Source organism: Manis pentadactyla, chromosome 2 (assembly GCF_030020395.1).
Source record: "Manis pentadactyla isolate mManPen7 chromosome 2, mManPen7.hap1, whole genome shotgun sequence".
In the NCBI taxonomy this organism is placed as follows: domain Eukaryota; kingdom Metazoa; phylum Chordata; class Mammalia; order Pholidota; family Manidae; genus Manis; species Manis pentadactyla.
The window spans coordinates 236,260,065-236,404,243 of NC_080020.1; the positions used below are offsets into that span (position 1 = coordinate 236,260,065).

At 44.3% G+C, this 144,179-nt stretch overlaps 1 protein-coding gene across 1 annotated transcript; it reads left to right on the plus strand.

The window, feature by feature from the left end:
* The first annotated feature begins 4,236 nt into the window (after positions 1–4,236).
* Positions 4,237–66,935, plus strand: LOC130682689 (actin-binding LIM protein 3-like). Its single transcript, XM_057497560.1, has 15 exons — positions 4,237–4,255; positions 6,557–6,765; positions 13,860–13,947; positions 24,900–24,958; positions 27,680–27,751; positions 31,779–31,934; positions 33,335–33,364; positions 33,883–34,012; positions 40,883–40,930; positions 43,250–43,381; positions 44,891–44,955; positions 45,812–45,956; positions 48,832–48,861; positions 49,441–49,499; positions 66,197–66,935. The coding sequence occupies exons 1-15, from the start codon at positions 4,237–4,239 to the stop codon at positions 66,308–66,310; spliced, it is 1,356 nt and encodes a 451-aa protein (XP_057353543.1). The 3' UTR covers positions 66,311–66,935.
* Positions 66,936–144,179: the final 77,244 nt, after the last annotated feature.

A 144,179-nucleotide genomic window follows, 5' to 3' on the forward strand; every position in this document is an offset into this window, starting at 1 on the left:
ATGTGGAGGGAGGAGAGCGTCTGCAGTGGAGAAAGGGGTAGAGACAGCTGGGGAGCTTGTGTACACACAGTGGAACACAGTCTACAAAATATATCTATGCACATAGACATAAATATATATGTGTCTGTGTACACACAGACACGTACATGTATTCCTCTGTACCCAGCACTGTCTGATAACTCAGGGTAACATTTTAAGTTTTAGATTTTTCTGTGAGGGTATATATACAAAATTTTAAAAGTAAAAATGTACACAAACCAGAAGGACTGGACTGGGTTAGGGAAACACATTCTTCCCATTTTCTGCCTGAAACCTGGAAGGAGGGGCAAGTCCCCTGTGTGCTCTGCACCCACTCACATTTCCACCCCTTCAACCATGGCTCCTATTTCATCCCGAGTCTATTCAGATGCCTTATAACCAGGCTCCCTGCACCCACACCTGGCGTCTCTCTGCCATAAGCCAGGGAGCTTCCACAATTCACAGCTCTGCCTGTCTCCTCTTGCTGGTGCCCATTAATGCATGAAGGGCACTTCCTGGCTGGCCTTTTCCATCTTCTCCAGTCTCATCAATTATCACTTCCATTTTCAGCATTCACCCTTTGCTCCAGCTCTACTTACAGACATGTGCTTCTCCCACACAACATGATATTTGATGTTTGGAGTTGTGTACTTAGTTGCTTCTGTGTGGTTTGTCTCCTTCCACTAGAATATGGGGTGATGCGAGTGGAGGCCTTGTCTGTTCTGTGTACAGCAGCATTCCCCACATTTTGAATGATTTCTGGCACTTCAAAGACACTTTTATAGGATTTGTTGTATAGATGACGGGATGAATTCTCCAGTACCTTTGCACATGCTGTTCCTTATATTTAAACTGTCTTCTCCCAATGCCCTTCATGAGTTAAATACTATTTCTCTTGTAAAACTTGGTTAAAATATCAATTATTCCATGGAGCTATTGCTAAGATCTATCCCTCACCCCAGAAATACACACACACACACACACACACACACACGGTTGGGTTATCTCTGTCCTCTGAGCTGCCCTCACATACCACCTCCATGTGTAAGTCCCATGAACAGCTGGCTGTTCAGAAAAGACTAATTCTCCCCCTTCACCCTGTAGAATTGTTACCAGGAAGTGGCTACCCAGGTACTGCATTATGTGGGTCCAATGTGACTAACTGACAAATGGCTTGTGGGCACCACTTCCAAACCTGGCCCAAAAAATCTTCCTGTGCCACCCTACAGTTTCCTCTTTCTTCTACCTGTGACTGGATGTGAAGGATCCAAAAGAAGTCTAAGGCCACGGGAATAGTTAGAACTACATGAGGACTGCCTTGCAAACTCCTGCACTATTCTGCAGTACCAGTGGGAAATGCCATCTATTGTGGCTAGCGACAGGGCTTGGGGCCCTTTGTTACTGAGGTTACCCTTCCCAACTTACACAGCATGCCTTTCCACAGCACAGAGTGCTGTCACTGCCATGTGTCCTTGTCTGTAGTCTGAGCTACTTGGAGCAGGGAATGTGTCACATCCCACATGACCAGGGTGTAGTCCAGGGTCTGGCATATAACTTTGGGCAGTTAATCTGTCCAGCAGTGGGTTGATGACTCAGAAAAAGTAAGACAAGGCCAATTCCTGCTTTTCTCCCTAACAAAGGTTTTCCTGTGAATTCTGCTATTTCCACTATAGATGATGTTTTACATTGAGCATCACTGGGGACCCCTCCTCTCTGCTGAGACACCTCACCTGTCTTCCCAAGGCCCTGTGCTGGCAGGCTGTTCATCTCAGGCTCTACCCACAGAGCTTACTGAGGAGAACTACTTTTGGAAAAGCCATCTATGCCTGAGCTTTATTCTACCCTGCTCTGAAATGCTTTATTTGTTTTGTTTTTGCTTTAAGTGTCACTTTTTTCCCTGCTAACAATGAAATTGTGCCTAATTTTCATTCTCCTTTCCAGCCTAAACTGGTCAGTGCTGCTTCTTGCTTTGGTGACTTTATTCTGGTGAGCCCTACATTCAGTTGAGATTGTAAAACAAAATTAGGTGGGCATTAATTGTTTCTAAAACAAAGTGCAAAAACAAAGTGGACTTTTCAGTTCTAAGCTCACATCCAGCTCACCACATCAAGTAATCCACTGAGGTCTGGTGGGAGGATCACTTCAAATAATTATTAATAACAGCAGAAGTTACCATCTCAAGGAACTATGTACTGGGCACTATAGTAGATACCTAAAATGCCTCATTTTCATGGTCTGTTCAGGATACTTGAGACATTGAACAGAGGCAATATTGATGAGTATGTCAGGACACAAAGCATACACCTAGACTTGCCCAGAAATAGCAGGTCAAATGGTGACCCTGGCCACATGTCAACTGAAGAAACAGTGACAGGATGGAGCAGACAGCTTATCAGGTCACACAGCTTGGGAGGTAGGAGGATTCAAAGACAGGTGTGCCTGACCCCAAAGCTCATGTTCTATTGCCTTTGTCTAAAGTCCTGGGGACAGTGGGAGGAGGTGGGAAGGCAGAGGGTGGAAGTGAGGAGAAGGGGAGATGAGGATGATAGACTGGTTATATCAGCCTGCTCAGCTGGTCAGCCCCCAGACTGCCACTCCCACTGCCTAGGTGACCCCTTCTGTGATGCAAAGCCACATGGAGAGTATGGTGGGGAACAGTCAACACATGTTCAGTAATGATGACTTTCTAAATTTTTCTTGGAGAAAGAAAGAGAAAGTGAGAAAAAAGGAACCAAAACAGAGGCTTGGGAACCACAAGGTAATCTAAAGAGGTTTGTGTGAAATCAAACTCCTGAGGCTTCACAGAAGACCCCAGGTTTTACCAGAAAATGTAACTTATTTTTCAGCTTTAAGACTATTTCATGACTCAACGAAAGTTGTCAGGACATTGTTTACCATTGCATATGCAGGTGGGTTTACACAATAAAGCTTTACATTAGCAAATGCTTATCACAGAATAAGAAACTGCATCTGACTTGTGAATGCTATATTGTTTCAAAGCTGTTGATTTTTAAATAAATGTTTTACTTGTACATTTTACATTAGCTAACATGCCTTGGTTGCATCTGAAGAAATATGAAATTTAAAGAAATGACAAGCACTTCAACTGAACAAAAAAGCAAGAAATCACTCCCAAGGGGTATCTTAAATGGCAGTTCATACTGAGTCACTTGATTGATGTGACTCTGCCTATTGCCCTTCAAGTGCTATAAACAGATACTTATCCACTCCACATCCAGCACATTAGTTCATGGAAAGGTACAATTATTTCTGCAAGTAAACCTACCAAATGTTAGAAATGAGTTAGGAGGCAGCAACATGGAGATTGGGTTGTGAAAGTTTTAGGATGGAAAAAGTTGGTAAAGAAAACAGCAGAGAGAGAGAGAGAGAGAAAAGAGCATTAAAAAATCTTCAACCCAAATCATGATGGGCTGAGGGTTGGGGAGAAAAGCTGGGTTTTGCATTTGTCTGATAGCTGCTGGGTCTGATGCTGTCATTTGCATATCAGCTCACTTTTCCATTAGATCTCAGGTCCCTGACAGGTCAGCACTGACGGTACAGGAGATGCAGCTGTACAAATATCCATTTTTTAAACAAGGTAAAAAAATGTTTAAAACCGAAACTGCTGCCACTAATATCTCTAGCTGTGTTTCCACCAATCTGTGTGGTTACATCTTAATGCTTTCCTGTATTAAGAGCCTTTCCTGAAATCCCCCGATGGGCTTGTTTGGTTAATTCATTCTCCTTTGCCATCAGTGATCTAAGGAATTCCTGAAAGGTCATCTTGCCATTCAACGATGCTGTGACACAGATTGGCATAGCTTCATTTGATAAATAGGAAGAGTCTTAGCCTCCGCTGGTAGTACACCTAAGGCTGCAGTGAACCCACCATTTGCTGATGAGGCATGTTTTTGCCTCTGGTAAAATGCAGGCATCAGCTGTCAGTTCATTTTGAGTTTAAAAAATCGGCTAAGATTCAGGAAATTGCCTTATACCCTTTAAAAATAATCACAAAGGTGTTATATTTGTCTCTTACATACTCAGGCAGACTTGTAAATGTCTTCCCCATCTAATCTTGGCCATTTATGTCCCTTTATGATAACCAGTGGGAAGGAAAAGTATTGCCCATCAGCACTTGGTGCTGATATATGACTCAGCAAATCATCCTCCGTTGAATGATTCATTTCCAAGTCTCAATTCATTTGGATATTACATCATATGTGCCACAACTGCAGGGGTAAGTAGGTATTATTTATTAAGCATTTATTATGTACCATGCTCAGGACTAAACATTTTACATTCATTGACTCATTTAAGCCTCATAAATACAATTTGAATTAAATACTATTATTATCTCACTTTATGGATATTCAAGAACAATATTAAGTAGAAGAATTAAAACATAAATTTGTCTTCCTCCAGGCAGACTTATAACTATTGCAGAATGATTCTAGGAGTGGCTAAGACTACAGATTCTAGGTCATCTCAACCACTGTAATGATGGGGTCCAGGATATGCTACCCCAAACTATGGTAACTTGGCATGTTGAATATTTTAAACTGAAGGAGTTTGGTAAAATCAAAGAGGCAGGAAGTTCACTCTGACCTTCTCCCTGTCCTTATCCCCTGAAACAGAGCATATATCCCTTATGAGACGTACCCTCCCTATACCCAGAGGAAAGGAGAATCCTTTTCTTTGAAGACATAGGGACACAAAGAAGAATCCTAATGAGCAGGCCTTGATAAGTTCCCCGTATTTATTACAGTACCTCATACTCCTTAACCTGTACTATTTTTCCACAACTGTCCACTCCTTATCAAACCCAGCACAAAAATGCTCATGGCCAACTGTTTCTCTGGGTCATCACTTCCTTGTGCAGTCTCCCATATCACACAAAACTTAGAAATAAGTGGGTGTACTTTTCTCTGGTTAGTCTGTCTTTGTCAGTTTAGTTTTCAGACCCAGTAACCCTAAGATGGTCAAGAATAATGCCCCACCTCCTGCAGTGGTCCCAGTTGATGCTAAGCACAGCACTCTACAGTGGACATCATGCTATCATTTATATAAGGAAACTGAAGCTCCAAGCATTTACATGACTGGCCTAAGTAACACAGGCTTCTCCTCAGAGCCCAGGGCTCTTTCCACCACTCCAGGGGAGGGATCTACACTCCCAACCCAGAGCTGCAAATGGACAGGTATAGAAACTCCCTCAGTCAGACCATCACATAGCCGTGGAAGCTAACATTTGTCACTACAGCCACGTCAGCTTTGTAGTTGGAATCTAATCCATACCCCTTGGGGTCAAACATTACAACTTTTTTTAATAAGTCAACTTAGTTTTTGTTGTAAATCCTCCTTCTCCTGGGATAGTGGAAACACAGCTTTCTGACCCTCTCCCTGGATTTGCCACCATGAACACAGAAATACAATAGAAAGTGTATATTGGTCTGGGCCTCATTCCTGACACTGGGTTCCTAAAGCCCTGGGAATTTCCTGGGTAATAGCAGCATCTTTTATTGTAAGTAGGTGGTTCTGGGTGGGCTCTGCTTGGGTGCCTGACAGGCAGAAAGCCCAAGCCATGACTAGAAGCTTGGAATTTTCAGCCTCACTCCTCCATGGTTGGTGAACACATCCATGTGGTGTACTGGGAGGGCGATGAGTCCCAACCCCACAGGGAAGAATGAAGCCTTCTGCTGGCCCAAGGGTGATCCCTCACAGTAACAAATACAGTGTTAGAAACCATTTCTCACATGGGGTAGACCTTCTGTAACCTCCATTGATCATGGCACCAGCTTCACTGGGCAAATCGTACAAGTCTTCATGAAAGGTAATGGATGTACCCCAGTTTGCTAATGCATTCATCTACTAAAGCACATACTGATTTCCTTAGGTTTTTAGCCATTATGAATAGAGGTACTGTGTAAAATTGCATGGTGGATTTTGTTGAGACATAGTTTTTCAAAGCAGTTGTCTAAATACCAGTGACACAATTCTTGGATCCTAAGGTGAGACTTATCTTTTCAATGGTAAGATAGTTTTTAATGGTTCTTTCTTGTGTTATGGATTTTTGTATATCTTGAGTACAAATATTTTATAAAATGTATTTGCCAATATTTTCTCTCAGTGTGTAATTTGTGTTTGGGTTCTTTGAACAAGGTTTTTTAGAGTAGAAATCTTAATTCTATAAAGCCCACATGATGTATTATTTTTCTTTTTGTATAGGCTTTTGGTGTTGGGGGTTAAAAGTCATCAGTAAGAGTGTATAGACTTTCTTGCTTTTACCTAGAATTTTTATAATTTTGCACCTAAAAATTGTCTATGAAGAATGTTGAGTGAATTTTTATGTAAGTTGTAAAGCTTGTGCGTACCTTAATTACATTCTGTATGTTCTCCAACAAATTATAAAGACATGGGAAATTCCTGCAAATTGGGGTTTGATTTTCCAAAATTTTGTGATTCATCAATCGAGCCACAAGGGGGCGCCACTTTCCATGAGCTGTGAGCGCTCGTCCCATATCACATAAAACTTAGAAATAAGTGGGTGTACTCCGCCCCCCGTGGCCCGCAGGGGACGCCTTTGCCCTCTCTGTGGACCTGCGTGGCGCATGCGCGGTCAGGCCCCGGGACTTCCCCTCTGACGCCGGCGGGAGCCAGGATTCCTCGGGCTCCAGTGCGGCTCCGTCCAGGACATCGCCGTCCGCGGCCGCCGTGAAAGCTCGGTTTTCTAAGGAGCCGCGGGACAGAAAGGTGAGGAGAGGCTCCCCGTGTGTCGCCTGCAGAGGGCTCCCCTTCAGGGGCCTGAGGAGGAAGGCCTGCGGCGGGGAAAGTGGTCTTCGTGGAATTTGGGGGAGCGGCTGACGCGACGGGTGGAGTTGAGGGGGCGGGTGAGTCCGGCACGCTGCTGAGTCCGGGCCGGGGCGAGTGAGCGGCGCCCCGCGCGTCCCCGGGAGCCCGTGCGTGGGTGGATTGGCCGCACCTGCGGGATGCCCTCCAGGCTCCAGGCGTCCTTCCTGACGAGGCTCTGAGATGGTAATGGGGCGGAGGGGACTTGGTTGCTGAATGGCCCGCTTGCCCGGGGCTCAGGCCTTGTGGTGCGCTGAGCACACAGGGTAGGTTCCTGGGTCCCAGTGTGGGGGCCGCTTGGGAGGCCCCTCTGGGTGCAGCGTTGCACTGACCCAGCCCAGCTTCCCAAGGGCGGCCCCCCACCCGCGTTCTGTGCCCAGGGCCTCGTGAGCCGCCTCATGAGGCAGAGCCGGTTTGGGGAGGCAGAGGGCGCCCCGTGTTCTGTTACCACACCCGCTTCTGCTTGGGCGCTACGCAGGGTCTCAGTTGCTTCAGCTCTGCAGTGTAATGGGATGAAAGGGCGCCATGCTCCTGCTCTGCTTTCCCAGGACGGCTGTGGGGATGGGGTCCCGTGCAGTTCCATCCAGCCTGTAGGGTGTTTGCTTGGTTTCTGTGAGAAGTGCGATGGAATTTTGGTGAGGGTCGCAGGGGTTGTGCAAATTGCTGTGTGCAGAGAGACTTGTAATAACCTAACTCTTCCCGTCCACGTCTGCAGGGTCCACAATTTTCAGGCCTCCCACCACCTCAGTTAAGTTTGTTCTTAGGTACCTGTAACTTCTCGAGAAAATTCCTGGACTAAATACCTTTGACCCGAAATCAGTCAAAGGGAGAAATAAAGTGGGAGAAACCTGTCTGTTACTTACTAGTAGTCATCCACTTCAGCTTGCCCGTGTCTGTCACAACCGGGCTTCAGAAGAACGGGCCCCACCGAACTTCTCCAGTCCAGATATACCCTCGCTAACCCTTATAATTACCTGTTCATAGAGAGATGGACTACTTCTCTCCACCTCTTGGAAGCAGCTACTGATGTGGAGATGCACTAAGGCCAGATGAGATATTTTGGAAATACTGCAGTTTTATCCACAGCACTTTAGTCTTATTTATTTATTTTCTTGGTATCATTAATCTACAATGACATGAGCAACATTATGATTACTAGATTCCCCACATCATCAAGTCCTCAGCACACACCCCATTACAGTCACTGACCATCAGCGTAGTAAGATGCTGTAGAATCACTAGTCTTCTCTGTTGGACAGCCCTCCCCATGCCCCTCCCACCACATTATGTGTGCTAATCATAATGCCTTTCCCCGCTTCCCTTCCCTTCCCACCCATCCTCGCCAGTCCCTTTCCCTTTGGTAACTGTTAGTCCATTCTTGTGTTCTGTGAATATGCTGTTGGCTTGTTTCTTCCATTTTTTTCTTTATTCTTATACTCCACGTATGAGTGAAATCATTTGGTACTTGACTTTTTCCGTCTGGCTTATTTCACTGAGCATAATACCCTCTAGCTCCATCCAAGTTGTTGCAAATGGTAGGAATTGTTTTCTTCTTACACAACACTTTCTTCTTTATGATGTACTTGTAAAGGGCATTGTTTTCTTAATCTCTGATGGTTGGTTATCAGTGAATACAAGCAACCGACATTTGTAAGTTGGTTTGGTATCTTACAAGTTTATTTAATTCATTTTTAGTTCTAACAGGTCTTTGGTGAAGTATGGCAGGAAATTGGAATTCTAAAATCCCACTGTTTGTACCCCAGGTTGTCCCAATGTCCAAGGTCCAGTGGATGCAGGGGATCCTCCCACATGCCTTCTAATGAGCACTGGACCCCTGCAAGGTGCCATTTGTGTGAACTGGACGGGAAGGGCTTGGCCTCTCTTGACAGGGTATTATGTCTGCTCTGCTTTTCTTACGGTTATTTTGCAAAGTAATTTACTTTCCAGCATTTTAAAACATACAGAAAACTTGCAGTGTCAGCACAGATTCTCTTTATACTGAATTTCCTAGCATCTCACTTTACCGCATTTGCCACTTCACACAAAATTCTGTGGTGTCTACCCCAAACAGGGACACGCTTTCAGGGAACCACCACCTGACTGCAAATGAAGGAAGTATTAGGGTCTCCACATGATAATTCAATGCACAGACCCACCACAGCTGTCACCAGCCACCCTACCTGTGTGCACACATCTTTCTATCCTGATGCAGTTTCCTTTTTCTGGAACTGTTCCTGAGACTTTACCTCAGTTGGGCTCTCCAGGACCTCACATAAGCAGGATCACATATTTGTCCTTCTTGGAGGGGTGTATTTCCCTGAGCATAATGGCTTTAGGGTCCATCTGTGCAGCAGGTTCTAGGACTCCTTGTTTACTCCACTGTGTATAGACCACATTTTTTTTTCATGTGTCTCTGGACACCTGGGTCATCTCCACATTTTGGCTGTTGTGAATCATGCAGATGTGAACATGGGTGTGCAAATATCTAAGTCCCTGCTTTCATGTTATTTGAGCAAATGCCCTGAAATGGAATTTCTAATCATATGTTAATTCTATGCTTGAGTTTCTGGGGATGCCCCCCACCCATTTTTTAATTAATTAATTTTTATTAAGGTATGATTGATATACACTCTTATGAAGTTTTCACATTAAAAACCAGTGTGGTTACTACATTTACCCATATTATCAAGTCCCCACCCATTCCCCAATGGAGTCACTGTCTATCAGTGTACTAACATGCCACAGATCCACTATGTGCCTTCTCTGTGCTACACTGTTCTCCCTGTGACCCCACACATCATGTCATCATGTGTACTAAACATAATACCCCTCAATTCCCTTCTCCCTCCCTCCCCACCCTCCCTCCCACACCCCTCCCCTTTGGTAACCACTAGTTCATTCTTGGAGTCTCTGAGTCTGCTGCTATTTTGTCCCTTCAGTTTTGCTTCATTGTTTGCTCCACAAATGAGGAAAATCATTTGGCAATTTGTCTTTCTCCACCTGACTTATTTCACTGAGCAAAATGTCCTCCAGCTCCATCCATGTTGTTGCAAATGGTACCCACACACTGTTTTCAAAGCAGCCTTGGACCATTTTTCTTTATTTCTATATTCGACAGAATAATGCAGTTTATGGGTCAACCCTATTTTGTTCATCCTTTCACCCCTTGAATGGCATTTGAGTTGTTTCTACCTTTTTGCTGTGGTGAGCAGTGCTGCCAAGAACTCCTGGGCCAGCTTCTGTTTGAACAGCTTTTTCATGTCTTTGGGATATTTATCGAGGAGTTGGTGTTTACCCACAATTAGGTAATTGTATTATATATTATGAGGAAATGCCAAGCTGTTGTACACAAGCTGCATATTTCATATTTTCACAAGCAAAGGTTAGGGGCTCCAATTCTTCCACATCCTTGGCAACATGTGATTTTGAATTTTCCTGAGTACGGCCATTTCTGTGTGCTTGCAGGGGATGTTCACTGTGATTTAATTTGCATTTCCATAGCAACTGATGCTGTGTGAGACCTGTTCTTGTGCTTGTTGAATGTTTGTATATCTTCCTTGGAATCTTTTATCCACTTTAAACATTTGGGTGTTGTCTTGTGCCTTGTACAAGTTTGTCGTGTTTTCTGGATTACAGACTCTTGTCAGATGTACAATGTGGAGATATTTTCTTCCATTCTGTGGCTGTTTTTTACTTTCTTGTTCGTGACTTTTGATGCAGAAAAGTTTTTAATTTAGGGGAACTCTAATTTATGCTTTCTTCTGTTGCTTGTCCTTTGGTGTCAGATCAGAGAAACCATAGCTAAATCCAAGGTCATGAATATTTATCCTCATGTTTTCTTCTAGAGTCTATAATTTTACCTATTATGGAAGCCCTTTGTCTGTTTTGAGTTAATTTTTGTTTGTGATATGAGTTAAAGGTTCAGTTTCATTCCTCTGCACATGGACAGCCATTTGCCCAGCACATTTGCTGAAAAGGCCATTCTTTCACTAGTTTAATGTTGTCCACCCTTCTTAGAAAGCAATTGACTGTAGATGATTGGGGTCATTTCTGGGATTTCCACTCAGTTTTGCTGATCTATACATACAGTTGACATTTGAACAACATTGGGGTTTGTGTAGCTGACATCCCACAGAGTCAAAATCTACATAAAATATCTCACTCCCCCAAACTTAAGTATTATCCTAAGTCTGATTGCCTATTTTGAGTGAAAGACTTTCCAATAATACAAACAGTCAAGTAACACATATTTTGTACATTATACATGTTTTGTGCTGTATTCTAACAGTAAGGTAAGCTAGAAAGAAAGCAAATGTTTCAAATTGTCTTAAGTCTTTAAACATATTTTCTATATATTTGTGGGAAAAAATCCACTCAAGTGGACATGGGTAGTTCACACCCCTGCTGAACAAGGGCCAACTGTGTATGTTTATGCGAGTGTCACAGTGTTTTATTTACTGTTACTTTGTACTAAGATTTGATCTTGGGGGCCATGAGCCTCCAACTTTGATTTTCTTTTTCAAGATTGTTTTCAAGGGCTCTTTGGGGTTCCTTGAAATTCTGTGTGTCAGGATCAGCTGGTACATTAAAGCCTGTGTGAGTTTTCAAAGGAATCATGTTGACTCTGTAGGTTGCATTTGTGTCATTGCCACCTTAACAGTATTCAAGTCTTTCCATCAACATGAGTAGACTTTACATGTATTTAGCTCTTTTTTAGTTTTTAAATTATCAATATTTTATAATTTGCAATGTACAAGATTTGCACCTTGTCTATTCTTAGTATTTTATTAATGTTCACATTATTTAATATGGAATTTAAAAAGACAGGCTTCTCCTCTGAGCACAAGGCTCTTTCCATCACCCTGCAGGAGTGGCATTCACTCCCCACCCAGAGCTACAAACAGAGAAACTGCCTGTCAAACCCTCACATAGCTGTGGAAGCTGATACATGGAGTCAGCGGCCCTCCTCCCTCCTCCTCAGTCTGTGTCCTCACCAAGGACAGCCCCAGGCCCGGTGTCCCAGGGCCACCTTTCCTAACCTCACTGTGGTCTCAGGCCCCAACAATAAGGCCCCATTTTTCTTTGCAACTTTCTTGAGTTAGGTCTGTTAACAGATGAGTGTCTCACCGTTCCTTGCTGACTCGGTGTCCGCCGGCGGGTGCCAGCTGCTCTGGCAGCCTCCCTGCCTCAGGTTGTTTTCAAGTCGTTGCTGAGATGGGTGCGCGGCCTCGTTCAGCTGGAGTGGGGCGGTGGGGTGGGACATGGAGGAAGACACCAAGCTTCAGTTTTGCCGGGGTGCTATTGCCATCCTGGAAAACAGGTCTATAATTGAAATGATAAAGAGACACAAAGTAAGAAGAGGCTATTAATTAAACTGATTATCCTTTCAGGGTATGAGCGAATCAGTCCCACACTATCTCAGCTTGGGAAAATAGCAGGCTTCTTCCAAAGTTTGCACACAGTTTGCTTTGATGACGATAAGGACATTTTATCATTGGTGGAGCCACGCAACCAAGACAGAAAAAAAGGGATATTGGATATTTTTTTCTTTTTTAAAAATCTGCCCTTTCCACATTCTTGCTAAGTTTTTATAATCTATCAACTATCCTCAGAATAGGCGAGCCCATTCTTGCCACCTTCCAAAAAGATTCTGAAATAGACCTTCAGCATTATGCAGTTATAATTTTTTATTTAGAAGGAACTCATTAGCATGAAACTGATGGTTTGGGAAGGGACCTTTTACAGTCACCAGTGTCCATCAATTCCCTCCAGGCATATCCCCTCAAAAGCCCTGCCATCACCTATAAGACATACCTTCAAAATAATCCCATCCTTCCAACCCAGTGACTGTGCCAAGCTCCTCCCACATAGAAATTCAGGTGCCACCACTGAAGGGCCAGTCCCTCTTGGCTGGGATTGTAGGGTCAGGACTGTGGGCACAGAAGTAAGTGCTGGGCTGGCGACCAGCCCTCACTGGCCCAGTTCCAGCACTGCTCCTGGATTCCAGGGAGACTGTGAGGCCTAACCTTCACTGGGGCTGTTTCAGCCACTATAAAAGTACTTGCAGCTGCAAATCATTTCCATTTTTACTTGAAATAGTTGTAGGGAAGGAAAATGGGAATAGTGAAGGGGCTCACCCAAGCCAGACTGGAGTGAGCTGGAGATGGGATGCAGGTGCCCAGGTGATGCAGTCCTGGCACTGGTCTGGGGCAGAGGCTCAGGACCTGGTTTTGTGGGTCCCATTACTTGTCCACTGAGCCCTTAAAGTCTGTCCTTCATGTGTCACTCTCACAAGTTCTGTCATGTCTGTGACCTTGTGTAGCACTCTTACCTAATACTTTAAATTCGTCTTTAAGTTCTCACATGTAAGAACATTTATATAACATAACAGGAAAACCAGGATCACTTGCCATATTGCCAGGAACAGAAAGTAAGAACAGTTCTAGCTAGGTTCCACTGCTCATGGAGGCTCCATGCCTCAGACCTGTTCTCATTCTTGAAAGGATTGAGTAGTAAGTTTTAGATATTAAAGACACACTGACATCAATCTGGTACTTTCTCCTTAAAAAACATCAGAAGAATTGATAGAGGATTGAAAGGAGATCATTTTTTTCATTGATCCAATGTTATTAAGTCCCAGGCCCATGTGCCACGAGTAGAAAGGGCCTCGTTCTTGGGGACATGCTGGGATTGTTTCCTCATCAGGAAATGCAGTGGAGCCAGTGTTCTCCAGGCCCTTCTGACACCAGAATTGAAGTGCAGGTGTCCAAGGAAGTGCCCTGAACTCGTGTCAGGGACCCACAGTGTGGAGGCACCAAGTGCCCTGAGCAGACTTTTAGATAGTTCTGGCCTCCCCCTCCCCGAGGTAGACTCCCAACCTACCTGAAGGCCATGAAGACACCAGCAACACTGTGCCCAGGAGATGTTCAAACCCAGCCCACCCCCACTGGACAGCAGCCCCGTCTCTGACCTCTCACTTCTTCTTTTTATTCCCATAGGCAGGAGGGAAGCACTACCACCCAACCTGTGTCGGGTGTGTGCGCTGTCACCAGATGTTCACCGAAGGGGAGGAGATGTACCTCACAGGTCAGCAAGTCTGAGCGTCTGTAAGGCAGTCCTATGTGGTCATGATTGTGAAGGAGAGACCATCTCCTTCCATTTCAGCTTTGCTTTGCTTTTGGCTTGTCCTCAAAACTGCAATTAATTTGCCCTCTCTGGGTGGTTCGGGAAAGTTGCTGGTGTAGCTAATATGAAGTGACATGTAATGTGCCTTCTGTCCCTGTGTGCCGCCACCCACTGCTTGGTTGGCCTGCTTCCCTGGCAGTGCTCTGGCAAGACTCCCCAGGCTCTGCCTGGGGGTGGGAGCTGAGGTGAATGAGGCCAAATGGTCAGAGAGCCTCAGAGGGATGCCTGGGCTGCAGAGTGTGTCTGGGTTGCAGCACAGCTGCCTCTACACAACCTCCCTCTCCCATCCCTCCCCCCACATCTCAGAGCATCACACCAGGCTGCAGCTTGGGTCTTCTCACAGGCTCTCAGGATGCACAAAAAGGGACGGAAAGGAACCAACAATCTCTGAGAAGCAGATCAGGGCTGTTTTTCCTCTGCCACTTCCTGGGGACCAGCTCTCTGGCCCCAGAATTCTTGCAACAGTGTCCTAACCAGTCTCAGTGCTGTGCTCAGTCCTCTGCCCAGGCAGCCATCCTGGGGCATCCCAGTGTTCTTGGCAGAGCCCTGTTGAGGGGTCTTCAGGGCCCTCTCCCTGCTCACCAGTTTAGGTAGGAACACTTCAGCCTAGCAGTTACGACCTTCTTACTGAAGTCTCAACCTGTGTTTCCGGGCTTGAACAAAGCCAACAGTTCAGCTGCTAAAGCCGGCTTTCAATCACTTTTTCATTCATTCAACAAATATTTCTTGAACCCCTACCATGTGCAGGCTCTCCCCAGGTGTCTACAGTGAGTCCAGCCACAGCCAGGGCCCTGCCACACAGCCCAGTGGGAGGTGGACATGGTCGGTAAGGACACAAATGACTGTCATGTGATAAGATGACACTGGGAAGGCACGGGGCTGTGCGAGCACATGGGGTGGGAGGGGTGTCAGGGGAGGCTCCCTGAGGAGGGGTGGGAGCAGAGATCCAGGAGTGAGTGGGCGTAACTGGGCAAACACAGGACGGTTGTGGTGCACCAACCTGAAGGGACAGAATCTGCTGGGCTCAGGTGGACAAAGAAATGGCATGAGCGGGAGACAGTGAGGAACAGGGATGGCCCTGTGCAGAGGTCAGGCTGGGAGGTAGGCAGGGTCAGAGCAGGCCAAGCCTTGGGCCAAGGCAGTGTTCAGCCCCTCAGAAGAACTCATGGGAAGCTCTTAGTTCATTCACTGAACAAGTACCCATCGGGCACCGCCTGTGGGCCTGGTGCTGTCCTAAGAGCTTATGGTTGTAGCAGTGAGCAGGTCCAACAAGTTCCCTGGCCTCGCAGAGCTCACATCCTCATGTGTCTTCCACACCCTGCTTTTGACCAGAACTTCACAGAATATTGAGAGAGCTAAGCAGTGAAGTGAGTAGCTTTGTGATCATGATCCAGAGTGCAAAATCAAACAAAATGCACAGCAGAAATGCCTCCAGGAGGTGGGAGATATTCTTGGTGATGAAGAAGGGCCTGTCACCCTCCTCCTTAATTATCCACATCCCTGCTCTCCCGGCTCCTGGGAGAGTGGGAGTAATTGCAGGGCCTTCAGGGACCTGCCTCAGAGGCTGCTGAGTGATCCTGGAGTAAAGGGACCCATGCTGGAGTCGTGCTGAGCCGGTGTGTGGGTGACTTGGGGGTGGCAGCCACCAGAGAGGTCCTGCTGCCACTGAGAGCTGGGCCTGGGATGGCCTTCCCTGGGCAGGGGTACCAGGACATGAGGTGATATTCCCCAGAAATGTAAGAAAACTCTCCTCCCATGCACAGGACTGGGAAGAACTGGCTGAGAGCCAGGACCCCTGGATTCAAGTGCCAGAACTTCCACTAATGGGCTGCGACCTTGAGAAGTGAGCGTCCTTCTCTGGGTCTCTTCCTCCACCTGTCAGAGGAGGGTAATTGCACTGTCTCTCACTCATGGACTCAAACTGAGGCCATGCTCTCTGTGATGTGCCAGGTACTCAGAGAGGAACCCTGCCGGGGTGCTTGCTTCTGTGGTGGCATTTACTGTCAGGAGGGGCAGACCCACTTTAATCAAACAGACGTGTAAACATTCAGTGACGAGCTGTGCCAAGTGCCGTGCAGGGGAAGTCTGGGGACAGTGGGAGTGTGTTACAAGGCTCCTGATCTCATCTGGGAGGCCAGGAAGACTCTGCTGAAGAAGGAAAATTTCAACCCAGGATCTTGAAAGTGAGTAGGGAGTGAGGGGTGAAGAGGAGAAAGACAAGTATGGAGACAGAGAAAACAGCAGGTTCACAGTCCCCCCGTGGGAGGAGGCATTAGATAGCAGAGAAACCGAGGCAGGCCGCCATATATACAGAGAGCAAGTGAACTCCCCAATATTAGAGGAGATAATAAATGTGAAGGTGCGAAGTGCCCCATAAAGCAACGTAAGGAAAGAGACTGTTAGAGAGCCTGCAAACCCCACCTACTCAGCTTATGGCAGGACACAGCAAGGGACTGCCAGCTGGCCCTGGGAAGTCCTTTTAGTTAGTCTGTCTGTGTTTTAATTACTATGGGATGGTTTTCCAATGGGCTGTAACTGGGAGAAGTCCAACATCTGTCTGCTTGAGAACTTCTAGGGCTCCTGGGGACAAGAGCAAGTTTTCTGTCAGTCTGTTGACTGTTTTTGTAAAGATGCCAGATTTCTAATCTGTTTGTTGTCCAAACCCTTCATTTGGTCTTCACCAGGAAATCCATGTTTCCATGTGAATTTTTGAACAATTTTTTCCAGTTCGTTGAAGAATGTTGCTGGTAATTTGATAGGGATTGCATCAAATCTGTATATTGCTTTGGGCAGGATGGCCATTTTGACGATATTAATTCTTCCTAGCCACGAGCATGGGATGAGTTTCCATTTGTTAGTGTCCCCTTTAACTTCTCTTAAGAGTCTCTTGTAGTTTTCAGGGTATAGGTCTTTCACTTCTTTGGTTAGGTTTATTCCTAGGTATTTTATTCTTTTTGATGCAATTGTGAATGGAGTTGTTTTCCTGATTTCTTTCTATTGGTTCATTGTTAGTGTATAGGAAAGTCACAGATTTCTGTGTGTTAACTTTGTATCCTGCAACTTTGCTGTATTCCGATATCAGTTCTAGTAGTTTTGGAGTGGAGTCTTTAGGGTTTTTTATGTACAATATCATGTCATCTGCAAATAGTGACAGTTTGACTTTTTCTTTACCAGTCTGGATTCCTTGTATTTCTTTGTTTTTTCTAATTGCTGTGGCTAGGACCTCCAGTACTATGTTAAATAACAGTGGGGAGAGTGGACATCCCTGTCTTGTTCCCGATCTCAGAGGAAAAGCTTTCAGCTTCTTGCTGTTCAGTATGATGTTGGCTGTGGGTTTATTGTATATGGCCTTTATTATGTTGAGGTACTTGCCCTCTATATCCATTTTGCTGAGAGTTTTTATCATGAATGGATGTTGAATTTTGTCGAATGCTTTTTCAGCGTCTATGGAGATGATCATGTGGTTTTTGTCTTTCTTTTTGTTGATGTGGTGGATGATGTTTATGGATTTTCGAATGTTGTACCATCCTTGCATCCTGGGATGAATCCCACTTATTCATGGTGTATGATCCTTTTGATTTATTTTTGAATGCGGTTTGCTAATATTTTATTGAGTATTTTTGCATCTACGTTCATCAGGGATATTGGTCTGTGATTTTCTTTTTTGGTGGCGTCTTTGCCTGGTTTTGGTAATAGGGTGATGTTGGCTTCATAGAATGAGTTTGGGAGTATTCCCTCCTCTCCTATTTTTTGGAAAACTTTAAGGAGAATGGGTATTATATCTTCTCTGTGTGTCTGATAAAATTCTGAGGTAAATCCATCTCACCCAGGGTTTTTTTTCCTAGGTAGTTTTTTGATTACTGCTTCAATTTCTTTGCTGGTAATTGGTTTGTTTAGATTTTGTGTTTCTTCCTTGGTCAGTCTTGGAAGGTTGTATTTTTCTAGGAAGTTGTCCATTTTTTCTAGGTTTTCCAGCTTCTTAGCATAAAGGTTTCCATAGTAGTCTCTAATAATTCTTTGTGTTTCTGTTGGGTCCATTGTGATGTTTCCTTTCTCATTTCTGGTTCTGTTGATGTGTGTTGATTCTCTTTTTCTCTGAATAAGTCTTTCTAGAGGCTTATCTATTTTGTTTATTTTCTCAAAGAACCAGCTCTTGGTTTCATTGATTTTTTTCTGTTTTATTCTTCTCAATTTTGTTTATTTCTTCTCAGATCACAGTGTTTTTAATTCAAAGGATACTGCGTCCTGCTACCGAAACGACATGTGTCTTTGTTAAACAGCTGGGGATGCTGGTGGGATTCAGCTAGAGCTTCATCTCCTCTGAAGAATACCTTCTAAGAGGTGCACTGAGCTGAGATATTAGAGAGGGACCAGGCCGTGTCACAGAGCCGGAAATGCCCGCCATTAGTTGTGATCTCCACATCGCAACAAACCACACTTTAAGAAGCTCTAATGTAATGCTGGCTGCTGTAATTTAGTAGTTTAGCATTGTTATTTTAATTTGTATCTACTTTCTGACAGCTAGGTTGTAGGAGTAATGCTTAAAAACTTTAGATTTCATGTGTTCCCAATCCTGCTACATAATTTTAGACACTTCAAACATAGCCTGTTGCTGTACTAAACTGGTATTTCCTAACATCTGATTCTACTAAGCATATTTCATTTTAAATAGAGTACATTTTAATTTTTGATGAGCTGTAATTTTTCTCTTACCAAACATCTTGAATCCAATAGAAAGTATTATAGCAGAGTAGCTTGAAGTTTGTATTTAAAAGTCTGTTTCCAACTTCCTCTTCTCAGGCCACCTCAAATTCAAGATGATGTGCCATTTTCTCACCAGTTACACGTCACATCCATTTCACCAGCCAATTTGTCCATGTTGGTCAGAATTAGGTCCGGAGTAGCAATCTCCTTGGTTGCTTCCTCTATTTTCTGGGAAACAAAATTGCCTGCTGGGCAAGTCAGGAACTTGTCAGATACTCAAGTTTTAGTTCAGTGAGATATTATATTAGTCTAGATTTTTTTAGGTGGCAGAAACCCAGTTGAAACAACATTAGGCAGAAGAGGATTCATCCGCTCTCAGAACTGAGGAGCGTCGGGCAGCAGCACTGCTGGGTTGAAGGGGCCCATGGAGAGCAGCAGGTGGTTCTGCTCCCTGCTTCTTTCTGTGTGTGGCTCCACCACTTCTGCCCCAGACTGGCTGCATCCATGTTTGGGGAAGGAGGGCACGGCCAGACCCCGGCCCTCACAGGACAGAAGGGCAGCATTCCTGCAAGGGTCAGCAGAGAAGGGCTGGAGAGACTCCGAGTATCCTGGTCTGCTGACCACATCCAGGCCAGGGCAGAGAGGCAGCTCTGCTCGGCAGGCAAGGCATCTAGGCTCCCTAGACGTTCCTCGATTTTCCCACCTGAGAACAGGGATAACAATAGGCCCTCCTCACCAGGCTGGTGTGAGGATTACCATGAATGTGTGGTAGAGGCTTAGCGCAGCCATGCTCTGCTAAATGCCAGCTACTTTCAATATTATCATCATTATTAACAACCCTTAGCATAGGGCTTTCCACACATGGTCATCAAATGTTGGTTTCACTATTAGTTTTTACTTAAGTATATAAAGTATATAAATATTATGAAGTGTATAGCATTAGGCCTGGCAAAGGCACTCTTATATAATAATAACAGTAAGATCATTAGTTCCTGACGCAGACTGAGCCCTCAGCACCCTTAGTTACCATCCTGTCAGCAGCCGCAGCCATCAGCCCCCATGCATCAGCCAGCACCTTACTCAGGCCCACCGTTCTCCTTTCCTCACCCTGCCTGATATCCTGCGTGGTAACCAGCTTTGTGACAGCTAAACACTTTTCTCCAGTAACCTTTTTGTTAAGCTTCAAGCCCCTTGATCACGTCAGGTCCAGACAAACTGGTCTTTTCCACTTCTCCTTCGTTGCCCTCGTCCCTGGGCACAAGCCCAACATCCCAGAAGGGCACACTGGCAGCCAAGTCAGGCTTCTGCTCAGTGGCTCCAGCTGCCTGGCCAGCCCACCACATGCTGCACAGCCCCTGCCCACTCAAGGCCAGCTCCCAGGAGTAGGAGAGAAAACAACCATTCACTTGCCCTCAAGTTTCTCCATCGCTCCTTTCCCCTTACTCAAACTAGATCCCAGCAAGTAGACTTTTTTGGTAGGGGAGGGGGTATAACAATAGCACCACCTGACAGTTACTGAGTGACTATGTTAGGCACAGCCTGTTCTGTGTGCTCTACATATATTAACTCCTTAGTCCCCACAACAAACCTAAAAACCAGATACTGTTATCATCCCCATTTTATAGGTGAGGAAACCAAAGCATAGAGTTTCTCCAGACAATGTAACTAGTAAGCAATGAACTAAGGTTCAAACCCCCTAAGAATAGTCCATCAAAGAGTGCACAGGTGGCCTGAAACCTGGTAAAGATTTACCAATGTCCAAGATTATAATGATGATGATTCTGTTGTTACTGCATGTCAGATTCAGCAGAGGGACTCACTCTTCTCTCTTCTCCAGTGTTCGGAACCCTAGTGACCAGCGAGGAGCAGAGTGTCCTGTGCTCTACAGAGCAGTCCAGCTGCTGTGGGCCAGGCTTACTGAGGTCAAATTCATGTATCATACAAGTCACCACTTTAAAGTGTACAATTCAGTAGCTTTTCATACATTCACAATATTGTGCACCCACCACCTCTATCTAGTTCCAAAACGTCATCATCCCTCCCAAAGGGAACCCATATCCACACATTTGTTCAGCCCCCCACTGCCTCTAGCCTCTAGAAAGCATCAGTCTGCTTTCTGTCTCTATAGATTTACCCATTTTTGATATTTCATACAGATGGAATCATGCAATATGTAGGCATTTGTATCTAGCTTCTTTCACTTGACATGTTTTCTAGATTTGTCCACATTGTAACATGTAACATCATTCCTTTTTATGGCTGAATAATATTCTATTGTGTGGACACACTGCATTTGTTTATCCTTGCTGGGTTTTAAAAAGAGTCCTTCCAAGATCCTAACAAGTCCACATTACAGAGGTCATGCTGCTGACGTAAAGGCACAGCTTTAAGAAACCTCACCCTGCTACAGTCAAATGGAATCTGGAGAAGCAGTCTGCTCTGAGAGCACCCTGGCTAGGTTAAAACTCAAAGGGCTGCTTAATGAGTGAAAAGGGCTGTGAGGCAAGCAGCAGGGAGGGTCACTGGGCACCTGCAGGGTCTAAAAACATTTAAATTCAAAGATCCTTAAAAAAACGCTGTGCTGGCAAAGTAGAACCTTAGGGTGGGTCACTTTCAATCTCTGCTGTGTTTGTAACCCTGGCTGGGCATTCTTTGGGAAGACTATGGTACCAGCTCTCACTTTGGCATTAAAATCTCCACTAATACAAAAACAAAGGTCCTGGCAAGTTGAATTTCAAGGTCCAGCAGAGAGATTGGTGGACTCCCAAACACTGAATAAGCCCAAAAAATTCCATGTGTGCTGTACCCAAACAGAGGGAAGATGAATGCTGACTCTGCTAGGGATTAAAAGCAGCCTTAATACCCAGCTCCAGACAGTTTTGGAAAATTAGATCTCTACCTCCAAGTCTGCTGATACAGAAACAGCTAATCCTTCATGTCCTTACCTTTCCCTGGAGATTTTAACTGCAGAATCTGGAGAGTGGGTGACAGTCTCAGAGGACAGCAGTATCACTTGTGGAACCAGGAGCCTAGCAAGCACAAAAGGTTGAATCCTTCTAAGTTAAAGAGTTCTGTTTTATAAAATTGTTTTCTTTATCCCATTACATTCCAAAGGAACATATTTGGGACATTAACTGGTATTCAGCCCTGTGGTTCTCCAGTTTAGAGTCACAGATCACTTGGGGAGATTGTTCAAATCAGATTCTCAGTCCCCACCAGGAGGTTGACTTCAGGGGGTCTCTGGGGCTTAGGAATCTGCATTTTACCAGGCTAACAGGTGGGCCATGGGCCACACTTTGGCAAACCCCAATCTATTGAATATACTTATAAATAGTCAACCTGAAATTATAGCTGTTGAATCAGAGTCTAGATTATACCAGTTGTCCAAACCTCTGAGCCCAGATTAGGGAATTCATAGAATATCATGTCTCTTTTGTTTTCTCATGCACTCGATGAGTATTTATTGAGAATTGTACGTAAGACAGATATGAATCCTTCTCCTTAAAGAACTTACATTCTAGTCAAGATCATTGGATGGGGCAAATAGTAATACATATGGACACATTATCCAGGGGTTGAGGGATCATGAGTATGCGTTAGAGTAACTACCACACTCTGCATCTCCTCAGCAATGTCTCTGCTGAGCATGGATCCCCTCAGTGTGTTCATAAATACTCCCAGGGACAGGAGGCACACTCTAAACACGAGCCCATTCAGTCCTCGGTCGTCATGATTTTCCTTCCCTGGAGCTTCTGCTTGTTCTGTTTTATAAGACACCCCAACAAGTGAACCCCTTCTTCCCACAGAGAGTTGCTAAAATACCCAAAGGCCATTTCCACCCATCCATTAAGTTTTGTCTTCTCCTGGTGACGGCTCTGCCTTTTGGCCTAATTCTGGGTCCCTTCTCCATTGTGATGACTTCCTCCTCTGGGTGAATTCCACCCGGTGTCTTCTTTTTTTTTTTTAAATACAAAGGTGGGATCCAGCCTGTCATTCATTCATTTCTTTATTAAACACACGTGAGCCAGGTACTATTTTAGACTCTGGGGTTAAAGTCCTTAGAAGAGAATAATGCCCTTCACTCTGGATGTCTTCTTTCTGTCAGTGTCACGTTGTTGAGATCCTGACTAATGGCAGAAGCTCATCCAATCATGATTTCATAGGGGGCTTCATGAGCAATCACCTTTGTTACCGTTATTTACCTAAATTTATTGGTAACCACCAACCACCAATTTTTCCCTCTTGAATTTAGATTATATACCACCAACCCCCAAATTTCTGATTTTTTTCAAGTCTTATTTTCTTTCTCCCTTTCTGTTCTCCCTCCTCACTTCTCATATAAACTGCTTTCCCGTATGCATAGTTCTGAAGCTCTTTGTGGCTAAGCTTTATTTCAGAGCAGGCATGTTAATGGCACGAAGAGACTGTCTGGTCTGACTGAGCCCATCACTTTACACATCATTTCCTCCCATGAGAACTTCTGCCTGACCTTTTACCTTTCCTGTGCCTCTTTCACTCCATCTCATGTCCTTGTCAGGCATCTGTGTCCACTACATCCATGTCCTTCAGTGACCTGTACCATGTGCTTCCTGCCCGAGCCACAGTGGTAAACAGCTCCTGGTGGACGCAGCAGCTGCCCAGGAGGACCCGGAAATGCTCTCTCTAATCACTCACCAAAGCAGAGTCCCCCACCCACCACTTGGTAGTGGACACACCCTAGGATTGTGAGGATCAAGCCACAGACCCAGAGTCCCTCTACTGGGCTCTCAGAGCTACTGCACTTCCCATTAGAAGGACCTAAATTTGTGTTGAATTACTGGGAACATCCAAGAACATCAGCAAACAAGAATCAAAGATCTGTCTCACAAATGACAAAACTGACCCTATAATTAGAATTTTGGAGATGGAAATCATCTTCAAGACCATCCAGTTCCCACCTCATCATTATCGGACGCGGGAACTGGATCCTGTATGGAGGGTGTGTTAAGGACCAAGCCGAGCCGAGCACCCAGAGCTCTTCGTGCTGGGCCCATCTTCTGCCTGCCACACTCTCAAGTCTAATTTTTCAATCTCACACCATCCCCCTGCCGCCTAGCCAGCATTGCAGCCCTCGGGGTTCCAGGCAACAAACCATAATGGAAGGCATATCCTAAAAACAAAGTCAGACAAACAAATGCCATCTGGGTGCTCAGGAATCCAGTCATTTGCTGGCTCCTTTCCTTTTAAGGCTGGTTACAAGAGGAGTGGTACCAGAGGGATAATATGTTCCTATTTTTCCCTCTAATCCAGGACACCTGTCCCTTCTTTGAAGAATGTATAATATTTGGGGCTGCTTCTCAACATGTGACCAGCCACCTGCTGCTCATGCCTTTCCAAATTGGCCTCTTGAATTTGGGGCCAACCAACTGGACCCTCCAACCCACAATAAAATGTGAGCATTTGCATTATACTAAATTTGAAGAGCCTGGAGGAATGAGCACGTTGAGACAGTGCTCTGAAGCAGAATGTATGCCACGACATCCCCTCCCCCTAAATGTGATAGCTCTGGTAGACTGCCACAAGTCTTTGAAGAGAAAGGAAGGTTGAAGTTCACCACAGCCTGCCACTTCATTTCACCTCCACTACCATTCATTCATGCAACAAATATTTATTGACCACCTGCTATGTGTCACTGCCAATTATCCACTTATCTGTTAACCCCACAAATGTGTATGGGGCCTCCTCCAACAGTCAAGTCCCATGCTGGATGCTGTAGCAATGAATAAAGCTCATCTCCTGCCCAGAGGAGCTCCTAATTTAGTTGGGGCAATAAATCCACAAGCTACTGTGATATAAGATTGTATATGTTGAGAGAAATACAAAGAATTATGGATTACAAAGGAGAGAGAAGTCACTCCCAGCTGGCAGGTAAGGAACTTTGCAAGAAGATGCCATGTGAGACCTGGACCTTACGGATGGGTAGGATTTGGACAGGAGGAAAGAGTGTGTGGATGGCTGAAACCCATACTGCAGAGAACCTGAAAATCCAGAGCTCCTCCTGGCTACTGTGTAGGGCACATATGCTGCCATGGGAGGTAGGGGACAAGGAGAAACTCTGAAAGGTGGTGGGTGTGAAGGGTCTGAGCCATTGTTATTTTCCTGACCCTTAGGTTCTAAGGTTTGGCACCCCATCTGCAAACATGCAGCCCGGGTAGAGAAGAAGTTGAAGGTAAGCAAGCTGGTAGTGATAACAGACCATCTACTTTTTGACCCAGGCTAGGGGCTACTGTGCTTCAGTAGAGAGTCATTCCTTAGTGTGCACACTCCCAAGTGTGTGCCAGTGTCCTTACATTTCCTTAATAGTAACACCTCCGTCATGGGGCTTTTGATGGGAGAAAGACATTGGATATGACCGCACTTTGAAAACTATAAAGCACTGTATTAATGTGAGTTCATAGGGTCTCTGAGTGAGGTTTTACCAGTATTTACCAAGATAGCAGCCTCTCTGAGCTGTGCATGCTGATGTTTCTGTCCAGCCTAAGGTTATTTATTACTAATAATAGTTTATATTGTCATAGGAATTGACAGTTTGCAAAACATCTTCACAGCCACTGTCTGATTTGGTTTATTGGGGCAGATGGGGCAAGGAATTTTATCTTCTATTTGTGAGAAAACCAAGGTCTAAAATGGGCAGTAATTTGTCCACAATAACACAACCAGGCATGACCAGAGCCAGCGTCCCCAGGCACACGCTCGACCAGCTGCAGTCCTGTGTCCCTCTGTACTGCTGTGCTCTGACAAGTACCAGGAAGTCCTGTGACTCTGGGATCTTGATCCAAGCACTGCAGGAAGGGGCCCAGCTCCTGGTGTGTGGGGGAGACCTAGAATGTGCGCTGAGGGAACACTTGATGATGTCCAAGGTCCTGTACACCCCGGCCCCTGGGGATCAACTTGGCCCCCCGGGGCTCTATTAGAAGTTACCTGTAAGAGTCTCAACTAAAAATGTAGGTGTACAATTTCTGACCAGGTGGTTAAACCTGGTCTCCTTTACCATCTCATCCACCTAATGTAAGTTTTGCAAAAGAGCTGGCCTTTTGATATATAATTTTTTTTTGAGTCATGAGTTTTTTTCCCTGTTTCTTCCAAGGCCTCTCCCATGTAAGTTGTAAGAAGACCTAATTTTCCTTTTCTCATTCAATTTCCTTTTTGATGTCTTTTCTCAAGTTTCAGTTCTCCATCTCCAACCTCGATGATTTTGCCTTATTTGTGTACTACCTATATCGCTATATGTTTAATATTTTTCTTTAAATCAACTCACTATTTTTTACCTAACACTTTTTACTTAAAATTAATTTTCAAATAAAACTTTATATCAACAAGTCAAAAATCTATATTATTTCCTGCAAGTAGAAGGTAATCATAAAATATATTCAATGAAAGTGAATTGAATCCCTTTTTTAAAATAAAATTTTGTATACATAAATATTTTATATATAGTTGATACACAATATCATACTGGTTTTGTATATATACCATTATGAAATGCTTACCCCAACTATCTGTCAACATAGAAAGATGTTACAGAACTATGACTATGTTCTCTATGCTGTACTTTGATCCCCTTGACTACTTTATATTATGATTGAGATCTTGTGCCTCTTTATCCCCTTCACCTCTTCACCCACCCACCCTAACACCTCCCTTATTGTAACCACCAATCACTTGTCAGTGTCTGTAAGTTTATTGCTATTTTCCCCATTTTGGTTTTTTTTTGGTTTTAGATTCCACATATAAATGAAGTCATATGGTGATTGTCTTTCTGTGCTTGGCTTATTTCACTTAACATAATATCCTCTAGGTCCATCCATGTTGTCCAAAAGGGCAGGATTTATTTCCTTTTTATGGCTGAATAATTTCCATTGTGTATATGGACATCTTTTTTATCCATAGAAGAAATAATTCTTAAGAATATGTCCTAAAAATTCCAGCTAAATCATATTGCCTGCTCTCTGTTCAAAAAAAGAGGAAATTAGCAATTACTGAGAAAGTTATTGAAGTATATTAGCATCAAATTAAGACTTCTTCCTTGATCTAAACAAGAGTATTGAAATAGAATCTTACATTATACTCTCCCACTCTATGACTCAGTATTATCAAATGTTCCACCTAAATGCATCTCCTGAGAGCCACCACTAGTCCATGATCCACAGTTTGGGAAACATTTCTATATAGCCTCACTTAGCATGATTGTAGGATGAGAGATCTGGAAGGGAATTTAGCAATCCCTATGACCAGCCCCTTCGTTTTCATCAGGAATCTAAGGTCCCCCAAATCACATAGTTCACTAGTGGTCCTTACTTCCCAGTCTGTTTACTTTTTAACCACAACATGCTGCCACTCTGTTAAATGGCACTAAGACTGATACAGTGTTTTCTGTTAAGGGTGCCACTTATTCATCATTACTGTTGTTCAGAGAAAATTTTTTAAGTTTATCACTTAAGTCACTGTTGGTTTGCAATGCATATACTATAAAGAATTAGTATATTATGCAATTATGTGAAGTTTAACATACTTCTACATTTTGCATAAACAAATGCTAAGGAATGAGTATTAACCTACTTTATTCATTTACACTAAATATATTACTGACTGGGATAACCCAAAGTGAAAAGTTCTATGAGTAGCTTCTTATCTAAGAAGACAGTTAAAAATATGTGAAGCACAAATCCACATTCTGTCCAACAGCCAAATCCAACAGTGTTTCTCTTTCATTCACACTTGGAAACTGATTAAAAAGGCAGAAAATAAAGAGAAAGTGGATGAATAATCAGAGAGTACTTCTACCAGAATTGGTAGTGTTCCTGGAGAGCTGTGTTGCTGGGCCCCCGCCTCGCCCTCCCCACCAAATGGAAGGTGCAGCTTCTCACTTCTCTCTTCCTCTCTCCCACAGCACAGGTGGATGTCAGAAACTTCCATCTCACCGCCTGGGTCCAGCATTGGGTCACCCAACCGAGTCATCTGTGTATGTATCACTTTTTGGCCCCTGAAATGCCTTTTTTCAGTCGCAGGTCTGGCATCTAAAGGTTTTCTAAGAACAGCTGGAGACAGCCATTTGGTTTTTATCCAGCTGATATGTAGTGTATGCCTGTCATGTGCTGGGCTCTGTGCTAGGTGCTGAGAATACAGTGGGGTGCAGAGAGCCTGGATTCTTTCCTCATGGAGCACGCAGCCTGATAAACAGTTCAGTGGGAGCAAGAAAAAGAAAGTGCAAAGATAGCAGTGGCCCATGAAAGGCTCAAACCAGTGCAAGATGCCTCCTTCTCCATTACTTAACTGAGACAAGGGAAGATCAGAGTAGGTATTGGGTGGGAAGTCAGTGTGGAGATAGTATGTGTGATAATGAGGCAGAAAGGGGGAGGAAGTCATATGCATATGGAGACATGGCCACAGTAGATTTGCACAGATAAAGAAGCACTTTCTCATTACATAAGAAATCACGGGATGGAGGAACCCCATGTGTGTGTCTGAGCACCCATCCCAGAAGCATTCAAACAGACAACTCACTATTTGCGGGGATATGGCAGAAGGGGCCACAGGTGAGTAGATGATCTCAGAAGTCCCTTGGATTGTAATTTCTTCATTCATACATTCATTCAACAAATGTGTGCTGAGAGTCTGTTGTGTGGTAAGTGCTGGGCTCTGCACTGGAAAACATTGGTGAACGGCAGCAGCCTGAACACCTAATTCCACAGTCAGTCGCAGTTCTGGCAAGTTCTAGGAAGAAAAAGTGCAGGGTGTTCTGATGATGCTACAGATGACCAGAGGGGCCTGGCAATTTAGGACCAACTGGCAGAAGAACCCCGAGGAAGAAATATATAAGGGCAAACCTGAGAGATGAACAGAAATCAGCTCAAGGAGGCAGGGATACAGAGCCTGTAGGTCTGAGAGGAGCAGAGGAGGGGCCGATGACCAGCAGCTTCAGTCTGACTCCAGACTGTTCAGCCTTCCTCAAGGCAAAGTATCCAGAAACTCCAGAAATGGGACAGAAATGGTCTGCAGCAGGAAACCCATTCTTTTAATAAGAAGTCTAGATACAGCCCCCTAACCAGCCAGCCCTGGCTGTGCCCTGCCGACCATTACTGTATCATTATTTTACCCCAAATCCAGTTTCCTCCTTGATCCCAGGATAATGCCCATGGATGGGACTGTTTCCTTTCCTTTCTTCCTCTTTTCAAATGAGAAAAAAAAGACTTAAGAGCTGTCATTGACTGCACATGGATCAGTACTGCCATGTGGCTTCCATAAAAGACAAGTGACTTTGATCACAGGCTGTACTCATTGGAGAGTCCTATCCAGAAAAAGAGAAATGATCATCCCCTTGGTGCTCTGAAGAGGGCCAGACCACAGCAGGATCAATAAACTTAGCTTCAGGGCCCACACCATAAGAGTGTCATCAACAAAAGTGAGCACATCTCCAGAAGAGAGTTTCTAGGGTATTCAAGGTGAGGATCTGTATAGCTGTGCCACAATGCCTTTAATCCCTGGCTGGTCTCCCCTGATACTGAGGAGCCTCCCTGACTTTTGTGAACTAAGTCAGGTCCTGATGGTGTTCACTCTGAAGTCTGGAGAAAGCTTGCAGAGTTGCCCCAGTGAGAGGGCAGCTCAACTGCAGATGAACAGCAGCAGCTGGGGACACCTGCCATCCTGGCCTTGAGCTGGGGGCTTCTGCACTGAGACAGTTACCCCAGGGTGGGCAAGCATCCCCCCTTTGTGCTCCGCTGTCCTTGTTTCTTGGTGCTTCCCTTCAGCTGCTCTGGGGAGTGACTGCACGTGTCACACGAGCTGTGTTTTAAGTCAGGCCATTCCAAACATGGCTTCCAAATTCAGAGAAGGATCCACCCAGTCACTTTCAGGACATGCAATAACAGGCAGGCAGAGTGTTGGTTTAATTTTCACTGACACTGAGGCTTGGTACTAAAATAGAATCATCAGTGCCCCTGGAAGGGGGCGGGTCCTTTCAGACTCTGTTCCCCCCCAGCTGTTAAAATCATCATTAGGAGGTTTGATTTTGACCAGCGCACGTATTCTGTTCCTTCCTTCCTAATTATGCTAGGACGCCTCTGCTCAATGAACATGCCTCCAGATGGAAGGCTCATTTTTCACCCTGTAGACAAGGCAGCTATAGGAAGAAATACAAGCTTAGTGTTTTTGATGTTTGGAGTAAAGTGCCAGGATGGATACTGATGGGCCAAGACAAGTCTGTAAGATGCCAAGAGCTCTCGAGGTCAAGATGTACCATCCCAGGACAAAAGGGAGCAGTTACTTCAGCAAGGGGAATCTCCTAATAAGGTTCCCTTTATCCACACACCCCAAAATTGGTACAGACAGGGATGTCTGACCCAGGCTGGCCATGGCAGAAATGACATGGCACACCTCCAAGGGTTTAACTGAGGAGGGTTAATGAGGGAACCCCTTACAGAGATGTGGGAAACATTAGGGGACCCACACAACACAGTGGCATTCAGGGACTACAACAGCAGGAAGTAGCCACCACCTCAGGCCTGAAGGGAAGGGCTGGGGAGAGCTGGAGCCATGGAAGGCAGCCCCAGACCAGAGCTGTGCCTGTCATGGCCAGGTAGGGCAGGTGCAAGGGGCACAAGTACCCACCCATCTCCATTCAGTACCTAGTCTGAGGGTGACCCCCATTGGCCCACCTGGAAGCCAGGGAGCCTCTGAGACTCTCCCTGGGGCCTCAGAGCCCAGATCAGGGCATGGAGTGGTACCCAGGGCATGGAGCGATGGAGAAGGAGCAACACAGTGCCTACATGGCAGTGGGATGGGACAGGGACAGAACAGTGGAAAGGCTATAGGAAGTGTTTAGAATATCAGTACTTATAAGGTCTTTCTGAAAGCTGCTCTCTGCAGTAGTCTTGGCCCTGAAACTTACCTGTTCCCTGAGGCATTGGCAGAACATTATAAGACCCAGTCCCTTGGATTCTGTCTAGTGGCCACTCTTAATTCACCCCACCTCAGGACCTTGCAAGTCAGAGTAGTTGGGGAGGCACAGATGCTGATGGGCCACAGCAGAAAGAGGGCCACAGAGGGGACAGATGGAGGCCGCTGACATGGAGAGGCTTCAGAAGCCACAAGATGTGGACTGTCCCATACGGGGCAAAGCTGTCTCTTCATCCATGCAGTTCCACAGGACTGAACTCAGGCAAAGTCAGGTAGTGGTTAGAGGGTCACTTCACTTCAGTGTAAGAAGCGGTTTTCTCAATGCTGTCCTCCGACAGCTGTCAGACAATGAACTTCCCAACCTGTTAAGTGAGGAGAGGCCACTGGGAAGGGCAAGCTGTCAGGTTAGGCTGCCTAGGTTTGAATTCTGGTTTTTCTGCTTATTAGTTGTGCAACCTTGGGTGAGATAATTGATTTCTCTGTGCCTGTTTTCTTCTTCAAAAACAAGGGTGACAATCAGTACCTATTAAAATTGAGAGTTGCATGGATTCATGCAGATAATCCACACAAGGGACTTCAGATGGAGTCTGGTTCATAATAAGTGCTCACCAAATGTTAGTGTTTTACTATCATGATTAATTTTCTTCACTTCTTCATCATCTTCAAGGAGGCTGTGAATGAAGCTGCCCTCCCTGGGTGAGGCTGGAAGGCAGTCAGCACCCAGGCTGTATAACCCAGACTGGGTTCAAACCTACTGGCTTTGAGGGGTGCCAGCTGGGGATCTTTTGGAGACTCAGTTTCCTCATAGGAAAGCAGTATTAACACTGATACCTACTTCACAGAGGCATCACGGTGTTCAGAGGAGATATTTCCTGTAAAGCATGGGGCCTCACACACAGTGTCGTCGTTAGCCCTGTGGGAATGGATGTCCTCCGAGGCCTGTCTTGTTCTAACATTCTGCGAGTCTTCCGTCCTGATACTTGGTGTTCATTGGAAACTGGAGAAGCTTGTTCCTCCTGTGGCTGGCTTTTGTTTCCTCTCTCCTTTCCCTCTTACCTTTCTGCTTCTTTCCTGTCCATTTCCCTCTGCCCTAGGCTAAAGTGGATAATGAGATCCTTAATTACAAAGACCTGGCCTCTCTCCCCAAGGTAAAGTCCATCTATGAGGTACAACACCCCTACCTCATTTCCTACGAGCCCCATTCCAGATACACTTCCGACAAGATGCTGGAGAGGTGTGGCTATGGAGAGGTATGGTATCTTGGCCCTCCCTCGGAGGCTGTTGGAGGAGAGGAGGGCCCAGGGGTCCCCGGTCCACTCTGTCAGAGACACCTTGGCCTCTACACTGTTGTCGCCCAAACTCTTGTAAACTGGAATTTACAGCCATATGTAAAAATCAAGCAGCCTCATCTAAGTCTGACTTTTCTTGAAAAAATCAGAGCTGGTGACACGATACCAGTATTTCTACCATGTGGAGATGTGCCTCTCATTCCCCACCTGGCTCAATGGCCATGTAGGTTTTTAATGCCTGTAATCAGTTTTTCTGTTTTTTTCACATGGACTTAAGTCCCTGTGCTCAGAGCAAGAGACAATTTTATAGCCTCAGCATGAGATGACATTTGAAATAATTAAATGGTTGGTGGACATTAGGAAGTGTCCTCTGAAGGCAGGGTGGCTGTGATCTTGGTGGTCTTGGCAGTCTGCGTCCCAGGAGGTTTCTGATCCTGTCCCAGGCCCTTGAGCTGAGATTGTCTGGAGCTTAGGAGGAGCCCTGTGGCCTGGGGGACAGGACCCAGGCCCTTGTCCTGCTTCACTGCTGTCCCCTTCCTCTCTGAGGGGATAGGGGCTGCATTTGGCTTGAGAGCTCAATGCTGAGACTAGGTTCTGGCCCCTGAAATGGGCCAGAAAAAGAGACCGAGTGTCTGGTAGAAGCTAATTCCCCTGAAGTCAGAGATGGTAAACGGGCCCATGGCGAGCCCCAAATTTGTTCTGTTTCACTCACAAACTGTCTTTTTAAATGTAAGTTAGTTGTCAGTGCTAAACACTGGGAGAGCTGACGTAAGAATCTACATTTCTGGCTTGCCTTGGAAACATAAGAAACTGCGTTAACGCCGGAGGGGTGTTGCAGCCGGGCCTTGTGCTGGAGCTGAGCGGCCGCTGCCCCCTGTAGATGGGCTGTTCCTTCTCCACCTCCTGGCCCCGCCCACCGGCCCAGCTCCCACGTGGATGGCACTAGCCTGGCCCTTGCTTGGCCTTACATTTGCTCCCTTACCCTGAGCGCCCATGAACCACAGTGGGGTCATGAACTGGTAGAGGGACAGGGAAGGGTCATGACACATCGCTGAGCTTGCAGTGGACAGGCCTGGTCCAGGTGAAGAGCCTACCCCTTGTTCCTGAGGGACCCCAAGCCATCCCAGTCCCTCTCTGGGCCTTGGTTTCCCATTACGAAAGAAAAGCAGAATCTCAAGATTTCCTACCACCTGTCAGTGGTGCCATCATTTTGGAGCTCTGAGCGAGGCTGTCCCCTGGAGAGGGGCAGCTGCAGGGCCTCCCTCTGTTGGCACGTCTAACCACACGCTGTCCTGCGCTCTCTCCCTCCTCTCTTTCCTTCCGCTCCTGACACAACTGCCTTCACACTCTTCACTTCTAAGTCGCTCGGAACATTATCTCCCTACTCCCAGGTAATTAAACTGATTTTGGGAAATGTTTTATATAATCGTGTCCCTTTAGGCTGACCAAGAGACACCCAGTTTCACCCCTCCCCAGCTGCGTAGGAGCCTGAGCCCTTGACAATGGTGCTCCCCAGCCAGGGCAGAAACGGGGGCCTTAGGACTGTGACCTGGAGGAATTGGCTGTGGCATAAAGGGCAGAAATGGCCAGGGGAGACCCTGATGTACCCTTCTACCCAGAGATAGCTTCCCTGCTTCTTCTCTGATCCTGGGCCAGGAATCCAGGGACCTGCGGCACAGGTTCCATTCAAGGGCCTCTGAGGGATGGGCGAAAGCCCTAAAAATTCTTGTGAGTTTCCTCAGTAACCCTGGGAGGGGTGGGGGGGTGTCTCTGTATTCAGAGGGGCAGCACCATGCCCCAGCCCCTAGACTTCTGGATTTGGTGCCACTCCCCCACCTGCCCACTGGGTCCTCAGTCCACAGGCCCACCTAATCACTGGTCTTGCTCACAGCCCTGCTTCCTCCCACAGGACATCTATGAGAACCTGGACCTCCAGCAGAGACGGGCCTCCAGCCCTGGATACATCGACTCCCTGACCTACAGCCTTCAGGGCATGTCTCCCACACTCTCCTGCTCGCCCCACCACTACTACCACTCTGGTAAGGAAAGGGGAGAGCCAGGGGACTGCACAGTGGCTCAATGTCCCAGCTTCAGAGACAGCACAGGGCTTCCCCAAGATCTGTGTCACAGCATGGCCCTCCTCTGGAGGCCTGTGGCCACCCAGATCTTGAGCTGGGCCTTACTGAAGCTCTGCAGATGCCCCCTGGCAGGGGCACAGCAGGGGTATGTGGTGCTGAGATGCAGCGGGAAGGTAGGTGGTGAGCTGCCAGAAGAGGAGAGGGGCAGGCAACCAGAGGGCCTGGCTGGGAGGAGACTGTGGCCTTAACCCAAGGGCCAGCCCGACCGAGTCCAGCCAGATCACCTTCAGCTGCCCCAAGGCTAGGGGCAAACAGGTGCTTGGGTGGAGGAAAGGTGGGGGGCTGAGTGGCACAGACACCTTGCTGAAGCTTGGTGGGGTTGATTCTTAGAACCTACCTAGTCTGACTCTGTGCTGAAGCAAGGAAGGAGGCTGGTGCCTGTTGCTGAGACCTGGTGCATGAGAGCACAGCCCCTCCCCACCATCACTGCTGTCATTCCCTCACTGCTGCCTCAGCTGCCGATGCCAGCGCACTAATGCCTGTTTTCTCTGTGCCTCTATTCTCTCTGGGGACCATGCCTGCGTGCTCCAGGGCCCGAGAGTGGCTGGAGCTCTCCATACCATAGCCAGTTAGAAGTGAGGTCCTCCACTCCGACCTCTTACCAGGCTCCCAAGCACTTTCACATCCCAGGTAGGCTGCCAGCCCAGGATGCCAGCATAGGTGCATACTCTGGGGGGTCATGGGAATCCTGCACTAGCACCAAGGAGAAGCCAGTTCCTGGGGAACGCTCCCTAACCAGTCACATGCACTGACCCATCCTGCAGTCCTGACATGCCCATGAATCTTAGTCCACCCCCAAGAGAACCAGCCTTGACAGGACCACCAGGGAGCAGCCTAGGGATGTGCCACGAATGTTTGAGGGACAGAATTGATGTGGCAGGAACCGTGCCAAAAGTCATGGGCTTTTGGGTCAAAACTCTTGGGACCGAATCTCAGTTCCACTGCTTATGAGCTTGTGACCTCAGGCCAGTTACTCAGCTTCCCGCAGCTTCTGCTGTTCCCCCTGTAAAGTCAGGTTCTGCTCTGGGTCTTGAGGTTGCAAATGTGCTCAAACCAGCCCAGATCCTGCCTTTCTGCTGTTTCTGTGTAATGTGGGGAAAGAGTAAACAATGACTTAAGAGGATAATCTCAGGCAATGATATGTGCAGTGACCATAATAAAAGAGGGCATGTGATCAAGTGATGGTGGCAGGAGGCTCAGAAAGGGCTTCTGGGAGGAAGTAACATTGAAGCCAAAAGATGAGAAGGAGCCAGCCACTCTAAGGTCCGAGGAAGAACATCCTGGGCAGGGGGAACAGCAGCTGAAAAGGGCCTGAGACCCTGAAGGGGCAGCAAGCCAGCATGTGTGGAGGTGGTGAGCATGAGGAAGAGTGGCAGCAGAGAAGAGGCAGGGGCTAGGGACCTCTGTAGGTGGGGTCTGGGTGAGGCTCTGCCCTGTGTCATGGCGGCACCGGGCCCAGAACCCAGCCTCCCAGCTCTGAGCTCAGGTTCTCGCTCACTTCTCCCCAGGAGCTCCTCCTGCTGTTCCATCTATACCTTTTTCAGTGGACTAGAAAAGATCCTATCCTGTCTGTTTCTGATGTGCCCAAAGTTGCGAATCCCAGAAGACCACCAAGGAGCCAACACCGATGCAAAAGCAAAGAGCCTTTATTCAAGCCAGCTTGAGCTCAGTCTCTCATCTACACCAATGCAGTGGCAAGATGTCAGAGAAAGAGAGCGAGTTTCAATACCACAAAGGTTTTATGGGGTTCTAGGGCAGTTGGTGGGGTGATGGTTGTGGCTCTGGCTGATTGGCTGGATCTAGGGGTAGTTGGTGGGGTGATAGGTCATGGCTCTGGTCAATTGGCAGGGTCTAAGGGTGGTGGATGAGCCCCTTGCTGACTGGAGAGGAGAGAGACCAAGCTCTGATTGGGTGAAATAGGATCCGGGTCCCGATTGGCTGAGGTAGGATCTGGGTCCCAATTGGCTGAAATAGAATCTGGGAGCTTGCCCCTTCATTCTCCCCTTTCTCTGGATCCTAAGAAGGGACCCAATCATGGGTCTAATAAGGTTTTGCAGTTGTAAGGAGATAAAGGCTGATACTGTTGTCTTAGCACCATTAGCTGGACTCTATTAATTCTATCTTTAATTAAAGTTATCAGTTTATTGAGGATACATGGTCTAAAGGTAAGCAGGAGTAACAAGATTACTAGGGGCTTGTATTGAGCCTGGAGGACTATTAGTTGGATGGCCCCCATGTGGTCTCTGACAATCTGGACCAGCCTGTTGATGATACAGGGCCTAAGGGTTAATAAAAGGAGTAGGATGGCAAGGGGTCCTTGAATATTAAAGATAATTTCCTGCCTTGATTTCTCTCTGGGACACTGGCACCTTGGTTCGGGTGCACATCAAAAGACTGCATGCCCAGCCTCTAAGGTGGGCTGAGATATTGTCTATTTGCTAAAGAATCCTGCCTTTTACTATGCCGACTACAGCTGGGTCTGCATGCTAAGTCAATTGCTCAGCTTGCAAAATTACCTAGTCAGATCTGAAGGAGGAAAGACAGCACCTAGGCCTGGGCCTTTTAGTATGCTAAAGTGAATCTTATACATGATTACAAATGATTAGCATAATAAAACATGTGCTACTCTTCTTTATCTGGAACATTAACTGATCTCACTGAAGAATGATTCTAGAGCTTAATGTTCAACATAGTTTTAGTAGGGGGGGTTCCAGCATGTAGTTACATTGCTCTGATTGCAAATATCCTGCCCTGCCCCCTCCAGAGGCTCTCACCTTATTCTGTCTAAGCCTATGGTCCCTGTCTCATTCTCCCCTCTACAGATAGAGACCCTAGCTGCTGCTAGGGAAAAGGGGCAATGACTGCTCTGGCTGCTTCGTGCTGAGAAGGGGGCGCAGTAAAGGGTGCAGCTAGGTCTCCATCACTGGTCAGTTGAGAGGGCCTCAGAAAGTTGGCGCTTCTATTCTGAGTTTCATTTCTATTACTATTTGCAGTTTTGTGGCTTCTAGGCAAGATTAAACAAATTGTGTTATTAAGTTAAGTAGCAACATCTGGAGTTGGATTTTCTATTCTGGAAGGACAAACTTGATGAGATTAAGAATGCATGGCTGAATATGAGAACTAGAAATATGAAGACTCTAATTGAGAATCATAGTCAGGTTTTATGGGGAAACTAGAATTCTGGATATTAGGATTTAGTATAGATAAAACAGCATTATTGAAACAACACTTTTCTCTAAAATCACCCTTATTTTTATTAGAATTAGCCAGATTAAGAAAACAATTAAGAGTTGGCTTGATTATTTGCATAAGTGCAGCAAGAAGAACAATTGATTACATAGGCTCTTTTAAATATGCCTTGCTGGAACTTTTTGTAAGGAATTTCAGATTGAACTTTTAAAGGCCTCTTGAGGCCAGACAGCCAAGCCAGACTTGCCATCAGGTTTTGCCTGCAGTACCTATAGATTTGGGTGAATTCCTCTCTTCTTGAGGTTCCTGTGCCTGCCAGGAAGTGATCTTCCTTACTCACCTGGTAAGGCTGCTGGAAACTCCGTAAGCAAGGTACCAGGCCAGTTCTTCCAAGGGGCTTTGTTGCCTTTATAAAGTCAATCTTAGTTCCTTAAAGCTGTCCATATCTGAGTTTATGCATGTGTCTCTCAGGTATGACATTCCAGTCAAAGCCTTGGTAGTATAACCATTGTTTTTAATTAGTCTTCTTACAAGGAATGCAGGTTCTTTTTGAACTTATGCAAATAAACATACCGCCATGAAACATAAAACTACTGAAAGCTTTTAAATTCTCGAGTGGTCAGGTAGAGAGAAAGATAAATGTTTCAATTCTGCTTATAAAGGTATTGTCATTCATGAACCTGTTGTCAGCTTAAGAAAAAAAGCTTAAAACACTTTATTAGCAACATCTGAAACAAAAAGTCACAAAACCATCTTCCTTAGTTCACTTAATCCTATGTAACCAATACCTATTCTGCTGAAATCTAGTTCTTTACTAGTGTAGGAGTAATAAAACAGTGGCTATAAATGGCAAAAGACTTACAAATGACAATGGTTAAAGATCTGATGAGAGCTTACTGCAAGACAGTAGACATAAGGAAATTCGGATATTTCTGTAAAAAAAAAAACATTCAGTAACAAAGCTTAGCATCATTCCCTTTGACAGTGCTTTCCAGGTAATTAAGCATGTAAGTATATATCAGATAAATAAGCCAAATTAATCAAATACTTTCTCCAATGAGAAAATAAATTCCTCTGACATGTTCCAGGGGCCCTCTGGAAAATATCAGAGTTAACTAGAGGTAAAAGTACCTTTTTGCATTTGACTTTTTTTTTTGGCACTTGCTTAAATAGTATTATAGGTTGCTATGAAGCAATACTTTTCTATTTAACCAAAATGACAAAATACCTCAAAGGCAAATAAAGAAGTTTACACAGTTGTTAGCAAACTTTAGCTTTTAGTCTTTTTAATATTAAGATGTCATTTTCTTAAATACACAGACAACTCATTGAGACTTTAAGCATGAGAAACTTCTTTGATAAAACAATTAGGAAGCTTTTTGCAATCTTTCAACATTAAGAGCAGACTAACAGTTTAAGAAAACTTTGTCTTTTTAACTGACAACAAAATTCTAATTTTGCTGTGTACTTGATACCGAGATTCATTTGCTTTAATTTTACATAGCATGACCATACTAAATTCTTCCAAAGCTTTCTACAACCTTCTTCTTATATTTAGATTTCTCTTTCTAAATAAACAGCTGTACTTTACAATAAAGTTACTTTCTTTTTATCAAAAGACACGTTCTTTAGCATGCAGAAATGTTTTCCTTATTACTTTAAGTAGTTTTAATTAGAACTTAAAACCATTAGGTACCTTAATTTCTAGTGAACACTGAGAAGCAGGCTATTGTAAACTGTTACACTAGCATTCTTTAGATTGACAAATTTATGAACATTTTATAATTTCTGTAACTATGAGCTTTGCAGCACAATCTCTCACTAAACATAAAGTATATCAACTTAGCAAAACTTTAAGATTTTAGGTTACTACAAAGATTCTCAGGCTGCAGGTAGGTATACACACTGTAACACACAATTAAAAAGGTGTTCACTTGCCTCACTCATTTAGTTCACTCATTCGTAACAACTATGCTAGATTACTTACAAGACCTTTACTGAATATTAGACAAAGCCAAGCCTTTAAGCACTTTATTCTTAAAAGATTTAGCAGATAACATCGACTTAAATGACCTTAGATAAACTTAGGCAGCTGATAACTACAAGGACATGCCCGCCTCAGGCAAACCCAAATTAGCATTAATGCTTAACAATTTTTTATCAGATTTTCTGGAAGTTTTAGAATGCCCAATTTTCACAAGCGCTTGTCTTTAAATCAATTTCGTTAATACCATCCAGAGGTAGAAAGATATTTTCAGTTACACGCTTAGACACACAAACATACAGACTGAGACATAATGATAAGGTTCCCTCTGGCAGCCCGCCAACGTTAAAGGACGGCCACTCGAGGTGCAGAAAACACGAAATTTTCTCTTCCTGATGTCCGTGCTCAAATTGTAAGCTCTCTCCCTAACATCTAAGAAAAATGGTCTGTCATGAGAGACAAGGGGGTCATCTGCATCTGTCCCATTTCTTCTGTCAACAAGACTAAGACAAACACGACAAACAACAAACAGACGCCTACAGAGAAGAATCTGCTGCAGCTGCGGAGGCAAAACTGAAAGTAAGTTGAGAGCCTGTTGGACTGCAGCAGCAGCTGACTTTCCTCACAGATGAGGACCTTGTCCTTCAGACAGGCAAGGAAAGTCTCTCAAGACCCCTGGTCGGCGACCCGCCAGCGCGTCCGCATAAGTCAATGCCGACCCAGACACAGATTGGAGCTCCTACAGGCTTATACAGGCTTGTTTCACGAACAAAAACAGTGAGACACAGATAAAGACAGAGTGAGACACAGGTAGACAAGGACAGACAGATAACTGAGTGCACTCACCAGCCAGCACAGGGCCCTCCAGGTCGGGAGTCCTGGGGGTCTCTGGGATCCCAGACGAGCCCCCAAATGTTGTGCCCAAAGTTGTGAATCCCAGAAGACCACCAAGGAGCCAACACCGATGCAAAAGCAAAGAGCCTTTATTCGAGCTAGCTCGAGCTCAATCTCTCATCTACACCAATGCAATGGGAAGATGCCAGAGAAAGAGTTTCAAAACCACAAAGGTTTTATGGGGTTCTAGGGCAGTTGGTGGGGTGATGGTCGTGGCTCTGGCTGATTGGCTGGATCTAGGGGTAGTTGGTGAGCTCCTTGCTGACTGGAGAGGAGAGAGACCAAGCTCCGATTGGGTGAAATAGAATCTGGGAGCTTGCCCCTTCACTGAGGGGCTGGGAGGGCAATTATGCTGAACTGTGGCTGCAGCCTTTGGGGGCTTTCACGTGGATGGAGGCGTGGTCACTGGGTGGGGGCAGGGGACATCTTCCTGCATGCTGAGCTCACGCCTGCCTTGTGCCTGCCATTCAGGCCTCAGGCCCCATCCTCAGCACCAGCACCGTCCATTCCTCTCCATTCACCATTCTTAGAACCTAATGGGTTGAGGTTGGAAGTTCAACTTTGGAAGTGAAAGTTCATCTGGAGAAAGATGATGGGTCTTTGGGAAACGCTCGCTCTCTCCTCTGAGATCAACTGACCGACTATCTCCTTTTCTCTCTCTCTCTTTCCTCCCTCTGTCTGTCCCTACCCGGTCCATCTGGAAGCTGGAGAAAGTAATATCTACCAGACGCCCCCAATCTACAAATGGCATGGTACGGTGAGGGGCAGGGAGGGCCCAGCCAGGCAAGGGGAGGGGGCAGTTGATCACTTGTGCAGATGGCTGTACATGGGCCACCAGGAGGGACCCACGCAAGGCTGCACCTCCATCCTGCTTGTTTTTCAACCCCTGATCACTCAAGATGAATTGGGGAAGGAGCTTGGTGTCATTTGAAAACAGCAAGGAAGACTTCATGTCCCCTAAATTCCTTCCCACCTCCCTCCCAGCCTCCTTCCTGCTGCCTGGTGTCCTGAATTCTGTGGTCAGAGCGACCTTGTCATATTCACATACCCCTGGGAGAGTCACACTCCAAGGCACTGATACGCACACTTTGAGGTCCTTAGAATCACATGGGATGCATCCAGATTCCTGGGCCCCACCCCAGACTTAAACTGAATCACTATTATTTATTTGTAACAGTTTCTCCAGGGGATTCCAAGGCCCAGTTCTGCTTGGAAGCCACTACTTTAAGCTATTCTCAGTCACAGTGTCCTAAGAGCAAATGGAGGCTTGAGGGGAAGGGGGTAGGTTAAAAAAAAGGATCAGGGCCCCAATGCAGGTACCTTCATTCATTTATTCATTTAGTGTTTCTTAAAGAATAGTCTGTGGACACCCTGCAGCTGAGAGCCTTATTAAAGGATCAGATGCCCCAGCCACTCCCCTGCCCCAGACATCCCCAGTCAGAAACAGGATGTGGCCTGGGGATCTGCGCCCTAACCAGCTTCAATCATGATTCCTACCTGCACTCCACATGAGAACCACCAGGTTATTCACAACTGGACCGCCTATTCCTTGCTAAAGCACGTACTAAGCTTCAGATGGCTAAACGCATCCCTTCCACTAAGGATGTGGTAACCTAGCTGTCACCCTGCACCATCCTCACATCAGCTAACAGAGGGGGGCACAGAACTGGAGGAGCACAGAGATGGGAGCAAACAGCCTGTACCAGGATCTGTACTCACTGAGCTGGTGGAGGGGACAGTACAGGTATAAACTAGCTCTGGGTACTTGATACCTTAGACAATTTAGACAAACGTCCTCAATTTTGAAGGGGGCTGGGCTGGGGTCCAGGTGAGTCTGTGAGCACATGTGTGTCTGTGTATGGCTGTGGAGGACATGCCATGTGTCCTGAGTGGCCGCAGAAGGCACTAACCATGAAAAAGGTAGTTGGTCCAGAAAAGGCACTGGGTCCCAAATGCCTCAAGGACTGCATGGGATTTTCCAGGTGTCCTCTCAGGGCAGTGCCAAAGCCGGTCCAGAAGGAGTTCAGGCTGGAGGTGGACTGCGTGGACAAGAAGGCATATGAACAGGCTGAACAACACTGGCTGGGGTGGGAGGACTACCCAGGACCCAAGCCAAAGAGGATTTGTGAGCTTTGGAAACAAGGGCTGTAGGGGAGGGTGCACAGCCTGGGGCTGTCTGAGGGCTGGTCCCGAGACCCTCAGCTGCTCTGGCTGCACGGAGCATAGGTCTTACTCCTATAGCTTCTCTCCTGAGGAAGGGTCAGGGGCCTGCTCATTTCCCAGCCCTCTCTCTGCCCTAGTCGGCCTCTCACCAGTCTTTGTTCTGTGCTGAAGTCACTGCCCCAGAAGGTTTTGTGCCAGTGCTGGGTTTGATGGTCCATGTTGTGGGCTCCAGGTGAAAACTTGAAGCTCGCCGGCACCTGAGCCGGCAGACCAGTTCTGATACTCACAGATGAGGAAAGTGGGGTGGAGAGGGGCAGGATCTGCCAAGTGTCATGACTAAGTTGTAAGTGGCAGAGCTGGGACCAGAACCCGGTGCTGCTGCTCCCTGTCCAGTGCTCCTTCCTTCAGGCCATACAGTCTCCCCAAACAGGATTTGGCATTTCAGTCTAAGAAGGTTGACCTGACTCGATGTGTGGAATAGTCCTGCTCATCTAGTGATTCCCACTCTAGAAGCGGCTCAGATCCACAACAGGCAGGCTGGATCCTAGAGGACGAGGAAGGTGAGGGCAAGGACTCCCTGGGGACCCACCTGATCTTCATGGAGGAGCCATGGCTTTACATTCATTCAGGAGCAGACTGGGGAGTCCTAGCATGGGGTAGAAAGAGTCCTGAGCTGGGGTCTTGTCCAGTTCTGGTCTGATTTGCTGGGTGGTCTTGAACTAGCCCTTTCCTTCTCTAGTTTCAGATCCCCAACTGTAAAATGAGGGGCTTGGCCTGTTTTTCCAGCACCAGTTCTCCGTGGTCCAGATCCATGGCCTCACTCCCCTGGGCTGGAAGCTGGCTGAGATGGGAGAATGAGTGCACAGGATGCTCTGCTTTATGAATCTCTCTCCTAGGGTCCTTTATAGGCGATCTGTCAACAGCAACCAAGAGCAAAACAAGTGAAGACAGCCAGGCCTCCAAGTACAGTCCAGCCTACTCACCAGACCCCTACTATGCTGCAGAGTCTGAGTACTGGACCTACCATGGGTCCCCCAAAGGTAACGCACCCCAAGGGGACCCAGGCCCTATCACCTGTGCTAGGGACACACAGGGCCAGGACAGTCACCCAATTCTTCACATGATCTTTCATTTACTTATTTAGCAAACATGTACTGAAGGCCAGCCACAGGCCTTAGGGAGGTCCTGGGAAGTCAGACAGACCAGGTCCATGCCCCTGTGGAGGAGACATAGGTCCCAGCTGGAAAGGGAGGCGATGTACAGGTGTAGGAGAGCTGACAGCAAGAGCACGCAGTCCAGCCCCGACGATGACAGATCTCTCAGGCACAGAGACTCGACTGCCGTGAGGTGGATGAGGAGAAGCTATGCCCGCAAAGTGTAGGAAGGCGTCTGCAAAGACCCAAGATGGGAGGGCAGGTTCCACTGTGGGGAAAGGAAAGGCTGCCAGCTTGACCTGAGCTCAGACAGGGAAGGACACTGGGGGTGAGCGGCCAGACCCCACAGGGCCTTGTGGAGTGAGGCTGGAATTTTAGTCTCTATCCTGAACAGTAGAAGTGGTGACACGGTCAGGTTTGCGTTTTTAAGAGACCACTTTGGCTGTAGTGTGGAAAACGTTTTGGAGGATGGGAAAGAGAAGATGCAGGGGAACGGAAGACACTTGTAGGGCCCTTGGCAGGGTGTCCCGGGGGTCCCCAAGGCGCCATCCCATCCAGCCAGACCTCCCAAGCTGCTGCTTTCAAGGGTGGGAGGAATTTTCATCGAGTCCCTCTTTTATCCAACACACACCTCTACTGCCTGAATGTTCATTCTGAGCAGTTTCACAGGAGCTCAGAGGTAACCCCTTCTTTACCCTCAAAAGTTCTCTATTTAGGAAAGGTGATAAAACACAAGCACAAATATAACCCAAAGTGGACAGTGATCAGTGCCCACGAGAGAGAAATGTTTGGAGGCAGTGCGGGCAGGAGAGACCACTTCCACAAGCATGAGTGGAAAGGCGGGATTTTAGATGAGACCTATTCTATCACACAAAAAAAGAAAAAAGAAAACTAACTCCAGATAGCTTAAGCCAAAACATGGGTTTTCTAGGTCATATGACTGAATATTTTGAGGCACAGCTGTATCTAGAGGTGGAAGAATGTCGTCACGACTTTCCTGTCCCCTGGGGTGGCTCTGCTCCCAGCATGGCAGGAGGAGGGGTGAGCTCCAGGAGGGGCAGGCTTACGTCCTGTCTGTGGCAGAAAGAGGACTTCTCTCTCCCATCGACATCAGAAAAAGTTCGACCCTGAGGCCTGTTAGCTCCTTTTGGGTGGCCAGCTTCACCTGCCCCTCGTGGCCAAAGAAGGGGGAGGGATGCAGGGCCTCTCCGCACAGAGGGCCCACAGTGGGGGGCAGTTCACCCAGACGCACTGTGCAGGGCCACTTGGCTGGAAAGCTGTGGAGCCAGAAGGAAACCCTTGCCTTTCCATGCTCTTCTGCCCCTTTACGCCCCCTCCCTGGGGCGGGCCGAGTGGGGAGCACACAGGGAGCTGATCCTGCCTCTCTGTTGCCAGTGCCCCGAGCCAGGAGGTTCTCATCTGGAGGAGAGGAAGATGATTTTGACCGTAGCATGCACAAGGTGAGCAGGCCACACACTGAAGGAGATGCTTGTATACCCAGAAGAAATAAAACTGGTACTCAAACAAGTACATGTACATGCATATTAATAGCCAAAAATTGGAAGCAGCCCAAATACCCACCAACTCAAAAATGTATATCCATACAGTAGAATATTAGTCAGCCATAAAAGGGTTGACGTACTTTTATATGCCCCAATGTGGGTGAGCCTTGAAAACATCATGCTGAGTGAAAGCAGTCAGACACAAGAGCCCACATACTGCATGATTCCATTTTTATGAAATGTCCAGAATGTTAATCCATAGAGACGGAACCAGACTGGTGATCACCAGGGACAAGGAAAATAGGGAAACGGGGAGTGGCTGCCTACTGGATATAGGGCCTTCCTTTGGAGTGATGAAAATGTTTTTGAACTAGAAGTGGTAGTTGTACTAAATGCCATGGAATTGTTCACTTTAAAATAGTTGAGTTTATGTTATTCAATAATAAAAAAATTTTAAGAAAACTAAAGATGGTGCCAGCAACTCCAAAAAGAGTCCTGCAAAGACTGCCACTGGCCCAGCTGGAGCCACCTGCCCATCATGAGGCCCTGTGGCCAGGGCGGCACGATCCTGTCATTGGCCAGGCCTCCTTTTTGTGCCCACCAGAGCCCCACCCAGACCACAGGACTACTGGTGAAAGCGGGGTGAAGTCCCACAGGAAAATGTGGGGCTGTATGAGGCAGGGACACTGGGAAGGCAAAAATGACAGAGGCTTGTCCTGTCTCAGAGTCTGCTGCCTGAGCCTTTCCCAGGAATGTCCCATTGACGTGTTCTTTGCTCCCCTCTGACTTCACCTCACTCTGCCCAAACCTCCAGCTCCAGAGTGGGATCGGCCGGCTGATTCTGAAGGAGGAGATGAAAGTCCGGTCTAGCTCATACGCAGATCCCTGGACCCCACCCCGGAGCTCCACCAGCAGCCGGGAGGCCCTACACACTGGCTATGAGATGTCCCTCAATGGCTGTAAGCACTGCCCTGGAGGCTAACTGAGGCTTTTGTCCCCACTCCATCCATGAATCTTCACTACAGCCTCACCCCGGGTCTAGAATGCAGACCCAGTGAGGGGCTGTATGCGTCACTAAATAAGACGATGCTCTGCCCTGAGCCGTTACTTCTACTTCTTTGGGTCATCTGAAGCTGTGATTTCCAATCAGGTTCAAGGTAAAGAAAAATATCTTTATGTAGCCTAATGCCGCAAAGATACAAGGAAATTGCCATGGGAATGAGGAAGGAGATATCTAAGCTGGCCTGTGCATACAGTAAAACAACAAAATTGGACTGGATCTATACTGTTGGAACTCAACCAAGAATTTGGAGAAGTGCAAATTGTAGCGCTCCAAAGTCTTACAACTACAAACTATTTATTGTTAAAAGAACATATGGCATGTGAACAGTCCCCAGGAATGGGTTGTTTTAATTTGTCTGATTTCTCTCAGACTGTTCAAGTTCATTTGGACAATATCCACCATATCATAGATAAGTTTTCACAAATGCCTAAGGTGCCTAACTGGTTTTCTTGGTTTCACTGGAGATGGCTGGTAATTACAGATATGCTTTGGTTATGTAACTATACTCCTATTATGTTAATGTGTGTGTGCAATTTAAGTAGTAGCTTAAAACCTATACATGCTGAAGTTACTCTACAAGAAGATATATCAAAGAAATAATCAATCTTCCCATGTTTTCTTCCGCCTGCTACTTCTATAGCTTTTCTTCTTCCTTCCTAATTACAACCCTTAAATAGAATTCGTGCCTCATATCAAATTTACCGAGTATCATAATTCTTCCAAGTGGTAAAGATACCTCAAGACAAATGCTGGGCATAGAAGCCACAGGGCATAAATATGCAAAGAAGTAAAAAGCTAACTTTTTCAAACAATAAGGCTTCTCTCTCACTTACCAACTTCACATTTCCCTGTATGGCCCCGGAAGATGACTGGTTAGCCAGAGACGGGTAAGATTCCTCAAGGGAGGAACAACCTAAGACAGGCACAGTCGCAGGGGGCCCATCAGGTGAGAAATTGGGGATCAACAGAGGTGAGGCTTAGAACCTCACCCCCCCGTTCTGAGAGAAATCTTCTGCATACGTGGATGTTTTATTGCCCTGGTCTAGCTTGGATTAACACATAGTCTACAGGCACACACCTGATCATCTACATGTGCTCTCTTACAACACTAAACTATGTTTTCTACCTTTATCTTGTATCTACCTACCACTTCAGCATTTTATTAAAAATAATAATAATAAAGAGAGAAATGTGGTATCCACATATAAATCAAGTATAAAAACCAAATGAGTATTCATATTTGAACTGACTGTTTAGAGTTCATAATGCATGAGCAAAACCGAAAGTTTCTGTGATGACTGCCCTTGTACTGTTCACTATGTAACTTATTCATTATGTAAGAATTTGTTCTACATGTAAAAACTTGTTTGTTATGCCTCAGAAGATTGGAGACTGACAAAAATTAGGCTTGGGGTGGAATAATGATTGTGCATTGAGCATTGACTCCCCTATACAGAATTTTATTGTCGTTAACAACCATTTGATCAATAAATATGAGAGATGCCCTCACAAAAAAAAAAAAAAAAAAAAAAAAAAAAAAAAAGGACAGACTTCCAATGGTAAAATAAATTAGTAACCGGGATGTAAGGTATAGCATAAGGAATATAGTCAAGATATTGTAACAGCCTGGTAGGGTGATAGCTGGAACCTAGAATTATGTATATAAATGTTCTACCACTGTGTTGTACACTTGAAACTCATGTAATGTAATACTGTGTGTCAACTACCCTTCAATAAAAAATAATTATTAAAAAAAAAAAAAAAACAACTTTATAAATAAAGTGAAAAAAAAAAAAAAAGATACAAGGAACTGCCTCTTTTGGTAGTGAGCCTCCCATCACTGGAGGTTTACAAGCAGAGGCTTAGTTCAAGCACTTGGACCTAAAAGTCTCATTGTAAACTTCTCCCAGACATACACATGCTCTGTCTGCTTCATCTCTTTCTTAACCATCCTATTTCGAGTCAATACTTGATGAATAATAAAACATAACATTTATTATAATCCTGTGCACCAGGTATTCACAGATACATCATCACTCTTGGTCCTCACAAAGACTGGCAATGTAGAGGAATTATTATCACTCACTTTGTAGACGAGAGACCTGAACTTAAACCAGTTGCCCAAGGTCAGAAAGCCAGTAGGTGACAAAGCCAGGATCTTACCCAAGTCAAAGGGACTCCGAGGCCATAAGCTTTTCCCTCTTTGCCATTCTGCATCTGGGTTCTAGATGAAACTGAAGAAGATGGTGGTGGGGGTGGTAGTGATGATAAAGCCAATTTTATTGGGTGTTTTTTATGGGTCAGGCACTGTGCTAACACTTTATTGCATTATGTCATATATTCTTTACAGTAACCCTATAAAGGAGACACTATCCCTCTCCATTTTACAGATGAGAAAACTGAAGCATGATTAAATAACTCACAGAAGTTAGTTATCTACTAATGGCAGAGCCAGGATTTACTGATGAGTCTGTTTCTCTGTTTGATCACTGAGGGGCACTGTTGCCAACCGCTGGCTCTGGCTCTGTGCATTACACCAGTGCTGTTCACAATACAGTTCCATTCAATGGCATCCATGCAGTGAATATCACAGAGCCAGTGCTGGGCTAGGAGCTGGGCAGGGAAGAGAGGGCGGGGTGGAGTCCAATAGCTGGAAAATGGCCAGTGGGAAAAGAGGTAGTGATGAGGTCTGTCTTCCCCACCAGCCAGCATGGCCTGTATCGGAGCTGTGTCTGTCTGTCCCCATGAACACTGACTTTTCTCTCTTGCAGCCCTTTGGTCCCACTACCTGGCTGACAGCGGTATGTTCTACCTGCCCTTCCTTCAGCCACTGATGTCCTGTGAGGGTCAGAGCTAAGTCGGCTACAGGTTCCCTGTAGCTGTGATGACCATGCAACATGGATATCCCAGCAGAGTCCTGATCTCAAATAGTCCACCCTATTGTTTGTGAGAAATTAGGACTCAGTTTTTGATTCAGGAACCAGGGTTGCCATGCCCCATAGCTCCCAGAGAACCAACAAAGAGCTCTCAGCTCTTCCACCCACATGGCAGCCTGCCTGTCTGCGTTCTGAGCTTGACTCCAGTTCCAGGGCCTTTGTCCAGAGCCACCCTGTGGTCAGGACACAGAGGTTCACAGGGGAGGGTAGATGTGTGGGGGTAAGGTCAGAAGACTGTGAGTGTGTGCATAGGAAGGGCTTAGAATTCTTCCAGGGTGAGGCATCCCTGAGCCAGTCGGTTGCATGTCTGGAGAACAGTGGGAGGAGCTGGTATCCCACTCCTTCCCACAGGGCTGGGGATTAATATTGGCCATTTGCAGCCAGATGGCTTCAGGGAGGAGGAACCCTGGCTTGGAGCTCCTGGTCATTTGTTTTTCTTTTTAGATCCACTCATCTCCAAATCTGTCTCCCTGCCTGCCTACAGAAGAAATGGGCTGCACAGGGTAAGAGAGGCTGTGCCTGGAACATGGTCCCCAAGATGTGAACAATTCCAGCATTAGTTCTTTTGGTTAAGTGATTATTATGGGTGAAACTGGGACAAAGACCTTGGGGTTAGAGGTGGGTGTATTGAAGGAGCCCAAAGGCAGTGACTGTCTCCTCCCTGAGTGGAAGAGGCCCCAAGGGAGGGCCTGGGAACACCTAGTGTGCCTGATGGCAATTACTCCATGCAGGACACTTCATAAGCACTAACTAAGCATTATATAAGTACTTAACTCCCTCACGCTTTGCTATTTGCAAGGTAGTTTCTAGTAATAACCCTGTTTTGTAGATGAAGAATTGGAGCACGGAGAGGTGTGACTTCCTCAATCCCTCACACCTAGTAAGCGTAGAGCCAGGATCCGAGTCCAGGCCACCTGTCCCCAAGCCCACACCTGACTGCCATGCTCCACTCACCTGACATGGCTTGTAGCCTTCTGAGCTCTTTGAGAGCCTGCTTCAAGGAAGCAATGAGTTGGTTCAAGAACTGAAAGAGAAAGAACAGTATGTCTTGTTAGCACAGAGAGAAGCTGTGCAGCTGGACAAGTGGCAGGGGAAAGCAGAGCCATTCAGACACATTTATTCACAGAGCGCCCGCTATGTGCTGGGCACTGCTCTTGGAGCTGGGGCTCCTGCAGTGGGCAGAGTCACTGATCCTGTGGAGCTTGCATTTAAGCTGGCGAGACAGCTAACAAGTGAATGTGTGCTGTGGCGTCAGGTAGTGGCAGGTGCTAGGATGGCAGACAAAGCAATGGGGCAGAGACGGAAGGAGGTCAGAGAGCAGTGGCTCTAAACAAAAGCCTGAATGCACAGAGGAACTCACAGTGCAAAGACCAGCAAGAGCCATCAGATAGAGGGAAGTGCAGCGCCCCAGCTGCTGGTCAGGAGAACAGGGGTCTGGGACAGAATGAGCGTGGACACGAAGCCAGGCAGGGATGTTGCAGGGCCCCACAGGCTGGGTAAAGACTTCAGAGCATTTCCAGAGGTGTGCTGTGTGATCCGACTGGGATTTTTAATGAGATCCCTTCAGCTGCTGAATTGAATAGAGACTGCAGAGGAACAGAAGTGGAGACTGTAGGCCCGTTGGGAGACTATTTCAGTGTCGAGCACACAAAAGGGATCAGAGCTTCACAGTCGAGCCATGGCTGGTGTTAACAAACCCTCGTGTGCTGAGAAGCACACAGACCCTGCTCTCCATACACTCAGAGTCTAAACGTGTTCACGCAACAGACATCTATTGAAAACCTGTTATATGTGCCAGGTACTACTCCAGGAACTTGGAATACATCAGCGACCAAGTAAGACAAAGACCCCTGCCCCTGGGAGCTTATGTTTTTGTAGGGAGAAACAGAAAGCAAGTAGTAAACAGTAAAGAAGTCAAATTATATAGAATAGAGAAGGTAATAGTTGCTACAGAAAAAAAAAAAAGGAAAAGTTGAGCAGGATGAGGGGTTTGGGGAGGTAGTGACTTGCAATTTTAAATAGGCCTGCCAGGACAGATATCATAGAAAAAGTGGCATTTGAGCAATGAAAGAAAGCATGAGAAGTAATTCACCAAAAAATGAACATTTGTTGAAAGCCTCGTCCAGGCCCTAGGCATATGGCAGTGAGAGAAATCCCCCAACTTGAGACTGATGCTTCTGAGAGAGCGCCATGTCCCACCAGTCCCAGCCCCTTTCCTGGAGCTGGGTGAGCACCCCAGGGTGGCAGAGGTGTGCTTGCCTCAGGCCAGCCCTGGCTGTCTCTCCTGCAGACACCCAGTGCAGACCTCTTCCACTATGACAGCATAAATGCCATCATGCTCTTGGGCTTCGGATGCGTTGGTCAAAGCTGTGGGCTGGACTTTGACAAAAGATCGCTGCAGACTCTGGCCCCACTCTGTCCAAACCCCAAGTTCCCACTCCCTGTCCCTTCCCATTCCCTCCCTTTTCACCTCCTCCTCTCAGGCCGCTGGCCTTGGGGGATCTCCAGGCCATCTGTCCCAGCTGGGTCCCCAGAACTACCGCAGACTGCCATTGTCCTGCTGCGGCTGAGCTAGAGCCACCTGCTAGCCCCGCGGGCAGGGGAGCCAAATGCACATTGTTCCCAGCAAAAATTCCACCGGATTTTTGCTCTCTGCCAGGGATGCTCTCCCACCTGCCCCCACCAGCTCCCACGAGCAGGCTCAGGCAGGAGAAAGGGCCCACATCAGAACCCTGGAGGGAGCCCCCCAGAACAGGGGGGATCTCTCCCATGTACTTCACGATCTCAAATTCTTCTCATTTCTTTTTTTTTTTTTAATAATTATTTTTTTATTGAAGGGTAGTTGACGCACACTATTACATTAGATTAGTTTCAAGTGTACAACACAGTGGTAGAACATTTATATACATAATTCGAGGTTCCAGCTATCACCCTACCAAGCTGTTACATTATGTTGAGTACATTCCTTATGCTATATATTACATCCCGGTTACTTATTTATTTTACCATTGGAAGTCTGTCCTTTTTTTTTTTTTTTTTTTGTGAGGGCATCTCTCATATTTATTGATCAAATGATTGTTAACGACAATATAATTCTGTATAGGGGAGTCAATGCTCAATGCACAATCATTAATCCACCCCAAGCCTAATTTTCGTCAGTCTCCAATCTTCTGAGGCATAACAAACAAGTTCTTACATGGAGAACAAATTCTTACATAATGAATAAGTTACATAGTGAACAGTACAAGGGCAGTCATCACAGAAACTTTCAGTTTTTCTCATACATTATGAACTCTAAACAGTCAGTTCAAATATGAATACTCATTTGCTTTTTATACTTGATTTATGTGTGGATACTACATTTCTCTCTTTATTATTATTATTTTTAATAAAATGCTGAAGTGGTAGGCAGATACAAGATAAAGGTAGAAAACATAGTTTAGTGTTGTAAGAGAGCAAATGTAGATGATCAGGTGTGTGCCTGTAGACTATGTGTTAATCCAAGCTAGACCAGGGCAATAAAACATCCACGTATGCAGAAGATTTCTCTCAGAACAGGGGGGGTGAGGTTCTAAGCCTCACCTCTGTTGATCCCCAATTTCTCACCTGATGGGCCCCCTGCGACTGTGCCTGTCTTAGGTTGTTCCTCCCTTGAGGAATCTTACCCGTCTCTGGCTAACCAGTCATCTTCCGGGGCCATACAGGGAAATGTGAAGTTGGTAAGTGAGAGAGAAGCCTTATTGTTTGAAAAGGTTAGCTTTTTACATCTTTGCATATTTATGCCCTGTGGCTTCTATGCCCAGCATTTGTCTTGAGGTATCTTTACCACTTGGAAGAATTATGATACTCGATAAATTTGATACGAGGCACGAATTCTATTTAAGGGTTGTAATTAGGAAGGAAGAAGAAAAGCTATAGAAGTAGCAGAGGGAAGAAAACATGGGAAGATTGATTATTTCTTTGACATATCTTCTTGTAGAGTAACTTCATCATGTATAGGTTTTAAGCTACTACTTAAATTGCGCACACACATTAACATAATAGGAGTATAGTTACATAACCAAAGCATATCTGTAATTACCAGCCATCTCCAGTGAAACCAAGAAAACCAGTTAGGCACCTTAGGCATTTGTGAAAACTTATCTATGACATGGTGGATATTGTCCAACTGAACTTGAACAGTCTGAGAGAAATCAGACAAATTAAAACAACCCATTCCTGGGGACTGTTCACATGCCATATGTTCTTTTAACAGTAAATAGTCTGTAGTTGTAAGACTTTGGAGCGCTACAATTTGCACTTCTCCAAATTCTTGGTTGAGTTCCAACAGTATAGATCCAGTCAAATTTGTTGTTTTACTGTATGCACAGGCCAGTTTAGATATCTCCTTCCTCATTCCCATGGCAAGTCCAGGAACGGGTGGGATGAGTGCATCTACAGCTGTAGCAGTGCGTGGATCTTTGTTGGGGTTTTTTGATGATCATCTTCTGGCATGAGTCTTCCAGAGAGTGCTGATGTTGGAAGTTCTTTTTCATATCGTATCTTAGTTCATTTTTGGGGTAGCCCAATTAGGCTTTGATCCTCTGTATAAACACAAACAGACCCTTTGCCTACACTTTTATATGCCCTTTATACCCTTGTGTAGAACTCGTTGGAGGTTACCACACAGGAACAGCCCTTTTTTTTTTTCTTTGTTTTTGGTATCACTAATCTACACTTACATGATGAATATTATGCTTACTAGGCTCTCCCCTATACCAGGTCTCCCCTATAAACCCCTTTACAGTCATTGTCCATCAGCATAGCAAAATGTTGTAGAATCACTACTTGCCTTCTCTGTGTTGTACAGCCCTCCCTTTTCTCCTACCCCCCTTGCATGTTAATCTTAATACCCCCCTACTTCTCCCCCCCTTATCCCTCCCTACCCACCCATCCTCCCCAGTCCCTTTCCCTTTGGTACCTGTTAGTCCATTCTTGAGTTCTGTGATTCTGCTGCTGTTTTGTTCCTTCAGTTTTTCCTTTGTTCTTATATTCCACAGATAAGTGAAATCATTTGGTATTTCTCTTTCTCCGCTTGGCTTGTTTCACTGAGCATAATACCCTCCAGCTCCATCCATGTTGCTGCAAATGATTGGATTTGCCCTTTTCTTATGACTGAGTAGTATCCCATTGTGTATATGTACCACATCTTCTTTATCCATTCATCTATTGATGGACATTTAGGTTGCTTCCAATTCTTGGCTATTGTAAATAGTGCTGCAGTAAACATAGGGGTGCATCTGTCTTTCTCAAACTTGATTGCTGCGTTCTTAGGGTAAATTCCTACGAGTGCAATTCCTGGGTCAAATGGTAAGTCTGTTTTGAGCATTTTGATGTACCTCCATACTGCTTTCCACAATGGTTGAACTAACTTACATTCCCACCAGCAGTGTAGGAGGGTTCCCCTTTCTCCACAGCCTCGCCAACATTTGTTGTTGTTTGTCTTTTGGATGGCAGCCATCCTTACTGGTGTGAGGTGATACCTCATTGTTGTTTTAATTTGCATTTCTCTGATAATTAGCGATGTGGAGCATCTTTTCATGTGTCTGTTGGCCATCTGTATTTCTTTTTTGGAGAACTGTGTGTTCAGTTCCTCTGCCCATTTTTTAATTGGGTTATTTGTTTTTTGTTTGTTGAGGCGTGTGAGCTCCTTATATATTCTGGATGTCAAGCCTTTATCGGATGTGTCATTTTCAAATATATTCTCCCATACTGTAGGGATCCTTCTTGTTCTATTGATGGTGTCTTTTGCTGTACAGAAGCTTTTCAGCTTAATATAGTCCCACTTACTCATTTTTGCTGTTGTTTTCCTTGCCCGGGGAGATATGTTCAAGAAGAGGTCACTCATGTTTATGTCTAAGAGGTTTTTGCCTATGTTTTCTTCCAAGAGTTTAATGATTTCATGGCTTATATTCAGGTCTTTGATCCATTTTGAGTTTACTTTTGTATATGGGGTTAGACAATGGTCCAGTTTCATTCTCCTACATGTAGCTGTCCAGTTTTGCCAGCACCACCTGTTGAAGAGACTGTCATTTCGCCATTGTATGTCCATGGCTCCTTTATCAAATATTAATTGCCCATATATGTCTGGGTTAATGTCTGGATTCTCTAGTCTGTTCCATTGGTCTGTGGCTCTGCTCTTGTGCCAGTACCAAATTGTCTTGATTACTATGGCTTTATAGTAGAGCTTGAAGTTGGGGAGTGAGATCCCCCCTACTTTATTCTTCTTTCTCAGGATTGCTTTGGCTACTCGGGGTCTTTGGTGTTTCCATATGAATTTTTGAATTATTTGTTCCAGTTCATTGAAGAATGTTGCTGGTAGTTTCATAGGGATTGCATCAAATCTGTATATTGCTTTGGGCAGGATGGCCATTTTGACGATATTAATTCTTCCTAGCCACGAGCATGGGATGAGTTTCCATCTGTTAGTGTCCCCTTTAATTTCTCTTAAGAGTGACTTGTAGTTTTCAGAGTATAAGTCTTTCACTTCTTTGGTTAGGTTTATTCCTAGGTATTTTATTTTTTTTGATGCAATTGTGAATGGAGTTGTTTTCCTGATTTCTCTTTCTGTTGGTTCATTGTTAGTATACAGGAAAGCCACAGATTTCTGTGTGTTGATTTTGTATCCTGCAACTTTTCTGTATTCCGATATCATTTCTAGTAGTTTTGGGGTGGAGTCTTTAGGGTTTTTTATGTACAGTATCATGTCATCTGCAAATAGTGACAGTTTAACTTCTTCTTTACCAATCTGGATTCCTTGTATTTCTTTATTTTGTCTGATTGCCGTGGCTAGGACCTCCAGTACTATGTTAAATAACAGTGGAGAGAGTGGGCATCCCTGTCTAGTTCCAGATCTCAGAGGAAATGCTTTCAGCTTCTCGCTGTTCAATATAATGTTGGCTGTGGGTTTATCATAGATGGCCTTTATTATGTTGAGGTACTTGCCCTCTATTCCCATTTTGCTGAGAGTTTTTAACATGAATGGATGTTGAACTTTGTCAAATGCTTTTTCAGCATCTATGGAGATGATCATGTGGTTTTTGTCTTTCTTTTTGTTGATGTGGTGGATGATGTTGATGGACTTTCGAATGTTGTACCATCCTTGCATCCCTGGGATGAATCCCACTTGGTCATTGTGTATGATCCTTTTGATGTATTTTTGAATTCGGTTTGCTAATATTTTGTTGAGTATTTTTGCATCTACGTTCATCAGGGATATTGGTCTGTAGTTTTCTTTTTTGGTGGGGTCTTTGCCTGGTTTTGGTATTAGGGTGATGTTAGCTTCATAGAATGAGTTTGGGAGTATCCCCTCCTCCTCTATTTTTTGGAAAACTTTAAGGAGAATGGGTATTATGTCTTCCCTGTATGTCTGATAAAATTCCGAGGTAAATCCATCTGGCCCGGGGGTTTTGTTCTTTGGTAGTTTTTTGATTACCGCTTCAATTTCGTTGCTGGTAATTGGTCTGTTTAGATTTTCTGTTTCTTCCTGGGTCAATCTTGGAAGGTTATATTTTTCTAGGAATTTGTCCATTTCTCCTAGGTTTCCCAGCTTGTTAGCATATAGGTTTTCACAGTATTCTCCAATAATTCTTTGCATTTCTGTGGGGTCCGTCGTGATTTTTCCTTTCTCGTTTCTGATACTGTTGATTTGTGTTGACTCTCTTTTCTTCTTAATAAGTCTGGCTAGAGGCTTATCTATTTTGTTTATTTTCTCAAAGAACCAGCTCTTGGTTTCATTGATTTTTGCTATTGTTTTATTCTTCTCAATTTTATTTATTTCTTCTCTGATCTTTATTATGTCCCTCCTTCTGCTGACCTTAGGCCTCATCTGTTCTTCTTTTTCCAATTTCGATAATTGTGACATTAGACCATTCATTTGGAATTGCTCTTCCTTTTTTAAATATGCTTGGATTGCTATATACTTTCCTCTTAAAACTGCTTTTGCTGCGTCCCACAGAAGTTGGGGCTTAGTGTTGTTGTTGTCATTTGTTTCCATATATTGCTGGATCTCCATTTTGATTTGGTCATTGATCCATTGATTATTTAGGAGCGTGTTGTTAAGCCTCCATGTGTTTGTGAGCCTCTTTGCTTTCTTTGTACAGTTTATTTCTAGTTTTATACCTTTGTGGTCTGAAAAGTTGGTTGGTAGGATTTCAATCTTTTGGAATTTTCTGAGGCTCTTTTTGTGGCCTAGTATGTGGTCTATTCTGGAGAATGTTCCATGTGCACTTGAGAAGAATGTATATCCCGCTGCTTTTGGATGTAGAGTTCTATAGATGTCTATTAGGTCCATCTGCTCTACTGTGTTGTTCAGTGCTTCCGTGTCCTTACTTATTTTCTGCCCAGTGGATCTATCCTTTGGGGTGAGTGGTGTGTTGAAGTCTCCTAGAATGAATGCATTGCAGTCTATATCCCCCTTTAGTTCTGTTAGTATTTGTTTCACATATGCTGGTGCTCCTGTGTTGGGTGCATATATATTTAGAATGGTTATATCCTCTTGTTTGACTGAGCCCTTTATCATTATGTAGTGTCCTTCTTTATCTCTTGTTACTTTCTTTGTTTTGAAGTCTATTTTGTCTGATATTAGTACTGCAACCCCTGCTTTCTTCTCACTGTGGTTTGCTTGAAATATGTTTTTCCATCCCTTGACTTTTAGTCTGTACATGTCTTTGGGTTTGAGGTGAGTTTCTTGTAAGCAGCATATAGATGGGTCTTGCTTTTTTATCCATTCTGTTACTCTGTGTCTTTTGATTGGTGCATTCAACCCATTAACATTTAGGGTGACTATTGAAAGATATGTACTTATTGCCATTGCAGGCTTTAAATTCGTGGTTACCAAAGGTTCAAGGTTAGCCTCTTTAGTATCTTACTGCCTAACTTAGCTCACTTATTGAGCTGTTATATACACTGTCTGGAGATTCTTTTCTTCTCTCCCTTCTTGTTCCTCCTCCTCGATTCTTCATATGTTGGGTGTTTTGTGCTGTGCTCTTTCTAGGAGTGCTCCCATCTAGAGCAGTCCCTGTAAGATGTTCTGTAGTGGTGGTTTGTGGAAAGCAAATTCCCTCAGCTTTTGTTTGTCTGAGAATTGTTTAATCCCACCGTCATATTTGAATGATAGTCGTGCTGGATACAGTATCCTTGGTTCAAGGCCCTTCTGTTTCATTGTATTAAATATATCATGCCATTCTCTTCTGGCATGTAAAGTTTCTGTTGAGAAATCTGACGTTAGCGTGATGGGTTTCCCTTTATAGGTGATCTTTTTCTCTCTAGCTGCCTTTAACACTCTTTCCTTGTCCTTGATCTTTGCCATTTTAATTATTATGTGTCTTGGTGTTGTCCTTCTTGGATCCTTTCTGTTGGGGGTTCTGTGTATTTCCGTGGTCTGTTCGATTACTTCCTCCCCCAGTGTGGGGAAGTTTTCAGCAATAATTTCTTCTAAGATACTTTCCATCTCTTTTCCTCTCTCTTCTTCTTCTGGGACCCCTATAATACGGATATTGTTCCTTTTGGATTGGTCACACAGTTCTCTTAACATTGTTTCATTCCTGGAGATCCTTTTGTCTCTCTCTATGTCAGCTTCTATTCGTTCCTGTTCTCTGATTTCAATTCCATCAATGGCCTCTTGCATTCTATCCATTCTTCTTATAAACCCTTCCAGAGTTTGTTTCATTTCTGCGATCTCCTTTCTGGCATCTGTGATCTCCTTCCGGACTTCATCCCATTTCTCTTGCGTATTTCTCTGCATCTCTGTCAGCATGTTTATGATTCTTATTTTGAATTCTTTTTCAGGAAGACTGGTTAGGTCTGTCTCCTTCTCTGGTGTTGTCTCTGTGATCTTTGTCTGCCTGTATCTTTGCCTTTTCATGGTGTTAGGAATAGTCTGCAGAACTGGGACGAGTGACGGCGGGAAGGACTTCCTTTCTTGTTGGTTTGTGGCCCTCCTCTCCTGGGAGAACAGCGGCCTCTAGTGGCTTATGCTGCACAGCTGCGTGCAGACAGGGCTTCTGCTTCCTGCCCGGCTGCTATGGAGTTAATCTCCGCTGTTGCCGTCGGCGTGGCCTGGCTCGGGCCGCTGCTCCAAAGTGGTGGAGTCGCGTTGGAGCAGGAGCTGCTGGGAGGCTATTTATCTCCGCAAGGGGCCTCCCTGCTCCCTGCAGCCCAGGTGTTAGGGTGCCCAGAGATCCCGGATTCCCTACCTCTGGATTAAGTGACCCGCCCTGCCCCTTTAAGACTTCCAAAAAGCACCCGCCAAAACAAAACAACGACCACAAAAAAAAAAAAAAATAAGAAAAAAAAATTTTTTAATTAAAAAAAAAAAAAGTTTTTATTAAAAAAAAAAAAAAAAAAGGGGGTGGTCGTTCGTTTTTCTTTATTCTCCGGTGCCATCCTCAGGCCTCTGCTCACCGGTCTTTCTGCCCTGTTTCCCTAGTATTGGGGTCCCTATCCCTTTAAGACTTCCAAAAAGCGCTCGCCAAAACAAAACAGCAAAAAAGCAAAAAAAAAAAAAATGGTCGCGCGGTTTTCTTATGTCCTCTGTCGCCCAGCCTCCAGTGCCCGCTCACTGTTCTTGCTGCCCTGTTTCCCTAGTATTGGGGTCCCTATCCCTTTAAGACTTCCAAAAAGCGCTCGCCAAAACAAAACAGCAAAAAAGCAAAAAAAAAATGGTCGCGCGCTTTTCTTATGTCCTCTGTCGCCCAGCCTCCAGTGCCTGCTCACTGTTCTTGCTGCCCTGTTTCCCTAGTATTGGGGTCCCTATCCCTTTAAGACTTCCAAAAAGCGCTCGCCAAAACAAAACAGCAAAAAAGCAAAAAAAAAAAAAATGGTCGCGCGCTTTTCTTATGTCCTCTGTCGCCCAGCCTCCAGTGCCTGCTCACTGTTCTTGCTGCCCTGTTTTCCTAGTATCGAGCGCCCTGCACTCTGGCCCGGATGGCTGGGGCTGGGTGTTCGGCAGTCCTGGGCTCCGTCTCCCTCCCGCTCTGCCTGCTCTTCTCCCGCCGGGAGCTGGGTAGGGGCGCTCGGCTCCCGCGGGGCCGGGGCTTGTATCTCACCCACTTCGCGAGGCGCTGGGTTCTCTCAGGTGCGGATGTGGTCTGGATATTGTCCTGTGTCCTCTGGTCTTTATTCTAGGAAGGGTTGTCTTTGTTATATTTTCATAGATATATGTTGTTTTGGGAGGAGATTTCCGCTGCTCTACTCACGCCGCCATCTTCCGCCCCTCCTCAAATTCTTCTCATTTCTATTCTAAATATCTCAAGAGTCATTTTTCCCCAAGATCCATGTCTCTGGATCAGCCCGACTCTTATCTCCAGCCATACATTGTGCTCCTACCAGCCTTGACTTGGGATCAGTTCAGCAAGGACAGGGTCTCTAAGGCAGAGGCCAGTGTAGTGATGCAAAGCAAAGACTGATGGGTTTCCATTGTGTGTTTGTATCTTTTTTCTCCACAGAGTACAAGGTAAAGGAGATACACCTGGGAGTCTCTGGGACCCTGGGAGCTGCAGGGAACTGGCAGAAAGATGACAGCACTATCCATTCAGGGAAGGTGACACCAATAAATAACTCAGTGATCTTCTTAAGACCAGCATTTCTGCTCTGTCGTGGCCCACATTCTCTGCATCCTGCCCTACATCTCTTGCCCACTGAAATCAAGACAGTTGCCCATGGACCTCAGAGACTTTCTGGAGGCTTGCCCAGCCCAGATATTAGATATTTACATTGAGGAGGCCTTGTGCCACATTTACCAAATGCTACCAAGCTTATCCCTAGCAGCATTAGGGGATGCTGAGGCTTGTCTCTTGGGAGCAGGTGCCTTGAGGCTGCCAGGCAAACCCAAGTTGGGCAGACCCAGCCTTTCCTCCAGATTTTCATCTCTGGCCCTCTCTGGGTAGATGGGTATGGGGGAGCCCAGGCACAAAATGTGGCTGAAGAGACAAGCCCACCACCCTAAGCCAACCTGGAACTGCCCCACGCCCACACTTCCTCCTTAGATCTACCCTTATGAACTGCTGCTGGTGACCACAAGAGGAAGAAGCCGTCTGCCCAAGGATGTGGACTGGACGCAGTTAGAGGCGAGTATGGAAAACCAGACAGGAGCCTCTGGGTTGGAAGGGATTCCAGAAGTTGCCGGCCTAACCCAGCTTGGGAGGAGCAGGCAGAATGAATGGCTTTAAGGTCACACAGCTTATTGAACAGGCAGAGACTCCAGCCTGGCCTCCTCAGCCCATGACTGCTCCAGCGGTTCTGGGCTGCCTTCTCACTTCAGTTAGCCTCTGTGGTGCGCAGCTGCAGTGTGTCCCCACCAGGCACTGATGCTTCTGCAGATGTGAGAGGAGAGCTAGATTTTGTCCCTGCCATCAAGGGGCCTGCAGTCTGGTGGACAAACCGGAATGCAGCTATGACTTTATGCAGGATTGTACAGAGAACCAGTGCTTGTAATGGGGAAGACAGGGGAGTCAGCACTGCATGGAAGGGGACTCAGGAAGGAAGTCTTGAGCCAGCTCCCTAGGTTCCAGCTCCATACATTTATAACAAGGGCCTCCTTTTCTGCCCTCCCTTGGCAGGCAGCTTAGGGACAACCTCTCCAGACCTTAGTTTTCTCCTCTTTAAAATGGGGTGATTGTCCTGCTTCCTGCAAGCTGCCAAGTGAAGTAAATGAGGCGATGCACACACACAGAGCCCTTGGTGCAGACTCTGGTAGCACACTGAGCAGTTAAGTATTCAGTGCATCTTCTGGTGCTGTTATTCAGAGAAGACATCTAAGGCTGCACTGGTGCCAGGAAGAGGAAGGATTTGGATGGACTTTGAATGTGGGTGGGTTCAGATGGATGGAGAGAGGGAGGTGAGCCTCATGAGCAGGGAATGGCATAAACAAAGGTGCAGAGGCAGGCCTGAGTGTGGCATTGGCTGTCCAGCAGTTCAGTCCACTTGACCTGGAGTTCCAATCCCTGTCACATTCTGCCCTTACCACCCCAGTGCCACTCCCTGCCACTCCCTCTCATAGAATGCCCTTTCCATCTCGCCAGCCTCTTCACCCCTCAGGGCTCCATTCTAGTGATGCCTGTGTCCTGACATACCCCAAGCCTTCCCCAGGTTGTGTTGCTCGCTGTCCCCTCCAGCCTTCCCCAGCCCTGCAACCAGAGCACAGACCAAGCAGCTCTCCCTCCCCTTTGGTTCAGATAATCAGGCCGTGTATCCCTCTGCCTGTCATCTACCACGGGGCCTGGACTAGGGCAGGTGTCAGGAAATGTTTTCGGAATTGAATGCAGTCTTCTAAGAAAGGAGACTCAGCACTCCTTGGGATTAGCCCATCAGCTACTCCTGACCTGACTGCTGAAGCATCTGCCCTGAGCGGAGTGTGGGGGCAGAAGGAGGGGGTGCAGATGGGCCAGGAAGCTCTGCCAGTCCCAGCTCTGGCATGCTGTAAAGCAATGATTCTCCATACGTTTATAACAAGGGCCTCCTTTACTGTCTAGCAGCAAGTGTCTGCTGGTGCTGAAGGGGACAGCTCCTACCGCAGTTCCACTAGCCAGCATTGGGGATGGAAATGTCAGGGAACCTAGTTCATCGTGGAGGACCGATTGCTCTTCTACATTGCCCGGAACAACAAGAAGCTAAGACCAGGGAGCTCAACCTTCCCTAAGCATTAGAGTCACCCAGCGAGTTTCTTAAAAATACCAATATAGGGTCCCACCCTAGCCCAATAAAATTGCAACCTGGAGAGGAGTTCAGGCATCAGTATTTTCAGATGCTTCCAAGAATACTTAATGTGTAGCCTGAACTGAAGCCATAAGACTATAGAGACACTTCCCTAGCTCTCTATACCAGTTTAAAGAGGGCCTGAAGAAGGAAACCCCTGACCCTGTCCTCAAGGAACTCAGAGTATAGATAGTCATCCAGTAAGTATTGAAAGCCTATTATATACCAGGTACTGTTCCAGGTGCTTGCAGTGTATCAGTGAATGAAATAGGGGCCCCTGCCCTCTTGGAGCTGGCATTCTCGTGTAAGGAGATAGACACTAAATGACACCAGTGATAAACAAATGACCTAACACACTGAAAGGTGACAGGGCTAAAGGGAGTAGTAGCTGAGAGCGGCGGGAGAGCGGTTGGGGTTGGAGGAGGGGCGAGCTTCAGTTTTAATAGGGTGGTCAGCGTAGACCTCACTGAAAATGTGACACCGAAGACTTGTAGGTGAGGTATGCCTAGATAAGGAGGAAGAGCATCCCAGGCAGGGGGCACAGCCACTGCAAGTTCCTCATGCCGGCGTGAGCATGGTGTGCCTGAGGACAGCAGGAGATGAAGTCAGGAAATGGGCACCAGATTGTGCTATGTGACAGACACATGGAGAGATCATTGCAATAGCGAGAATGACCGGTTGAGTGCTTCCTGCATAGCGGCCACTGTGCCAAGCACATGCCCTGTATCATTTCATTCACCCTCACAGTATCCAGGGGCAGGTACTAGGACACTCCCACTTTCTAGAAGAGGAAATGGAGGCTTAGAGAGGCAATGTACCCAGGTCATACACCCATATTTGCCTGGCCTTAAAGCCTGTGCACTTAACCTTTAAGCTTTAAAGTCTGTGGTGAATGTCAAATGGACAGGGCTGGCATTAGGCGCTCACAGGGGAAGGGAAGCTCCAGGTGGCCCTTAATAGAGGGAGAGGAGACAAGCCTGTCTCTTTCAATGTGTCCTACTGCGGACACATTTTCCTTGAGCTGAGTGTGCCATGCCTTCACATCGAGCCTCACAAAAAAGAGTTTTGTACACAACAAAGAAACCAGCTAGAGAGTCAAGAGTAACTGTCTTCCAATAACAAAAGAATAAATTAAGTGGAATTGTAGTTCCCCTCAGTCTTTTCTGTGGGTGGAGCAGAGAGGTCTCCGCATATCCAAACTACTCTTCAGCACTCACTTGAGTGAAAGTAAAGCAAATATGGACAAATTGGTAACAGAAATGGGAGAACAGGGCACCCTCGAGGCTGGCAGGGACTAAGGCAACTAACAGCCAAATACGATGTGTGGATGCTCTTTGAATCCTTATTCCAACAACCCAACTGTAAAAGTCATTTTTGAGACAATTAGGGGAATTTCACTTTGAATAGGTATTAGGTGATTCTGAGGAATTATTGTCCATTTTTCTTACCTTTGCTCATGCTCTTGTGGTTGCATAAGAAAGTAGCCACATGTTTTGAGCTGCATATTGCAGTATGTAGGAATGAATCGACATGGTGTCCAGGGTTTGCTTTTAAATATGTCAGCAAAGGAAATAGGTGACCCAATGTGGTGAATTAATAATAATTGCATCTGGGTAATGACCATGGGTGTGCATTGTGCTATTTTCTCTCTTTTGTGTAGTTTTGACATTTTTCATAGTAGGAAGATTATGAATTTTTAATGGATTGACCAAGGGGGTAGTGAGAGTGCACTGTGCTTGCGATCAGAAGGCCTGGGCTTTGTTCTCAGTTTTGCTACTTATGTACCACCTTCCATCCTCCCTCCCTCCCTCCCTCTTGGTCAAGTAAGTCATTAGCATTCTGTGACTGGGTTTTCTCATCTTTCAAGTAGATAAAAACAATTCTGGTTCTCAGAGTAGTTGGAAGGATTAAGTGAGAAAAGTGAGGATAAACATATAGTTATGAACTACTGAACATAACATAAATGCAGTGCAATTAAACACTGTTAAGTATTGAAATACCAACTCAAAGTAACCAGCAGCCATTGATGTCTATCAAGATATCAAAGTTACCTTTGCTTGAAGTTTTGGAAATGTGACCAAAATACTAGTTCACAGTGAAATAAGTCAGAGCATTGGCTGATTATTGTGTGGCTATATACATAATTTTCATCACATCTCCATCAGTACTCAATCAGCTAATATAATTGCTACGAACACATCATCTCAGTGATTCCAGTAAGCTTTCAGGTGGAAAATATGCCATATATTTCTCTCCTTAAACATAGTTTTTATTTTATTTTGAAAATTTTCAAAAATTTTGCAACTCCATAAAAGTTGCAAAAATAGTAAAATGAATATCCATTTACTCTTCACCTAAATGTACTACATTTTAAGTGACATGTATTTCTAACTCTAAAAGCTTTTGACAATGTATCAATTTTCAAGGATGCTTGAAAGGGACAGAGGGAAGGCAGAAGGGAGGACAGGCAGAAAGGAGGGGAAAACCTGACATTGAATGCGAAACAAAGTTTTATCACATGGCCTGTTTGTTTTCATATAAGAAAGAGTTGACACTAAACTATGTTTTCTACCTTTATCTTGCATCTACCTACCACTTCAGCATTTTATTAATAATAATAATAATAATAATAAGGGAGAAATGTGGGATTCACATATAAATCAAGTATAAAAATCAAATGAATATTCATATCTGACCTGGTTGTTTGTAGTTCATAATGCATGATCAAAACTGAAAGTTTCTGTGATGACTGCCCTTGTACTGTTCACCATGTAAGAACTTATTCACTATGTAAGAATTTGTTCACCATGTAAGAACTTGTTCGTTGTGCTTCAGAAGATCAGAGACTGATGAGAATTACGCTTGGGGTGGATTAATGATTGTGCATTGAGTCCCCTGTACAGAATTTTATTGTTGTTAACTGTTAACAACCATTTGGTCAATAAATATGAGAGATGCCCTCTCAAAAAAAAAGAAAGAGATGAAAGGACACTTCAGAAATATGAGCAGTAATTTTTTTCTTTGACCTGAGGAATAAGTAGCCTTGCAGATAATTTGTAGAAATATTAAGAGGAAATACACCCAAAAATCTTGGCAATGCCTCCTTTTTCTCCAAAAGTAGAGGGGAATAGCAATGACTCATACACACTCCTGGACACAGAATGCATGGAGCAGGGATGCCGAAAGGTGAGGTCAACCAGGATGCGTCTCCAGGCACTTAGATAAAGCAGAAGTCCCACCTGAGCCCTGGGTGGGGGAGACCTCTCCAGCCAGGCCAGCTGCAGACACCTCTCCGGGGAAACTTACATTCAAACATTCATCCATTCAACAGATAATCATCATACACCATCCGTGGGTCAGACACAGAGCACCCAAGGGAAATATACAGGGACGCTCCCCTCTCCACCTGGCCCCACCTACCCCTCACATCCTTAAGCTGTTTCCCCCGTCTCCTCCCACCTTTCAGCGCCACCTGTCCCAGGAGGAGTTCTACCAAGTCTTCGGCATGACCATCTCCGAGTTTGACCGGCTGGCCCTCTGGAAGAGGAATGAACTGAAGAAGCAAGCCTGGCTGTTCTAGGCAGAGGCTTTATAAATATATATCCATTTATATAAAGATATATGTAAATCTCTATATGAAGCTTGGTATAATCCTCTCTGTGTAATGGGACACACTGCCCACCATGAGACTTGCTGTTCTGCACTGTCAGGCCAGCCCACATCATAAAGATGTTTTTATGCTCCTTTCTTTCTCTCTTCTAAGTGCTGTGGGGTTTGGGAAGGGATTTGAGGGGACTCCTATCCTTTTGCTGGGGATCCTTTTTATACTGAAACATCTGTCCTAACTTGAGTCCCCCAGGATCCAACTCTCTTTGCTAAAGGAGGTGCCTGAAGATGTTTCTCTCCTCTCTGCTTCCTGGAATTTCCCCTCAGTCTCTGGGGCAGATGCTGACCATGCAGTTTCACATCTTACTGGACCCAGAGGGGCCCCCATGGGAGGATCACAATGAGCACTGAACACCTTTGAGAGCCCATGAAGAATTTTCTCATCATCCCCAGTTAGGAGTTCAGTGCTTCTGATTGGTGACACCATCAGCAGTGTGGACCTTGGGTCTGTTCCTGATAGCAGCAAACAGAAGTGGACAGAGACTTGGCCTCTCAGCTCTCAGGCCTTGTCCTTCTGCCCTTGATCCTAACCTCTCCTTTAACCAAGGCTCATGGTGGGAAAAGAAAAGGCACTTCCCTTCCTCCACCACACCTCCAGATGGCCTCTTTGCCTGGCCCCACCTGGAGGACCAGGGAAGGAGTGGGAGCTGGGAGCAGGAGACAGAGCAGCGCACCTGTCAGAGTCAGAGCTGCAGGATGTCTTGGGACCCTCCCTTTCCCTCACTGCTCCCAGCACCTCCTGACCCTTCCCCCTTCGAAGGAGAGGCCCATTATTTCAGCCTGTACTCTTCAGCCTTACTACAATCTATGTGCCTGACTACTTAACACGCCACAGGGCTAACACTCCTACCACAGTTCCAACTGAACTAAATAGACAAACTCTAACACCCCTCTAAACATAGGCCACATCCCAAAGAAAGGTTCTTGGTCTATGCCTGCTGGTCCCTGGGCTGGCTGGGATAAACAACCAGATCCCCCACCAATCCTCAATTCCCACTGCAAAGTTGGCCACATTTCATGGGGGAAACTTTTGGGAGAATGCTTATGAAATTCCAAAATACAGCATTGACCAGCACACTCATGATCATCCTAGATTTCCCTAAAGGCTACCTTTCCTGCCTCCTTGCCTTCTGGAACAGGGGTAAAAGCTTAACCTCTCCACCCATCCCTCATCCCTCAACTATGAGTTGGTGATGTTTGGTGGGGTCTGTTCCTTCTTGGAGGTGCCTTACATCAGCCCATTTTGAAGTCATAGAGGAAGGATGAAGTGGAGATGATCATAATGACTCTCAAAAGGCTGGTGATGTGCAAAGCAGATGTAGAACTGACTTCAATTCAACAAACCCTCACTAAATACCTGCTGTTGCTGAGCACCTTCTGTATAGTAAGCACTGAATGGGGGAGGCTGATGGGAATACTGGGTGATCAACATGGGGCCTGGTCTGGGGGGCAGGCCTACTAACAATGGGTACAGTAAGGCATGTATTCAAACATGGTGGAGGTAAAGCAGAAAATGATAGGAGACAGCATGAGAAAGTATGACTATTGAAAGGCATAAATGCAGTTGGTACAGACTAAGGAAAGTTCTGAAAGAGACTGCACTTCAGCAAAGTTCAGGAAGGATCTTTGTAAACTGGGAGGAGACCGTAACTTGAAAGGGTGAGAGGATGAGAGGCTAGAAGGGAGGTCTAATATATTCTTATTTAAAATGCCAACCGCTCTGCAACTTCTCTCTTTGGCCAATGTCTTTCAACTGTCCTGACCCTTTTGAAATGTCCCTGGCCAGATATTGAAACTGCCCCATTATCACTGGTTGAGAACTTGGCAAGATTGAAGGGTTTTGTTATTGTTGTTGGATATTTTTGTTTCCCATAAAAGCACATAATTTCAACCCATACCTGTGTCCTCCTGTTGTTTCTAGTGTGAGTGGAAACATGTTACATGGGCAGAGGCTGAACCATGCATATTTTTCAGAATAAGAGAGTGGGGAGCAGCTCCACTGACCTCAGTTTCTCCTACTGTAAAATAAGTTTGATGAGGTAAGCTTTACAGATTGTTTCCTGTGGAACCTGGGGTCCTGCAAGATAGTAGAGGGTGTTCCAACTGTAAATAAGGTTCTGTGATAAAAAATTAAAAACAATAGATTATTGTATTAAACATGGTAGAATAGGAAGGCAATACAGAAACCTCCTCTCAAAAACACATAAAAGAGGAAAATACAGCTAATGCAACTAGACCTGAAAATGACCTGAAGGCTGCAGAACAGACCCCCTACACCTGAGGAAGAAGAGAGGACCACACAGAAAAGGGTGAGGTAGCAAAGCCAAGATTGAGAAGAACCCAAGCCCTGTCCCCACACCAGCCTACAGACAGGAGAAAGAGAAACAGAATGGGAAGGGACTGGGAGCCCACGGGGACTGCACACCTGGCCCTGGAAGTCTGCTCTGGGAGCATGACACCACATTACATTGGGTTCTGGTGATTATTGGGGCTGGACACCAGGGGCAGACAGAACACTCTGGGAGGCTGAGGCTCCAGCCAGTGTTGAGGGCAGGCAGGCTCTGCCAGTCCTGAGACCCAAAGCAGAGGTGGCAGTTTGAAAGACTTGCTGGCAGTGGGACAGGTACCAGAAGGGATGAGGGTTGGATGGAGCCCTCTTCAGGAGAAAAGGCAGGTGGAGGATGCCTCCCTAGCCCTTCCTCAACCCAACAAATTGAGGTCTCTGGAGCTCCAGCTTCTCCATCCCCCTTGCTGGCAATGCAGCCCTGAGGCACCTCCTTGTGGGCACTGTGGGGAACTAACCCACTTGGCCCAGTGGCAGCACCAGACTTAGCTGTCTGGCAGGCAGAGGGAGACTCTTTAAACCAGGGAGAGTCTTACTTGGCTCCATTTCAGCCCACCCAGAGAGGTCCCTGCAGGAACCAGCCCCAAGAGCTCCTTCCCCACTGTGGGTGTCCAAAGATGATGCTATGTGTCTGGCTGGGGCACATTGGTCCACCTACCTATTAACCCTGCAGCCCCTCTGTTGCTGCAGGCCAGGCAGGGGCCACCCCACCACAGTGAACTCAACAGAGATTTCTAAGTTGATCACAAAGGCAGCAGCTCAAGCAAACTTCCCAACCAGACTTAGACCATTACAGAAGCCAGATAGAAAGGCACCCCACCCATGGCATGCCAACAACTGGGGACCCCAAGAAATAGAACCAGGCACCTGAGAGTAAAGAATCTTGAGCTTCTGGGCACCATAGCACAACTTCTTAATAAAGCTATTATTCTTTAGTCCAGAAAGCATAGCAGAGACATCTAATAAAAAGGAAGAAACACAGAATCCCTGACAAAATGAGCAGGCAGAGGAATTTGATCCAAAAAATCTGCAAGACAGAACCCCAGAAAGAGGTTCTAAATGAAACAGAGATCATCAATCTTGTTGATAAAGATTTCAAAATTAAAGTCATAAACATGCTCACAGATTTACAGAAAAGTATTCAAGATCTCAGGGAGGACTTCAACAATGAGATTAGAAAACCTGAAAAAGAGCCACTCAGAGCTGGGAAATACAGTATCTGAAATCAAACATACAATGGAGGGATTTAAAAGTAAATTACATCATGTAGAGGAGATGGTAAATGAAATAGAAATTAGAGAAAAGGAAAGCAAAAGCTGAGGAACAGAGAGAAAAAAGGATCTCTAGGAATGAAAGAATGATAAGAGAGCTATGTGACCAATCCAAATGAAATAATATTCACATAATAGGGGCACCAGAAGGAGAAGAGAAAGACAAAGGGATAGAAAGTCTCTTTAAGGAAATAATTGTTGAAAACTTTCCCAGTCTGGGGAAGGAAGTAGACACTCATGTCATGGAAGCACAGAGATCACCTAACAAAAGGAACCCAGCAAGACAACACCAAGACACATAATAATTAAAATGGCAAAGATCAAGAACAGGAGAGAGTGTTGAAAGCACCCAGAGAGAGAAAAAAGATTACTTATAAAGGAAATCCCATCAGTCTATCAGCAGACTTCTCAACAGAAACTCTACAGGCCAGAAGGGAGTGGCATGACATATTTAATGTGTTGAAACAGAAGGACCTCCAACCAAGAATCCTCTACCTGGAGAGATTATCATTTAAATTTGAAGCAGGGATTAAACAATTTCCAGATAAACAAAAATTGAAGGAATTTTCCACCACTTAGCCAGTCTTACACAATATGTTAAAGAAATTGCTCTAAATGAAAATAACCCTAAAGCTAAATAGCTTTCACCTGAAAATAAACCCAAAGTAAAGGTAGTAAAATAACTCTTGCCAAACAAATACAACATTAAAACAAATAAAAGAATCAAAATCAACTATACACAAAATCCATCAAGGGATACACAAAAAAACACAGATTATGATGTCTAATATGAAAAATGTGGAGAAGGAAGAAGGGAAAAAAATTACCTTTAGATTGTGTTTGAAATGGAGTAATCAGCAATCTAAGACTATTATATAGTAGAGAAGCTACCCTTGAACCTTTGTTAACCACAAAACTATGATAAATATGCACAAAAATAAATAAATTTTAAAAGAGAGAGAAGTCCAATTACAACACTAAAGAAAACTATCAATAACAAGAGAAGAATATAAGAGAGGAAAAAAGGAACAGAGAGGATATATTTAAAAACAGCAGAAAACATTTAATAAAATGGAAATAAGTATATATCTATCAATAGTCACCTTAAATAGAAATGGACTAAATGCACCAAGTAAAGGACAGAGAGTGGCAGAATGGATAAGGAAATGACCCATCCATATGCTGCCTACAAGAGACTCATTTCAGACCTAAAGACATACACAGACTTTTAAAAGTGAAGAGATGGAAAATGATATTACATGCAAATAATAGGGATAAAAAAGTACTTATGAGATAGGGAGGCAGCAGGGAGTAACTCCTGCCCAGTTAGAATACAGTGTTGGCCCTGGAAAAGGACAGAGTCTTACTGTATAAAGTCTATACAGAAAGAACAGGATACTTGGTATTGAAACAATGTAACAATGTACCCCCCCATACACACAGGGACTGAGTGATATGGAACAACTTGCTGACCACAGACACATAGGTCCACTAGTTTACAATAGAAGTAAGTTAAAACATAACTAGTATTCTGGCCGAACCTATAGGAAACTCCCACTGCAACAAGCATAAAACCCTAGATACTGAGACCCCAAGTGGCGGTCTTGCCCCTCCATACACTTATGGGGAGTTCTCTTATCTTGAATAAAACTTTCTCTTTAAATCTCCTACCTTGCTTGTTCATGAAGTTCAGTCTTCAATTCCGTGAACAAGAACCTCAGCATCACTTATATCAGACAAAATTGATTTCAAAACAAAGAAGGTAACAAGAGACGAAGGACATTACAAAATGATAATCATGACAGTCCAACAAGAGGATATAACCATTATAAATATCTATGCACCCAACATAGGAGAACCTAAATATGTAAAACAAATACTGACAGAATTAAAGGAGGAGGTAGATTGCAACACATTCATTTTAGGAGACTTCAATACATCAACAGACAGATCAAACAGACAGAAAATAAATAAGGTAACAGAGGCATTGAACAATACATTTGATCAAATGGACTTCACAGATATCTATAGAACACTCCACCCAAAAGCAGCAGGATACACATTTTTCTCACATGTACATGGAACACTCTCCAGAATAGATCACATACTAAGCCACAAAAAGGGCCTCAATAATCAGAAAGATTGAAATTGTATCAAGCAACTTCTCAGACAACAATGGCATGAAACTAGAAATAAATTACACAAAGAAAACAAAAAGACTTACAAACACATGGAGGCTAAACAGCATGCTTTTACATAATCAAATAATCAATGAACAAATCAAAACAGAAATCAAGCAATACATGGAGACAAATGAAAACCAACCAAACAAAAAAAACACAGAACAACCCAGAATCTGTGGGATGTAGCAAAGGCAGTTCTAAGAGGAAAGTACACAGCAATATAGGCTTACCTCAAGAAACAAGAACAATTCCAAATAAACAGTCTAAAATCAAAATTAAAGAAACTAGAAGAAGAAAATAAATGAAACCCAAAGTCAGTAGAAGGAAGGACATAATAAAGAGCAGAGCATAAATAAATAAAATAGAGAAGAATAAAACAATATGAAGAAATCAATAAAATCAGGAGCTGATTCTTTGAGAAAATAAACAAAATAAATAAACCCCTAGCCAGATTTATCAAGAAAAGGATGTACACACATAAACAGAATCAGAAATGAAGAAGGAATAATCACAGTGGATACCACAGAAACACAAATTATTAGAGAATATTTTCAAAGATTATATGCCAATAAATTGGACGACTTAGAAGAAATGGACAACTTCCTAGAAAAATACAACCTTCCAAGACTGATCCTGGAAGAAACAAAAATCTGAACGGACCAATTACCAGTGACAAAATTGAATTGGTAATCAAAAAACTTCCCCAAAACAAAATTCCAAGTCCAGGCAGCTTCACAGCTGAATTCAAGAACATTTAAAGAAAAACTAGTGCCCATTCTTAAATCATCCCAAAAAGTAGGAGGGAATACTTCTGAACTCATTGTATGAGGTCAGCATCACTCTAATACCAAAACCAAAGACACCACAGAAAAAGAAAATTACAAACCAATATCCCTGATGAACATAGATGCAAAAATACTCAACAAAGTATTAGCAAATTGAATACACAAATACATCAGAAGAATCATCCATCATGAACAAGTGGGATTTATTCCAGGGATACAAGGATGGTACAGTATTTGTAAATCCATCAGTATCATACACCACATTAACAAAAAGAAGAATTAAAATCACATGATCACTTCAATAGATGCTGAAAAAGCATTTGACAAAATTCAACATCCATTCATGATAAAAACTCTCAATAAAATGGATATAAAGGAAACATACCTCAACATACTAAAGGCCATGTATGACAAATACACAGGCAAAATCATACTTAATAGCAAAAAGCTGAAAGCTTCTTCTCTAAGATCAGGAACAGACAAGGATGTCCACTCTCACCATTTTTATTCAACATAGTACTGGAGGTCCTAGCCATGACAATCAGGTAACATAAAGAGATAAAATGCATCCATAATGGGTAAAGAAGAAGTTAAACTCTCACTATTTGCAGATGACATGATATAATTCATAGAAAATCCTAAAAAATCCAAAACTACTAGAAGTAATAACTGAATTCAACAAAGTCACAGGATACAAAATTAATACACAGAAATCTGTTACACTCCTATATACTAACAATGAACTAGCAGAAAGAAATCAGGAGAATGACTCCATTTACAATTGCATCAAGAAGAATAAAATACCTAGGAATAAACCTAACCAAGGTAAGGAAACCAGGGAATAAACCTAACTACAAGACACTCATGAGAGGAATTACTAAAAAATGGAAATCTATCCCATGCTCATGGAAAGGAAGAATTAATATTGTCAGAATGACCATCCTGCACAAAGCAATTTATAGATTCAATGCAATCCCTTTCAAACTACAACAGACACTTCTCCAAAGAAGAAATACAAATGGCCAGCAGACACATTGATAATCATCAGGGAAATGCAAATTAAAACTTCAATAAGATATCACCTCACACCGGTTAGAATGGCCACTATCCAAAAGACAAGAAATAACAAATACTGGAAAGGGTGTTGAGGAATAGGAGCCCTGCTACCCTGTTGGTGGGACTGCAAATTGGTGCAACTACTGTGGAAAGAAATATGGAGGTTCCTTGAAAAATCTAAAAATATAAATATCATTCGACCCAGTAATTCCACTCCTAGGAATTTACCCAAAGAAAACAAAATCCCTGATTCAAAAATATATAATCCCTATGTTTATCACGGCACTGTTTTGCAATAGCCAAGATATGGAAGCAATATACGTGGCCATCAATAGATGAATGGATACAGAAGAGGTGGTACATATACACAATGGAATATTATTCAGCCATAAAAAGAAAAGAAATCCTGCCATTTGCAACAACATGGATGGGTCTAGTGGGCATTATGCTCAATGAAATAAGCCAAGTGGAGGAAGACAAATACCATATGATTTCACTTATTTATGGAATATAAAAGTAATGCAAAACAGAAGGAACAAAACAGCAGTAGACTCAGACACTGAGAAGCGACTAGTGGTTACCAATGGGGAGGGGAGTAGGCAGAGACAGGGGAAGGAGGCAGGGGACTGTTGAACTACTGTGATGTACATTTGATAAAAAAATTAATAATAATAATAGTTCCTCATTATTACATGCCAAGCTCTGTGCTGGACATTATACCCATCAGCTCGTGTAAGTCTCGTAACAGCCCAAGAGATAGCCGTTATTCTTATCTCCATGTCATAGATGAGGAAACAGCCTTGAAGAAGACACAATAACCGTGGTGGAGTCACGGACCAATTCCAGCCTGATTGAGACACCAGTTTATCCACTGTTATCAGTCCAGATGCTTTCAGCCACAAGAAAAGAGCATCTTCTTGACTATGGGCTTAAACAATGAGAACACATGTTGTCTTGTACAACTGTAAGTCCAGGGTGCAGGGCTAGTCAATTCAGCAGCTCAGCAATGCTATCAGGAGTCCAGGTCCCTTGCACCTCTTCACTCCACCAATCTCTGCATGTTCCCAGGTGAGACCCTCTCATGTTCATGAGGGGCTGCTGTAACTCCAGGCATCATGTCCTCACATTATTCCCCAGTCAGCAGTATTGGAGTCACCTGGGAGCTTATGCGAAATACTCTCTCCTGAGTGGGCCGCACTCCTTACCTACTCAATCCATGTCTGCATTTTAAGACCACAAGGTGATTCACACACACGGTGAAGTTTGAGAAGCACTGCTCTAAATGATCTTCTTTTTGGGGATAGACACAACATTTTCTACCAGACTTCCTGAATTTCTAAAGGGAACCTTTTCGCCAATATGCACATAGCCTTTTTGGACACTGGGGGGCAGCCTTACATTAATAAAGCAGAGAACGACTTAGGTGTGGGAGAGTGTGCACAGAAACATTATAGAAGGTTAGAGCTTAAAGCCAATAACAAGGGATGCACTTTACAGCCGTGGAAACAGGCCCACCGAGCGTGTGAGCAGAAAAGCATCCAGCTCCTCTGTGGCCGCAGCCCCTCATCCTCACCAAGCACCTGGTAAGGAAACATGGGAACTGGCTGTGGAAAACGTCAGCAGCTGCACCTGGACACTGAACAGAGTCAAAATGGAGTAGAGGACTTAAAAATCACGGGGGGAAAACACTGATAAAATTCATAGGAAGGTGCAGGCTATGTATCACGGTGGGCCTCCACCTGCAGCATGACTCATGTCCCTGCGCTCTCACTGGGGAGCCAGCAAGCACCCTGTCTGTGCTTTCGCGGGTTCACTCAAAAGTCACCCATTCTACTTGGCCACAGGGCATTAGCAGATGGGTGGCCCCAGCTGCAAGTTACCGAGCAGCTCCCGTTAAGCACAGGCCTTGTTTTGGGGGGTGGGTGTGCAAAAGAACCGCAGTGGCTCTGCTCCTTCCCCACAGAACCACTCTGGCTTGGCTCAGTCCAGAGCCTATCATTTCAAACATGTGGCGTTGGCAGCTGCTCTGAGGCAGAGTCCCTCTCCTAACTTACATCTCCAGTAAGCATTTTGTATTTTTAGCAGCTGACCTACATAAGTAGCATCTGATAAGTGTAGGCCAGGAAAGTTAATTTTGCCAAAAGGAACTAATCAGGGGATCAGTATTCCTTACATCGGTATTCCTTCCACACAGTTTCCACCTGCTACAAGGATCGGAGTACAGGTGGAGAGAGGAGAGAATCTGCAGTGGGGAAAGGGGGCAGACGCAGTGGGGGAAGCTTGGTTATGTACAAGTTGAACTCCGTTTTCAAAATATCTCTGTGCACATAGAAATAAATATACATGTAAATCTACATACACACAGACACATACATATGCTCTTCTGCACCCACTACTGTCTAATAACACAGGGTAAAATTTTAATTTTTTAGATTTTTCTGTGAGAATGTATATATATAATTTTAAAAGTAAAAATGTACACAAACTAAAAGGACTGGACTGGCTCAGGGAAACACATTCTGCCCATTTTCTGCCTGAAACCTGGATGGAGGGGCAGGGTCACCTTAGTTCCTGTGGCCTGACCCCAGTGTGCACTGCACCTGCTCACATTTCCACCCCTCCAGCCAAGGCTCCTCTTTCATACCTAGGCTATTGAGACAGGCTTTAATCAGGTTCCCTGCAGCCACACCTGTAATCTTTCAGTCACAAGCCAGGGACCTTTCCACAACTCACAGCTCCACCCATCTCCTCTTGCTGGTGCCCATTAATGCATGAAGGCTGCCTCCTGGCTGGTCTTTTCCATCCTCTCCAGTCTCATCATTTCTGTGGATAAAATAAGAGTTCCTGTGGCCAGGATTATCACTGGGCCCTGGCTGATTAGCTCACTGCACACCTGTGGGCAATATATTGCTGTTGACTCTATAAAAAGAGCTCCACCCAGTGCTCTGGGTATGACATGGTGGCAGGGCTGCAAGGCTGCAGGAGAGCAGGACAGAGGCTGGAGTCATGGCAGTGCTGAGGACAGAGGCCCAGAGGATGGCTGTGTGGGACAACTGTGCAGAGAGGCCCAGACGATGGCTGGGTGGACAGAGGGTCCCAGAGGCAGAGAGTGGCTTGCTGCATGCATACTCACTCTGAGTGAATGGGATTTCAGTGACTGACCTGCCACCTGGAAGTAAGTTTGGTATAACACTTTCACCCCAAGAACGTTTTGCTGTCAATTTCTTGGTCACATTGAATCCACAGCAAACTTGTGCCCAGGGCTGAAACCCATTGGCAAGACAATTTCTCACTTCCTTCTTCCACACTTTCAACATTCACCCTTTGCTCCAGCCCTACTTACAGACATGTGGTTCTCCCACACAACATGCTACTTAATGTTTGGAGTTGTGTATTTAGTTGCTTCTGTGTGGTTTGCTCTTCCCACTAGAATATTGGGTGAGGAGAGTTGACCTTGTTTGTTCTGTGGACAGCAGCATTCCCAGCATTTTGAATGATTTCTGGTACTTCAAGGACACTTTTATAGGATTTGTTGTATAGATGATGGAATGAATTCTCCAGTACCTTTGCACATACTGTTCCTTCTATTTAAACTGTCTTCTCCAAATGCCCTTCATGACTTAAATACTACTCTTGTAAAACTTGGTTAAAATATCAATTATTCCATGGAGCTATTGCTAAAATCTATCCCTCACCCCAGAAGCACACACACACACACACACACACACACATACACAGTTGGGTTATCTCTTCTGAGCTCCTCTCACATGCCTCCGCCATGTATAAGTCCCATGAACAGCTGGCTGTTCAGAAAAGACGAATTTTCTCCCTTCATCCTGTAGAATTGTTAACAGGAAGTGGCTGCCCATGTACTGCATTATGTGGGTCCAATGTGACTAACTGACAAATAGCTTGTGGGCACCACTTCCAAACGTGGCCCAAAAAGTCTTCCTGTGCCACTCTCCAGTTTCCTCTTTCTTCTACCTGTTGACTGGATGTGAAGGATCCAAAAGAAGTCTAAGGCCATGGGAATAGTTAGAGCCACATGAGGACTGCCTTGCAAACTCCTGCACTATTCTGCAATACGGGAAATGCTGTCTATTGTGGCTAGCGACAGGGCTTGGGGCCCTTTGTTACTGAGGTTACCCTTCCCAACTTACACAGCATGCCTTTCCACAGTACAGAGTGCTGTCATTGCCATGTGTCTCTGTAGTCTGAGCTACTTGGAGCAGGGACTGTGTGTCACATCCCACATGACCAGGGTGTAGCCCAGGGTCTGGCACATAACTGTGAGCCATTCATCTGTCTGGCAGTGGGTTAATGACTCAGAAAAACTAACACAAGGCCCATTCTTGGTTTTCTCCTTAACAAGGGTTTTCCTGTGAATTTGTCTGCTATTTCCACTATAGAGGATTTCTCACATAGGTTGTTTTACCTTGAGCATCACTGGGGCCCCCTCCTCTCTGCTGAGATGCCTCACCCGTCTTCCCAAGGCCCTGTGCTGGCAGGCTGTTCAGCTCAGGCTCCACCCACAGAGCTCACTGAGGAATGGAAAAAGCTATCTATGCCTGAGATTTATTCTACCCTGCTCTGAAATGCTTTATTTGTTTTGTTTTTGCTTTAAATATCACTTTTTTCCTGTTCAAAATGAAATTGTGCCTAATTTCTCTTCTCCTTTCCAGCCTAAACTGGTCAGTACTGCCTCTGACTTTGGTGACTTTATTCTGGGGAGCCCTACATTCAGTTGAGATCCTAAAAAAAAACTAGGTGGGAGGTAATTCTGTTTCTAAAACAAAGCATAAAGCCTAAATGGATTCTAGAGTGTAAAAAAGAAATGGACTTTTCAGTTCTAAGCTCACGTCCAGCTCACCACATCAAGTAATCCACTGAGATCTGGTGGGAGCATCACTTCAAATAATTATTAGTAACAGCAAAAGTTACCATCTCAAGGAACTATGTACCAGGCACTATAGTAGATACCAAAAATGCCTTATTTGGGGCTCTATTCAGGATGTTTGAGACAGTGAACAGAGGCACTATTAATGAGTATGTCAGGCTGAATCCTAAGCCAGAGTAGTGAAGTGAGAAGTCTGAAAGCGGGCTGATTTGTACCTCTGGCCCCCAGAAAGGCTCGGGGACTGAGGCACAAATATCCTTCACAGTAGGAGTGCAGGTGATACAGCACCCAGGTTGGAAATCTTTGTAAGAAACAGGTGGGCCCCACAGCCCATGTGTCCCTGTTCACTTGGACAACTGTGTCCTTCTTACCCTGGTGCAGACCAAAGAGGCTGAACAGAAAGCCCGTGGCTTGGGGGACAGTGGGCATGGCTAAGGGTGATGACACCACATGGGAACTAGTGGGTGATGTGAAAACTGACTCACTGCGCTGGGAACTTCTCTGGCCTCTTTCTGCCACTTCCCTCTGAGAACGGTGGCATCCTAGACAGGAATTTGGAGGATCCCTGTCTGAGAAACTGAACAAAAAGCCTGCAGATGTTGTCACTTGGGGGTGTTGCCAATGAACTGGCCCAGCCAGGCCATACAGCGATGCCTGTAACTTGACAATCCCAGCTTATGCCATAGAGGCATGTTTGATCTCAATATATTTTAATATAACTAATATCCTCTGTATTTGATATAATTAGTTCCCCCTGTCATACTACATATTTAAAAATACTCTGAGAAGGGGTCTGCCAGCTTCAACAGACTGCCAAAGGGTCCTTGGCATGTAAAGAACCCCCTGCAGAGAGACTTGGTGATCACCTTTTCCTTGGTCCTTGGAACCATGTGGACATTTGCTCATTCACTCCCTAAGTGTTTGTTGACAGTCTTCTATGTGCTTGATATTAGGCTAGGTTCTGGGAACACACCAATGAAAATAATCACATAGTGAATTCTTCACCCGGATATACCCTAATTTGCTTGTCAATTCATCTTGATTTCTTTAAATTTTTAGCCATTGTGAATAGAGTTGCTGTGCATAATTGCATCCTGAATTTTGTTTAGATACAGTTTTTTAAAGCAGTTCGCTAAATGCTGGATGTGTGATTGATTGTTGGGTTCTAAGGTGAGACTCGCTTTGAAAGACCCAGCCAGGCTGTTTCCCAAAGTGGCTGTACATGCATTCCACCAGCAATGAAGGAAGGTTCTTGTTATTCTTCAGCCCCCAGCAATTGTTGTTACCATGTTTTTGAATTTTAGCAGTTCTAATACGTGCAGTGTTATGTCATTGTTTTTTTTATTTTATTTTATTTTATTTTATTTTTTATTTATTTTTATTTTTTTATTTTTTTTATTATTTTTTTTATTGAAGGGTAGTTGACAACAGCATTGCATTACATTAGTTTCAGGTGTACAACACAGCGACTCAACATTTATATACATGATATTTCTAGGTACCAGGTATCACCATACCAAGTTGTTACAATATTTTGACTATATTCCTTATGCTATACATTACATCCCGGTTACTTATTTATTTTACAATTGGAAGTGTGTTTATATATATATATATATATATATATATTGTGAGGGCATCTCTCATATTTATTGATCAAATAGTTGTTAACCACAACAAATCTCTGTATAGGGGGGTCAATACTCAATGCACAATCATTAATCCACCCCAAGCCCAATTTTCGTCAGTCTCCAATCTTCTGATGCATAACGAACAAATTCTTACATGGAGTACAAATTCTTACATAGTGAATAAGTTACATGGTGAACAGTGCAAGGGCAGTCATCACAGAAGCTTTCGGTTTTGTTAATGCATTATGAACTATACACAGTCAGTTCAAATATGAATATTCATTTGATTTTTAAACCTGATTTATATGTGGAAACCACATTTCTCTATTATTATTATTTTTAATAAAATGCTGAAGTGGTAGGTAGATATGAGATAAAGGTAGAAAACAGAGTTTAGTGTTGTAAGAGAGCAAATGTAGATGATCAGGTGTGTGCCTGTAGACTATGTGTTAATCCAAGCTAGACGAGGGCAATAAACATCCATGTATGCAGAAGATTTCTCTCAGAACATGAGGGGGGAGGTTCTAAGCCTCACCTCTGCTGCTCCCCATTTTCTCACCAGATGACCCCCCTGCGACTGTGCCTGTCTTAGGTTGTTCCTCCCTTGAGGAATCTTACCCGTCTCTGGCTAACCAGTCATCTTCCGGGGCCATACAGGGAAATGTTAAGTTGGTAAGTGAGAGAGAAGCCTAATCGTTTGAAAAGGTTAGCTTTTTACATCTTTGCATATTTATGCCCTGTGGCTTCTATGCCCAGCATTTGTCTTGAGGTGTCTTTACCACTTGGAAGAATTATGATACTCGGTAAATTCGACATGTGGCACGAGTTCTATTTAAAGGTTGTGATTAGGTAGGAAGAAGAAAAGCTACAGAAGTAGCAGGCAGAAGAAAACCTGGGAAGATTGATTATTTCTTTGACTTATCTTCTTGTAGAGTAACTTCAGCATGGATAGGTTTTAAACGACTAATTAATTTGTGCACACACATTAACATAATAGGAATATAGTTACCTAACCAAAGCATACCTGTAATTACCAGCCATCTCCAGTGAAACCAAGAAAACCAGTTAGGCACCTTAGGCATTTGTGAAAACTTATCTATGATATGGTGGATATTGTCCGACTGAACTTAAACAGTCTGAGAGAATTCAGATAAACTAGAACACCCCATTCCTGGGGACTGTTCATATCCCATATGTTCTTTTAACGATAAATAGTCTGTGGTTGTAAGATTTTGGAGTGCTACAATTTGCACTTCTCCTAATTCTTGGTTGAGTTCCAACAGTATAGATCCAGTCCAATTTTTGTTTTACTGCATGCACAGGCCAGCTTAGATATCTCCTTCATCTTTCCCATGGCAAGTCCAGGAACTGGTGGGATGAGTGCATCTACACCTGTGACAGTGCGTGGATCTTTGTTGAAGTTTTTTTTTTTTTTCTGATCATCTTCTGTCATGAGTCTTCCCGAGAGTGCTGATGTTGGAAGTTCTTTTTCATATCGTATCTTAGTTCATTTTCGGGGTAGCCAAATTAGGCTTTGATCCTCTGTATAAACACAAACAGACCCTTTGCCTACACTTTTATATGTCCTTTATATCATTGTGTAGAACTCATTAGAGGTCACCACATAGGAACTGCATTTTTTTTTAATCATTAATCTACACTTACATGACGAATACTTTGTTTACTAGGCTCTCCCCTATACCAGGTCCCCCCTATATACTCCTTTACAGTCACTGTCCATCAGCGTAGCAACCTGTTGTAGAATCACTACTTGTCTTCTCTGTGTTGTACAGCCCTCCCCTTTCTCCCACCCCGCTATGAATGCTAATCTTAATACCCCCCTACTTCTCCCCCCCTTATCCCTCCCTACCCACCCATCCTCCCCAGTCCCTTTCCCTTTGGTACCTGTTAGTCCATTCTTGAGATCTGTGATTCTGCTGCTGTTTTGTTCCTTCAGTTTTTCCTTTGTTCTTATATTCCACAGATGAGTGAAATCATTTGGTATTTCTCTTTCTCTGCTTGGCTTGTTTCACTGAGCAAAATACCCTCCAGCTCCATCCATGTTGCTGCAAATGGTTGGATTTTCCCTTTTCTTATGGCTGAGTAGTATTCCATTGTGTATATGTACCACATCTTCTTTATCCATTCATCTATCGATGGACATTTAGGTTGCTTCCAATTCTTGGCTATTGTAAATAGTGCTATGTCATTGTTTTAATTTATAATTTCCATAGTGATATCTGATGTTGAGCATATGTTTATATGTTTATTCACTATCAGTATATCTTGCAGGAGGTGTCTGTTTACATCTTTAGCCATTTTTAATTGTTTGTATTAAAGAAAAATTTAATTTTATAAAGTCCACATTAATATTTTTATTTTGTGGCTAGGCTTCGGGTGTTTATGTTAAAACTCATCACCAAACCCAAGGTGGTTTATAGATTTTCCTGTTTTCCTGCAGAATTTGTATAGCTTTTCATTTAAAATTTGTCCATTGTGAAAACTGATAATGGGAAGCCTCACTGACAAGCAGAGGGGAGGTTTGCAGGAAGAGCTCTCCGGCCCACCCCTTCTGGTCAATTGCAGACCTCACCGAAGGAAGAGAGGGACACCTTACAACTCATAGTATTTTGGCTACTTTATTACCAAGTAGGAAGAGGGAAGATTTTCTGCCTCCCCCACAACAGCTTAGCCCTTGAGAGATGGTTACAAATCAGTCAATGAGCAGCCATGACAGTTTCCTCCAAGGGTTTTTTGCTTAGAACATTTCCCCTTCCTCTATAAGTGAGCCTCCTCTGCTCTGTTCTCTGAACATGCCTGTGGTTTTGCCATAGCTTGCATGTCCTGGGTTGTACTTCTGTGCTTCTGAAAAAAACCATTTTACTGCTAAAATAACAGACAGCTTTATTTTAAGGTTAACCTTACTTGGTGTCAGGAGTGGGGTCCAGAGAAGAACCTCCAACCCCCACGCCAATAGCTCTGAGGCCTGTTCCTGTTTTTTAATGGATTTTTGTATGTCTGGAGTACAAATACTTTATCAAATACATATTTTGCAAATATTTTCTCCCAGTTTTTCTTGTGTTTGGGTTCTCTGAACAAGGTCTTTCAGAGTAGAAATTTTAATTCTATAAAGCCCACATTATTAATTATTTTTCTTTTGTGGATAGGCTTTTGGCTATGCTGCAAGTTTATTGAATGCATTCTTAGTTCTAACAGGTGTTTGATGAAGTGGTGTGGAAATTGGAATTTAAAAATCTCAGTTTCTACTCCAGGTCGTCCCAACACCTAAGGCCCAGTGGCTACAGAGGAATCCTCTCAGGTGCCTCCTAGTCACACATGAACTCCTGCGAGGTGAGTAGTGCCCCACTTCGGGTGAACTGGACCAGGGTAGGCTTCACCTCCCTGACCCGGTGTGATGGCTGCTCTGCTTTTCTGGTGCATAACTGACATGGTTGTTTTGCAAAGTAATTTACTTTCTAGTAATTTCAAGCATACAGAAAACTTGCAGTGTCAGTACAAATACTCTTTACACCAAATTCTCCAGCGTCCCACTTTACCATACCCAACACTTCACACAAAATGCTCTTGGCCTCTACCCCAAATAGGGACACGCAGCTCCTTGCAGGTGGCATCTGAGCGCCTGATGCACAGGGTCCCCAGGTCCCGGTGGGTCCTGTAGGGGAGGGGTGGCCAGGGAAGCAGGTGGGGAAAGACACACCTGGAGGCCTGCGCCGCGGCACCGCATGCTCATTGGCCGTGAGGGCCGTCAATCGGGGGCGGGCAGCCATTGGGTGCAGATAGGGTAAGTCCTGCGGCTGCGTAGTAGCCGCAGGCGCTGCCGCCACCTTATTCAAGTCAGTAGCACCTTGAGCGCCTCCGGGAGAACCATCTTCCGCAGTGTTCTCCGTGCTTCTGTCCGCCATTCCGTCCGTGCAGCGGGCAGCAGAGACCAGATGGGGATGGACCCACGAAGTTCTGGGCCCGCGCTCTGCTTGGCTGCACCTTCCTCCCGGCGTGCCTGCGGGGGCGGCACCGACCTCGCCCCCAGCCTCGGATCTCCTTGCGCTGGCCGGGCTCCCGGCTCCGCACTCGCCCCTTCTCGGCTCTCCCGCGGAGGGCGGCGATCAGCCCGGACTTGGAGCTGCTGGCCTGGTCGGACTTCAGAGACCTCGGTCGAGAAGCGGCTCCCGCTCCCGCGTATCTGTGTTGGAGGGTCCAGAGCGGGTCCCGCTTCAGGGGTGAAGGAGACAGCGACGGCTCTGCGGGCCGGAAGGTACGTGGATGCGGGGCACGGCCAGACCCAGATGGGGCGCGGGGACCCCTGCCTCCGCCTGAGGGGGCGGCCGTGTGAGTGCCTTGGCGGGCAGCGCGGGGCCCGGCCGGGGGCCAGGAGTCGGCGCGCCCGCCGGAGGGGCCGCCCGGAAAGGGAGGGAGCAGAGTGGGTGCACCCGGGGCGGACGTCCGAGCGGCCGGCGAAGTTGGCGTGGCGGGGGGAGAGGGGCCCGCCGGAGCAGCTGCTCCTTCATCCAGGCCCGGATGGTGAGGGCGGCTGCTCTCCGCCCCTCGGTGCGCGTCCGCCCGGCCCGGGGCCGCCCCGCCAACCTGCTCCCACTGCTCTTGCCAGGGCCGCAGACGGAGGGGACGGGCCAGGCCGCGCAGACGGGGAGGCTGGTGGGCGTTTTGCCGTGTGTGGATTTTCTCGAGGGCGAGGGCCGGGCGGGCTGAAGTTCAAGTGTGACCCGCGCGGGGCGGCAGGCGAGAGGCCGCCCGGAGGCAGCGCCTTTAGAATTAAAATTTTTTTCATGACGTACCTCCCTTATTTTTTATTTGGGAATGAAGTTTCTTTACTTTGGTCTGGGAAGTGACTGCATTTTCTTGTATTTAGGAATTCATATCATTCTGTCTTTTCGGTTTGTAATCTGCAGCTGAGTAATTTATGACCAGCCACAGAGATTCTGAGACGGGGACCGTGGCTGTAGTCAGAGTAGGGTGGGGGCCTCTGGAAAAAGACCCCCGCCAGAACTCCGTATTAAACAATTAAGCAAAGTCAGAGTCACATTAATTCTCTAAAGTGGAATATTAAAGTGGGAGTATAAGCATTCTTCAGTGAAGATTAGTTAAAACTAAAAAAGCAGGGAGTAACCTGACCTGGAATGTTTGAATGGATATCCCCCAGATAAGAAAATACCTCAGCGCAGCCCATTGTCTTCATTGTGTCAATTAAATGAGGCTATTGTGAAATTTACTTTAGCCTGCTCAAAGGCCCCGTTTATCTTTAACTTTGCCCACATGCTGCTTTTCTTCCTCCAGCCCCTAATCAAGTAATGTATAACCTGGGCAATTAGTATGGCAAGTAAGCCCAGCCATGAACAATACAGTAAAAGGCAGGAAGGATCCCATCTTAAAGGTAAGATTGCATTTTAACACCCAGGATGTTAAGAAGTAAGATTCTTAACTTAGTCTTTAGCAAACAGACAAGCTCTCAGCCCACCTTGGGAGAACTGTCCGGAGGGATGGAGGAGGGGGAGAGGGGTAGGTGGGGGGTGGGGGCTGAGCAGCGTTCAGAGGGGTCCCGCGATCAGGGTTTGGAAGGCCGGATGCTGTGTTTACCAGGTGCCTGCTGCAAGGGCAGCCCGCGCGTGTGCCAGTCCCTCAGTCCCAGGACTGAGTCACCTCCTGTGTGTAAAACCATTGTTCATACTAGAGTCTTTACTTTGTAAAAGAATCCCCTACAGGATCCCTGAGAATGGCGAGCTCCTCCCACCCCATTCCCCTCAGTAAGGGTAAAATAAGGGTGACAGGTTACACTCCCAAACACCCAGACTTAGAGCACCCACGGTGTGCCTGTGAGAAGCCCCAGGAGGGCGAAGTGTGCAGCTCTGTAAGGCATTGGGAGCATGGGGGCAGTGTACGTGTGTGTGTCGGCCCTCAGGTATTGGAGCCCTGCTGGGTTCCTTCTGAGCCTTCGCTCAGTCCCTTTTCTTCTTTGGTATAGTGACTAAGTTGGACTAGATGTTCTCTGCAGCCCCTGCCTGCCCCGAGTCTTTCAGAAGTGTGTTTGATAGGAGTTTCACAGAAGTGGTGAGGGCCTGCAGAAATTGGAATTGACATGCGGAAAGAGTTCAGCCTTCCTCAGGGACCGTGGTCTAGAAAAGGCCTGGACATCTCAAAGGGCATGTGTCTAAAGAAATGGGAGGCAGAATCTAAGGCTGGGGATCAGCGCCCACCTCTGAGAGCCAGACAGATAGCAGGTGTGAATGTACTTGTGAGTGGTTAAGTGCTGTGCCAACATTACTGAAACATTGTTGCTGTTGTGGAAGTCCCTCCCACTCTCTACAATTTTACACCTTTCTTCCATCTGCCTCTCTGTTGTGCTGAGGCCCTGAGGAAAGAAACACGCACTGCCTGGGGATGTGGAAGCTACAGGAGGGCTGGTGGCAGGGATGAGCACATGAGCAGGTTTTGGCATAAGCTCCCCTGCACTCCTAGTACAGGCAAAGCCAGGCGGAAGGAGTTCTGTAGGGAACCCCTGGCTTCCAGTCCAATATGAAGGAGACAGCGTCTCCACCCACCCCATCCCAACAAAATACTGCAGACACCTCCTCCTCTCAGGGTCTGGAAGGGCAGGGAGGAAATGAACAGGGCTTCTGGTTGGCTCTTTGGGCACTAAGACTGTGATCTGTAGAGCAGTTCTCACCTGTTAACTGACTCCTGGTCAAGTTTGCAAAGTACATACACACTCACTAGGGAAGAAAAACAGGAAGAGAAAGGAGGCACCTCTAATGCCCCTCAGGCCTACGTTCCCACCTCCCACATCATACATCTAAGGCAAGAGCACTGTCCCCAAGTCCATCACCTCTCTGAAAATTGCCAAATATCACCCTGTGTGGTCCCCAGTATAAAAATCTATACCTAGCCTTCCCAGACTTGTGGAAACAATGTCCTCCTTAGACAAACCAAGGGTGACAATAACTGAACTTTAAAGCGTGATAACTGACACCTCACTTCAGGAGGCTGCCTCCAGAGCATTCTCCTTAGGAATCTGGACTTCCCAGGCATCTGTTGGTACTCAGAATGTTCTAGGGCTCTTACCATCTCCCTTGCTGCTGCAGGCTTTTCTAGCATACTTCCTTCACAGCTCTTGTCATGATGTGCCATAACTCTTAACAGTTATTGGACTGTGTGTTTGGTGTCCACCTGTCTGCCTGCCTGCAAGCTTCTGGAAGGCTGGGAATGGATCTGTGTGGTTGCTCTGCTGGCCACATAGTGGAAGCTCACTAACAGTGGTTGGTTCAGTTAGTTAATTAGTAATATGAAAGACACTTCATGGTGCACCCCAAATTAATTAATTGCAATGTTTTTTTGACTTACATCAACACAAATTTATTATCTTACAGTTCTATAGGTTAGAAGTCCAACACAAGTCTTACTCAGAAAAAAAGTAAGGTGTCAACAGACGGTCCTCCTTTCTGGAAACTTTAAGAGAAAATCCATTTTCTTACCTTTTCCAGCTTCTAGAGGCTCCCTGCATTCCTTAGCTTATGGCCCTTTCCCAACACCACTAAAGAAGGCTGGACAAGTTCTCCTCAAGTCACAGAGCTCCCTGACCTCCTCCTCTGCCTCCCTTTTACACTTTTAAAAAAATTTTCTTGTTATTAATCTACAGTTACATGAAAAACATTATGTTTACCAGGCACCCCCCTTCACCAAGGCCCCCCTCCACCCCATTACAGTCACTGTTCATCAGCATAGTAAGATGGTGTAGAAACACTACTTGTCTTCTGTTTTGCACAGCCCTCCCCATGCTGCCCCCCCACAGTATACATGCTAATCGTAATGCCCCCTTTCTTTTTCCCCACCCTTATCCCTCCCTTCCCACCCATCCTCCCCAGTCCCTTTCCCTTTGGTAACTGTTAGTCCATTCTTGGGTTCTGTGATTCTGCTACTGTTTTGTTCCTTCAGTTTTTCTTTGTTCTTATACTCCACATATGAGTGAAATCATTTGATACTTGTCTTTTTCTGCCTGGCTTTATTTCACTGAACATAGTACCCTCTAGCTTCATCCATGTTTTTGCAAATGGTAGGATTTGTTTTCTTCTTATGGCTGAATGATATTCCATTGTGTATATGTACCACATCTTCTTTATCCATTCATCTACTGATGGACACTTAGGTTGCTTCCATTTCTTGGCAATTGTAAATAGTGCTGCAATAAGCATAGGGGTGCATCTGTCTTTTTCAAACTGGGCTCCTGCATTCTTAGGGTAAATTCCTAGAAGTGGACTTCCTGGGTCAAATGGTATATCTATTTTGAGCTTTTTGAGGAAACCTCCATTCTGCTTTCCACAATGGTTGAACTAATTTACATTCCTACCAGCAGTGTAGGAGGGTTCTCCTTTCTCCACATCCTTGCCAACATTTGTTGTTGTTTGTCTTTTGGATGGTGGCGATCCTTACTGGTGTGAGGTGATATCTCATTGTGGTTTTAATTTGCATTTCTCTGATGACTAGCAATATGGAGGCATCTTTTCATGTGTCTGTTGGTCATCTGAATTTCTTCTTTGGAGAACTGTCTGTTCAGCTCCTCTGCCCATTTTTTAATTGGATTATTTGCTTTTTGTTTGTTGAGGTGCATGAGCTCTTTATCTTTTTGGATGTCAACCCTTTATCGGATCTCTTGATTATGAATATATTCTCCCATACTGTAGGGTACCTTTTTGTTCTATTGATGGTATCTTTTGCTGTACAGAAGCTTTTCAGCTTGATATAGTCCCACTTGTTCATTTTCACTTTTGTTTCCTTTGCCTGGGGAGATATGTTCATGCAGAAATTGCTCATGTTTATGTCCAAGAGATTTTTGCCTATATTTTTTTCTGAGTTTATGGTGTCAGTTGTCACTTCTCTTTCATTTCTGACTTGAGTTGTCTGTGTTCATTCACACATGGCCGTCCTTTTGCCTCTCTTCCATTTGTTGATGGTGGTGAACTCTAAATAAGAAAATGGAAGAATAAAGTCTAAAGACACTGTTTTCTGTATGAAAGTGCTTTCATTTCTTTGGCCAGGTTCAAGTTTCTGTAATTTGTTGGGTCCATTTGTGAACTCTCTGTTCTATTTCACTTATTTGTGTGTATTTATTAATTTATTAATTTATTTATTTTTATTTTATTAATCAGGATAAAAGAAGTGCAATTTATAGTGTGGCTTGACATTTAAATCAGAAGTTTTGTCTAAACACACCTGCCAAATAGAAGGGTGAATGACCTGTGGAAACCTCTGGTAGGTCTTTCTTCTAGACATCAACATCAAGGCAGCTGGGTTTTTTAAATGGAGGGTGTCAAGCAAACATTCAGTTTTGACTGGTAATGCAAACGATTAGAACTAGTTGAGTTTTAGGTGTTTGAAAATATTCAGGGTAATGAAGACAGGTTTACAGATCAGGATAATACTGTAGAATGGAAATACAGTTTGTTCACTTAATCTAGTGCAGTTTTATAACTATCTAATATGTAAGTTGCTTGCCTCCTAAAAGTGGAGTAACATGCTTGGCAAGTCTGTTACCCACTTGCAGCCAGGAGGATCCTTGTTGTTGGAGCACAGATAACAAACCGGGCAACTAGTAAGATGTGTTCTGTTCTTTTTTTCCTGAAGTTTGGTAGTTTGATGATTTTTTAATAGCAAGGCAAAATCTAATTTCTCAGTCATCTTCTGGATCCATTAGGATGAAATTGCTGCTTTGGGCAGTTACCATGAAGTCTCTATAAAGGGCTGTCAAGGTCTGTTTCTTCAGTGGTTTCTATCAGGGCAGAGAAGGTGTCAGTGCTTTTGTGGTTAGGAGACTTGTTTTGGGTCACTCTGATGCCAGAGTTCTTGTTCACGAAGCCGAAGAATGAGCTTCATAAACACTCAAGGTAGGAGAGCAAGGTATAGGCTTTTATTTAGAGATAAAGTGAATGGACCAAGCTCCTGGCTCACACAAGGAGGGGAAAAGAGAGTCCCTGTGTGTATTCATTTTAAATATTATGCTCCTTTAGTTATTGTAGCTGTGCAATTAAGCTTGAAATTTTAACGTTTGAGTTCAACTTTTTCTTTATCATTGATAGATGAACAGGTATTCAATTGAGTTATCAATTCCTGCAATATAGTGTGGTAAGGTTATTGTTGGGATTACTTGGGGTCTCTAAGTCAATTTGAGGAAAATGGACATCTTAGTAATGGAATTTTGATCATGGACAGTATATCTCAGTTCTGTTTTTTCTTGCATTGCTCTCAGAAATGTTTCACATGTTTTTCCCCAGAGATCTACAAGTATTTTGTTGCATTTATATTTGAGCATTTGTATTTTTGCATTTTTTATTTTTGGTGGATATAAATGATACTGTTTCTTACATATTCCAATCATATGTTAATGGTTGACTGAAAATCAGAAACTTTTATGTTCACATTGAACTGAAGTTCATGGTATATGTGTAAAATCTCATCTGGGCACAGAACAATGGGCTCCATTTCTGTTTGAACTTAACCATATATTTTCACTGAATAATCCATACATTGAATTTGAGCCCTTTACCAGGACTTCTAAGAAGGGGCCCAACCATCAGTAGTGCTATGGGATGCCTCAACCTGCCTTTTGTGGCATGCACTGAGCACGTGTGCTCCTCCTGTGCACTTTGGTACCTTTGCTAGAGTGAAGACTTGAGCTTTTGTATCGGCAGGACCCAGGAGTCTGGGCTGCAACTTTGGGATGACTTGGAGCCCAGTCCACCAGGAGGAAAATGCTTCCCATGTGGGGTCCTGACACCTGTAGAGGGGGCTTTGCCATGATTTCTTCTGGATGTTTCTGCAAGGACTGAGTACAGAACCTGCCATTTTTTTATCATATTCCTAAATGCTTTCTTTATTAAATTCTCATATAGTATTGTAACTTTTTTTTAACGTGTGTTGTATAAAAATTTCTTAGAAAGGTAGGTAGGGCTGGTGTTATCTATACAATAAAACTGTTACGGAAGACCAGAATTAGATTATATAATAGCTCCAGGGTCTGGGGCATAGTGTGCATAGTGTGTGCCCAGAAAGAATAATATTTTGTGAATTTAAAATGCTTTATGGAAGCATATCAAGTGAGGAATGAGCCAGCTCTTAGTGCTTTGTGCCCTTCTGTGAATCATCTTTAAAGATCTGACACTGTAATAATTAATGTGCAATGTTACTCATTCACTGAGGGTTTCTAATGATTTAACTTTATATTATTCTGTATCATTTTGATCCAGGATTATTTCTGTAGAGAAATCCCAATTCAGAATCATATTCACAGTCATAAAATTCATATCAAGAAATGGGACCAGCCAGTCTTCCCTGCAACCTGAGTCAGAGAAAAAAGTCACAGCCTAATAAGTCCCTTCACTCACCTTTATTGTTAGTTTTCCAACATTAAAGTAAATGAGATCCACTGAAAAGTGGAAGTTTAAGTACATTGAAATTCAGAATATTATTTTGAGTTCTATTTTATTGATGCCAAACCAGAATTTAGTATGCTTTAATGTTCCTAGCTTTCAAAAAGATATCTTATCAACAATATGTTAATATCCCCTGTAGCTTGTCATTTTCAAATGGGATTATCATTGTGCTTGGTTTCTCCTGAATTAGTGTTGAACATAATTTTAAAAAATTATCTTCATCCACTAATATGTTCTTTGCCAGACCTCTGTGTGAATGTATTTGTTAAAAAATACATAAATGAACCAAGGGAACATCTAACTGTTTTAATACATGATTAGAGTGAGGAAGTTTCATGGATCAGGTTTAGAAGATCAAAGATATGATGGTGTCTTTTCTCTTCATGCCACCTACTGCATGCTGCTTAAAACCATTTAAGGTGAAGTTGTTACAAAATGAAACAAACCTGTTTCCACTCAGCCAACATACAGCAAAGTCAAACACTGACATGAGCAGTGAAACCAAACCCTGACATTGAGATGTAGTGAAAGAAGGTGGGTGTTCCCCAAGCAAGGAGAATGGATAGCTAAAGCTTAAAGCCCTGCACTCACTATTGGCTTATAAGCAAGGGCTTTTAAAGGTTATGGGAAAGGGTTGCAGGATGTATGATGAGCTTGTGGCATTTTCTGATGGGTCCATGGTGAGGTGACAGGGGACTGTTTCAGGAGTATTAGCTGTCAGCTGACTCCACTGAGGCTGGAGTCAATGTGCTCACTGTCAGGAGGTGGCATGTCTGGTGGGGCCTAAATTCCTGCAAAGCAAGTCAAGGAATCATGAGTCAAGAGTCTGTCTGTGGCCTTGAGGGGGGAAATCAGAGTCCTGGGCCATTTTAGTTTGCTTTACCTTGGTTTGCAAACTCCCATTTTTTAAAATCTTAATTTACACATTCTTATTCCCATACTGTGGGTCATAATTGATGGACTCAGTCTTATGTTTCAATGAGATGTCTGAGGGCCTTTATCAGACAGGGAATGCCTGTGCAGTTACAAAACATCTTTAGGACTGAAATCACCATAATGCTTAAGAGCCAAAATATTGGCTGCTTTTTCTAAATGAGATGCATTTATGGAAAACAGATTTTCTCAGGTTCCAAGTAGAAAATCTGAAGGTACTTTACTTTTGTGTATCTTGGTTTCTGAGATGACACTGAGATGTTTGTAATCCTCCTTTTTTATGTGCTTCCTTCCTGTAATAATGGAAAATTCAAGTTTCTCTTTAGCATGCTCATTCCTTTACTTTTTTGGTCTATTCTGAGCTTCAGAAAAAAATGTACGTAAACCTTGCTTTAGCTTTACATTCCTCTAATATACTTTCACCTAATATTCTTTTTTGGTAAGCTACACGACAGGCATTCTAATAAGCATGAGGAATTACATATTGTCCTGGGTTTTCACTAGAGCTGTTTTTTAACCGTTTGCTTATGATTCATATGATCATCTCATCATGATCAATTGCATTAAATTTGAGAGTCTGTGCCAGCGTGCTTCTGAGTTTAGCACTGTGTATTTTATGTGTTACAACTCCTGAGGAAGTTTTCTTAATTACTTAAGGAATCTAAAATTTTCTGGACTATTAACATGGGTATTGTTTTAGTCTCTCATAACTACTGCATAGAATCTTTATTTTACAAGGGTGTCTATGTCTATAAAACCTATAGCATGCTGTAGGTTTTACTTCTGAATTGTTTTCATGGAGGAAGCCCTTCACAGATTCACACACAGGGGAAGTAGGTGTACATTCAGGGGATTGTCTGCTTGAATTGTGGACAGTATCTGACTGGAAATCAGATGCTTTTTACCAATGCTTCAATGAATTCTCATAATGGTTAATTTCCTATGACATTGGAATAATTGAAATTCTCCTAAATATTTAAAGAGTGTATGTATTATATCTCACAATGTAATATTTCAAGTTTACATATTTGTACTAAAGCCAAAAATATTTTCAATTTACTGTTTTTAATTTTCAAATTCATAAAGTATATCCATGTGCCTTATTAAAGTTTTACATTCATACAACATACTTCCAAATTTATATACTCTCATTGTTTATTTAAAAATGAGTGAACTAATTATGATGCTTGATTAAATTGTCAGTTTTCAGGAGAGTCTTAAAATTGTCAGGAGACACCTAAAATTTATTTCCAGTCACTCAAAATATCATTCCATGGTGCTAATTTGCATACAATTTAATAATGATTTTGTATCAAGATTTGGATTCAGTGTAGTATATATTCTCCTTTGATATTCCATATATTAACTTTTGAGTCATGTTAACCTGTGTCAAAGTGCACCAATTACATGTAGTCCCCTACGGCAGCACAAAGGGGATATTCTCTTCATCACATAGCCCACATACCTCTGCACCGTAAATTCCCCACAAGGTCATGTCGCTCCTTCCTGCCGCTTACCTGGTAATTTGTCATAAGAGAATCCTACCTCAAGAGAGCCAGAGTGGTGATTCTCTCTCTCTAGCCCCCTCTCTTCATGTTGCTGGGTCATACCTGTAGGGACAGACTCAGAGCAGCACCACGCAAGAAGCAAAATGACAGCTGAGACCCCAGCTTCCGTCCTCTGTCAGCCTCGTGGAGAGGACAGGGTGCAGTGGTTTGGGGGTGCCATGGGCCTTAATGGGAGGAGTGGTGGTAAGAGGGAATGCCTTTGTCCCTGTCCTGTGCCCTGTGGCAAGGATTAGAGTTTTCATAGTAGCCAGGTGAGGAAAGGCATCATGATAGAAAAAGGGGTTTAAAATTCTGTGTTTCCCCAAGCTCCACAAATTATCCATCACACTGGAGTTTCAGTAACATTAATACAGTACTAATGTACTGCCTTCTAAATGTTCAGTTTCTTACAGGGTTGACCAGCTTTAGCTTTACAACTTGGTTCATCTGGGGTAAATCAAGCTCTTCATCTGTAACATATTTTGCGGTCAGATTGGCTTAATGGCATAGTATGAACACAGTCATTTAGAAGAGTGTTTTCAGATAATTTCAGACTTACAGAAAACCTGCAATATCCCTGATATTCCTTCATTCAGATTTTCCAGTGGTCAGTGCACCACTACATTTGCTCCATCATAGAAAATTGTCCACTGTATTTTTCCAATTAGAGGCACAATTTACCACAGAAATACGACATGACCCGCATTAGGAAATCAAAATTGTTGATAATTCTTACCTGCAAACCAGCTTTAAACATCAGCAAGTGCATCAACTATGAGAAAAATATGTCTGCATTCTGGTCCATAGACTTTCTGTCATTTTCATGACCTCAGTTGGGTTAGAGTCCAAAGTTCTCCAACATCATTATGTGCAGGCTCAAGAGTCCTTGTCTTCTTGGCCTTAGAGGGGAAGCTTTCAATGTTTCACTGCTGAGTATAGTGTTAACTATAGGTTTGTTGTATATGGACATTATCATGCTGAGGTTGTTCCTTCTCTGCTCTGTTTCTTGTGGGTTTTTATGGTAAAAGTATATTGTATTTTGTAGCATGCTTATTCTGACTCTACTGAGATGATAAGATTTTTTTCATTTACTTCTAATCTCATATGATTTGCATATTGAACCACTTGCCTCCTTGGGATAAGTGTCAGCTGGTCATGTGGGAAATCCCTTTAATGTGACCTTGAATTTGGTTTACTACTACTTTTAGAAAATGCTCATCTATTTTATTTTTTATTTATTTTTATTAAGGTATCATTGATACATAATCTTATGAATGTTTCACATGAGCAACAGTGTGGTTACTACATTCCCCCTTATTATCAAGTCCACAACACATACCCCATTACAGGTACTGTGCATCAGCATAGTAAGAATCTTGCATCTATTTTCAATAAGAATATTGGTCTGCAGTTGTGTGTTTTCATGGCATCCTAATCTGGATTGATATCAGGGTAATGGTGGCCTCATAGAGTGAACTTGGAAGTGTTCTGTACTCTCCAATTTTTTGGAAGATTTTGAGAAAGATTTACATTAATTCTTTAAGAGTTTGGTAGAATTCTCCAGTGAAGCTCTCCGATTACCGGAATCTCTTGTACAGCAAGTGTTCTCTGTCTTTTTTTTCATTCATTTATTCTTTCATCAAATACTTTATTTTTTTTTTATTTTGGTATCATTAATATACAATCACATGAGCAACATTGTGCTTACTAGATTCCCCCTATTATCACATCCCCACCACATACCCCATTACAGTCACTGTCCATCAGTGTAGTAAGATGCTATAGAGTCACTACTTCTCTTCTCTGTGCTATACTGTCTTTGTCTCCAGAGAAGATCATAGCCTTTCACTGCTGCCTCTCCGCACAGGCCTGTCATTCATACGGGGTCAGTGGGTTCTCCAACTGTTTTGTATATGGAAGATGCTTCTGATGATTCTGCAAAGTTGCAGTCTTCCGGCTGGGGTGCTGCAACCTGGGGACGGGCGGCGAGGGAGTGGCCGTGGTGTGAGCCCTCCCCGCAAGCCCAGCCCCAGTGTCCGCGTCACCGCCTAGTTTGAAGGATCCAGTGAAAACGCAGGACACCGGAGTTCACGCAGCTGGCCTGGCCTGGGCAGAGCGAGGAAGCTTGGGTGCCGCGCCGGGGGCGGGGCGCTGGGGGTGGGGCCAACCTCCCACCCCGCGAGGCCCGCCCATCCCCAGAGGTGGAGTCCGCGTTCCCACGGCCGGCCGTGCAGCCACGCAGGGAGGCGACGCCACGTCGAGGGCAGCTGTGGGGACAGCCACGGGAGGAGCGCGCCCCCTGGCGACTCCGCCTCCCCGGGCTCGCTGCTCAGGCCGGCCCACAGGCCCAGGTAGCTCAACGAGAACCAGCCGCCCTCCGGCCAAGTCGGTGGCAGAACCCCTATGTGGTCCTGGGGGCGTGCCAGGCACACCCCCGGGGCCCGCGTGCTGGGACCCGGCTGCCAGCGCCTCGGCCCGCCCTAGGAGCCGGACCCCCACGTGTCAGGTCACCGACCTGACAGAGCCCCCTCCCTGGGCTCTTCAGGCCCTGCGTGGCTGCCCAACCGGCGCTCCCTGGCGGCCCCCAGCTGTCAGCTCCCACCCCCACCCCCCTCAGGCCCGGGGCACAGGGGTTGGGGCGGTGGCTGAGCGCCCTCCCCACTGGCAGGGACGTCAGGCCTTTCTTAGGATCTTAATCTACAATACTACTACTAAGCTTTTCCTTACACTTTTGGAAAAACAGAGTCATTCTGTTCTATAGAATTTACTACGTTCTGGATTTTGTTTTGATCATCATGGTGTCATTTTAACATGTACTCTATCCCTATTTTCTCCTTAAATGGGAAGTTGGCTCCTGAGGCTTGATTAGTCTCAAGTTCCGTGATTTGGGCAGAGTTTTGCATAGGTGGTGCTGTGCACTTCTGCTGGCATCACATCGGGAGCACGTGCTGTGTGCCTTTTGCAATGTTAATGTTGATCCCTGGGCTCAGGTGTCAGTCTAGTCCTTCCATTTTTTGTTCCTATGAGCTTTTCAGCTGCTGATTTTAGTGGCCATTTATCACCTTTGTCTGTGTCCATTGTGGCAAAGTGGTGATGTTCTAATTCTGTCCTTCCATCTGCATTTGTTAGTTGAATGTCTGTGTAATTCTAGAGAGAAGAACATGCCCTACCAATAGGAATGGTAGGATAATAAGCAGGCACTGATGCCATAGCTAACTCCAAAGGTGACCGGTTAGGTTCTTGCTCTGTTATCTTTATGAACTGATGATATATATTTTTTTATTCATAATTTTAAAAATTCATTTTGACATCATTAATCTACAATTACATGAAGAACATTATGTTTACTAGACTCCCCTCCCCCCTTCACTCAGTCCCCCCCCACAAACCCCATAACAATCACTGTCCATCAGCGTAATAAGATGCTATAGAATCACTACATGTCTTCTCTGTGTTGCACAGCCCTCCCTGTGCACTTCCCCCACATTATACATGCTAATCGTAAGGCCCCCTTCCTTTTTCCCCACCCATATCCCTCCCTTCCCATCCACCCTCCCCTTATTGTTTCATGGTGTAAAAATGCAGTTAGTACAACTGATGTTCCTACTGACTTCATTTGAAATCTTCAGCCAAAATTCTCTCCTCAGAATTAATATTTAAAATGGGAATTACTGAAAAGATTTAGTATAGATATTTTTTTGACATGTAGACACTGAGTATGTGCATTGGTTTTTTCCACATCCCTGCCATAACATCATCTTGACTATGCTTTCAACCTGAATATCGTGATCAGTATCAAGTATAAAAATGTCTTTGTAATAGCAGTGAAGTACATGTAGTGGCTAAGACCACAGGTTTTAGAGAGAGACAGTCCTGGGTTCAAATCACACATTGATGCTCCTTATTGCCAGTACACCTCAGGAAATGATTTAACCTCAGTGGGCCTGTGGTTCCCTCAATGGTAATATAGGGACAGTGAAACCCACCTTACTAGGTCAAATGATTATGAAGATTAAAGTAAACAACACATTCAAAATGCCTCGGACAGAGCATGGTGCTTGGACTGTGGGGTGTAACTGTCATCCGTACTGGGAGCAAGAGCAGTGCTTGTGTCCATGGCACCCATTGTGTGAGGTCATCATGTGTCATGATTCCAAGCCTGGCTCCACAACATAAAGGGTGGTCAGTACTGCTGGCTCTGGCTGCAGAAGTGCCCAGAGTGGTTAAGGCTGATTCCTGCTTTAAGGTTCTTCTAAGGAAAAAGACATTTAAAATTTTTTCTTAACCTTCACAGCAAAGGAATTCTCTCTCAAAAAAGAAGTATAAGGTAATTTAAAAATTGTTTTAGAAATGTTATTTTGAAAGGATGCTTTTCCTATGTCTGGACATACTACTTGGGACTCTAAATAGGGTCACATAACAGTGTATTTGTTTTGATTTCCTTATGGAGGACAACCAACTCTTGATTATTACCTATGCACTAAGCAGGCTTATTCCTGTAGTAGACTAACGTATGTGTTTCCACGAGGAGACTCATAGTGGGAAATCTGAAATATCACAAAAGTAGGCTAAATAATGTACACCATGTACCTATGAGGTTTAGAAATTATCATATGAACAATCTTGTTTTACATATATTCCCATCTACTACTCCTATTCCTTAATTTGTTGAAGCAAATCTTAGACATCAGGTCTGTAGACATAAAGTTAAACAATTGTTGAAATGTACATTTTATGATTTTTCTTAAATATTAATTTGGGGAGAATCTTGAAAATATTTTCTTAAAAATTTCCATTATGATTCCCCCTTAAGTTTTCCCTTTATCTTACAGTTATTGCCTTGCTTTGGTATTGGTGTCTTTTGGGGGATTAAAAATTGGTTTCATGGGATGACTATGTGATTTCTGTTTTGTAATGTTGTGCTAACTATTTCTACCAGGAAGTGGAGAGGCATAGACTAGATATGGTATGGGTATGTTTATTTTTGTACATCTAACACTGCATTGTGATTTGGTTGTGATATGGTTGTCATGGCAATGCATAAAGTGTAGCACTGGCTGCCGTCATATTACATACTGATGCATGGCTTTACAGCACAGTGCATTGCATACATCTGCTTGTCTGTCTATAAGTATGATCTGTCCCCAAGATTTGTAAGCCTTATTGAAGGCTGCTCTCCAAAAATTTGTGTTACTGATGTCAAAATGAAAGTTGGATAACTGTACAATCAGGTACAATTATGACCCATATTCCCCCATCTTTCCTGATGCAAAATTGCCATTGAATACAATGGGAATTTTCAGTTAGGTTGATGAGAGAATATGAAATAGATTCATGTTTTATAGCTAAATTTTAGAACTGATATTAGAAATATCCCTTTGGGGGTACTAAAAAGAATTGATTAGATGTTACGACTTTGATTTTTGAATTTTGAAATGAAATGAGATGATCAAACTAAGCTGCTGGTAGTGCTTATCTTATTTTCATACTGTGCCTTTTAGATGCCCTTATGGCCAATGGTGCAGCTTTTATGGCTTTAAGTAGTGCATCAAGTGGCAGACATCAGTAAATAGGAGTATCCCGTTTTATTGGTATTGGTATATGAACCACATCTAAGCAAAGAGTAGAGAAAAGGAACAACGGAGGAAAACGATTCGGGTCACTTGTCAAAACAACCCAGTTGTACCTCTGTTAAGGAACCAAAACGAGAGGAGGCTGAGTATGTGACTAATTGCCGGTATTATTTCTGTTCCCCTTTCCTGTATGTTCATAAAATTCCATTGTATTTGTTTAGAAACCTTCCACCATACTGAAGGTGACTTTTTGACCATTTGTGTAAATAGGAATTTTCTTATGTAATGTCAACTCTGTACTATAAGTAAATGTATTCTTTCATCTTTTCCATGAATTACTTTGCATTGTCTTTACTTGAAAGAGAATGAAAGCTAAACTTTTTCTAAAGATAGATAACTCTGAAGCATGGATGTTGATTTGAAACATTTTCTCTAGTTTCGTCTTTGCTGAAATGGTAACTCGCCTCTGTGAACAGTTGAGAAAAGGAAAAATGGAGGAAAACACTTGTGACTTGAAAAAACTACCACCTTTTACTTATTCTAAGGAACCAATAGAGAACCCGGACCTCTACCAGGACATGACTTTTTCTCGGTATTATTTCTGTTCCCCTGTCCTATGTGTTCATAACATCCCATTGTATTTGTTTTGAAAACTTCCACCATATTACAGGTGACTTTTTGACAGTTTTTGTAAGTAGAAATTTTCCTATGTAATGTCAACTCTGTACTATAAGTAAATGTATTCTTTCATCTTTTTTATGAATTGATTTGCATCGTCTTTACTTGAAAGAGAATGAAAGCTAAACTTTTACTAAAGATAGATTATTCTAAAGCATGGATATTGATTTGAAACATTCTTTTCTCTAGGATGATCCTTACTGATATGCATACTCACCTCAGCGAAGCATTGAGAAAAGGAAAAACGGAGGACAACGATTCAGGTCACTTGTCAAAACAACCCAGTTGTACCTCTATTAAGAAACCAAAACAAGAGGAGTCTCTGTACCTGACTAATTGCCGGTATTATTTCTGTTCCCCTGTCCTGTATGTTCATAACATCCCATTGTATTTGTTTAGAAACCTTCCACCATAGTAAAGGTGACTTTTTGACCATTTGTGTAAATAGGAATTTTCTTATGTAATGTCAACTCTGTACTATAAATAAATGTATTCTTTCATCTTTTCCATAAATTAATTTGCATTGTCTTTACTTGAAAGAGAATGAAAGCTAAACTTTTTCTAAAGATGGATAACTCTGAAGCATGGATGTTGATTTGAAACATTATTTTCTCTAGGACCAACCTTAATGAAATGGAAACTCATCTAAGCAAAGACCAGAGAAAAAGAAAAAGAGGAAAACGCTTCTGGTAACTTGTCAGAACCAAGTTTTACTTGTGTTAAGAAAGCGAAACGAGATGACTTTAAGGACCTGTGCAGGTATTTTTTCTGTTCCCCTGTCCTCTGTGTTCATAACATACCACTGTATTTGTTTAGAAACTTTTCACCATATTACAGGTGACTTTTTGACAGTTTGTGTAAGTAAGAATTTTCGTATGTAATGTAAACTCTGTACTATAAGTAAATGTATTCTTTTGTCTTTTTATGAATTAAATTTGCATTGTGTTTACTTGAAAGAGAATAAAAGCTAAACTTTTACTAAAGATGGATAACTCTAAAGCATCTATATTGACTTCAAACATTATTTTCTCTAGTATGATTCTTACCGAAATAGAAAATCATGAGGATGCATGGCCTTTTCATCTTCCTGTAATTTTGAACTTTGTTCCTGGTTATACCAAAGTTATTAAGAAGCCTATGGATTTTTCCACAATTAGAGAGAAATTAATTAGTGGACAGTAAGTACATCATTTCTGTTCAGTGTTTATTAAATGTTTGTTATGTGCTCAGTACTCTTATAGTGAGCCAAGAATACATCAATTACAAGCCCTGCCTTTAGAGACAGGATATATATGTGTGGTTAAGGTAGTATGATACGGAAGACAAGTCAATTAAAATCATATCAGTAATTAGAAATAGTGTAATAAAGCTGTTTTGACATTGGAAGACCACCAAACCTAGCCTGGGAGTTAAGGAAAAGTATCAGGGAAGCCTCCCAAAGTGGCTAAGTGACATGTAAGCTGGAGCTTATATTGTGCATCATTGGAATATCAATACCATTTCATGTGCATTTCACAAAAATTGATTTCATAATATTTTCAGATTATTATAAGATGTATCGTTGGAAATTTTAAATAATGAAAGCTTTACAATGAATAGTAGATTACAATAAAGGCATTTGTTAAAAGTAGAAGAAAACCATTATTTGCCCCTGTCTGTGCCCTTACGTCTTTGTGATCCTATCCGAAGGGTAAAGTGGCTTCCTGGTTGCAGTTAATGATTTTTGTTAAAACCACTTCAGACTCCTGCCATGGAGTGACCACTGTCAGTGGGCTTTAGTTGGTTCTGGATACTGGACTCTTGTGGTACCACAGGAAGGAATGAGGCTGTTTGTTTACAGAACAAACCCACATAATGCATTTCACGTGAGAATGGCCAGGAGCCGTGGAGCTGCATGGGCCCTCTACTCCATTCTCCCCACTCCCTTTATTCCTATATACTGCTTTTGGTTAATGTAGCTTATGCCCATAACTGCAGGCAAATTCACCAGTAATTCTGGAGAAAAAAGGAACTTTACATGAAAAATAACCATAAAATATATTTTTATTACATCCTTACTGTGTTTTTTAAAAGCATTATTTAACAGTGTATTATTTGATCCCTCCTGGATATTCCTTGGGAGAAAATGATCGTGTTCTATAATTTATATTCAATTTAGAAGTGTTGAGTAGAACTTAACTCATTGATGACCAACATTCTTCTCATATGTATCAAAGGATTTAAGAAATTGACCAAATGACTGATTAATTTGTTTGTAGGCTGAAATGCCAGTCTTTCAAAAGATTCTATTTACCTTCTAAAAAATTAAAATTCAGAAAACATTTAAGACTGTTAAAATATTGGTTCTATTGTGAACCAAACAGCAGAAGCTGGTGTCTAGATAGGAACTAGTTCTTTTGCTTTTTAAATGAAAATACTCAGATGTTTAGGTGGGTAGCACATGGCCAGGACAGACTTACACAGGAAGACTTTACCAGTGTTTAAATCAACTCTTGACTTTATCTTCTGTGATTCTCCAGTTCCTGGGTGTAGGATGAACTTCAGCCTCAAAATCCCCAAAACACACAGGTTCAAACATTAAAAGAGAGCTTAGACATTACCAAAAATTGGAGCTCCCTTTTGAGAACAAGTCCTGGTGAATGGAGGAGAAACATAGCAGAGGGAGGCAGGCAGAGGGGAGCAGTTCTGTATGATTCCGTTCATGATGCCAGCTGTGTCTGAGGCAAAATTCAGTGGATTCAAGCTCCTCTAACTACAAGTTGTTCGATTAAGCCCAAACTAATGAGCTGGAAACAAAACTCACAACAATATTTCAAATATTTAAATCATAAATTTATAGAACAGAGGGGAGGAGGTGCCTAGTTTAATGAGTCTGGGTTCTGTCAGTTGCTCTGTCCTGTGAAGGGATGGCAGAGATGTGAGCACCACACTCACCGCACCTAGAATCTCATCGAGAATTCCTTCCTGGATTCCAGTCTCCGTGACATTAATCATTAACCTTTTCTTGTAGTAAGGAAGAGTCTATAAAGAGAGAAATATTTCTCAAAGTAACATTAAAATATTTTATAAAAGCTATTCTCATACATTGTATGATTCTATTTTTATGAAATCCCCAGAATAGGTAAATCCATAGAGACAGAAAAACAGATTAGTTGTTTCCGGGGACTGGGATAGGGAGGAATGGAGAGTAACTGTTTAATTGGTTGGGTATGAGGTTTCACTTTAGGGTAATGACAATGTTTTGAAACTAAATAGAGGTGGTGGTAGTAGAATGTGTGGAATATACTAAGTGCCACTGAATTAGCTACCTTAAAATGACCAATTTTATGTTATGTGAATGTCACCTGAATAAAAATAATAATTCCCAGAAGAATAGGAAAATGGGTGAGGTTACATTAGTACTGACTTAATTCTCTTATTATTGCATATATTTTAATGAGAGAGTGAAAAAGACTATACAAGGTATTTGATGAAAGAAATAGTTCCACTTTTACCAGGTCTCAGAGCTCCAGTGTGTACTTCATAGGTATTTCTAAAAGGTAGATTAGTGTTCAGCTTATCATACATCATATATTAGAATTAATTTAAATTTGGATATCCAAGAGCCCTCCTTCAAAATGTATTGACTTGAAATGCTTGAGTTGGATTGAAACAAGGCAGTCCTTTTTTACCAAAAAGCTTAGACAGGTGCATTCACCATTCTGTCTTCTCTGTGCTCTTACAGAGGAAGAGAATCAGGTTTATCGCACCAAAACACAGATGCCACAGTGCTTCCAGTGGAAGGGCAGATCCTCGTAGTGTTTCTCTGTGAAGGGATAACATGCTGTTTTGTTGTTGGGATCATCATAATCCATTGCTTGAGAAAAGAGCACTGTTGAAAAGAGAAGAGAAAGAGGATATGGGGAAGATTTAACACAGAGTGACCTGTCCTGGAATGTACGTGAAGGCTCCAGGGCAGCTGTAATGTGTATCGTGCATAGGAGGCATTGACATTATTTCTAATGAAACTAAGTTGTTTTAAATGTGGGTCATAGGGTACTACAAGTGCTACAATTGGTCAGAAAAGTTAAACTAGTCAAGTGGGATGAGTCCTGGGATGGAATTGTGATTCAAGTCAAACTGGAAATTGGATGGGGGGAGAAATGCTAGTTAGTTGAAATATATCTTGATCTTCTGAGAAATCTGTTTTTCCATTTAACCTGTCTATATCCTTTAAAGTCCAGAACACATGGAAGTTTTAAAATGTTCCATTTGTAAGAGGATATAAGGTGTTTTATTTCTGCTTAAATGCATTATCTTTTTTTCTCTTACTTTTTCTGTTTTACTTTTTATTTTACCTTTTATTATCATTACATTTGTTTACAAAACAAAGCCACCCTACAAAAGAACCTCTAAATCATGTGTTTTCTTTCAGGTATCCAAACCTGGACGCCTTTGCTGTCCATGTCAGGCTTGTTTTTGACAACTGTGAAGCATTTAATCAAGATGATTCTGATACAGGCAGAGCTGGCCACAGTATGAGGAAGTATTTTGAGAAAAAGTGGACAGATACTCTCAAAGTGAGCTGAAGCTACAGTAATCTCTTTTCTCCTTTTCAATAAGGATGAATAAGACCAGCAATGTCAACTGTATTTTACATAAATGTGCAAGGCACACGCATAATGACTTTTTTTCTTAGTAAAAGTATCACACACAAAAACAATAGCAGAAGAATGAAACCATTTTTAAAGGCTTCACTCCTGCAACAACCAAGGCCCTTGGTTATTGGTTTGTGTGATTTATCAGCTAATTTAGGTAGAACAGGGAAGCACACCCAAAGAATTTTCAAAGGTAAGGGTGTTATAGAGTAATAGCAATTAAAATATATCAAATCGCACTGAATATTCAACACCAGAGCTCTAATGTGGGAGATGGTTCTCCTTTCCCTCTCAATAAATATCTACTTTTCCTTTTTATATTTTGTAAGTTTATTTTTTAGTGAATGTATTTAATTTTATGAATTATTCATGATTAAACCACATTCAGAATTTTCATTTTCTGTGAAAAGGAGAAACTAGAAAATTGCTTTAAATCTTGAAAATACAAGGAATGTTTTAGGAGGAATGTCTCCGAGCAGGATGGACCCCTTGTGGCCAGGCCTTTCCTCAGGTGTCCGGTCCTCCTAGTGCTGAGTGGCCCTGGACCTGCCCTGGTGGTGGCCCCACAGTGGGTGGGCGTGGATTCTTGGGGCAGGAGTGCACCGACCCAGGGCACCAGGAGCCAGGCTGGCTGTTTCCCGCCCCCTCCCAGTCTGTTCCCTGGGATGTCCATGGGGCAACTAGCCCTGTAACTGTGCCCCTCATGCCCGCTGAGCCCCCCAGACCAGACAGGTCTGTGGGGTTGCCAGTGGGTTGAGGTCTCCACACCTCTCTGGGGCCTTGTCCCACTGTGGCTGCAGGAGTTCTGGGATTGGCCGAGGTCAACCACTCCTGCCCAACCGCCACCTGCTTCTCTGTTCCCTCCACTTAGGCCCATCAGCTCCCACCTTCACCCCACCCAGTCCCCTTTCCCTCCCCTCTCTCTGCCCTCCCCTCCCTTTTCCCTCCCTTCACCCTCCGTTCCCCCTGTGCTCATGGTGGTCCTGTGCTCATGGGGGTCCTGCCCATGGGCCTCTGTTCTCATGGGGGCCCCTCTGCTCATGGAGCCCTGTGCTCATGGGCCGTGTTTTCATGGGGGGCTCATGTGCCTCAGCAGCTCATTTGGGGAGTGCGGCTTTGTCTTTTGGTCAGGTTTTAATCCCCCTGGTTGCCTGACCTGGGGTTAGGGAGGCATGTGTCCCACTCCAGTCCCCATCTGAAACCCCACATCCCTGCGTTGTCCCTCTGTCCCAGGTCTGAGGCCTTGATTTGGGGAGCAGCTCTGGTGTGGTGAACAGTGGGAAGAGCTCTGGGCCCTTGGTACACCTCTGTGCAAGTTGGGGCCATTGCAGGCTCATCAGAGCCTGGTGGGGGCCCGCTGGTGTGCAGAGCCGTGGGGTCACCCATGTCAAGCAGCTGGTTCATTTCGGGGTTTTTAGCATCTCTTCCAGGTCGGGTCCCCTCCAACTCAGCCAAGCCCCTCTCCTGCATTTGCCTTGATTTGGGGGCTGGATCACACATGACGGTGGGCTCCTGGCAAAGACACTCTCTCCGGGTACACCTTCCACGTGTCCTGCTCTCCCCACTCCAGGTGCTGGCGTTTAGCAAAATTCACAGCCCTTTCCTCTGAAAGCCTTAGAGCTTCTGCCCCAGACAGTAAAGCCACGTTACAATAAGGTTTGTTTCCACATTTACTAGGAAGAAAAAGTACAGTGTGAACTTGGCCATAAAGAAAGAGTATTTTTAATTGTAGTAAAAAGCATAGAACACAAAATGTACCCTCCCAACAGTATTTAAGCACATTTTAGGACCATTGACTGTATCCCACTGTTGGGGAACAGATCTCCAGAACATTGTCATCTAGTAGAGCTGAACTCTGTCCCTATGGAACGGCTCCCCACTTCCCTCCCCAGACCCTGGCAACTAGCCCTTGCTTTTGTTTCTGTGATTTTGATGATGGCAGGTATCCCCTATGAATGGAATCATACCGGACTTGTCCCTCTGTGTCCGGCTTGTTAAACTCAGCATCATGTCCTCTTGTTGTGACATGTGATGGGATTTCTTTCTTTAAGGCTGAACAGTGTTCCACTGTGTGTGTGGACCATGTTTCCTTTGCCCATTTGCCAGCAGACACTTGTGTTGCTTCCACCGCTTGGCCACCACTGTGAATAATGCTGCAGTGAACATGGCTGTGCAGATGTCTCTGAGATCCCGCTTCCAGTTCTTTTGGACATGTACCCAGAAGTCTCATTGCTGGGTGATGATGGTAATTGTATGTTCAGTGTTTTGAGGAATCACCGTACTGTCTTCCACAGCAGCTGCACCATTTTACATTCCTGCCAACAGTGCACACGGCCTCCAGTTTCTCCACCTACATTTGTCTTTTGGTTTTTGATAGTGGTTGTCCTACTGGGAGGAAGACGGCATCTCACTGTGGTTTTGGTTTGCTTTTCTGTCATGATGACAGGTGTCAGCACCTTTTCATACGTCTGTTGGCCAACTGTGCTTCTCATTGGAGAAATGTCTCTTCTGGTCCTTTGTCCACATTACAGGTAGGCTGCCTGGGATCCCCGCATCTCCTGCGGGTCTCCTTTCCACTGAGTGGCTTGTTTCCACTGTGCAGAGCTTCTCAGTATGCTGTGACCTCCTTTGTCTAGTGTTGCTGTTGTTAACTTGTGCTTAAATGTCCTTTTGATCACCTGGGATAAAGGCAGGGATGACTGCACCAAGTTCATCACATTCATCCCAAAGGAATCGACACCATTAGTTAGGTAAGAATGCCTTATCAAGCATGAACATACAATGTTTGCTGAGAATTTTTGTTGTTTATTTTGACATAATGATAGCCTTTTAGAAGGGCAACAATAGGTTAACAACAGATCTTATGCATCGTCCATTCACAGTCCCCAAGTCTCAGCATTTTATGTTACCTTTATGCTGCTTCAGAGCACAGAGGAGGGCATGCTGTTTCCCTGGCTATGTTTTCATGTCTGCAATAACATATTATGTAAACCAGATGGCTTCTAACAGCAGGGATTTATCTTCTTTCGGTTCTGGAGACCACATGTCCAAACTCGAGGTGTGGGCAGGGCCATGCTCCCTCCTCAGGCTCCAGGGGAGGCTCCTTCTGGCTTCTTCTAGCTCCTGGGGGGCTCCAGGTGACCCTGTGAGTGTGGCCACATCCCTCTCGTCTCTGCCTCTGTGTCCACATGGCTTCTCCTCTTTGTCTGGGTCTCTCCTCTTCTGACTCCTATAAGGGTACCAGTCACTAGATTACTGGCCACCCTCATCCAGGATGACCTCATATCAGATTTTGCAGTTAATCCCATCTGCAAACACCCTTTTCCCAAATAAGGTCCCATTCACATGTTCTGGGGGAATATCATTTTTGGGCCCAGAAAATCACCCTTTATTTTAGGAGATGACCAGGGCCCTATATTGACTGGCACTGCCAGCAACTGTGTGGGATGAGGGTGGGGACAGAATGAGGACCCTGGCAGCGCCTTTGATGGGAGGGATCAAGGCTGGGCTCAGTCAAAAAGTGACTTTCTACCTCGAGGCTCATGAAAGCACTTAGGCCACCCTTTCTCTCAGCAAAAGGGACCCAGCACTGAGTCCAGAGTAGTTACCTCAGAAAGCATCTTCTGGAATCTTGCCATTAATAGCATTATGGCACCAATCATTACAGGTATAGAAGAATCAGTCGCTGGACAAAATGACAGCACTGTCACTTTAGGCTCAGCAAGGCTAAAGCAGGAGTGTTTGAAGCAGGAAAGCTTGGACAATTGAGAAAGTTGGTTGTCAAGGAAATGGAGCAGGCCTGTTAAGGTTGTCAAGGAAACTTCTCAGAGCAGAAGGCAGGAATTGGGGAGCTGGACTCCCTTTGGTCCTCCTAAAGGTGCCACTGCTTTTAAGCAACATTATCTGAATGATGAGCTGAGAGTCATCTTTTCAGTGTGATTCAGTCATCTTCTCTGGTTTCAGAACTGTGGGTTAAATCAAGCCTTATTTTCTGTTACAGTTGGAGACAGGCTTGCAAAGCACCTTTCTTTTTAGGGCCAAAGGCTGCTACTGCAACAGAGTGTGCCAGCACATGAGGGGCTGAGAGGTCAAGGACCACACTCCACAAAAGCACCTGGGGCAGGTGGGTCTCAGAGTCCCACTGTGTCCATCTTGTTTTTCCTTCTTCCTCCAGGCTGGAGGGTTCTGGCCAGCAGGGGTATAGGGCTGCCAGTGTGACCATGTGGGAACTGCATCCTTCATCCTAAGACCTGAGCTGGCAGAGGCCCTCATCAAGCCCACCCACTTCCTCATTGGAAACCTAGAGACATGGTGCCCACTCTGCTGGTGGGGATGGGCTGGGAAGTGCAGTGTAGACACCAGCAGAAAAATGGAAACAGGCCCTGGCCAGCAGCTGCAAGGCTCCCCAACAACGGGATCACCAGGATGCATGTGCGGTCTTGGGGCCTGTGAGCTACACACTACTATGGAGTCCAATATTCATTGCTCTGGAAATCCAGTTTTCCAGGACACTTGCAAAACAAAGTCATGAATTTTTGGGTTCATGCAGATCCAAGCAGACACTGGATGCCAGGTGTCACAGGTTTCAGGAGTTAGCAGGGGATGTTCCATATGCTGAGCAGCAGATCAATGAGCTCCCCTGTATGTCTCCATTCTTCCTTACTCTCTGCTGCTGCAAGGCAGCTGTCATTCCATGATACTCAGGTTTTAATGAATTCCTTCCTCACCTCGTACTCTTGACTTCACTGCATCTGCAAACCAAATTCCTCCCCAACAGGAGTGACAGAGATAGCTTGCATTAGCATCCAGGAGTTGGTGTAACAAAGTACCACAAACGTAGGAAATCAGTGCCTCACTAAAGCGTGAACTGGGGGCATTGGCAAGATGGGGCTTTCTAAGGGCTTGCAGGGAGAAGTGTGGGTGCCTCTGTGCTCCCTGTGGGACCCCTGGGTGTTCCTGGGCCTATATAGGATCATCTCATTGAGTTCCCCCATTATCCTCCCCCTATATTTGCCCATGTGTGATGGGTGGAGGCCAGACTGCAGCAAGCCTGGGAGTAGAGCACCCAGGCTCCGAGCACTTGGTTGCCATTCCCTGGAGTACCGGGAAGAGCACACTGGGGCGCACCCTCCGGTATTGTGGTGTAGCTGCAAAGATGGCTCTCGAGTAGCTTAAGCAATGCGTGAATGTGCTGGAGGGGCCATGGACACCTGGAGAAGCAGGGAACCGTGCATAGCTGAAAGGAAAGGCCGATCTAGGCCTGGAGCTGGGGGCACGGGCTGGGGCACTGGGCCACCTCCACCTGCTCCTTTTCTGCTTGGTCCTCACTGCAGAGCGTGTGCACACCGTTCGTGCAGCCGCTGCAGGGACTGCGCACCTGGGGCTGCCTTGCAGAACACGGAGGGTTTGGCGTGGCCTGGCGGTGCATCATCTTGCAGAGTCGGGTTTGGGGGATGGAGAGTGAGGGGCTGGCGGTGGGTGCCAAACGCCAAAAGTGCTTATGCTCCCTAACGGAGCCACTAGACGCGGTCAGCAGGGTTGACGGTTGAATGTCAGCACCATAAGCAGAAATTGCTCCTTGCTCGCTCTGGAGAATGACGGTACCCTAATGTCAGGATCGGGAGCGAAGTTTGAGGGGCGAGGACATGGCGCCCCAACCCACCCAGGCTGGGGAGGCAACAGGTCCCTGGAGCCACGCCTGTGGGGTCGAGATGCGCTTGCGGGCCTGTGAATGGACGAGCGCGAACCTGCACGTCAGGTCTTTAGTGAGCCGCCAGCCCTTCTCCGTCTTTTTCCGTTACTTCCCGTCTCTCTCCGCCATTCTCCGTCTCTTTCCGTCAGTCTTCGTCGTCCCTCGCCTCTCCCGTCAATCTCCGCCTCTCTCCGTCAGTTTCCGTCCCTGTCCGTCATTCCCCGTCTCTCTTCGCTATTCTCCGTCTCTTTCCGTCAGTCTTCGTCATTCCCCGGCTCTCCCCGTCAATCTCCGTCTCTCTCCCTCTCTCTCCGTCAATTTCCGTCCCTGTCCGTTCATTCCCCGTCTCTCTCCGCCATTGTCCGGCTCTTTCCGTCAGTCTTCGTCATACCCCGCCTCTCCTCGCCAATCTCCGTCTCCGTCAATTTCCGCCTCTGTCCGTGATTCCCCGCCTCTGTCCGTCTCTCCCCGCGCAGGTCTGCCGGTGGCTCTCCGTAGATTCCTGTGTTCACAGGCGCACGGTTCGCTCTGCTCCTGGCGCGTCCTGCCTCTGTGCTGAGGCGCAGAAGCTCGTAGCTGGGTCAGCCGCCCGTTGCTGTCTGCGTGTCTGTCCCTTCTGCCCTGCAGCCTCCCCCCGGGGGCTCCCTTCCGGTCCGTCCCCGCGCCGCTCTGGGCTCCGTTACCTGCTGGCACCCCGGGAGAGGCTCGGCTCGCTCCCTGTCCCCCATTTCTGGGATCCCTCCTATCGTTGGCGGGCGGTTTCCCGTCCTGTCGCTGTGCCACCTCCCCGCCCACACCGCCTGGACTCAGTACAACTCCTGCCTTCCTCCTGCGGCTCCCTCACCCTCAGCCCCGTGCTCTTCGCCGGGCTCCTGGACTGCGGGCGGCGGCGGAGCTACCATCACCAGGGCGGCGGGGAGGGAATTCTAGGGGTCAGGGTTAGGGTGCGGGTCAGGGAACAGGTACTGGTCAGGGTATGGGTTAGGGTATCTGTGGGAGCTGCATGTGCTCAGTGGACCACGCAGGGGAGTGTGTGTGTGTGTGTGTGTGAGTGTGTGTGTGTGTGTGTGTCACAGTCTGTGTTGCCAATCTGAAAAGAAACACCTGCAGAGAGGCAACCTAGAGTTTAGTTGGGATTACATAATTTCAGTTTGGAGAGCACAGATTCAGGTAGGTACCCAAATCGTGTTCCCAGTTGTAGGGTGAAACAAGGGGTCCTATGAGAAAAAGGAAGACGGGCAATTAAATGAACTAAAAAGAGAAAAGAACTTTCTGTGGGTGTTAAGATAAGCCGATCTACTCTGTGTTGCATATTGGCCACTGAGTCTATCTGGTGGAAGTCCACATCCATCACACTTGTGATCAGATGCCTGTTCTCCTGCTGGCCACTCAAACAATGGCTGTTTTGCGCATTCCAAACGTTTTGGCCCAGTTCAGACAAAGGTGGGTGAGGCGGCTTCTCGCCAGCTGCCGCTCCACCTCCGTTCTGACATGGCTCCAGTAGTGCCCGTCTTTCACAAAGTTCACGCACCTAGCTATAAAGATTTGTGTGTGGAGCTTCCGACATCCACACCAAGCTGCAGGTCTCCAACTTGATCCATGATCACATAGATCTTGTAACCTTCTCCCCTTGTTTACCTGTAACTTCTGCCTCCAACAGGGAGAAACCTGGCTCCAACTATGTGTCACTTACATAATCCACTGTTCATCCTAGATTACAGATGTAGTGTTTTCAGGGTTGTCAGCAAGGACCTGCATTGAAATAGCTGATAAAACACAGTCCCCTATCTGTGTACAGTACATTTTCCCTTTAGTCAACAGATTCTGTTCATTTCCCAGTTTCCTTAGGTCTCACCACCAACAGTGAGCTTTCCCCCAGACATTTCTAATACAGTTAGATTCTTTGTTAAATTTTGTATTCCACCCTTGGACACTCTCACATCCTAACTGACTTAATTTGAATAGATTATGATTTAATTGTTGGGCCCTAAGGATCTATGGGTTTAGACAAACACATAGTGGCCAGTGTCCCTCACTGGAGTGTCCCATGGGACACTCCAGACTCCCCACCATGACCCATTTACTGCCTCCATAGCTGTGCCTTGTTCAGAGCGTCATGTACACGGGGTCCCACAGTGTGTGGTCTCTTCAGGTTGGCTTCTGTCACTTAGCATTATGCACACAGATTCACCCACGTTTCTGCACGGGTTGGTGGTTCCTTCCTTTCTGTTGCTGAATAGTTTCCATTCCTTGTGTAAGGGGGGCAGAATATCCCCCCTGCCCTTCTCTGTTCCTGCCTGAGACAGCTGCTCCTCCTGCCCACAATAAAGAATGCTCAACAGGAGAAAAGCAGACAGAAATGTAATGACATGTATACTTCCCGTGTGCATGGGAGATACCCAGGAACACTGAGTAGCTCCCCAAAACGACCCAAGTTACCACCTTAAAAGCTATCTTCAGCTAAAAACCAGAAAGGTGTTAGGGAAGGAGGGAAGCTAGGTTACTGGGAGGTTATCAGGCAAAATAGGATAAACACAAGTACATGGTTGTCATGCAAATTTGAACTGAGGCCAAACTCCACTGATAAAAGTTTCTATAGATTTGGTTATCCTTCCTTTCCTAGTACAGAGGGAGGCACCCTTACACATGTGGATTTCCTGCATAAAAGCAAATGCTCCTCATAACAGGGCAGCTTTTCAATTTCCAGAGATTATCCTATGCTTTTAAAAATAGTTAATCAGCTGAACATAATCCTGTTCCAAAGAGGCATAGTCTGCTCCCCTTCCCGTGGGTGTACCACAATTTGCGTACCCATTCATCTACCGGAGAACATTCTGACATCTCTAAGTTTTTAGTCATTGTGCTGCTGCATAAAATTGCATGATGGTTATGGCTGGGATAGTGTTTCAAAGCAGTTGTTTAAATATGGGAGGTGCACCTCTGGGATCCTAAGGTGAGAATCTTTTTCTAATGGTAAAATATTTTTTAATGGTTCTTTTTTGTTTTATGGATTTCTGTATATCTTGAGTACGAATCCTTTATCAAATACATATTCTGTAAATATTTTCTCCCAGTTTCCGTCTTGTCTTTGGGTTCTCCGAACAAGGTCTTTTAGAGTAGACAATTTTAATTATATAAAGCCCACGTGATTATTTTTCTTTTGTGGATAGACTTTTGGTGTTGACTGTTAAAAGTCATCAGCAAGATTGTGTAGGTTTTCTAGCTTTTAACTAAAATTTTTATAATTTTACATCTAAAATTTGTCTATGGACAATTCTGAGTGAGTTTTGGTGTAAGCTGTAAAGCCTGTGTCTACCTTCATTTCAGTCCATACGGTCTCCAACGAATTGGAGAAGACACGGAACAGTCCTGCCCATTGGGAGTTTGAATTAACAAAGATTTGTGGTTCATCCGTTTAACCACGAGGTGGCGCCTCTGCTCTTATCAGGCCCCGGGACTGCCGCTCTCCTAATGGGAGCCGGGATTCCTTGGGCTCTGCTGCGGCCCCGGGACCCCGCCAGCCGCGTCCGCAGTGACAGCTTGGTTTCCTCCGGAGCCGCGGGACAGAAAGGTGAGGAGAGGCTTCTCGTGCACTGCCTGCCAAGCGCTCCCCTACAGGGGCCGGGGGAGGAAAGGCCTGCAGCGGGGAACGGGGTCTTCGCGGAGTTTGGGGGCACGGGGGGCGCGGGTGATTTCGGGCTGCAGGCGTGATGGGCGGTGCTCGGGGCGAGTTCGGGGCGCGGGTGAGTTCGGGCCGGGGCACGGCGGGGCCGAGGCGGGTGCGCGGCGCCCAGCGCGTCCCCAGGAGCCTGTGTCTCTGCGCCACGCGCCCCGGGCCCCGTGCGGCGGGTGGATTGGCTGCACCTGCGGGACACCCTCCGGCTCCAGGCGTCCTTCCTAACGAGGCTCTGAGACGGGAGTGGGGTCAGGGAACTTGGCTGCTGAGGCGGCCTGTTTACCGGGGCTGCAGCTCTTGCTGTGCGCCGAGCACACCAGACGGTTTCCTGGGAAGGGCCCCCGGGGAGGGGGCCGCCTGGGAGACCCCCGAGGCGCATTGAGGCGCTGACCCAGCCTGGCTCCCCAAGGGCGGCCCCTACCCACGGCCTGGGACCAGGGCTTCGTGGTCGGCTCCTCAGGCAGAGCGGGTTTTGGGGGGCTGAGGGTGCCCGGTGCCTGTTTCTACACCCGCATCTGCCTCGGCGCCACGCGGGGTCTCAGTTGCTGCAGCACCGCAGTGTAGTGGGAAGTCTGGGCGCGACGCCCCAGCTCTGCTTTCCAAGGATGGTTGTGGGGATGGGGTCCTGTGGGGTTCCATCCAGCCTGTAAGGTGGCTGCTTCTGTGAGAAGTGCGATGGAATTTCGGTGGGGGTGGCACGGATTCTGCACGTTGCTGTGGGCAGAGGAGACTTGTCTTAATCTAACTCTTCCCGTCCATGTCCGCAGCGTCCACAGTTTTCAGAGCTCAGGCTTCCCACGTCCTTGGTTAAGTTTCTTCTTAAGTACTTGTAACTCCAGGTGGAAAATTCTGGGGCAAAGTATCTTTGAACCGAAATCAGTCAAAGGGAGAAATAAAGTGGGAGAAACCAGTTTATTACTTACTAGCAGCCATACACTACTGCTCGCCAGTGTCTCTCCAACCTGGCTGCAGAAGAAGGGGCCCCGCCCAACTTCTCCAGTCCAGATATGCCCTCCCTCACCCTTGTAATTACCTGTTGATATAGAGATTGACTACTTCTCTCCACCCCTTGGAAACCACCTACTGATGAGATGCACTGAGGCCAGGCAAGAGATTCTGGAAATACTGCAATTTTACCCATAACACTTTATACTTTATGATGCAGTTTTAAAGGGCATTGCTTTCTTAATCTCTCTGATTGTTGGTTATTAGTGAATACAAGCAACCGATTTTTTTATGTTGGTTTCGTATCTTAGAAGTTTATTGAATTCATTTTTAGTTCTAACAAGGTCTTTGGTGGAGTGGTGTGGGAAACTGGAATTCTAAAATCCCACTGTTTGTGCAGCAGGTCATCCCAATGCCTAAGGCCCAGTGGCTACAGGGGATCCTCTAATGACTCCTGGACCCATGTAAGGTGAGTAGCGCCCCCTTCGGGTGAACTGGATGGGGAGGGCTTAGCCCCTGTTGATGCAGTGTGATGCTTTTCTCATGGTTGTTTTGCAAAGTAAATTAATTTCCAGCAATTTCAAGCATACAGAAAACTTGCAGTGTCAGTACAAATTATCTTTATACTGAATTCCCCAGCGCCTCACTTTACCACAGTTGCCACTTCACACAAAATGCTGGAGCGCCTACCCCAAACAGGGACACATTCCCAGGGAACCGCCACCTGACCCCAAATGAGGGAAGTCTTAGGGTCTCCACATGATAATCCAATGCACAGACCCGCCGCAGCTGTCACCATGCGCCCCAGCTGTGTGCACACGTCTTTCTATCCTGAGGCAGTTTCCTTTTTCTGGAACTGTTCCTGAGACTTTACCTCAGTTGGGCTTTCCAGGACCTCACATAAGTGGTATCACATAATATTGTTCTTCTTTGAGGGGTGCATTTCACTGAGCATAATGGTTTTAGGGTCCATCTGTGTAGCATGTTCTAGGACTCCTTGTTTACTTTGCTGTGTAGAGACCGTATTTTTTTCATGTGTCTCTGGACACCCAGGTCTTCTCCACCTTTTGGCTGTTGTGAGTCATGCAGCTGTGAACATGGGTGTGCAAATATCTAAGTCCCTGCTTTCATGTCATTTGAGCAAATGCCGAGAAATGGAATTGCTAATCATATGTTAATTCTGTGCTCGAGTTTCTGGGGATGCCCCCCCCACACTGTTTTAATTAATTAATTAATTAATTTTTATTAAGGCATGATTGATATACACTCTTATGAAGGCATGAAAAACCAATGTGGTTACTACATTTACCCATATTATCAAGTCCCCACCCATACCCCAATGCAGTCACTGTCCATCAGTGTAGTAAGACGCCACAGATCCACTCTGTGCCTTCTCTGTGCTACATTGTTCTCCCCGTGACCCCCACACCATGTGTACTAAACATAATACTCCTCAATCCCATTCTCCCTCCCTCCCCACCCGCCCTCCCACACCCCTCCCCTTTGGTAACCACTAGTTCATTCTTGGAGTTCCGAGTCTGCTGCTATTTTGTCCCTTCAGTTTTGCTTCATTGTTTTACTCCATAAATGAGGGAAATCATTTGGCATTTGTCTTTCTCCGACTGACTTATTTCACTGAGCATAATGTCCTCCAGCTCCATCCATGTTGTTGCAAATGGTACCCACACACCGTTTTCAAAGCAGCCTTGGACCATTTTTCTTTATTTCTATATTTGGCAGAATAATGCAGTTTATGGATCAACCCTGTTTTGTTCATCCATTCACCCCATGAAGGGCATTTGAGTTGTTTCTACCTTTTTGCTGTGGTGAGCAGTGCTGCCAAGAACTCATGGGCCAGTTTCTGTTTGAATAGTTTTTTCATTTCTTTGGGGTATTTATCTAGGAGTGGGTGTTTACCCACAATTAGGTAATTGTATTATATATTATCAGGAAATGCCAAGCTGTTGTACACAAGCTGCATGTTTTATATTTCCACAAGTAAGGGTTAGGGGCTCCAATTCTTCTACATTCTTGGCAACATGTGATTTTGAAGATTCCTGAGTACGGCCACTGCTGTGTGCTTGCAGGGGGTGGTCACTGTGGTTTAATTTGCATTTCCATAGCAAGTAATGCTGTGTTCATGTGCTTGTTGAACGTTTGTATGTCTTGCTTGGAATTTTTCATCCGCTTTAAACATTTGGGTGTTGTCCTGTTGTCTTGTACAAGTTTGTGGTGTTTTCTGGGTTACAGGCTCTTGTCAGATGTACAATGTGGAGATATTTTCTTCCATTCTGTGGCTGTTTTTCACTTTCTGGTTGGTGACTTTTGATGCAGAAAAGTTTTTAATTTCGGGGAACTCTAATTTATGCTTTCTTCCATTGCTTGTCCTTTGGTGTCAGATCTGAGAAACCATGGCTAAATCCAAGGTCATGAACATTTATACTCATGTTTTCTTCTAGAGTCTATACTTTTACCTATTATGTAAGCCCTTTGTTTTGAGTTAATTTTTGTATGTGACATGAGTTAAGGGTTCAGTTTCATCCCTCTGTACATGGACAGCTATTTGCCCAGCACTGTTTGCTGAAAAGACCATTCTTTCCCTAATTTAATGTTGTCCACCCTTGTTAGAAAGCAATTTGCTGTAGATGGTTGGGGTCACTTCTGGGCTTTCCACTCAGTTTTGTTGATCTATACATACAGTTGACCTTTGACAACATGGGGTTTTGTGTAGCTGACATCCCACAGAGTCAGAATCCACATAAAATATCTCACTCCCCCAAACTTAAGTATTATCCTAAATCTGATTGCCTATTTTGACTGAAAGAGTTACCAATAATATAAACAGTCAATTAACACATATTTTGTACATGATACATGTTTTGTGCTGTATTCTAACAGTAAGGTAAGCTAGAAAAAAAGCAAATGTTTCAAATCATCTTAAGCCTTTAAACATTTTTTCTATATATTTGTGGAAAAAAATCCACTCAAGTGGACCTGGGCAGTTCACACCCCTGCTGTCCATGGGCCAGCTGTGTATGTTTATGCCAGTGTCACAGTGTTTTATTTACTGTTACTTTGTACTAAGATTTGATCTTGGGGGCCATGAGCCTTCAGCTTCGATTTTCTTTGTCAAGATTGTTTTCAAGGGCTCTTTGGGTTCCCTTGAAATTCCACGTGTCAGGATCAGCTGGTACATTAAACCCTGTGAATTTTCAAAGAAATCACGTTGACTCTGTAGGTTGCATTTGTGTCATTGCCACCTTAACAGTATTTAAGTCTTTCAATCAACACAAGTAGACTTTACATGTATTAAATCTTTCTTAGTTTTTAAATTATCAGTGTTTTATAATTTTCAATATACAACATTTGCACCTTAAGTCTATTCTTAGTATTTTATTAATGTTCACATTATTTAATGTGGAATTTTAAAAAAGACAGGCTTCTCCTCTGAGCACAAGGCTCTTTCCATCACCCTGGGGGAGGGGCCTTCACTCCCCACCCAGAGCTGCAAACAGACAGTTAGAGACACAGCCTGTCAGACCCTCAAATAGCCGTGGAAGCTGATACTTGTCACTATAGCTAAATTGGCCTTGTAGTTGGAATCTCAGTCTGTACATCTTGTGGTCACACATTATACGTTGTATTTTTTGTATAACTCAATTTAGTTTCTGTTTTAAATCCTCCTCCTCCTGGGATAGTGGAAACACAACTTGCCAACCCTCTCCCTGGGATGTGCTACCATGAACATGGAAGTACAGTAGAAAAAACGTATGTTGGTCTGTGCCTCAATCCTGACACTGGGCTCCTAAAGCTCTGGGGATTTCCTGAATAATAGAGGCATCTTTTGTTCTAAGTAGGTGTTTCTGGGTGGGTTCTGCTGGGTGTCTGACAGGCAGAAAGCCCAAGCCATGATTAGAAGCTTGAGATTTTCAGTCTCACCCCTCCATTCTCCAGAGAAAGGGGAGGGGATAAAAATGGAGTTAATAATACGTCATACCAGTGTCTCAAAATATGGATTTTGGAGAGCTTCCAGGTTGGTGAACGCATCCATGTTGTGTACTGGGAGGGCGATGCATTCCAACCCCACAGGGAAGAATGAAGCCTTCTGCTGGCCCTAGGCCGATGCCTTCATAATCCCAACGAAGCTGTTGGAAACCATTTCTCACATGGGGTAGACCTGTAACCTCCAGTGATGAAGGCACCAGCTTCACTGGGCAAATCACTGTACAGTTCACTGTAAAAGTTGTAGTGAAATGTAGTGGATGTACCCCAATTTGCCAAAGCATTCATCTGCTGAAACACATCCTGATTTCTTTAAGTTTTTAGCTTTTATGAACAGAGCTATTGTGTATAATTGCATGGTGACATTTTTGGGGCATAGTTTTTCAAAGCAGTCGTCTAAATACTGGTGATGTAATTCTTAGATGTTAAGGTGAGACTTTTTTTTAAATTGTAAAATATTATTTTATTTTATTTTATTTACTTTTATTATTATTTTTTTGAGAGTGCATCTCTCATATTTATTGATCAATGGTTGTTAACAACAATAAAATTCTGTATAGGGGACTCAATGCACAATCATTAATCAACCCCAAGCCTAATTCTCAACAGTCTCCAATCTTCTGAAGCATAACGAAAAGTTCTTACATGGTAAACAAGTTCTTACATAGTGAATAAGTTCTTACATGGTGAACAGTGCAAGGGCAGTGATATCATAGAAACTTTCGGTTTTGATCACACATCATGAACTATAAACAATCAGGTCAAATATGATTATTTGTTTGATTTTTATACTTGATTTAAATGTGAATCCCACATTTCTCCCTTATTATTATTGTTAATAAAATGCTGAAGTGGTAGGTAGATGCAAGATAAAGGTAGAAAACATAATTTAGTGCTGTAAGAGGGCAAATGTAGATGATCAGGTGTGTGCCTATAGACTAAGTATTAATCCAAGCTAGACAAGGGCAACAAAACATCCACGGATGCAGAAGATTTCTCTCAAAACAGGGGGGGTGAGGTTCTAAGCCTCACCTCTGTTGATCCCCAATTTCTCACCTGATGGCCCCCCCTGCGACTGTCTTAGGTTGTTCCTCCCTTGAGGAATCTTACCCGTCTCTGGCTATCCAGTCATCTTCCGGGGCTATAGAGGGAAACGTAAAGTTTGTAACTGAGAGAGAAGCAATATTCTTTGAAAAGGTTAGCTTTTTACTTCTTTGCAGATTTATGCCCTGTGGCTTTTATGCCCAGCATTTGTCTTGAGGTATCTTTACCACTTGGAAGAATTATCATACTCGGTAATTTCGATATGAGGCACGAATTCTAGTAAAGGGTTGTAATTAGGAAGGAAGAAGAAAAGCTATAGAAGTAGCAGGCGGAAGAAAACATGGGAAGATTGATTATTTCTTTGTCATATCTTCTTGTAGAGTAACATAAGCATGTACAGGTTTTAAGCTACTAATTAAATTGTGTACACACATTAACATAATAGGAATACAGCTACATAACCAAAGCAGACCTACAATTACCAGCCATATCCAGTGAAACCAAAAAAACCAGATAGGCACCCTAGGCATTTGTGAAAACTTATCAATGATATGATGGATATCATCTAACTGAATTTGAATAGTTTGAGAAAAATCAGACAAATTAAAACAACACATTCCTGGGGACTGTTCACATCTCATATGTACTTTTAACAGTAGATAGTCTGTAGTTGCACGATTTTGGAGTGCTTCAACTTGCACTTCTCCTAATTCTTGGTTGAGTTCCAACCGTATAGATCCAGTCAAATTTGTTGTTTTACTGTATGCACAGGCCAGCTTAGATATCTCCTTCTTCATTCCCATGGCAAGTCCAGGAACCGGTCGGATGAATGCAGCTACAACTGCAACAAGGCCAGGATCTTTGCTGAAGTTTTTTGATGATCATCTTCTGGAATGACTCTTCCAGATAATGTCGATGTTGGAAGTTCTTCTTCATATCGTATCTTAATTCATTTTCTGGTTTGCCAAGTTAGGCTTTGATCCTCTGTATAAACACAAACAAACCCCCTGCCCACACTTTGATATGCCCTTTATACCATTGTGAAGAACCTATTGGAGATCACCACACAGGAACTGCCTTTTTTTCTTCTTTTTAAGAAAAAGGAATATTATCATAAAAATGTACTTCCATAGCTGATCATCTGACACCCTTTAAATGATCAAAATTAAGGATATTTAAAGCATGCATTAATTGGTGATTTGCAGTTAGTTTTATCCTATCAGGGAGTAATCCCCCTTTTCTTTCTTTTTTTTATCATTAATCTACAATTACATGAAGAACATTATGTTTACTAGACTCTCCCCTATACCAGGTCCCCCCACAAACCCCCTTAGAGTCACTGTCCATCAGCATAGCAAAATGTTGTATAATCACTACTTGTCTTCTCTGTGTTGTACAGCCCTCCCGTTTCTCCCACCCCCCCATTATGCATGCTAATCATAATATCCCCTTTCTTCTCCCCCCCTTCTCCCTCCCTACCCACTCATCCTCCCCAGTCACTTTCGTTTGGTACCTGTTAGTCCATTCTTGGGTTCTGTGATTCTGCTTCTGTTTTGTTCCTTCAGTTTTTCCTTTGTTCTTATACTCCACAGATGAGTGAAATCATTTGGTATTTCTCTTTCTCCACTTGGCTTATTTCACTGAGCATAATACCCTCTAGCTCCATCCATGTTGTTGCAAATGGTATGATTTGTTTTCTTCTTATGGCTGAATAATATTCCATTGTGTATATGTACCACATCTTCTTTATCCATTCATCTACTGATGGACACTTAGGTTGCTTCCAATTCTTGGCTATTGTAAATAGTGCTGCGATAAACATAGGGGTGCATCTGTCTTTTTCAAACTTGAGTGCTACATTCTTAGGGTAAATTCCTAGGAGTGGAATTCCTGGGTCGAATGGTAAGTCTATTTTGAGTGTTTTGAGGAACCTCCATACTGCTTTCCACAATGGTTGAACTAATTTACATTCCCACCAGCAGTGTAGGAGGGTTCCCCTTTCTCCACAACCTCACCAACATTTGTTGTTTGTCTTTTGGATGGTAGCCATCCTTACTGGTGTGAGGTGATACCTCATTGTGGTTTTAATTTACATTTCTCTGATAATTAGCGATTTGGAGCATGTTTTCATGTGTCTGTTGGCCATCTGTATTTCTTTTTTGGAGAACTGTCTGTTCAGTTCCTCTGCCCATTTTTTAATTGGATTATTTGTTTTTTGTTTGTTTAGGTGGGTGAGCTCTTTATATATTTTTGATGTGAAGCCTTTATCGGATCTGTCATTTACAAATATATTCTCCCATACTGTAGGGTACCTTTTTGTTCTGTTGATGGTGTCTTTTGCTGTACAGAAGCTTTTCAGCTTTATATAGTCCCACTTGTTCATTTTTGCTGTTGTTTTCCTTGCCCAGGGAGATATGTTCAAGAAGAGGTCACTCATGTTTATGTCTAAGAGGTTTTTGCCTATGTTTTTCCCTAAGAGTTTTATGGTTTCATGACTTACATTCAGGTCTTTGATCCATTTTGAATTTACTTTTGTGTAGGGGGTTAGACAATGGTCCAGTTTCATTCTCCTACATGTAGCTGTCCAGTTTTGCCAGCACCATCTGTTGAAGAGACTATCGTTTCACCATTGTATATCCATGGCTCCTTTATAAAATATTAATTGACCATATATGTCTGGGTTAATGTCTGGATTCTCTAGTCTGTTCCATTGGTCTGTGGCTCTGTTCTTGTGCCAGTACCAAATTGTCTTGATTACTATGGCTTTGTAGTAGAGCTTGAATTTGGGGAGTGAGATCCCCCCTACTTTATTCTTCTTTCTCAGGATTGCTTTGGCTATTCGGGGTCTTTGGTGTTTCCATATGAATTTTTGAACTATTTGTTCCAGTTCATTGAAGAATGTTGCTGGTAGTTTGATAGGGATTGCATCAAATCTGTATATTGCTTTGGGCAGGATGGCCATTTTGACGATATTAATTTTTCCTAGCCACAAGCATGGGATGAGTTTCCATTTGTTAGTGTCCTCTTTAATTTCTCTTAAGAGTGACTTTTAGTTTTCAGGGTATAGGTCTTTCACTTCTTTGGTTAGGTTTATTCCTAGGTATTTTATTCTTTTTGATGCAATTGTGAATGGAGTTGTTTTCCTGATTTCTCTTTCTATTGGTTCATTGTTAGTGTATAGGAAAGTCACAGATTTCTGTGTGTTAGTTTTGTATCCTGCAACTTTTCTGTATTCTGATATCAGTTCTAGTAGTTTTGGAGTGGGGTCTTTAGGGTTTTTTATGTACAATATCATGTCATCTGCAAATAGTGACAGTTTAACTTCTTCTTTACCAATCTGGATTCCTTGTATTTCTTAGTTTTGTCTGATTGCCATGGCTAGGAACTCCTGTACTATGTTAAATAACAGTGGGGAGAGGGGCTTCCCTGTCTTGTTCCCAATCTCAGAGGAAAAGCTTTCAGCTTCTCGCTCTTCAATATAATGTTGGCTGTGGGTTTATCATATATGGCCTTTATTATGTTGAGGTACTTGCCCTCTATACCCATATTGCTGAGAGTTTTTATCATGAATGGATGTTGAGTTTTGTCAAATGCTTTTTAGCATCTATGGGGGTGATCATGTGGTTTTTGTCTTTCTTTTTGTTGATGTGGTAGATGATGTTGATTGATTTTTGAATGTTGTACCATCCTTGCATCCCTGGGATGAATCCCACTTGGTCATGGTGTATGATCCTTTTGATATATTTTTGAATTCGGTTTGCTAATATTTTATTGAGTATTTTTGCTTCTACATTCATCAGGGATATTGGTCTGTAATTTTCTTTTTTTGTGGTGTCTTTGCCTGGTTTTGGTATTAGGGTGATGTTGGCTTCATAGAATGAGTTTGGGAGTATTCCCTCCTTTTCTATTTTTTGGAAATCTTTAAGGAGAATGGGTATTATGTATTCTCTGTGTGTCTGATAAAATTCCGAGGTAAATCTGTCCAGCCCGGGGGTTTTGTTCTTGGGTAGTGTTTTGATTACCTTTTCAATTTCTTTGCTCGTAATTGGTTTGTTTAACTTTTGTGTTTCTTCCTTGGTCAGTCTTGGAAGGTTGTATTTTTCTAGGAAGTTGTCCATTTCTTCTAGGTTTTCCAGCTTGTTGGCATATAGGTTTTCATAGTAGTCTTTAATAATTCTTTGTATTTCTGTGGAGTCTGTCGTGATTTTTCTGTTCTCATTTCTGATTCTGTTGATTTGTGTTGATTCTCTTTTTCTCTTAATAAGTTTGGCTAGAGGCTTATCTATTTTGTTTATTTTCTCAAAGAACCAGCTCTTGGTTTCATTGATTTTTGCTATTGTTTTATTCTTCTCAATTTTGTTTATTTCTTCTCTGACCTTTATTATGTCCCTCCTTCTGCTGACTTTAGGCCTCATTTGTTCTTCTTTTTCCAGTTTTGATAATTGTGATGTTAGACTATTCATTTGGGATTGTTCTTCCTTCTTCAAGTGTGCCTGGATCGCTATATACTTTCCTCTTAAGACTGCTTTCGCTGCGTCCCACAGAAGTTAGGGCTTTGTGTTGTTGTTGTCATTTGTTTCCATATATTCCTTGATCTCTATTTTAATTTGTTCATTGATCCATTGATTATTTAGGAGCATGTTGTTAAGCCTCCATGTGTTTGTGAGCCCTTTTGTTTTCTTTGTAGAATTTATTTCTAGTTTTATACCTTTGTGGTCTGAAAAGTAGATTGGTAGAATTTCAATATTTTTGAATTTACTGAGGCTCTTTTTGTGGGATAGTATGTGGTCTATTCTGGAGAATGTTCCATGTGCACTTGAGAAGAATATATATCCTGTTGCTTTTGGATGTAGAGTTCTATAGATGTCTATTAGGTCCATCTGTTGTATTGTGTTGTTCAGTGCCTCCGTGTCCTTACTTATTTTCTGCCCTGTGGATCTATCCTTTGGAGTGAGTGGCATGTTGAAGTCTCCTAAAATGAATGCATTGCAGTCTGTTTCCCCCTTTAGTTCTGTTAGTATGTGTTTCACATATGCTGGTGCTCCTGTGTTGGGTGCATATATATTTATAATGGTTATATCCTCTTGTTGGACTGAGCCCTTTATCATTATATGGTGTCCTTCTTTATCTCTTGTTACTTTCTTTGTTTTGAATTCTATTTTGTCTGATATTAGTACTGCAACCCCTGCTTTCTTCTCTCTGTTGTTTGCCTGAAATATGTTTTTCCATCCCTTGACTTTTAGTCTGTACATGTCTTTGGGTTTGAGGTGAGTTTCTTGTAAGCAGAGTATAGATGGGTCTTGCTTTTTTATCCATTCTATTACTCTGTGTCTTTTGATTGTTGCATTCAGTCCATTTACATTTAGGGTAACTATTGAAAGATATGTACTTATTGCCATTGCAGGCTTTAGATTCGTGGTTACCAAAGGTTTAAGGTTAGCCTCTTTAGTACCTTCCTGCCTAACTTAGCTCGCTTATTGAGCTGTTATATACACTGTCTGGAGATTCTTTTCTTCTCTCCCTTCTTATTCCTCCTTCTCCATTCTTCATATGTTGAGTGTTTTGTTCTGTGCTCTTTTTAGGAGTGCTCCCATCTAGAGCAGTCCCTGTAGGATGCCCTGTAGAGGTGGTTTGTGGGAGGCAAATTCCCTCAACTTTAGCTTTTCTGGGAATTGCTTAATCCCTCCATCATATTTAAATGATAATCGTGCTGGGTACAGTATCCTTGGTTCAAGGCCCTTCTGTTTCATTGCATTAAATATATCATGCCATTCTCTTCTGGCCTGTAAGGTTTCTGTCGAGAAGTCTGATGGTAGCCTGATGAGTTTTCCTTTATAGGTGACCTTTTTCTCTCTAGCTGCCTTTAAAACTCTTTCCTTGTCCTTGTTCTTTGCCATTTTAATTATTATGTGTCTTGGTGTTGTCCTCCTTGGGTCCTTTCTGTTGGGAGTTCTGTCTATTTCCATGATCTGTTCGATTATTTCGGGAGGAATGGCATTTTAATCCACACACCAGTAAGGGTCCTCTACCAATGGAGATAGATAATTTGTTCTGTGTTTTATAACCTTCTTCCAAAGGGAGAGAAAGAAGCTAAATAAATTTCACTCTTAGAAGTTAATTAGAAATGTCAGATCAGGACAATGGTAAAGCACAGTTTACTGTTTGGTGCCAGCTCTCATAAATACAATTGAGAAGCATAGTCTGGATGATTTTAAGCAGAATTCAATTTATTCTGTTTTCTGTTTGGAGCCTGGTATTTCTTGTAACTAATTACATTTACATGATCTGTTTGTTAATTGTTCAGAGGCAGCTCGTCCAAAATAAATGGAGAAAATGATAGTAATTTGTATTTTTTAAATTATAATGAAAGTTACAGTAACAAGTTTGAGTCGTTACAATGTAGGGCAGTTATGTAACACTCTATTTCGCTTAATGTGTTCATGGAAAGTAAAGAATGTTGACACATTGGATTTGTTCAATTGTCTAGAACCCTGAAGTTAGCTGGAGTTGTCAACACTTCATTGTGGAAAAAAAAGGAAATCATTAGAATACATTGACAACTGACTTATTAAAACCCAAACAAAACTTCTTTTTTTGAAGAAGTACACATTCAGTTATAATCTCTTAGAATTAAAGAGGCACTTGGGCCTGTAAATCAAAAAAATGTTCAGTTTTAATAGTATAAGGATGGACGAGTCATGTTTAAAAGATTTCAGCATCAGAATGGAAACAAAAGGTCCTCTGGCATTGAGTTAACTAGAGAAGTCAGTCTTGATAGCCTTAAAATCCAATTATGCAAATAAGTTGGGGTTTGTTTTTATTTAAAGGAAAGCCAATTGTGTTGTTACTGACAATATGAGCCACCACACATTGAATATTATCACATGCTTTGGTCATTCTGTAAACTCTTCAGTCCTCACAATGACACTGTGGGCTAGTTCCCTAGGGCTGCCGTAACCACGTACCACAGACTGGGCAGCTCGAGCAGCAGGCTTGTTCTTTCACAGTTCTGGGGTCGAATGCCCAGGTCAAGGTGTTGACAGTGATGGTTGGCTCATCCTGAGGGCTGTGAGGGAGGCGCCACCCCAGGCCCCTTTCCTTGGCTTGTAGATGCCGTCTTCCCCCTGTGTGTTCGTACCAGCTTCCTCTGTCCATGCCTGTGTCCACATTTCCCTCTTATAAGACACCAGTCCCATTACCTAAGGCCCATCCTAATGAGCTTACATAAAGTTAATCATCTCTTTAGAGATCCTATCTCCAAATATGGTCACATTCTGGAGATCCTAACTCTATGTATTTGAGGGTTAGGACTTCAACATGGGAATTTTGAGAGAGGACCATGGAAGTCAACCAATGGAAGATCTATATTTCCCATTTTACAGCTGAGACAATAGGCCTCAAAAGATTGCGACTCATCCTCCACCTTCAGATAGTGGTGGCAGAGTCTAGACTAATCAGATGTGTTGCCCATAATCACAGTCAGATGGGTCTTTTCCTGTCATTGTCCCACCCAATTTCGGGCTTCCACACTCTCAGGGGGTTTATTACCTTACACCCACTACTCCTCCCGTTAGAGTAGGTAGACAGCACACGTAAGCAGGCAGGGGGAGGGGATGTCTGTCCAGTGCTTACATTCTGCACATTTCCTTGTGAGCTGTTCTTGTGGGATGAGGACAGTGAGGGTATAGATAACAGACCAGCTGAAAATGGCTGGTTTCAACATGGAGAAGTTGACCTAAACCTCACCCCAAAATCTTGCCCTCATTAACGGTAAAAATTGCACCTACCTGTACCATGACAGTCCCAGTATGAACCAAATATAACCAAAACTCCCCTGGATATGAGGGTAGAGCAAGTCCAAACCCCAAAATGACCTCACCTGTTCCCTCTGAAACCTGAGCCCACTTAGTGAATGTTCATCTTCCTTTACATAACAAAGACCCTTATTGTTTCCTTAGTGCTACTTCCTCTGATATGCCCTCACCACCTCGCAGGTCTGTATGTTCTCCTTTCTCTAAACTCCTAGTGCTCAGCTGCCTTTTGTGTCTGTGCTTGAGGTCTTCCTCACAGGAGGCCAAGGACCCATCTCTGGTAACACTCTGGTCTCTAGTTTTCTCCCCATCTGCAGCCTCCACCTCCCCTTTTTCCATCACACTGATCCCCACCTTCCAAAACTCACATGAAACACCACTGGCTTCCTCTGAATCATTTACACTGTATCTCATAAAGGCTCTTGGAGCTTCCTGGGTATTGACCCACCACCCAATAAGTTAGACCAAGCAATGAGCTCGGGGGGAGCCTTGAAGAGGCCTCCAGGGTGATGTGTGCTCATGCCTGCCTGCGTCTGCCTCACAGCTCACCTCCTTGGCGAGCGTTTCCCAGCCCCTCTGAGCCCCCAGCAGCTCACAGCCCCACAGGCCCAGGTGGACTTTTATCAGACACCAGAAATGCCTTATCATGGGCATTTATTGTCATATCTGCATCTCCACCAGACGGTAAGGTAGAAACTGTGTTTTATCATCTCTGAATCCCCAGGGCTTAGCATTTTGTATCATATTTACTGGTGAGTATTTATTAATTGCCTGAATGAATGAATGATTTCTTGCCCTGTACATAAAAATACTTTCTCCACCCAGCTGAATGGTGCATACAATTATGATAGATATTATAATATGATATTTTTTTCTTTTGGTTCAAGAATTGGTGCTTATTAATGGATGAAGGCTCTTCAGATGTTTAAGCCTTAGGGGAGATGTATGGATGTTAGGAGAGATGATTGCTTAGGGGCCTAATAATGGGTAAAGGAAGGGGAAGGTGCAGAAAGGTAATCAAAAGATGAAAGGCACTTTCCTCCACTTTCTTCTGAGCAGCAGCTCATTGCCATAGCAACAGCAGCCATTTGTGGTACTTCTTCCAGCTTCCTTCCTGCTGGTGAGGAGGAACTGAGAGCCACAACCTCTTCACACAGCAGGGCATTGTCCTGGCATCTCAGAGTGGAGCTGGGGTCAGACTCGGGGAGACGCAGCTTGAGCTGGACCAGCACGGGCGGCCAAGGGAAAAAGCTGAGCTGCCAGGAGGTGAAGTGAAGGCTGCTGGGAGGTGGAGGCTGCCAGAAGGTGGAGGCCGACTCTCAGCCCGAGTTTCACAGGAGTTGGGGAGTCAGCTGCCATGTTGGCAAATAATCACAGTTGTTCAACAGCCCTCAGAGGAGATTCCCCAGAGATCTTCTGACTTAATTGATTCTATATGACCTCCTGACTGCAAAATTGGGAGCTTCCAACAACAATGGCAGTTTTCAAAGGGGAGCTGCTGACTCCAGTGGACACCCCACACAGCATTGTTTGCCAGAGCCTCCAATGACTTATTCTTGTCAACAGGGCCAGAGAATACTGTTCTAAACAGGAAATGAGAAGAACGCCAGATCTTTGAGTAGGAAATTGTGCACGAGGAGGAGTCTTTGTCTCTATAATGTGGAATTTGTAGTTCTCCTAATCACATCAACAGCTTTATTACAAGATATGCCAATTTCTCTAGCAGAAATATGACTTAAAAATGCCCAAAACAGGTTATCATCTTTTTATTGTGTTCTTTCTGCTTATTCTAAACCATCTCGAACCAACAGTCCTTTATTTGCAAGGATTGAGGAAAGGCAGGAATTGGGGTAATCCTGAATTACGTTTGATAGATTTATTAATAAATTTTACTTATTTATTGAAGTGTAACAAACAACTGGAATTGAAGACATAAGGAAATTGTGAATTCACAAAAATATTGGAACTTATAAAAGTTTTCTGTTAAAGAGAGTTATCTGTTCTATTAACACCAAAGGAAAACTTCTCCAAACAATTCCTGGAGCTGATCATGTCTCCCTGAGGAGCAGCACAGCAGGAATCTGTAATTCCATGGCAGCTCCCACCAAGTGCAGTCTCTCATTTTCAGTAGCAAGCCAAGGAATCTACTGAGCAGCCTGCTGTTGGCATTTATCCTTTGTCATTCTCACATCTGCTTCTCCAAGTATGATGCATTTAATAAACATGTTTATCAGCCAGTGATTTGTTTCTGGCACTATTTTTCCTTCTTTTTACACCAAAATTCATTCTTGGGGAGGAGATATGTTAATTGTCTCATTGTTAAGTGACCTTTCTTACTATGTTGTTATGAGATTTTAAAGAGCATGCGAATAAGCATGGTCTAAGAAATCAAGCTGTAGGTTGGCATTTTAAACCACAACAGTCAGAAGTGAAGCATCCAGCTGAGGGGGTGGGAGGGAGACCCCCCTCAGAGCATTCCCTAAGGACATTCCAGAGTTAAATAGCATCAGGAAATTGCTCTGAGTGTCTCATGACAATGTGGTGTTTCATTTTAAGGCTATGTATTAAGGTGGAAAACCAAATAGAGCTAGTGTGATTTGGTTTATAAAATAGTCTATGAGTGAGGGGGGAGAAAAAGGAGGGAGGCTGAGAGGGAGACAGGTAGAGAGGACACAGTCTCTCAAGACCAGGCTGTAGCACCCCTCTGGCTCACCCACCACACTCTCTCACCTGCCCTTTTCATGGGGTGTCTTGAGTAATAGATGAGGTGGTCTCTGTGTAGAATTCATACAACAGCTCATGAAATGTCCTGAAGCAGATAGATGATGTAATAAGAGGTCTGCCGCCGAGCCTTGTCTTGGTGCTGTCCTTCATAAGATGCAGACTCATACCCTCCTTAGAGAGGAAGCCAGTACTGACATGTGGAGCAGGGAGTGTCACTTGAGATATTTGAGGTATTTACGTTCTGTACCATGTTCCACACAGCTTGCTGCAAGAAAGCATACACAAAAATGCCAACATACTGTAGTAAGAACAAAGAATCAGGGCTAGGACAAAAAACCTGATAAGAGATGAACACCCAGGTTTAGGGACTTATGTAAGGGACAAGCCAGAAGGATGAGGCTATGGCTACACTCGAGTCTTATTTGGTTTTGTATTTCCTGGCAGGACAGTAAAGCAGGATGTGTTGCCCACATGTGACACAAGCTGACCGGTGGAGCTGGCCTGCCAGCACACGCCCACCTCTCACCTCTGTGCTGCCTGTGGAGAAGCCCTGCAGCTGGGGGCCCCGGCCTCAGGCATCATGGCCTGTGAGAGCCTCTTGATGGTGGCATTTCAGCAGTGGCCTATTGGAGGCAATGGCTAGGGACAGAGCTTCAGGCCAGGGGCAAAGAAGGTCTTCAGGCATGCAAGGGTCTTCTGGTGCTCCAGGAGCAGCCTGACTCCCTCTGATCCTGGCCTGCACCCTGTGTTTAAGTGAGTACATGAGGAGAGAGAAAACATAGGGCTGCTTGAGAACACAGCCCAGCAGCCTTGTGTTACAACAGGCCCTTTAAGAAGCTCCCAGAAAGAAATGACCTCTGCCTTTGGCTCCTGGTGGGACCCCACCCCCCAGTGACTCAGGGTCCAGGAGGGTCCACACCCCTCAGTGACTCAGGGGCCAGGAAGCTTATACCCTGAAGCCCAGAGCCAAGGATAAATCCCATTGCTCCGCTGCCGACACTCCATTCTGAATTTTCATTTAATGTCCAGCCCAAGACTGACATAATACCTTTCTATTTTTCATCCAGAGAGCAAATATAAGGCTTTGAACAAGAGTAAAAAAAAGAGCCAAATGTGGCTATTATTCTTCGTTAAAACTTAGAGTGCCAAGGTCTAAACCCCAAGGAAGATGCTGAGGCTGCAGCGGAAGACTCACTGCCCAGGAAAGGCAGGGAGAAGCGGAGAGCGACCACCCCTGACCGTCTCTCTCTCTGACATTTTCCAGGTCTGGCTGTGGGGATCCCGGGCTGCGGCAGGAGTTCGCACCATGTCCCGGAGGCCACATCTGTCACCCTGCAGCCCCCGCTGCTGCGTCTCAAGGCCCGCTGTCTCGGCCACGTTCATGCCAGGAGGGATGATGTGGGTCCTGTCTGTGCAGGGGACCTGGGGAAACATCGCAGACTCACCACTAACAGAAACAAAAATCCCCTATCTCATTTACTCTTCACTCAGACCCCTTGTAAGGACCTCTCCATCCCCATTTTGTACGTGAGGACATTGAGATTTAGAGAGATTACATAGCTTGAAAGTGATTACAACCATTAAAAGATGTCTCAGGACGCAATCACGGTGCCTCCTGTCCTGGTGACGGTGGAAATGGCAAAAGCGCCCCCTTTAAAAAGACATGAGTTTCCTACATTTTCTAGTTGCTCCTGAGTAGCAAGGGGGTAGAAACCTCGAGGAGGTGCAAGGTAGTGGATGGAAGCAGAGTGGCTCCGGGTGCGCCAGGTGGATGGGAGTTGCCATCAGTCCTCACGGCATCCCTGGGAGGCATCGGCATCTTCCCCATTCGCTCACAAGGGGCTGAGGCTTCTGCTCTGCATGGGCCTTAGGCAGCATCGGCAGGAAATGGAGTTGCTGGAAGGGGAGACCTGCCCACTATCATCAGCTGCCCCCGAACTCTCCCTCTCCTGGGATATGCCCCAAGCTGCACTGTGTGCCTATTATTTACTTAATGCTCATGGCAGCCTGCCTACGTGGTGTGTCACTGTGCATTTACAGTCACCTAGTGTCAGAGCTTTGAGACTGCTGCATGAAATGCAGTCTCTTTACTTTTCCATCCTTGCATCACTTCCAAGGTTTGGTCATTTTGAGAACAGTCAGGCAGGGGACACATTGTCCATTTTCACAGTATTTCAGTTCTGGGTCTGAAAGACCTAGATTAGAGGAGGAAAAAAAGTCATATAAAATGCAGAGAAGATTAAAGTTCTCTGTTTTTGTAAAAAAGAAAAAATGGAGAAAAGCTTATTTCTCATTTGATTCAACTAGCCTAGGTAACAAGCAACACCTCAGGTCACTTCTTAACATCACTCCACATGACTGCAGACAGCCTCCCCGATGTTACCATTTGAGGCTGACACTGAGGTTATTCTAAATAATACTTTAGTTTCTTCACCCCAGCATGGTAGAATTATGTGTCTGTACCTTTTATGACTTCATGTTCTTGAAATTAGGTGTGAATCAGGTATAAGCTTGCCTGGAGCTGCTGCATTTACTTGATATTATAAAGTGAAAGTCACGTGTGTAATACACATGTCTGAGTTGTGCTGTTCTGTAAAAGTTTGCAAATACGTCCTTTTGAACCAAAGGGAAAGAAAATGTAGGATCTTCCTTTTGTGGGGCAAGGTAATGCTCAGAAGAATGTTGGGGGCCGGGTTCTGAACTCTGCCTCTGCTCCTCACAGTGGCATTCTGAGGCCCTGCTCTTGGGGAGGGTGAAGTGGTGAGCGTGGGCCTGAGAGACTCCCCGCTGATTGGCAGGGTTCTGGGTTCTGTGGGAGGTGGGGGTGTTACTGCCTAACAATTCATTAATCTGTCCATCTGTTTTAGGCAGTTTTCTGGGTTTGTGTTATATTTAACAGTTTAAAAAAGTTGGTTTGCTTTAAAGAGGTGCCTCCTGACCAGGTGAGGGTGAGTTCATATTGAAATTTTCTATTCAGATTTAACAATACTGAAGTTTTACTTTATCTTAAAAAGAGGCCTACTGTGGACAAGGCTGGGTGCCAAGCTCCACAGGTTTATGATCCTTTGTGTATGTTTTGTTCAGAGTTGAATCTTCAGCACCTAGAAAAGTTCCTGGCCTGTAGTAGGGGCCTGATAAATATTTGTTGAAAAAGGTTACAATGGATGAAAAAGTCATTCGTTCACTCATTCCTTCATCAAGATGGGATATTTGATAAAATACAGATGCCAGCAAGGCTTTAGGTTCATTCGGTAGGTCTGGTTTGGGGCCTAGGAATCAGAATTACTTTTAACTTTTTATCATAAATATTTTCAAACACACAGGAAAATAGAGTATAGTGATTGCCTGTATATTCGTTACCTAGATGAATAGTTATCAACAGTTTTGCCATGTTTACATCATCAATTTTTTAGCCAAAATATTTTAAATTAAATGAACACCATGAAAATCAGAACATTTTTCTTCTTAAAATCAATACCATTGTATAGCTAACATAATTAATGATAATTTTCTATTATCATCATCTAATACCTGATCCATATTCAAAATTTGCCAATTGCTCCAAAAAATGTATGTTACTCCTATTTTAGTCATACCAGGATCCACTCCTCTCTGTGTTTGGTTGTTACATGTCTTAAGTCACTTATGATCTATAATGGTGCTCCCCTGCCCCTTTCTCTGGAATGACATTAACTTGGTGAAGCGACTAGGCCAGCAGTCCCACAGAATGTCCTAGTTTCTGAATTTGTCCAGCTTCTGAATTTTTGGTGGCATTTACATTATTTCACTTACCCATGAATTCTCTGTAACCTGGAGTGTGGATACAGAGGCTGGATTACATTCAGGTTAAACATTTCAGGCAAGACATCATCATTGATGTTGTATGATTTTACATTACCTCATGAGGTACCTCTAACTGACTCTTTATCAGTAGCAAACACAGCCTCATCTCTCCCTCATAAAGTTCTATTTCTCTTTTTAAACCATCAGATAATCTGTGGCATCAGACTTGAGCAGTACTGGGGGATCCAGCTCTCCGTCAGTGTATCACCTAATGGCTTAATCATCCATTGATGATTCTTGCCTCCAGCAGTGACTTCACCAGGGGTTGCAAAATGTTGATTTCTCTATTTTTATCATTCCTTTTATGTTTATTAGTTGGCAGTCTTTGTTGGAGAGAAAGAGTGAGGGAGAGATTTATCTCATCAACTGCTTCTTCTGGAAAGGCAAGGTATATAGTTATGTATTTGAATTGTCCCTTTAATAGTAAGGAGTAGACCTCAAATGTGTTTTGCCTGTTTTATCTTTGTTTTTCTCTTTTCTGAATATCATTTTATTGATTTACAGGTTTGCATATAGTCAGTGTATTTCATTCATTTTGAAGCTGCAATTTCCCATCTTTGGCCAGTAAGAGCCCCTTCAAACTGCCTCTTTTCCTGGCACAGAAAGGTGTCCCCGACTCACCAAGTGCACTCCCTCTCCCAGACCCAGAACCAGCCACTTCTCTAAAGAGCCCTGGTTCCTTTCATGGGAAAACTAGTTAAGAGACAGAACTCTGGCTGTTGAGGGTGCTCACTGCCACTGGGTCATCAGTGCTTCTAGGTCCTTCAGTGGGCAAAAGTAGAGGAAAACACGCATGTATGTATTTTTAAATTCTTTGTTCATATTGAAATTTTCTATTCAAATTTAACAATACTGAAGTTTTACTTTAACTTAAAAAATTTTATACTTACATTGCTTTTCTCTTACACTGAAAACAGTTGTTAATATTAACATATTTATTTCTATATCTTTTAATACATATATTCTAAAACAACAATATCAGTATTATTGCTTTTAACTCCTGAGTTAAACTTTAGATCTCTTTTATCCTGAGAACACATCCCTCTGAGCATGTTAAAATAATTGCCTTAAAGCATTGCAACAATCATTTTCTTGATGTATTTGTTACCAATTAAGGATGTAAGTATACTTACTTTTGATTTTAGGGACTCTTGTTTTAAATATTTAAGGATTTACTTGGTCAAAAAATCAACATTAAATAAAAACACACAAGTCTTGCTTCCATCTCTGTCAACTCCATTTTCTGATTAAAAAAATTTTTGTGTGTTTCAACTTTTTGTCTTGCCCTTGTTCTTTCCCACTTCTCATCTGGAATGGTGTTGTTGTAGAGCTCCTCAAGAGGTCTGAGTGAGGTAGGTGGCTGTGGGAGAGTGCAGGAATGCTGCGGTGACTGAGGCAGGGCCCAGAGCCCAGGCAGGGTAAAGAGGGCAGCCTCAGGAGGTGGTGGCATGGCATGGGACAGGTAGTCAGAGCCTGAGCAGGGTGTGGAGGGAATTCCAAGGGGGGGGGCTACCTTGGAGCCCCGGCAAGGTGTGGGCTTCCACACGGTGATTCCACCTGATGCAAGTATTGGAGTACAGGTGGGGAGAGGAGAACATCTGCAGTGGGGAAAGGGACAGAGACAGTGGGGGAGCTTGTGTACACACAGGTGTAGCAGAGTTAACAAAATATATCTATACACATAGACATAAATATATATGTGTCTGTGTACACACAGACATGTACATGTATTCCTCTGTACCCAGCACTGTCTAATAACACAGGGTAACATTTTAAGTTTTAGATTTTTCTGTGAGGGTATATATACAAAATTTTAAAAGTAAAAATGTACACAAACCGGAAGGACTGGACTGGGTTAGGGAAACACATTCTTCCCATTTTCTGCCTGAAACCTGGAAGGAGGGGCAAGCCCCCTGTGTGCACTGCACCCGCTCACATTTCCACCCCTCCAACCATGGCTCCTACTTTACACCGAGGCTATTCACACAGCCTTATAATCAGTCTCCCTGCAGCCACACCTGGAGTCTTTCCGTCACAAGCCAGGGACCTTCCATAATTCACAGCTCTGTCCATCTCCTCTTGCTGGTACCTGTTAATGCACGAAGGCTACTTCCAGGCTGGCCTTTTCCATCTTCTCCAGTCTCATCGTCTCATCATTTCTCACTTCCTTTTTCCGCACTTTCAACATTCACCCTTTGCTCCAGCCCTGCTTACAGCTATGTGGTTCTTCCACCCAACATGCTGCTTGATGTTTGGAGTTGTGTACTTAGTTGCTTCTGTGTGGTTTGTCTCCTTCCACTAGAATATTGGGTTAGGAGAGTGGAGCCCTTGTCTGTTCTGTGTACAGCAGCATTCCCAGCATTTTAAATTATTTCTGGCACTTCAAAGACACTTTTTTAGGATTTGTTGTATAAATGATGGAATGAATTCTCCAGTACCTTTACATATGCTGTTCCTTCTATTTAAACTGTCTTCTCTTAATTCCCTTTATGAGTTAAATACTATTTCTCTTGTAAAACTTGGTTAAAATATCAATTATTCCATGGAGCCATTGCTAGGATCTATCCCTCACTCCAGAAATACACACACACACACACACACACACACACACACACACACACACACACATATGCACGTTTGGGTTCTCTCTCTCTTCTGAGCTTCCATCACATACTCCTACATGTATAAGTCCCATGAACAGCTGGCTGTTCAGAAAAGACTAATTCTCCCACTTCACCCTGTAGAATTGTTACCAGGAAGTGGCTGCCCAGGTACTGCATTATGTTGGGCCAATGTGACTAACTCTGACAAATGGCTTGTGGGCACCACTTCCAAACCTAGCCCCCAAAATATTCCTGTGACACCCTCTAGTTTCCTCTTTCTTCTACCTGTTGACTGGATGTGAAGTATCCAAAAGAGAACTCTAAGGCCATGGGAATAGTTAGAGCCACATGAGGACTATCTTGCAAACTCCCGCACTATTCTGCAATACCAGTGGGAAATGCTAGCGACATTTTGTGGCTAGCGACAGGGCTTGGGGCCCTTTGTTACTGAGGTTACCCTTCCCAACTTACACAGTATGCCTTTCCACAGTACAGAGTGCTGTCATTGCCATGTGTCTCTCCTTGTCTGTAGTCTGAGCTACTTGGGGCAGGGACTGTGTGTCACATCCCACATGACCAGGGTGTAGTTCAGGGTCTGGCACATAACTTTGAGCAATTAATCAGTCCGGCAGTGGGTTTATGACTCAGAAAAACTAAGACAAGACCAATTCTTTGTTTTCTCCCTAACAGAGGTTTTCCTGTGGATTCGTCTGCTATTTCCACTATAGATGATGTTTTACCTTGAGCATCACTGGGGCCCACTTCTCTCTGCTGAGACGCCTCACCCATCTTCCCAAGGCCCTGTGCTGGCAGGCTGCTCAGCTCAGGCTCTACCCACAGAGCTCACTGAGAACTACTTTTGGAAAAGCCATCTATGCCTGATATTTATTCTACCCTGCTCTGAAATGCTTTATTTGTTTTGTTTTTGCTTTAAATGTCACTTTTTTTCCTGTTCACAATGAAATTGTGCCCAATTTCTCTTCTCCTTTCCAGCCAAAACTGGTCATTACTGCTTCTTGCTTTGGTTACTTTATTCTGGGGAGCCCTACATTCAGTTGAGATCATAAAAAAATTAGGCGGGTGTTAATTGTTTCTAAAACAAAGTCCAAAAACAAAATGGACTTCTTAGTTCTAAGCTCACATCCGGCTCACCACATCAAGTAACCCACTGAGATCTGGTGGGAGGATCACGTCAAATCATTATGAATAACAGCAGAAGTTACCATCTCAAGGAACTATGTACTAGGCACTATAGTAGACATCTAAAATGCCTCATTTTTACAGTCTATTCAGGGTACTTGAGACATTGAACAGAGGCAATATTAATGAGTATGTCAGGACACAAAGCATACACCTAGACTGGCCCAGAAAAAGCAGGGCAAATGGTGACCCTGGCCACATGTCAAGTGAAGAAACACTGACGTGGTGGAGCAGGCAGCTTATCAGGTCACACAGCTTGGGAGGTGGGAGCATTCAAAGACAGGTGTGCCTGACCCCAAAGCTCATGTTCTATTGCCTTTGTCTAAAGTGCTGGGAACAGTGGGAGGAGGTGGGAAGGCAGAGGGTGGCGGTGAGGAGAAGGGGAGATGTGGGTGACAGACTGGTTCTATCATCCTGCTCAGCTGGTCAGCCCCCCAGGCTGCCACTCCCACTGCCTAGCTGCCCCCTTCTGGGATGCAAAGCCACATGGAGAGTATGGTGGGAAACAGTGAACACATGTTCAGTAATGATGACTTTCTGAATTTTTCTGGGAAAAAGAAAGAGAAAATGAGGAAAAAAGAACCAAAACAGAGGCTTGCGAACCACAAGGTAATCTAAAGAGGTTCACGGGAAATCAAACCCCTGAGGCCTCACAGAAGACCCTAGGTTTTACCAGAAAATGTAACTTATTTTTCAGCTTTAAGACTATTTCATGACTCAACCAATGTTGTCAGGGAATTGTGTACCATTGCATATGCAGGTGCATTTACACAATAAAGCTTCACATTAGCAAATGCTTACCATGGAATAAGAAACTGTATCTGACTTGTGAATGCTATACTGTTTCAAGGCTTTTGCTTTTTAAATAAATGTTTTAGTTGTGCATTTTACATTCACTACAATGCCTCTGTTGCATCTGAAGAAATATGAAATTTAAAGAAATGACAAGCACTTCAACTGAAAATAAAATAAAAAAATCACTCCCAAGGGGTATCTTACATGTCAGTTCATACTGAGTCACTTGATTGACGTGAGTCTGCCTATTGCCCTTGAAGTGCTATAAACAGATACTTTTCCACTCCACACCCTGCACATCAGTTCAAGGAAAGGCACAATTATTTCTACAAGTACACCTATCAAATGTTAGAAATGAGTTAGGAGGCAGCAACATGGAGATTGGGTTGTGAAAGTTTTAGGATGGAGAAAGTTGATAAAGGAAACAGCAGAGAGAAAGAGAGAAAAGGGCATAAAAAAATCTGCAACCCAAATCAGGATGGGCTCAGGGTTGGGGAGGAAAGCTGGGTTTTCCATTTGTCTGATAGCTGCTGGGTCTTATGCTGTCATTTGCATATCAGCTCACTTTTCCATTAGATCTCAGGTCCCTGACAGGTCAGCACTGACGGTACAGGAGATGCAGCTGAACAAATATCCATGTTTTTTAAACAAGCTCAAGAAATGTTAAAACCTGAAACTGCTGCCACTAATATCTAGTTGTGTTTCTGCCTTTCTGTCTGGTTACATGTTAATGCTTTCCTCTATTAAGAGCCTTTCCTGAAATCCCCTGATGGGCTGTTTGGTTAATTCATTCTTCTCTGCCATCAGGGATTTAGGGAAATCCTGCAAGGCCAGCTTTCCATTCGACGATGCTGTGACCAAGACTGGGTCAGCTTCATTTGATAAGCAGGAAGAGTCTTAGCTTCTGCCGGTAGTACACCTTAGACTGCAGTAAACCCACCGTTTGCTGATGAGGCATGTTTTTGCCTCTGGTAAAATGCAGGCATCTGCTGTCAATGCCTTCTGAGTTTAAAGAATGGGCTAAGATTCAGGAAATTTTTTTATATCCTTAAAAAAGTATCACAAAGGTGTTATCTTTGTCTGTTACATACTCAGGAAGATTTGTAAATGTGTTCCCCATCTAAACTTGGCCATTTCTTTCCCTCTCTGATAACCAATGGGAAGGACAAGTATTGCCCATCAGCACTTAGTGCTGAAATATGACTCAGTAAATCATCCTCAGTTGAATGATTCATTTCAAAGTCTCCTCAGTTCATTTGGATGATATTACATCATATTTGGACAACTGCAGGGGTAACTAGGTATTATTTATTAAGCATTTATAATGTACCATGCTCAGGACTAAACATTTTACATTTATTGACTCATTTAAGTCTCATAAATATAATTTGAGGTAGATACTATTATCACCTCACTTTATGGATATCCAAGAACAATATCTATTAAGTAGAAAAATTAAAACATAAATTTGTGTTACTCCACACAGACTTATAACTATTGCAGAACTATTCTAGGAGTGCCTAAGACTACAGATTGTAGGTCATTTCAACCACTGTAAGGATGGGGTCCAGGATATGCTACCCCAAACTATGGTAACTTGGAATACTGAATATTTAAAGCTGAAGGAGTTTGGTAAAAATCAAAGAAGCAAGAAGCTCACTCTGAACTTCTCCACATCCTTTCCCCCTGAAACAGATCATACACCCCTTATGTGAGAGGTACCCTCCCTATACCCAGAAGAGAGGAGAATCCTTTTCTTTGAAGACAAAGGGACACAAAGAAGAATCCTAATGAACAGGTATTGATAAGTTCCCCCTATTTACTACACTACCTCATACTCCTTAACCTGTCCTATTTCTCCACAACTGCCCACTTCTTATCAAACCCTGCACAAAAATGCTCAGGGCCAAATGCTTCTCTGGGTCTTCACTTCCTTTTGAAGTCTCCTCTATCACATAAAAGTTATGAATAAATGGGTGCACTTTTCTCTGGTTAATCTGTCTTTGTCAGTTTAGTTTTCAAATCCAGCAACCCTAAGAGGGTCAAGAAAACTCCCCCACCCCCTGCAGTGGTCCCCATTGATACTAAGTACAGCACTCTACAGTGGGCATCATTCTATCATTCAGATGAGGAAATTGAAGCTCCAAGCATTTACATGACTGGCCTAAGGTAGGGCTGCCAGACTTGGGGTAAAAACACAGGATATAGTTCAGATGATAGCAAAAAATATTTTAATATAGGTATGTCCAAAAAATTATTTGTTCTCTGAAATTCAAATTTAACTTGTGTTTGTCTGGCAACTTTAGACCAAAGTCTCAGTTCTGGTGTAAGACAGGCTTCTTCTCTGAGCCCAGGGCTCTTTCCACCACCCCAGGGGGTGGGGGGTGCACACAATCCCCACCCAGAGCTGTGAATGGACAGTTATAGAAACAGACTCGGTCAGACACTCAGATAGTTGTGGAAGCTAATACTTGTCACTACAGCCATATCAGCCTTTTAGTTGGAATCTAATCCATACACCTTGGGGTCAAACATTATAACATTCTTAATAAGTCAACTTAGTTTTTGTTCTAAATCCTCCTTATCCTAGGATAGTGGAAGCAGAACTTCCTGACCCCTATTCCTGTGATGTGCCACCATGAACACAGAAATGCAATAGAAAACATATATTGGTCTATGCCTCATTCCTGACCCTGGGCTCCTAAAGCCCTGGGAATTTCCTGGGTAAGAGGGTCTTTTATACTAAGTAGGTGGTTCTGGGAGGGTTCTGCTCGGGTGTCTGACAGGCAGAAAGCCCATGCCATGATTAGAACCTTGGAATTTTCAGCCTCACCCCTCCATTCTCCAGCGAAAGGGGAAGTGATAGAAACGGAGTTAATAATAGGTCATACCAGTGTCTCCAAATATGGAGTTTGGAGAGCACAAGTTTTTAGTCTTTATGAATAGAGTTACTGTGAAAAATTGCATGGTGGATTTTTTTGGGACAGTTTTTCAGAGCAGTTGTCTACTGGTGACACAATTCTTGGATCCTAAGGTGAGACTTACCTTTTCAATGGTAAAATATTTTTTAATGGTTCTTTTCTGTTTTATGGATTTTTGTGTATCTTGAGTACAAATCCTTTATCAAATATTTATTTTGCAAATATTTTTTCCCAGTGTGTGTGTGTCTTGTGTTTGGGTTCTCTGAGCAAGATCTTTTAGAGTAGAAAATTTAATTCTATAAAGCGCACGTGATTTATTATTTTTCTATCATGGATAGGCTTTTGGTGTTGGGTGTTAAAAGTCATCAGCAAGATTGTGTAGATTTTCTTGGTTTTTCCTAGAATTTTGTAATTTTGCATTTAAAATTTTCTTATGGAGAATTGTGAGTGAATTTTGGTTTAAGTTGTAAAGCTTGTGTGTACCTTCATTTCATTCTGTATGGTCTCCAACAAATTGGTTGGAGAAGACATAGGAAATTCATGCCCAGCGCGTCCCCAGGAGCCCGTGTCTCCTTGCCGCGCGCCCCGGGCTCCGTGTGGCTGGTGGATTGGCCGCACCTGCGGGACGCCCGCCGGGCTCCAGGCGTCCTTCCTAACGAGGCTCTGAGACGGGAATAGGGGTGGAGGGGACTTGGCTGCTGAGGCGGCCTGCTTACTGGGGGCGCAGCCCTTTCTGTGCACCGAGCACACGGGGAGGTTTCCTGGGAAGGGTCCCCGGGGTGGGGGCCGCCTGGGAGGCCTCCCGGGCGCCGCGCGGTACCGACCCAGCCCAACTACCCGAGAGCGGCCCCCACCCGCGGCCTGGGCCCGGGGCCCCGTGAGCCGGCTCCTTGGGCAGAGCAGGTTTCGGGGGCGGAGGGCGTGTGGTGCCCAGTTTCCACACCCGCGTCTGCTCTGGCGCCACGCGGCATCTCACTTGCTGCAGCTCTGCAGTGTAGTGGGAGGTCAGGGTGCGGCGCCCCGGCTTTGCTTTCCCAGGACGGCTGTGGGGATTAGATCCTGTGAGGTTTCATCCAGACTGCGGGGTGTTTGATGTGTTTCTGTGAGGACTGCGACAGACTTTCGGTGGGGTTCGCACGGAGTCTGCACGTTGCTGTGGGCTGAGGGGACTTGTAATAACCTAACTCGTCCTGTCCACGTCCGCGGTGTCCACAGTTTTCGGAGCTCAGGTCTCCCACTTCCTTGGTTAAGTTTGTTCTTAGGTACTTGTAACTTCCAGGGAAAATTCCCAGGCAAAATACCTTTGAGCCCAGAACAGTCAAAGGAAGAAATAAAGTGGGAGAAACCCATTTTATTACTTATTAGCAGTCGCCCACTTATGCTCGCCAGTGTCTCTCACAACCTGGCTGCAGAAGAAGGGGCCCTGCTGAACTTATCCAGGTCAGATATGCCCTCGCTAGCCCTTATATTACCTGTTGATATAGAGATGGACTACTTCTCTCCACCCCTTGGAAGCACCTACTGATGTGGATATTTACT

Excerpts from the sequence above, each read along its gene's own strand:
- LOC130682689 (XM_057497560.1), top strand. Across the intron at positions 43,382-44,890 it reads CTACCATGGGTCCCCCAAAG|TGCCCCGAGCCAGGAGGTTC; the intron begins GTAACGCACCCC and ends CTCTGTTGCCAG. Across the intron at positions 44,956-45,811 it reads TTGACCGTAGCATGCACAAG|CTCCAGAGTGGGATCGGCCG; the intron begins GTGAGCAGGCCA and ends CCAAACCTCCAG.